Source organism: Neolamprologus brichardi, chromosome 6, assembly GCF_056152115.1.
Source record: "Neolamprologus brichardi isolate AB-2024 chromosome 6, ASM5615211v1, whole genome shotgun sequence".
NCBI lineage: Eukaryota > Metazoa > Chordata > Actinopteri > Cichliformes > Cichlidae > Neolamprologus > Neolamprologus brichardi.
In genome coordinates, this window is record NC_142109.1 from 1259287 (window position 1) to 1402233 (window position 142947).

A 142947-nucleotide genomic window follows, 5' to 3' on the forward strand; every position below is an offset into this window, starting at 1 on the left:
ACAACAGATTAAATGCCATGTTGAGGCTGTCATTTTTAGCATCAACATGGATGTTAAAATCACCCACAATAATTATTTTATCTGAGCTCAGAACTAAATTAGATATAAAGTCTGAGAAATCAGACAGAAACTCTGTGTAAGGCCCAGGTGGACGATAGATGATAACAAGTAAGACTGGTTTCTGAGTTTCACAGCTGGGGTGGACAATGTTAAGCATCAGGCTTTCAAATGAATTAAAAGTCTGTCTTGGTCTTTCATTAATTAATAGACTGGTGTGAAAAATTGCTGCCAAACCGCCCCCTCGACCTGTGCTTCGACATACACATCATCTCTCTCACTCACACACAAAACACAAGGAGATTGTTGATTTGTATATTTGTATTTCTATTTGTACTCTATCATTATTATATTTTCTTCTTTTTTCCTATTTGTCTTCAATTTCTTTGTGCTTGTTACTTGTGCGTGTTAAGAGAGGGTGTGAATAAAGTAAGGCAGTAAGACAAAGCAATGATTGTTATGCCTGAGCAGTATATTAGCTATGCTCAGCAGAGGACCAGAGCCAGGAGGCGCACCACAGTGCTCCAGACCTCTCAGCTCATTTTGTTCAGAGCACAGAGAGAGGGGATGAAATTGTTTGGATGACCTGGAGTTTAAACGCTTTAATCAGACACCAGCAACAGATCACAGGATAAAGGAAAAACGATGAACGCTCAAGAAAAGGTGGCTGAAGGCGAGTGATAAGGAAAGAACCCCACTAAATGGCATGGATACTGTTTTTGTTCATCACCACAGTGAATCCACTGCTTGAGGTGGAGGGATGCAGTGCAGAGGTGACATCAGGTGACAGCACAAGACATCCTGCCTGCCGAGAGTTCATGGACGATGTAATCATGATGACTTCATCAATCCAATTGATGAATCTGACAAAAAAACACCTTCAGCATCCAAAGGTCAGAGATTCTAACCCAAGAACAAGAACAAGGGATCTGATGTTTTGGGAAGAATTATGAGCTCTCTGAAGGACACTGCTAATCTCGGGGACACCAAAGCTCAGCTCAGCACCGGCTCATGGCAACAGCTTGGATGGTTCAGCTTCAATGTTTGTCTCACCGTGTGCAATGAAGTCCAGATAAATAAATAAAATCCCACCCAGCACCTTATTGGGTTTATCCTGAACAGTAACAAAGATGGTGCTTGTACACAAACACGCAGAGAGACAAGTAACTCAAAACTCAAAAGATTTATTGTATTAATTGTAAAATCAGTAAAAGAATCACAGTGAAAACAAGATGTGAAAATCCAAATCAGACGTGAAAATTTAAATACAATTTTTCAGCTTACTACAGTAAAAATATCAGTGCTTGAAAACAAAAAACAAACAGCAGAAGTAGTTAAACGTATCACTCAGTTCAGGTCATTCAATAATTCTGACCAATATCCATACAGTTTGTACTGTGATGAACAATTTAGGAAAGAGAAAATAATTTAAATCTCACACAATTTTAACTCAAATTAAATATTTATGGCAGTGAACAGTCACATCAATATTGATGATTTAGAAATGAAATACATCCAATGTATATATGAGAAAGCCAAATAACCCAAATAAAAACCGAAGCAGTCAGCTCTGATAGCTTCTCTTGTACAGCCACAGCTAAAGTGAACATCTATCTTCTTTTAAACAAAATATTAATGATAATTTTTCCAAATCAATGATTTGATTTTAATCATTTTTTTTTATTTAAAACTGATATTCTGTCATATTTTCATTTATGTTCTAAATGTGTGTGGTGTGTATTAATTTTTAAAGTGTTCTTTATAGGTAAAGAAAAAAATCAGACCAGTAATCATAGATAATGGCATTTACTCAAATCAAATTATAAAATATAACGCTTGTAGATAAATCCGGTTTAGCCCTTTACCAAATAAATTATGTCTTGTCAACACAAAATAATATAAATAAGACATTTTGTGCTTTCGAATATTTCAGTCCTTAATGAATTGCTAACATTCACTCAAATTTAGAAAAAAAATGAAGATTAAAATAAGGCAAATTTGTGATGTATGTGATGTGTACATTTGGCGAATTTCTCATTTTCCCGTTTCTGGCCAAGATTTACTTTGATACTCTGTAACGAGCTTCAGTCAGTAAAACAGAATTTCAGTGTTTTTAGGAAGAGCAGGCGGTTTTTGTTTCAGAATCAGCAGGAAGGAGTGTTTGCTCAACCAGCTCGGCACTGGATCACAAAACAGAAGGCGTTTCTGTCTACTGAATGAACTCATGGGCAGTGTGTCAACACAGACTGTGCACTTCAATGATAAATGTGCTCTTATCAGTGTAAGCTTTATAGGAGTCACATGCAAAAGGTTAATAGCAGTAACTAAGAAATACGATGCTGACGGGGATCAAGGACACCAGCGAACGCAGGCCCGGATGTACTCAGCTGTCTCTCACCCTTTACCCTCCCCTGTTGCTTGTCATGTGTTTCTTTGGTGTATTAAGAGTTTTTTCATGTGCAGGTGTTTTTTTTTTCTGTTCTCAAACAGAAAAAAAATAACTTCCCTCAGACTGAGCTCCAACAGGGAGATCTCCCTGTTGGAGCTCAGTCTGAGGGAAGTTATTTTTCTCTCCTTATCTTTCCTCATGTGGTGCAATTTTCCATTGTTATACCTCTCTGACCTGTCTTCCCCATGTGATGTTTGTGTAATGTATGTATGGTCGGAGGGTAAGATGGCGCCGCCATTGCGTGCACTAGGTTGGCAGCGTTATGAAATTTTCCCTGGTGGGACTAATAAAGGTATGTCAAATCAAATCAAAGAGCAGGCCTGAGCTGAAACCAAAATTTTAGACTGTTCATTGTGAGTGAACAGCCACTAGTTCTGTTACATCACTAAACCTGTTAAATTAAAACAAAGGAATCCACACCCAAACCAGGAATGGTGTCCTCAGACATTAGTCTTTCATGAGCCAGGACTCATGTTTCATCACGACATGCAGAGACACACACAGGCATAACTAGAGGAAGAAAGCAAGTGTGAGACAACTGAAAAGAAAATCTGCAGCAAACAGCAATTAGAGTTGACTTCTGAATGCTCGTACCATTTTGGAGGAAAATCCCAGGTGGCAAAATACGTGGATATTAGGGGTGGGCGATATAAACGATATAAATTTGGCCAATGATAGAGATTTTGACTATACCGCTCTATCGCGATAGCGCGTGTTGATGATGTCATCAAGCTGCGCCTGTTTTGGTCAAAAGCATCGCAGCGGCTACAACCATTATCATCTGCAAATTACGCCGACAGTCATAGCAAAGAGATGAAGCACTTTTAAAAGATGGGGAAAGCCAAAAACGTTTTAATTAGTTTCAAAAATCTCTCAGTCAGAACATGGTACGTCATGTTTAGGTGGAAACTAGCGAGCTAACTTCCTGCTAACTTGTAACTCCGTTAAAGTTATTTCATGGATGCCTGGATGTTAAATTTAATTGTTACACCTGGTAAAGCAGCAACGCTGATGATTTTATTAAAGATGAAAGAATTTAGACTGTTTTTAACTGTGTTTGTTTGACTTTGGGACCTGAAGGAGACGGAGTTTTGGACCCAGATTACTCCGCGAAGCTCCTCACTACGGCAGCCGTAATGCTCTGACAATCCATCAAGCAGTGCGGCTTACCAAAGTTGTACTAAAACATTTTTTAACAGATTTCTGCCCAAATTGGTTCGAGGTCAGTAAGCACAACCAGAATAAGGCACACTCTCAATTTTTGAGAAAATTAAAGGATTTTAAGTGCGCCTTATAGTGTGGAAAATACGTTATACAGAAGAAAAGAATATATTGTGATATATATCGTTACCGCACATGCTTCAAATTACATCGCGATATGGATTTTAGGCCATATCGCCCAGCCCTAGTGGATATGTTAAGCTTTTATACAATATTAAAACCTATTTCAATCTAAGAGTACAACAGCCAATGGCTCTACCCACTTTCATATTTGCAAAAGGTTAATGTAAATATGTAAACACAACAGGCGACTAAATCCGCTATCGCTCTCACACACCAGTTCCACTGTAACTTAATTTTAGAAACTTTAGGCATAGTCTGGTGAATTGGTCTCTTTACTGTGATTATTGTATATAAAAACAGACAAAGGAAAAACAATGAGGCATTCTGGCAGCATCTGGCTTCTTTTTTTAAAAAAGGTAAACAAAGAAGAGAACCGTTTACATTGTTTTTTCCAGAAGGGTCCCACACAGCTCAGTGAGAGTGGGTTAGATGATTTGGCAATAAAGAAGTGGCAGAGGCTTTCAAGGTATGGGTCAAAATAACATTTTCTGCCATCTAACATTTCTATATAAAATAATTTAGGACATGCTATTTTCCTGCATTAGTTTGTGTGGTTTTCAACCTCTTCTGAAGAAAAACCATCACCACCTTTTACACAAAACACATGTGCGTCTACAAGCTGGAACGTAGACATCTACTAATATATCGATCTCATCCCTTGATAGTTTTCAATGCAAATCACCAAACCAACATTCACTGAGTAATTTGTTACGATTTCTAAAGAGTCTAGAAGATGGTAAAAAAGCAAAACCCAGGAAGGAGAAACGAGATTAAAGTGAACCTTGCAGTCAGAAGTTCTTCTTCTTCTGTTAGAGGAGCTTGGGCCTGGATGGGTTAGCTCTGACTGAGGAATAAGCCCCAATGTGACTGATGAGGTTGGGTTCTACACTATGGGACCTCTGCCCAGGGACTGTCCTGGCCATCTGATACAGAACAATGTCTTTAGCATGCCCTTTGTAGCAGAATGAACTGTCTAGATACTCAGCCACCCTTAATGAGGCATTGCCAGGGAACAACATGGCTGGGGTGCAGCACTCGGTAGCTGGCGAGACGGCATACAGCTGTGGGGAAATTCTCCGGACTTCTAGAAGGTAATGCCGCCCCAACAACTCTGCAACGGTCATAAAGTACAGAGTGAAAAAGAGGAGATGGGTAGCGGACAGGGTGAACGAGAAAGAACAAGGGTTCCAGTAAGGAAAGCTGAGGAGGAGAGCTGTTGCGCCAACCAATCCGAGCCCCACCCACTCCAGAATGCGGTATGGCTCAGGGTTCCAGTAGCGTTGTAGCCTTTCAGGGTGATATAGCTTGATGTAAAGAGTGTGAAGAGCAAACCTACGTGACAACAAATCCTTTATAACAATGAAAAAGTCATTTCTTGGCAAAGCATCATCTTCTAGAACGACAATATTTTTAGGCTTCACCAGCTCCCAGCCTCTGCGGAGACAGAAGACATAATCCCTCTTCTCCTTTTCAAAGGTATTCATTCGCTCCTGTATGCTCTGCTGCTCCTGAGGTGAACGCCGGACCACCCTGAAGTGGCTCTCCAGCACCTTGGCATCTTGGTTTTCTTGCGGGCCACTCTCCACGTCACAGACCAGCACCTCCGCGCACTTCTGCTCGCCACAGCTTCCCACAATGTTACTCAGCTGCAGCATTACCTGGAGCAGGTAGTGGTAGTCCCGTGCCTCCTTCCGCCTGGCTGTTACCACAGTGACCAGCAGTTCAGGATGCTGAGTGAAGTTGTTGAATCTGGACGTTGCTGTAGTTGAAGAGCTCTGCCAGAAGTGCAGAGCCTCCTGACCTCGATCTAGGCTTTCCCGCAGCACCACTTCACTCATAGAATCGAGGTACATGGACTTAATGAAGTAGTAAGAGTACAGCAGACGATGGCAGCACAGAGGAAATATGACACAAAATGTGATGATGGACAGGGCGAAGGCTTGAGTGACTGTGCTGGACCATCGCAGGTACTGGCTCAAGAACACTTTCCATCGAGGCATTGGGGAATTTGCCAAGTACAGTCATGTGATGACAAAAAAAAGTCAAAAAGAATCTGCCCTGGAGGATTTAGGTCAACATTTAAAGTGTCCCAATATGATACAGCCGTCCACTAGCACCACAGCAGTGAAACGTAATGACTGTGGCTGAATAAATGGCTGTGATCTGATAGCCTTGTGGAAAATGAGTCAGCGATTGGCTCTTCTTCTTGTCCACAGAGTGGTAAGAGTTTCAGCTCAGTCCTTGTGGTCTGTTTCTCCACTGATGTCTGTAGAGAGAGACAAGGTATTTCTCAGTTATAGTTTTCAGCTATTCTTTAGATCAGTGGTTCTTAACCTTGTTGGAGGTACCAAACCCCACCAGTTTCATATGCGCATTCACTGAACCCCTCTTTAGTGAAAAATAAAATGTGATTTTTTTCAAATTCAAGACATAGATATGTTTTTTATTGGTGCACAAAATGAGCCATGCATGTCACGGCGGAGGCTCTGCTGAACCCCTAAAATCCGACTCACCGAACCCCCAGGGTTCGATCGAACTCAGGTTAAGAACCACTGCTTTAGATCCTACATTAGAAAACTACTTGCTAGTGGTAGTTCATGTGGAAAGTTTGACATAAACTGGAAATGGAGCACAATAACATTCAAGTAAAAATTTGAAACCTTTTCAAATGTATTGCAGTGGTGGCACAACATTTTATTTTGAAGCAAACATTCTCTTTTTCTAGTTTGTACCAGATTTTTGTTAAATAATTTCTTTGCATATTTAATGATATACAAATAATGAATATGAATTTTCAAGGATAAAAGTTTTCTTCTTTTTAAAAGGCATTACGTCATCGGATTATTCCATGATAAATTAGTGAGTGCATGCCATGTGAACCGCTTGGAATCAGCAATTTGTTTTTTTATGTTCGCTTATACAGTGAAGGTAAATGGTAAAATGGGCTGTATTTGTATAGCACTTTACTAGTCCCTAAGGACCCCAAAGCGCTTTACACACCCATTCACACACACTGGTGATGGCAGCTACATTGTAGCCACAGCTGCCCTGGGGCGCACTGACGAGGCTGCCGGACACTGGCGCCACCGGGCCCTCTGACCACCACCAGTAGGCAACGGGTGAAGTGTCTTGCCCAAGGACACAACGACCGAGACTGTCCGAGCCGGGGCTTGAGCCGGCAACCTTCCGATTACAAGGCGAACTCCCAACTCTTGAGCCACGATCGCCCACAAGGCATGCAACATTTTACCATCATATCATTACTGTATGATGTATAACTATAGACAGTATAACTGAGTTACAGGCCCTAAAACTTACATGGGGCTGGTTGAAATATAGCATGCTTAACCCTTGTGTTTTCCTCAGATCAAAAATGACCCCAGGTTTATGGCAAAGAAGTGTATGGGAATCCCAAGGACATTAAGTTTTATTTTTCTCAGCAAATCTTTCATAACATTTAAAAAACAGGGGATAGACAGGGCTAAAAACAGAAGCCAAAAATCTTAGGATATATAAAACAAAACAGCAAAAGTCAACCTATTTATTGTTGATAATGTTGAGGAGCAGAAATAAGCATTCGGTTTGTGTTTTCTGATAACTCACTTGAGAAAACTGGTGCATTCTGAATTAAGATATATAATATAATTAGCTTGTCTTAAATTATAGCATCTTTTTATCTACATGTTGATTTTAGGCTCAATTTCCAGTCAGGATCTAAGTTCATTTTCAAAAATAGTCATTTCTATTTAAAAACAATGAAATCGGAGTTCTTAAGTGATTGTTTGTCAAACCTTCAAATTCTTGTTTTGTCAGTGTGTAATGCTGGCCCATTTTTACTCCCTCCTTGCACTTTCTTAATCAAGCATTAGCAAACATGAATTTGAAAAAGATTTTATCCTTAAGGAATCACACCTAGATGTTGAGCCTGGTATAAAATATAGATAGAAAGGACATCTTTTAGACTGTTCTGACCACTTGGTGATACGACCCATTAAATCTACCCCAAAAGCGCTTTTGAAGATTTCTGAGCTGTCAGAAAACAAAGAAAACATCCATGAAATCAATGCTTATTTCTGTTACTTCACACATACCTGGTATAAAGTTCTTATACAAATAAATAAACAAATAACAGTCTTCTCAGATTTAGCTTATGTTATATGGAATGACCCTTAAAAATAACCCTAAATGCCAGAATGTTGACATTGCTCACACCACCTAAGTAAAGTGAGAGAGGTATTGATCATACTGAACTCCTCCTTCACTGTGGTGGTGGATACAAAACCATTAGTTAATTTAAACATGTTAAAAATGTGAGTATCAAGTAACAAAGTACAAATACTTACATAGAATTTTCAGGTATCTGTACATTACTTAAGTATTTATTTTTCTGACAACTTTTTACTTTTACTCCCTATATTTTTAAACAAATATCTGTACTTTTTACTCTGTACATTTTCAAAACAGGCTCATTACTTTTGGTTTGACGTATTTGAGAGGAGTTATTATTTCACGTCAATACGAGACTTCAAACATCAAACCGATTTGAGTCTAGACAGTGACAAATGAGTTCAAGTATTGATCGCCTGAGGATGTTGCATAAAAAGAAATGACGTGTGCCATAGTCTGGGGGTAAAGTGGGCCGTTTTTTGTTATTTTTCTTGTTTTGTTTTTTTCAGCACAACTCCGGAAAGACTGCCGGTACCCACAAGTTGCTGTTGTGCTACTTCAGCATCTAGCTAGCCATACAGAAGAGGAGCAACAATAAAGGTGTAACATGTTGTGGCAGGTTATTTCAAATGCAACTATAAGCTCAACAAACATTAGCAAACGCTCAAACTGTTTGTAGCACAGTGTGTTGCTAGCTAAAGGTCCAACTGTTGTATTTCACAGAGAAAGAAAAGAGCTAACTTCACTCAGAGATGGGGAAAGATGAGAAAGGCAGGAGAAGAAGAAGAGAGGTTAGATTTAAAGAGAAGGACTGCTCAGTTCAGCTGGAAAAACTGGAAATTTGAAACTAACATGCAAGTCCTCATGTTTTTAAATCAGATAGGGTCTGTACATGTGACATCGCTTTTTTTTAAATTGTGAAACATGCTGCACAACAAACTGAGACAGACTAACTTGCATTTACATGATTTTTAATAAGTTGCGTTTCTCTGAGTGTCATGGGTCCCTGTGTAGCTTCAGCATTGTCTTTGACGTCTTTGAAGTGTCTTTGGGTGTTTCCCTACCCCAAAGCCCGCTTTTTCCTACAGTCATGTGTTCGGGTGATTGTCACCAGGCAATAGTGAGAAAGGGTAAAGTAGGTTTGGGGTGGATTTCACCCAGTGATAGTGTTAGTGTATAAAATCAGGTTGATTTTTAGCGATAATATTCTTGTTTGCTCTAATAAGGTTGCTCTGCAGGTTAGTGCTGGATAAACAGGTTAGCTTGCTGCACTGTGATGGATTTAAAGTAAAGAACAGTGTGTGACTGGTGCACAGTGGCTGCCGAGTAAAAAGTTAGTACAAGCAGTGTCCTGTCAGTGTGAGGATGGAAATCAGCCAAGACAACTTATGAAACGTCTGCTGGCTGAATTCAAGTGTGTACATCCACAGAGAGCAGCTGGTAGCTGATAACAGCCTGTACATTAAGAACATCTGCTGGAGCTCTCAACAGAAATTATTGTGAGTTGTGATTCTTTTCCCCACACTGAGCGATTACATCGGACTTTAGGAAATTATGATTCTAGAAATCTACGTGTTGCGATAAGCCCCGTGACTAGACGGTAGCCCGAGTAAACGTTTGCTAACAGTAAGGAGCCAGCAATCAGGGAAACACTGAAATCTTCCGTAAAGGAAGTGTGGGTCACATAATATGCGCGTTAACGTCGTTATGTCGCTATTTTTAGATAATAAACTATATCGCGGTTTAGCATTTACAAACTCCGCGCGTGTGCCAACAAAGCGGTGACGTCAGCCGTAAAGTAAAAATAAACTCAAGAAATGTTACTGTGCTTTTTTCGCTGTGGTAGCTTTATTTATTAAAAGTGAATAACAGGTGACACCACACGGCAAGAAACACGGTCTGTGTGTAAACAACACTCTCTCTAAGCTCCGGGTAACACCGTGGATCAGTCAAAGTTAGTAAAAACACCCAACACAGGATTGTTTGCGCTTAACGTGCCAGATTAAATTCTGTTGCTCGCGCCGTCCCAGCGCTGTGAAATACGGATCAAAGATCACCGTTACGCCGGTGAACCATCCGGGAATGAGGAGGGCCTCAATTCAGACACTCTGAGAGAAAACACGGCAGACAAACAAATAAATAACACTTACACTTACTTGCGGTCGATTCCCGTTCCTCGCTAACATGACCGAACATCACAGCAACCTCCCCTAAGATACGGCAAGTGACCCGCAGTAAAATACCGTATTACTGAGAACACAGTCGCAGAGGTGCATACTGCTCCTGGTCGGCAGGTGGCGCCACCTGACACAAGAAATGCATAGAGGAGGGGTCTTTTTTTCTGTGTTCTCACTAATGAAAGCTACCTTCCGCTTCTCCCTTGTTCACAACAGCAGAAAACTCTCAAAAACATTTTAAACACTTATCAGGGACACAGAGTTGAGTGTCATAATCATAATACTGCACACAATAAACACTGCAAAAGGAACAGCTTAGCCATAAGTGACACACACATACACACACACAAACATACAAACAAACATATTTCATCCACTATTCAATGATTTAACAACATAAACTGAATCAGATTAAAACATACGTGAACATCTTCACTTTTCTGCACTCCTTCCTGTTAAAGAGTAAACAAATTTCTTCTATACTACCAAAAGTTATTTATCATCTATTATCAAAGATTCCTTTATTGTCACCGTACAGGGAAACTGGCACAAGGTTTACATTTCAGAAGACTATTAGCTGAGTCTGCTGAAATGACAAGTGGTGGAAGAACTTTTAAAAACCCTTACTTTAAGAAAAGTCGCAATGAAACAGTAATAAAACACCCTGCTATGCAAAAAGTGTAAAAAGTAAGAATATTTTTTCTGCAGATTAATGTTTGCCATCAGTGTTAAATTGATTAATAGTACTGATGCATGTGTTTAAGGTTGAGCTCATTTAAGAACTTTATATTCTGTTTAATAAATATATATATATTTTTATATATATAAAGTATCATATTCTATAGATGGTGTATTTTTAGTGGTTGCCCTGTGAGGACCACAAGTCTAAAGAAAAATATATTTTTTAAAACCCCTAAAACAGTTATTCATGAGCTCAGAAACACAAGCCTTGAGTGTGTGACATGGTTAACTGTCAATCTGCAGGGGATTAAAAATATTAATGAATAATAAAGATCGACTGTTGGCAAACAACTGTTACACCTGCACTTGGTCAACTTAGTAAATGGACTGGTTCTTATATGGCATGCAACAAGTACGTCATTCAATTCAATTCAATTTTATTTATATAGCGCCAAATCACAACAAAAGTGGCCTCAAGGCGCTTCATAGATACAGAGAAAAACCCAACAATCATATGACCCCTATGACCAAGCACTTTGGCGACAGTGGGAAGGAAAAACTCCCTTTTACAGGAAGAAACCTCCGGCAGAACCAGGCTCAGGGAGGGGCGGGGCCATCTGCTGCGACCGGTTGGGGTGAGAGAAGGAAGACAGGATAAAGACATGCTGTGGAAGAGAGACAGACATTCACACATTTATACTCTGATGGATGCGTTAGAGACAACTTTGGTCGAGCATCTTGCCGATGGATATTTGGCATCTACACTGGAGCAGCGTGGGACTGAACCACCAAGTTTCCAATTAGTTCTTACCTACCTAATGAGCTACAGGTAGCCACTTACAAGTTTTGTTAGCCTGGGCATGAGAAGAGCTGCCATCTCATCAAGACTTGCTAGTGTAGTGTTATTAGCAGTTTTCTTCACACTTCCATCCTCTTTACACTACACATGTTGCCCAAGGTGGTTAGTAAGAAATTATTTTAATTTATGTCTACCTACAGATTTGGCAAGTGCTGCTAGGTTATTTGTCAAGAAGCAGTTAAGGTAAACAGTAGGTAAATGATTTGTTAACAGTTTGTTAACCTTTAATGTTTATTCCTGTGTTCAGTGACAGATTCTGTATGTAAGTCTCAGCTGACAGAGATCCACCAGCTTACAGGAAGAAGAGTGAGGTAACACCAGCATAGTGACGCTTTGCTCATTATGCCATGGCATGCTAGACACTGCCAAGCCTAGCCTAAGAAAGAAAAAGACTATTAGTTTTCATTCCCTTAATGACTCCACGCCTGTAAGAAACACGCTGGGCTGCTTTACTGGTTTTTAACAGCCTGGAAATGAAAACCTGCTGTTTAAATGCAATATTGCAAAAGAGCTTTCAAGGAAGGAGGAGGTCCAAGTCACTGACTCACAAAACAATGAGGTTTACAGGCTAAAAACTGTGATCTCATTTCTTTTTGAAAGGGCCAATCCCTGATTGTGATCAAATGTGCCACTCCTCAAATCCAGTTAAACTACATAAAGATGAAGGGATCAAGGAACGCAAAAAATGGTAAATGGCCTGCATTTGTATAGCACTTTTCTAGTCCCTAAGGACCCCAAAGCGCTTCACACTACATTCAGTCATCCACCCATTCACACACTGGCAATGGCAAGCTACATTGGGTGGACGCACATGTGTCATTGGGATGTGTGGCCTCAGGTTTTCAATGCTTTTATGGGGTCGTGGATGCTGGGGCCTCCAAGGGATGCTGCTATGACTTAGAAAGTAGCTGCTTATTTTTATTATTTCTTTCTAGCATAAAAAACATTAGCTAATGTAGATTAGATCACAAAAATTTCAGAGATTTTCAGAACTTTCAGAGATACAAGTCTGGTGTTATATTGGTAATTGCCAGCCAAGAAGCTGATGCACTTTATTATATTTATTGGGTAAAGATTTTTTATTGATATTAGTTTATAGTTCAGCTTCAGTAAAAGCAAGTCAAATTAACATTTACTGTCAATGGCCAACATTGACAGGTAAGAGTAGACCATATTCACCTTTAATATTGATCAGTTTATGCTTTTTATTAGGTTGCAAATTGTATTTCTCTGTTACATTTAACTTTTGAGTGACAGCACAAACACAGAGAGAGGAGGATGGGGGGGGGGGGGGGGGGGAGAGAGAGAAAGGGAGAGGGTAGTATGAAGAAAGCAAAGAGAGAGAAAGTTAAAAGAAACAGGTAAGATAGGACACGTAGCCAAAGTCAACAAAACGTTATAAAGCTTCTGTCTTGCCTGCATTCATTGATGATGATTTCACAAAACGAATGTAGATCAACAACCTGCTGTTAAAGTGATTACCGTAAGATTATATTTTTCTTCATTTTTAGCTGAGTATGTTTATGTGTGATTGTCAGTACAAAGGTTTGAGGAGAATAAAGTAAGAGAGGACAAAGGAATTGTATGACAGCAGGAAGAGCCAGGTGAGCAAATTTGCAGAGAGTTAAATGGAAAAGCAATTATTTTTCACATAATTCACATAGATTTTATGGATGCTTTGTGTGATTTCCAATAGCATATGATACAAATGGTAGCATTTAACATTTAAAAGTTTTGGACTTAGACTCTCCCCTGGTTTCTGTGTTCACCAGCTTTGAATATCCAAAATGGTCTTCTGGTAATTTGGGGGATTTTATATTTTTGGAAGCAAAATTCAGTCTTGTACACAAGCTTCAACCGACAGAGGTCCATTAATTTACAGGAGAAAGAGTCAGGTAACACCCCTGTGGTGACACGTATTATGTTATGACATACCTGGACAAACCCTGCCAACCCCCACAACTCCACAACTGTAAGACACCTGCTGGGCTGGTTTACTGGTTATTACAAAAACTCAGTTCTCATATTGTGGCTCAGATTACTGTACAGTGTATCAACTGTGCTGACAAAGAACACTTTGAAAAATCTCTTTGGATTGGTCGCCCTTGATTATTGTAAAATCAGCTACATTCATCACTGCTCCATTATCCTCCACCCCAGATCATTTTGGAGGCTAAAACAGTTATCCTGGACCTTTCTTTAGTACCTGGTGGAAATGCAACTAGGTTGTCAAAAGGTTGTTGGTCCCCAGGGAAGTTTCTTTGCTGAACTGGAAATGGAAACCTACTTAGCACTCAGTATTTAAAAAAACAAAACGGACGGTTGTTGTGTATTAATTTGAGTATAAATCAGAAGAAATATTGGACATTAATTAAGATCCCTTCTGTGGGGTGATGAATTTATTGTTAGACATAACTACTGATGTTATTCATTTCACTGCTTGCCACGTTACATTCTTTTAAACTGGGATGTTAAATGGAAAATCCATTGTGTTTTGATGGCTGTTATGCTAACCCAACAGTAAAGCTAAAAAAACTGATTTTAACATTTATAATGATTGCTATGAAATTTTACCTTCAAATATCTTTGTGGGGGGCATTTGTGGAATGGTACATCTGTCAACTTTCAAACAGGCAAGGAAACCACACCAAAACATGTCCAGAAGTAGTAGTATTATCCACATGCAATGTCCAATGGGAAGTGGTAGGAAGGGGCGATCCACCCTCCATGTCCCACTGAGCCAAGGGTCAGCAAACCCCAGACCCAAGCCCAGGCATACACCGACACAGACTGACCATGGAAAACTTTGTGTTATAGAATATTAAATACCACCTAACTGCTTATTACAATCTCGGGCATTAGGTACAGCTTTTTTGTGTGACTAATGTACTTTATTTAAATTTTTTGTATTAGTATATATTCTTTACCTTCTTAAATATCCTTTTATAGATTCTCTCTTCCATTCCTTTTCATATTTATTTTTGTTCTTCTCAGTACCACAGGGACAGCACCTAATTTCATTGTACTCGTTACAGGGACAATAAAGCTATTCTGATTCTGACATACCTTCAGAAACTAGCCACTTTTCAAATTTGAAGTGTTTTATTAGTGCTCAAATATGGGACTTTTTTCCATATATTATTATTCATATATTTCAAAAATATATAAATATTGAAAAATTGAAAAACTTGATATATAAATGTTCATGTTTTTAACATTTTTTATGAATATCAGTGTTAAGTGTTAAGTTGATTTAAGATGGTATGATATATATGGGCTAGTGAAAGCATTTCACTGCAACAGAATGCTTGGTATTACACTATGAACTATATAGAAGTTTGTGTTTCCTGGCTTAATTTTAATTGTTCTCTTTCTGCCAACAAATTATTTCAAAATGCTTTGACTGTATTGCAATTTTATAGAATCAGGAACAGCTGCAAGGTTCTGTCACGGTGACTACAAGTTCAAAGGAACTTTATTTGGAGAATCATTAAAGAATTTCGGTTTCTGCTTGACCAATTATTTTCTGTTTGTTTTGTTGTTGTTGTTGTTGTTGTTGTTTCTTTTCTTGGGTTTCTTGGCTTTACTTACGAAGCCAGGAGTAGGTTAGATAGTGTGACAGGTGCAGGAAACCAGATCCAGCACGTCAATTATCAGAGGTGTTTGCGCAACAGCTCACTTACCCAGATGACCAAGCTTGCCACCTTTATGTTTCCTTGGAACTGTTGTTTACAGTGGGTAGTGTGAAAAGCTGCAAGCTCACAAACAGACCTGAGTTCAGCTGGCAGCAAATAAAAAATGTCTTCATATGTCTTTATTTCCATTCATGCAAACTGCTGCTGGAGACCTCTGCATTACTCTGCCAAATCGAGCCCTGCACTCACAAATTTTAATGTGGCCCCCTTATCAGTTTAGGTTCCATAAATTTTGTCCCACCTATAGTTGTTGCTGAGGTCTGCACGCGTGGTGCACATGCTAAAATCAACAATCTGAAGCAAACGTATTCTGAGAATGACGGGGAAGTGAAGCACTCCTTTATTAACTGTTAAGAGACGTTCATGCATCCTTCTGCCAAGTTTATGACGTTCTGTAACTAGGAACTGAATTTGCGCTAAAAAAAAATAAAAAATAAATAAATAATAATAATAATAATAAAAAATTGAAGAGGAAAATGTAAATAAATAAAAAGTCCAGCAGAGTTATTGCTATTGACGCTCTTGAGTTTTTTGTTGTTTGATGTTCTTGAAAGCGGAGCTGCTGCCCGTTGTCATGGTGATAAATGAGCCAGTGTCCAAACACTGACGTCTGTCCCACACTGATGCTCCATCAAAGGCATCTCCATATTCGTTAAATTCGCTCTGACTACGCCCCAATTAGCAGGCGTGTCTGCACTGTGCTGATGGAGATTCCGGTTTTTTTGCAGCCTGCTCCACCTGCTTTAAACCGGAGCGGGTTTGAATCCGATTTAGTCTAACAGCAGCAGCAGCAGCAGCAGGATGGCCTCTAGGACTATGGCAAACCTTCCCAGTGGGTTCGGAATATGTTCCACCCTCCCCGACATCCTGTACCTCCCAGAACTGGTAAGAAATTGTAGGAACTTTTCTCTGTCACACAGTTTTTACTTACAAAACATGCAGAAACTTTCTTATCCAGAGAAGTTCAGATTGAAAGCCCTTAAAAATAATTTAAAAAAAGAAAAGAAAAGAAAGAAAATAACTTTTAACCATTTTCTACTTTTTATTTCAGTGACTGAAACAGAAGGACAAAATTGTTTCATTTCTGGTTAACCTGTGGTTCAAAATATATTTATATAGTAGGTATAGTATAAAAGTAAGTTACAAATAAGGTTAACCTTCTCACTTCCTGTTCGCAGCAGAAGTAAGAGGAGCTGATTTACAGCCACTTTGCAGAGAACGTGGTTCCAAACGTTTTTGTGCTCTCCTGTGCCTAATTTAAGTTGGCTTCACCCTACTGATAACTGAAATTTATGCTGACTGAGGGTTAATGATGTAGGTGTGTTAGGATTAGGATAATCTTCCTACATGAGCAATATTACAATTAATTATATTCAAGTGAATATGTCATGAGCCAAACATCACAATAGGCGGAGGACAGACCGAGCAGGTTGGATTCCTATGATGACTCATCATTGTCAGTGGAGGGAAACAGATATGAAAAGAAAAAAATGTTTTGATACGCCACATTTAACTTAAGGAAATGTCAGCAGTGGAGGAATGTAGCAGGTGTTTTCACATGAATTGTGCGAACAGGTGGAGTTCAGACAGTGATGGCATACGGTGGAGGAGGGTCAGGCTCCCTGAATAATGCAGTCTGTCAATCATTAAAGGTGTAGAGTAAACGAAGGCAGTCACGCCTGTCCTGCATGCTCAAGTAGAAGTACAGGTTCTACAAATAACTGCAACACACGTTGTGGAAACATATAATTTCCTTAAACTAAAGCATTATGATAGTCCCAGATCTAACTAAGGCTTGTGGAGATGTTTCACATGTTCCAGCTCTTCTCATGTACACATGTTGTTGCAGGTTTTTGGTGGTCTGGTGTGGATCTTGGTGGCATGCACACTGGTAGTGCCACACAATCCTCAGGGCTGGGTCATGTTTGTCTCTGTCTTCTGCTTTGTGATGACTTTTATCTGGATGGTGGTGTTCGCCTGTGGGACACATCATAATAAAGCCAGCTGGGCAGCAGCAGTAAGTCCTCCACAAATCATATCGCACACACTTTCACTTGTCCTTGCTGCTCGGCAGCTGTCTGATTGTTGAACTTTTATCTCTATTTTTGTTATAAAAGTAGTTATAAAGCATCTTGAGGCTATTGTTCTTGATTTGGTGCTATATAAATAAAACTGACTTGAAGTGTGTTTCATTCCTGTTTATGTAGCTCTATCATACCTTTCTTGACTCCAGTAGCAGGAAGTACCCCTGGCAGATAGAGGATCCAACTTATACGCAATAGAAATTGACCAGCCTGAAGTCCTACCTCGTTGTTTTGTCTGTTATAAACTGTAGTATAATACAGCGAACAATATTAATATGGTTGCTTCAGAGAAACACGGATAGTTCTAATTGCAAATAAATGCAGTTAAATGATGGTAGATATACAGCATCTACCTTCATCATCAACCCTGACACATGTCTCACTTTAGAGGTAAAAAAGAGACAAACAGAGATTTTTAAGGAAAACGCAACCTTCCTTATAATTCTATATAATATACATATAGTACATATAATTATATATAAACCACAATTAAATGTTGTTTAATGTTTAATCCACTTTACTTTTCCTTCTTGAGCTTGTGTCCATTCTATATCATTGTTCTGAACTTTTCTTCTGCAGTGGTTAAATGACGAGCATCAGTGCAAGATTGCTTTGACAATCTTTGTCATGTTTCGGCTGTGTACAGGCAGGAGAAGGACCCAAACGCAAAACTCACGACAATGAAATTAAACTCAAAAAGCTGCTTTATTGCAGAATGGCATGGAAAACTAAACTGGGACATGGGTAAACTGAAACGCAAGGAAACACAGCCATGAGGGAGACTACGACACTGACAAAGAGAAACACAGGGCTTAAATACACAGAGGGATAACAAGGGAATGAGACACAGAAGGAGAGCACAGCTGGGAGTAATCAGGCTGGACAAGACAAGGGAAGCAAAACTAGAAACACTCACATGAGACATGGACCTTCAAAGTAAAACAGGAAACACACTGACTGAACTCTAAACATGCAAACTTAACAGCAACTGAGAAGACAGAACATAGGGACAGAAACATGGTACAAAAAGGTCACAGTAGACACAACATTGAACACAGGGAAGCCATATTACAAAGCCAAAGAACTAAACCTATGATAACCATAACTGAAATCTAGGGAAACAAGAAACAGTACAACGAAGGACTCAAAACATAATCCATAATATAAAAACACAAGATCTCTTCAAAATAAAATAGGAAACATAATGAGACACAGACATGACAACCAGAACTTGACAACATAAGACACAGACATGAAACACATGAAGAGCAGGGGAGACTTAACAGGGGTTGGAAGACACAAGGGGAATCTAATAACAAAGAACTAGAAAAACTCATGAGCTTAATCATATAAACATCCAAATAAACTAAACTCAAAACACTGGATCGTGACAATCTTCTTCGGTTGCTTTCCGTGGTGCTCTGACACCTGATATTTAAGAATTTGCAGCTACAAAACAAGCTTTTTGATGCCAACACACACAACACAATAGCTTTACATGCCAGTGTTTGACAGGATTTTGCAACTATGTGTGTGTTTCGACTCTATGCCAATGCAGGCAGTCATTATTTTGAAGACATCACCACATAACAATGAATGTCTTGTCTCGCTCTTTTTCCTCCTACTCTGTCAGGACTTTTTGTATCATGGCATTGCTGCATTCTTCTACCTCAGTGCTTCAGTGGCGTTGGCCAAAGTGACGCTGGATCTGAGCGGAAAACAGGGCAACAGCACAACTACAGAACAACGCAACTACAAGTTGGACGTCTCTGCCGTGGTGAGTCAGGCTGTTCAGCGAGTTGTTACTTGCTGTTACTTGGGTGACACAAAGAAATGAATGATTATAAAGCTAATGAAATAAAGCCCACGGAGAATTACACACCAGTTGCAGTTTTCTTTCAGAGTTGGCTCTCAGTGAGTTGAAATAGTGAAACAAGAGGTAGTCGTATATTTCAGTGAGGCAAACATAAAAATACCAAATAATTTATATTGCATTAACTCTTTCAGGTGTCATTTTTAATTTTACTTTAAATGTACTGATTTTTTTACTTTACTTTCCGTTTTTGTTTTGAGGTATTTAACCTATTTTAGATCATGTTCTGATTAGTTGTTTTCTTTGGATCTTTTAATGAGAAAAAATAGGAAGAATCAGAAGAAATCAAGTCAGTAGAATATTTGCACAGATCTTCATGAATTTCTGTCTGTCATGGATGTAATATTTGATCAACTCCATAGCCCTAACTTAAAAAAAAACATAGGAGGCTATCATTACCTGGTAAAATGATCCCAAAATACTAAAAATAACTTTGAAATCTCACCTGCTTTACTTCTGCTTTCTAAGTATCGACTCGCTTAGTAGACATTTTTGTCGCTAGTGGTTTTCTATCCATTTGTAATTGTTTTGTGTCTATTTGCATTAATGTTCTATGTCTTTGTAGTCATTATATTCTATTATTTCTTGTTAATAAACTTGTTTTTTGTCTTTACACTAAGCTAGGCTAAAGTGGTTTTAATCTGAATGTTAAGTCTCAACAAAAAAGAGAATGTTTGGCACATTGTCAACAACGGCTTTGAAACTGAAGCCAGCCGATTTTTTAAAATATGAAACTTTTAGTGCACTCGAGGTGGTGAAGTGGAGACTATTCTAAAACCTCTTTCTCCAGGGCAAATAGTTCATTGCATTGCAGCAGCACCAGCAGATCTGCTTTAACATTTAGCTCTATCATACAAGATTTACTCTCAACACATGACTTCTAATCAAAGATGGATATTATGAACAATTTAGCTTCAGTAACACCAGGAGGAAATGTTATATGTTGCTGTTAACAATGCTTAAAATCTGATACTGTGTTGGTTTGGATTTCTTTAAGGCTTTAAGTTTCAGTGGTTCAAAGATCATTTAAGGTGTTGATGACCTTCTGACCTCCTGATGTTCTCTGTCTTTGCAGGTTTTCTCATATGTAGCCACTCTTCTCTACTTCGTCCACACAATCCTGTCTGCCATCCGATGGAAATCTTTCTAGTAGCTTGGTGATGAAGACTGTCAAGTTACTGATCTGGCGTTTCCCTCTGCTAAATGAAAGACAATCTGGATCTCACTGTGCCTCACACTGCCTCATGTCTACTGTTAACGTCCAGAATACCATAACACAGCATCACTACTTACAGCCACAAGATTAAAACCAGGGGCCACACAGCGTGTAGGAACTGGATATTTGTGAATGTGCTGGGATGCCAAGCACTGGAATGCACTCCTTATCCCAGGAATAATGGGGTCTGAGATTAACACCTTAGATTAGTTTCAGATTTCATTTGCCATTTTGAATAGTTCTCATTTTGCAAACATTTTTAAGTTGACAATGTTTGCTTTGTAGTAAAATAATCAATGCTACGTATATGTCAGTAGTTTTAATGTTGTGGCTGTTTTGGTAAATGGTAAATGGCCTGTATTTGTATAGCGCTTTGCTTAGTCCCTAAGGACCCCAAAGTGTTCACAATCACTACTCGAGCTCTCATTATATAGAAATGTCAGAACGCCAAAATAAAGAATAACCAGGATAGGAACAGAATGATTGTATAGCAGACATAAAAAGATTTATCACTGCCCTGCAAGACTGAGCGAGCCAGCTTAACTAGAAAGACTGAAGGACTAGAGAGACGAGCTACACATTAACTTAGCGTCACTTTTATTTGCTGATCAGAACACTTGATATCATTTGGCGAGGAGTGAACTTATCACTTGAATGATCATTCTGCTACTCCATGAAAATAATATTTGACATATTTAGTTTAAATTAATGTGATAATTAATTTATCAGTGATTAATTTCAGGTTCCCATGGGTCCTTTACTCCTTCTCATCTTTATTATTGGGATAACTTTGTCCTTTAATGAAAACCTTTCGATTAATATTATTGTTCTGCTCTCAGCTGACTAAAGAAAGGATCGGGTGGGGAAACATTTATATTTTTGTAGGTTTATTCACATTTTCTTTGAAATTAAATAAATTTGGGGGTTTTTCATGAAATATGTGAAGTGTTTCTGTTTGCTATATTACCAGATTTTGTAAGGTGAACACAATACATTCAGACAGAGATTGTGGTTTGTTGAATAGTTATGCTACGTGTTGAGTGCTTACAAATTTTATGCCAAGGAGTCCAGACCAAGTCTGCTGTGACACACACAAAAGGTGATTTTGAGTCTTTGTATCAGTTTGTGAACAGATGTTTTCAACATAATGCAGTTCATGAAGTATCCATTACATCACCAACGTTGAGCTTTGAAACTTTGAACTTTTAACTAGGACTGTAGTCGTGATTTTAATGTAAACATGGCGAACCAACCTTAAGAAGGGTCAAAAACTAGTTCCAGAGAAGAAGTTTAGCTAAATACAAAATAGTTTGACAATAATTTTGTAAACAACCACGGCAGACCCGGGTGCAAATTCATGCTTTGCAGCATACTTTATTGGCTCTCACAGTTGCTGTTCACAATGTTCACAGAGCTGCAGCTCTCCCGCTGCCCGCTCAACATTATCACCACCCCCCCACCACAGGACCCAGTACAATATTTATATCGGTGGGGCGTGATTGCGGATGCCGTGCAGGTGCGTCCGCCTCCTCTGCACGGCACCGCAGGCCACGCCCCGCCACATATTTATTAATGACTAAAGAAAATCTGTTCCGTTCAATCAAATTTCATTTATATAGTGCAAAATGATAACAACAGTTGTCTCAAGGTGATTTTATATTTTAGGGTAAAAATTCAATAATATAGAGAAAACAGAAACCCCCAAAATCAGATGACCCCCTACGACAGGGGTGGGGAACCTTTTTTATATGAAGGGCCATTTAAATGTTTATATCGGGGTCGAGGGGACACAGGAGAGAGGGAGACAAAGACATGACGAAGACACACAAAGGACAAGGGAGACTTAAACACAAGTTAGAACATAATACAAAAAAGGCACAAAACTCAAAATGCTGGTTCAAGATGAACCAGAACTGTGATGTAACCAACTGCAAAAAATAATGATGAGATTAATTAAGATAAGATAAGATAAGATAAGATAAGATAAGATAAGATAAGATAAGATAAGATAAGATAAGATAAGATAAGATAAGATAAGATAAGATAAGATAAGATAAGATAAGATAAGATAAGATAAGATAACCTTTATTAGTCCCACGTGTGGGAAATTTTGTTACAGCAGTGGACAATCCAAAGTTACATGGAAAATTAGAAAAAAGAAAAACACTGGAATAAGATATCAATAGATACTGTACACAACTGTACACAATAGAATAGAATAGAATAGAATAGAATACAAATGCTATATACAATTGAGTATAATACAACGATGCCAGAAAAGAGTATTGCACTTCATTTGCACTTCATTTGAGATTACAGAGCACAAAAACTGCTGCTGTTCTGAATGCATTACTATTTAACTATTGATTACTGAATTGGCCAAATGGTTACATTCTTGGGGGCCCTTGGGATTTATATGTAAACAGAACAGCTAGAAAGAGACACAACACAAGATAGAAATGGATAGCAGCCATGAATATTTCACGTGGCAGAAGCTTTTCTTTTCTGTTTATAACCACAGTAGCATTTTACTGCTAGAGCAGCAGAGCAGCACGAAGCTGAAGCATTAATGATTTATATCAGTTAAATAACAACAATAGCGTTTGTCCTGAAAAGCAACTGATAACTATATTTTAATCACTCAAGCAATTTCTCCTGACATAAACACATAAACAACAAGATCCTTATAGCGTTATTTCCCGCCGTTATAAAGCGTTGAATTCATTTGACAGCTGTACAAACTTAATCAAATTTTTAAAAAGTAGTGTGGATGAGTCATGTCCAGATATAATGTCCAGCTTTGATCTTTTTATTCTGACCAGCAGTTAAGAGTTTAAATCAGAGAGAACATGAAAGCAGGTTTTATCGAAGTACAGCAGAGAGCAAATACAGAACACGGTGCCTCAAACACAAACAACATGTGTGTCCATCACTTCAGAGATGCACGTTTACATTGGCATATTAATTTCATGGAGAACTCCCATGATCATAACCAGTACTTATTTAAAACTTAATCCTAAACCTCACAAGTTCATCCTCGTGGGGACTTCATGTCAAGAAAATATAAGTACACATGGAGCCATACTGGCAGCGTGGCAGGTCGGTGAACTGTAGCTGTGATGGATAATTGATGAGAGAAGGCAGGAGGTGATAATAGCAGAGTATTTCCATGAAACTGAAGACGATGATGGGACGATGCAGTCTGTCTAAATGACTATGACATCCTAATCTCAGACAACAAACAGTTGATAATTATGGACAAAGATACGTCATGTCTGTGCCTCTTTTGTGGATGATCTTGATGTTTTAGACAGCAGTGATCTTCCAACTTTGTGTCACCATTTTGGATTTTGATTGACATGGATAACAAGAACATATAATAAAAATTTGACTTTATAAATGGAACACAACAACCCTTCATGCTCAAAGCTCTATAAAGATAGAGCGAACCGTTCGGTGCAGTAACTGGAACTGACCCACACAATTCATCCAACCCCACTCCAGCAGCTTTGGTTGCTGATTTTTAAATGCATACCAGAACAATATACACATTTCTTGTCCGACAGGTTATTGTCTCCCCAGAAACTCTCCTCTTGTGCTTTTGGAACTCTGTTTTTTCCCATTTGTGTTTTCGTTTTTGCTATTTCTGTTGTGTTTTGTGTGCTTTTGCAGTGTTGCTGGTGTTTTCTTAAGTTGCAGTCCATTTGGCCTCTCAGGACCACCGTAGCTCTCTTTATCCAACACCATATTATAACAGCGCACCATTCACAAACTGTTTGCTCCTCCTGAACATCAACACCTGGCATTAATTACTTGTGCCTACCTTAAATAGATTCACCGTACCAGGAAACAACACACACATACAAAAGGTGACCCCTGGCAGCAGCTATAACAACCCCCAAAATGTACAGTGGTTAAAATGCACATTAGTTTAGGCACAAAGAAAACTTCTTGTCCTTCTGTGCTCGATACTGTCGACCATAATATCCTATTAGAGTGATTAGAACATGCTGTAGGTATTACAGGTACTGCACTGTAGTGGTTTGTATCATATCTATCTAATAGCCTCCAATTTGTACATGTAAATGGAGAGTCCTCTTCACACACTGAGGTTAATTATGGAGTTCCACAGGGTTCAGTGCTAGGACCAATTCTGTTTACATTATACATGCTTCCCTTAGGCAGCATCATCAGAAGGCATAGCATAAACTTCTTTGCACTTCAGATGATATCTAACTTAATCTGTCCATGAAGCCAGATAATACACACCAACTAGTTATGAAGCAGGAATGTCTTAAAGACATAAAGACCTGGATGACCTCTATCTTTCTGTTTCTAAATTCAGATAAAACAGAGGTTATTTTCCTCGGCCCTAAAAACCTTAGAAATACGGTCGTAACCAGATACGCGCTCTGGATGGCATTTCTTTGGCCTCCAGTGACACTGTGAGGACTCTTGGAGTCATTTTTGACCAGGACTGCTTTCTTCCATTTGACAATATCTCTAAAATTAGAAATATCCTGTCTTAGAGTGATGCTGAAAAATTTGTTCATTACTTCCAGTCTGGACTACTGTAATTCATTTTTTTAGGATGTCCTAAAAACTCCCTGAAAAGCCTTTCAGTTGATCCAAAATGCTGCAGAAAAAATACCAACAGGTACATTGTAATTTTTTTTCTTACTGTTTATCCAACTTTTTATTGCTTTGTTTTGTTATATCCTCCTGAGAACCAAGGAAAAAGATTCTTCCGATTTAACTTTTTTTTGTAATTTCCTGTGTCTTTGGGGTCACCCAAACACATGAGATATCATTGGAAAGGCCAGGATGTCCTTTATTTACTACATTGGGCTGGTTCTCAGGAGGATTTATCATTTCACGTTAACCTGTTGCCTCATGTATACCAATATCCTCTGCAGCCACCTTATGGTGAAACTGCTGTACTACAGGTAAAGCATACACTTATTCACATTGGCGTCAATAAAAGCAAAACTGATAACAGCCCTAAAATGCGAATACACACAATGCACCTGATTCTATTATTAGCTTAAAAAAATAAAAGATGAAGATAAAAAATAAAACAATAAAAGTCAGTCATTAATTGTTACTATCTTACAGATAACCTTTTTACAGTATAAAATAAGTAGAAACAAGTCTGAAATAATATCCCAAACTATTACCACAGCCCATGAGATATCTGAAAACTAGATATTTATTCATTTATTTTTAGTGAAAAGGAAATGTACTGTTTGATTTTTTACTACTGCAAAGAAAAGAAAGAGCCTTCATTTATTTTATTTTAAAAAATGCTACACTTGGATTGGATGGTCCCCAAGTAAGCTCTGACATTAAACATGATCTTCAAAAAACAAAGGATTTTTTTTTTAAATTATGGTTGGTAGCATGAAATCCTAGAGGTTTCCTGTTGTTGAAAAATTCATGCTACAAATAGAACTGAACACATTAGAAAAACGTATGTTTAGAAGGCTAGTTGTGCTGTGCATTAAGCTATTCAATAAAAGGCAATAACATATACATTTTAAATATTTATTAACCAGTTTAAGAAATATATGTTGTAATCTAATAATCTACAAACAGAAGATTTTAAAAAGTGCTCAAGTTATAAGTATTGATAAATGCATTAATTACCCAAAAATACAAAAATTTTACAAAACCAAAAGTATTTTTGTAGCAAGTGAAATTCCAGCTACAAACAGGTATTTATATAATAAAGCCTCCACTTACAGACTGTTAGTACATACACTGATACACTGAACTAGAAACTGATGTTGTGATATATGTTGATGAAAAGAGACCCATAACTCTACAGTCCATTCATGTGGAATCTGAATTTATCAAAGTTTAACTTTCATTTAAACTAATATTTGTTGCACAATGCTCAATGCATTTCTGAACATCAGAAACTATTAATCACACAATAATATGGACATTTGTGAGTCTTGTTTTGTTGTACCAGCATCATCTGGTACCAGAGCGCCTGGAGTGAACACACACAGTGCAAATAAAACTGAAATCCGAGACCTCCAAAAGGGCTGCTGAGCACTGCTGAGCAGGGACACTGCTTAACCCAGTTTGGAGATAATGATGCTACCTTTGATCCATAAGGTGTCAATGTCTTTGAGTGATGTCACTCTGTGGTGAAAATAAAATAGCTGCTGGCCATCCACAAACACACGAAATCTGCTTTGTTCACACCGAATCTCAATCTGTGAGGACAGAGGGGATGTTTAGTTAGTTTCACATTATTTTTCTTTCAGGAGGCGTGCATTGAGTCGTTGCCATTCATTCATGTACTCCTTGTTATTGCCGATCATTTCATGACACCCAAAATCACTCGGTAACAATAACACATCCATGTGCTCTATTTTGCGCTAACATATTCTACACATGTACTTTATATGTATAGCATAAACTCATAAATGCCATTACAGTATCAACAAGTCTATGGTACCTTGAAGGGCTGGTCTCTGATGAAGGGGAAAAAAGGAACGGCTTTGTCAACATCTCCCCAGGATCCAGACATGCAGGCTCTTCGTAGCACTTGTCTGTCCTTGAATCGAACACACATCTCCAGAGCCACATCAGGTGGAGGCTCCCTGGATGTGCCACAACCACATGTCAGGGCAATGTAGAACCTAACAGGGGGATGGATAGACAGTGTGAATCTGGCCACACATTTCCTTAGATTATCACATAATAAATGAATTTTATATGCAGTGGTTTCTCAAAAGGGAATCCTACAATCAGGCATCGTTTGGACTTGACTAATGGAGAAATCTCTGTAGGAGAGGCGATTACCATACTGATGTCACTGACTTTAAGCCCATCTTACCCCTCACAGTCACAGAGACCTGTTTTCTTTAAGAAAAGTCTTTAAGGCAGCAACTCAGAGCTGCTAGGGGCCACTGCTGGCACTGTCATCTCATAGTATTCAAAGTATTCAATCAGAACAAAAAACAAAACATCCACAAATATTTCCAAAAATGTAGTTTTTTTATTTTAAATATTGTATAATAAGACAAAACTGCAAATGTAAGCACAATTGTTTTTCTCATGCTTAACTAACTCATCAGGCACTCTGCACTGGCTGCAGTGGTTATTATTATATTTACATGCTTTCATTTCTGTTTCTCATCAGCAGCAACTCGTACTTTTTGACCCTCCTTTTTCTCCCTCCCTCGCCCTCACACCCATACAACGTGCTGTCCCACACGTTCCCCCTGCAGCACAGACTACACTGTCCATGATGCAACATTCTTAAAGGGCCTGTAACACTCTGCTCATGCTGCCTTCATATTAAATAATTTTAAAGGAATAGGTGGAGGGAAGAAGGATCTCGTATATAGTGTGGCAATACTGTGGGAAGGATGGAAAGTCAGTAATTACACAAAACATTTCTACCTATCAGGATGGGGATTCACAGTACCAATCACTATGATCCTTTTTCCCAGCTGCATTCCTCCTGGGATATGACCTCTGAAAGGAACTGCCTGCACACACAAGCATTTGCATAGAGCAACAAAATGCTGAAAAACCACAGTTAATTAAATTTGATTTAAATAATAAAGTGAAAAACTAAAAAATCAAAAGGCAAGCAAGTGGTGAGCCTAAATAATTTTGGATGAATCTAATGGAAATATATGGTACAATAAAATTACAAAAATTACTGAGAATTCAAGAATAAAGCTGAAAATTTTAAGACAAAACGGAAAGAATACAAATGTGCTTTTTTGTTGAAAAAAATTAATTCACTTCTGTAGCACCAAATCACAACAACAGTCACCTCCAGGCACTATATATTGTAGGGCAGTCACTGTATAAATGGTAGCATAATCTGACCAGAAAAGGCTAAAGTGTTACTTTATTTCCAAAATGTTTTCTAAGTAAAGTGTAAATTGGATAAAAATAAAAATTTGACAAGATCCACTGTAAAATAAATAGAAAAATACACATTTTATATTATATTGTGACACTAAAATAGCACCAGTTATTATTATTATGGATGGAAAATATATGTAATCATATTTTGTTTGTTCTTTTTTGCTTGTGTATTAACAGTAACACAAAAGTCAGGCAGTACTTAAAGTATTTATGCTTTGTATTGTCATAATAATACTTTTTTTTATCTTTATACACTCAAAGAGCGACTAGAACATGCTGTAGGTATTACAGGTACTGTGCTGCAGTGGTTTGTATCATATATATCTAACAGACTCCAGTTTGTACATGTAAATGGAGAGTCCTCTTCACACACTGAGGTTAAGTATGAAGTTCCTCAGTGTTCAGTGCTAGGACCAATTCTGTTAACATTATACATGCTTCCCCTAGGCAGCATCATTAGAAGGCATAGCATACATTTCCACTGCTATGCAGATGACACCCAGCTCTATCTGTCCATGAAGCCAGAAAACACACACCAATTAGTTAAACTGCAGGAATGTCTTAAAGACATAAAGACCTCTAACTTTCTGCTTCTAAATTCAGATTAAATTGGGGTTATTTGTACTCGGCCCTGACAATCTTAGAAATATGGTATCTAACCAGATTCAGTGCACATATTGAACATTTTCCATTTGCACAACATCTCTAAAATTAGAAATATCCTGTCTCAGAGTGACGCTGAAAAACTAGTTCATGCATTTATTGCTTCCAGGCTGGACTACTGTAATTCATTATTATCAGGATGTCCAAAAAACTCCCTGAAAGCCTTCAGCTAATCCAAAATGCTGCAGCAAGAGTCCTTACAGGGACTAGAAAGAGAGAGCAGATTTCTCCTGTTTTGGCTTCCCTTCATTGGCTTCCTGTTAAATCCAGAATTGAATTCAAAATCCTGCTCCTCACATACAAGGTCTTAAATAATCAGGCCCCATCTTATCTTAATGACCTTGTAGTACCATATCACCCTATTAGAGCACTTCGCTCCCGCTCTGCAGGCCTACTTGTTGTTCCTAGAGTATTTAAAAGTAGAATGGGAGGGAGAGCCTTCAGTTTTCAGGCCCCTCTTCTGTGGAACCAGCTTCCAGTTTGGATTCGGGAGACAGACACTATCTCTACTTTTAAGATTAGGCTTAAAACTTTCCTTTTTGCTAAAGCATATAGTTAGGGCTGGACCAGGTGACCCTGAATCCTCCCTTAGTTATGCTGCAATAGACGTAGGCTGCCGGGTGATTCCCATGATGCATTGAGTTTTTCCTTTCCAGTCACCTTTCTCACTTACTATGTATTAACAGACCTCTCTGTATTGAATCATATCTGTTATTAACCTCTGTCTCTCTTCCACAGCATGTCTTTATCCTGTCTTCCTTCTCTCACCCCAACCGGTCGCAGCAGATGGCCCCGCCCCTCCCTGAGCCTGGTTCTGCCGGAGGTTTCTTCCTGTTAAAAGGGAGTTTTTCCTTCCCACTGTCGCCAAAGTGCTTGCTCATAGGGGGTCATATGATTGTTGGGTTTTTCACTTTCACTGTATGTATTATTCTGGGGTCTACCTTACAATATGAAGCACTTTGAGGCGACTGTTGTTGTGATGTGGCGCTGTATAAATAGAATTGATTTAAACTGACATGAAATTCAAATATATTGTGTTTATTTATTACACTGAAACTGATTAATAAGCTATTAATAATGTAACTGTTATTGACATGATGCACAGCCTATTTGTGATTAAAATAACAAAGTTTAAATTTTAAATTTCCATCAAAGATGAAATAGTATTTTGTTTTATTTTGTTACTTGCAGCCTTCACATCAAGGTGTGTTTGCTTGATATTCATGTGACATTACCAGTTTTCTCTCAGTGTCTCTGTCAGGAGGGCCAGTATTTGCTTTTCTAGGCTCAGTCCCACCTCTCTGTGGTAAATTCCATTTCTGAAGGGAAACAAAAAAATGATTGCAACCGGAAGTGTAGATAGATAGATAGATAGCGTGACAATAAATACATCACAATTACATAGACAATTATTTCGGTTTACAATAGAAAGCTTGGTATTTACTTCACTCCTGCTGGCCGAATGAAGTCAAAGCACAGGTCACAGTTTGATCACGTGCCCTCAAAGCGTGAACAAGGCAGGAAGCTATTTGAGTTGAAGTTGACCTTCAAAATATAAGCTTCAGATTTTAACTCGTGCTACAAACTTTGTAATAACAAATCAGAAGCTCACTTACGAGCAATTTACATGTTCAGTTGATTTAGGTGAAATTCACAGACTTGAAAGGCAGCGGATGAATTTATTTTTCGTGTTATAAGCCAGCGCAGTTTATAATTTAGTTTAGTCAGTATTTTTACAGACCGGAGCTGAATAATAGTTTGATTCTTCTGTCACGACCATCAACCCTTCTACGCGTATTGTTAAAACAATTATTAATTTGCTCAAGAACTGATATTGGAAAAGTAAAGTTGGAATATGGGATAACCATAATATAATTTAGATATAAGACTTAAGTTGATTGTGTTAGTTTTATTTTTCTTTCTTTGTGCGCGTGTGTTTATTTTTATTTAAAAAACAAACAAACATTGGGCCTTTATTTTGGTGGCTCTAAGCGGAAGAGTCGCTTTACTTACTTCTGCCGTTTTAAAACTACCTGAACTAGAACAGGTTGATAGTTTTCAAAACTAAGAAAGCTTAGGTTGCGTCTAAACAGCCACCTGAGGAATAGATCGAAATCAGAGACGGAAAGTGATGAAGTAGTTTATCAGCCTGCTTCGTCTCTGTGGTCACTTACCTTCCTGCCCTGCGCTGCTGTCAAACTGTGTGATTCAGCCATGTTAACCTGAAGCGAACAAAAAACAAAGAAATAAGCTGCAGATCCAGTTTGTCTGCCTCTCCTGTCAGCTGAATGAACGGTGACGCAAAGCTTAATCTCAGCACACACACACACACACACACACACACACACTTTTGATAATCAGCTGCCCTGCATGCCTTCCTGTTTCTACTCAATAACAAGCGCGCTCATTGTGAGGCTACAACTTAAGGCAAAATAAAATAAATCCGCTTCAAGCACAGCAAATTAAATACAATATGTCTTATTTACTTCAAAAGCTTCAAGTTTACAAGTCTCACATTTTTCACACTGCCAAGACTTCTCGAAAAAAGTCCCTGAAAGAATGCAGTCAATTTATTTACCTTCATGTCTGAAGATAAAGTGCAGAGTTCACGCAAAAGCTCAGCGGGAGAAGATATTTGTTCGATGGTGTGCTGTGTCAGCTGTCCACTGAATATTTATATTACCAGAAATGTTTCTTAAACCAGGTAATCAAACTTGGTCTGCATTTCTATATTTATTAATACAACGCAGAATATAGATATGCAGAGTAAAACAACTCAAGTGCACAGAAGAAATCACGATTTAAAAAAAAACAATAAAACTGATTTGACTTTGAGCTAGCTGTAAATCTATTCGTTCATCACTCAGTAATTCTCAAATTGAGAGCACCAGTCATTAAAAATAAAGACAAACAAATATTTTTTACTGTTTTTCAAGGGGAATATATTTTTGAAGCTCTACAAATACAAACAGAACCAGACTTATCTTAATTGTTACTGCCTTTAGATGCACAATAGTTTTTAATCGGATACAATCAGTGTTCCTATCCCATTTGAGATATCAGGATATAAAGAATAGACTCGATCCATAAATACTCACAGTGTCTGCAGCCGAGCTGTGGAGCTTATTTTTACCTGTCTGTGGGCCTGAAATCACATTTCTAATGTGGTTTAGAGAATACTGAAACACTTCTTGTTGTGACTTTTCTGAAGTCACAAACGAAGAATCAAAGAATGGGAGGAAGCAGAGGACATGGAGTCACAGGAATGGGCTGAGCTGCAGGAAACGGGAAATGCAAGCAGCCTTAGAACAAGAGGCTACAGTGCACTCGCTGCATACCGTTACTGTGTGCATGCTGTGCACCACATGAAAGCATCTGTTGGTAGCTGATTACACTAAACAGATACTTATCAGTGATTTGCTGTAATAACAGAAACAAAGTTGGCAGGGATATTCACATGTGAAGAATGTGATTCTGTGCATATGTTAGTGTGAGAATACCTGTATGAACTGAAGGAATGACAACCAGAACAGCACAAAGCAACAGCAGGAAAAGCTACAACCTAAATAAAATGGGGGTTTATGAGATTTTCAAACCAGTACGTGCTGTTTTGAGTGACATATTTTATGCAAACTGTTTTGGAAAATGACAAACTGGCTACAGTGACGTTTAAAACTACAGATAATGAATGCAACAACATTTCAGACATCTTCAAAGAAACAAAATGACTATAAAGAGATGAAAAATGCATACAAGTTATTAAAACGCAGAGAGAAAATCGGTACAAAGAGAAACAAAATAATACACAGTCTATAAGGTAATTTGGTAAAGTGAATGCTATCAAGTGGAGTTTCCTTCAGCACATATCAGTGTTTGTTGTTGCAGTATTCAAGAACCTCAGCATCCACCAGATCTCTAGAAATCCATCTCTGTTAGGGTTCAGTTAACACAGTAAATGGGCCTTTCTACTACAAGGCTCATTCCCCAGTCACACACACTTTCATACAGCGCTTTCATCTATGCATAAGCACTTTTCCACACACACACACTCAACCCTGATGGATGCATGAGGGGCAGAGAAGGTTATGTATCTTGCATACACATGGACTGTAGGAGCTGGCGATTGATTGGTTGTGGCTCTAGAATTTGAGAGTTAACATACATCCCATCATCCATCTTGTTCCACTTAATGAATTCAGGGTAGTCAGGGTATTCACAGGGAGAACATCCAAACTTCAGAGGGAGTTTTCTGTGAAGCAACAGTGCTAACCACCTCACCACCGTGGTTCCCTACGCCAGTACGTTTTTTTTATAGAATTTCCCTATTTAAACAAGTTTAGACATCCATTTAGACAAGTTGGATGAGGCCTGTAATCAGAGTATTTGACAGAGTAATGCCCGAACTATGACTAATCTCACTAAGACAGGATGGGATGTACTGAACTGCCAGGTCATGCAAATATACAAAAACTGGACTCACTGATACTTTAACATTTTGATACAAAGGCAAATATATCAATTTGTAAAAACTGTGACATAAAGCAAGAATGGGATGTCATTTTAAACAAGCCTTTATTAAAAGTTTGAATATACATAAAAAAAAACATTTATAAAAATTACAAAAACAGGAATAAGCAGTGAAAAAGTTTATAGTTAATTTAATTTAAGTATTTTTTTAAACTGTCTTCAGGTAAAAAACATTAATATTTTTAAAAAACACTCAAAAACTGAGAGATAAATACAGTCGTGTAAAGCAAAGATATAAAAGGTCCTATTAATTTATATTTTAAAAAAACAACAAGAGAGAAATGATTTATTTTAGCTGCATTGATCAATGTCTCTCAAATGAATTGCCCTTTCCAATGAAGTATTCAACGTGACACAAATCACGTAAAATAACGCTAGCACCTACCTGAGACTGAAATACTTACTCTGTCTTACAAAGAGTAAAACATTCATTTAGAAATCCTGCATGACTTACTTTAAAATGCCAGTGCAACAAATGGACAGCTCAGTACTTTATATAGAGTTGTCGTTATGTCTCATAAGATATAACATATAACTAAGAACAGGATAAGCTTCAAGTGCTTTTTCATAACAATATGTCATCAAATGTCAGATATACAGTTTTCCTACTACCTTCTAAACCAGTTTTCCTAGTAGGAATGAGAGCGATGCTCCCACAGCCAAACCCAGGACCAGGAAGAAGGTCATCAAAGAGCCAGCTGTCTCGCAATCCTTACACCGCACCAACCTGAAGGAGACGAAAGCACACAGTTACAACACTATCCAGTACAGTGAACGCAACACAGAGAAGTCGATTCATCTTTTTCATTTATTCTTCAACAAATACACATGAAAGTTTTTCACAAACCATCAGTACAAGTGAAGTGCTTGCGTCTTCATGTTGCCTGTATTACTTTGGTTTACTTCCTGTTTTATTTTGAAGGTTTAAAACCTCGTGTGGCTTTCTGTTTCCCCCCTGTTGCCTTTCTCTTCCCTTTCTTGTTAATGCCTGATCGAGTTCAGTGTTAGTCTCCTTTTTTCCCTGTGTTTAGTCTGTTTTTGTTGTATTCATTGTCAAAAGTTTTTTGTCATTTGTGATGTGTTTTCTCTCAATTATTGTGCAGCAGTTTGTTATTTTTTAGTTATTAGTTAAAGTACCTTTTTTACTTCCTATAAATGTATCCTAGTTTGCTTTTTGTTCTGCAGTAGGGCTGGTGGAGGGTTTCAGGGACCCCTGACCAATGTTCCTCTAATTTTTCATGTTTCTGAGCAGACACTTGGACCACTGTGAGCAACAGCAGACGTGTGCACTGTGGTCACGCCAGCATCGAATCCATCCAAGTTACATGTTTATTAAAATAATCAAATGACAGCATTTATGTTAGACTACTTTTAATTAACTGCTTTATCCCACTTACAATGAAAATTTAAAACAATCTTGTTCCTGACCTGTGTAGTATGTTAACACAATTGGAAGTAAAAATAACTTGAACTCCAATTTTCAAAACACAACTTTCTTTTTATTTTATAAAGCTCTGACTTGTATGATGAGTCTGAGTCTGTGGTCTGGGAGAGAGTCTGTAACTCTGTCTCCAAAATACAGCATATAATGACCAATGTTAGGCAATTAATTATATAGTTACTTCTTCAAAAAAGTAACTGAGTTATGCAAACAACAGTTTTTTGTAGCTGTTTATCTAAAAATGCAGCCAAGGCGTTTTTTAAATAAACATTTCAAACTATTTACAGAACAATCAGCTGTTCTGCATCAAATCTGATGCCACACAAATTATTTGTTCCACTCCAAAAAGTAATTTCTGTCCACTATGAGATAAAGGAGAACAACAGCCTGATACCTGCAGGCCTGACAACAGGAGATGTATCACTGCTGTAACACCTGTAACATTCAGCAGTCGCCTCATTGTTCTGACACACACAACAAAACTATTGACTACACTACACACTAACTACACAAGATTTGCGCTAAACGTCGCAAATCTCTCACATCCCAAAACATTCCTAAAACTTTTCCCCTTCCTAAACAACTGTTGCCATATCATTTTTCTGATTGGTTAACATGGTACATTTTTCGACCAATAGGAAAGGGTGGCGTTTTTTTTGGTTTTGTTTTTGCTCACAGGTGGAGAGTGTTTTCCTTATAAAACAGCGTTTTTACCGTTTCTTCCCGCAGTAAATATAAACAACGATAGTATTCAGGAAGAAAACCAAACATTGCAGATATTTTTATCATAACTCTGGTTTTACGTGGTTGATCAACACAATTTAAAAACTGGTATAAAGTCCACACTTTTTCCATCAATTGTTCTGTCGTTCCTCCTCACATCTCCAATGGTTGTACACGTTGTCATTAATGTGGCTTCACTCCACATCAGCCACGCCGCTTTGCTCGCTAAAACACCGGTGTCAGCACATAAGGACGCTGTCATAGCCTGTCAGCAACGTTGATTAGCTGCGTATATACGAATGTGAATCACATTATTGGGATAAGGTGGCATCGTTCTAATCCCATACTCTGTCAGTGCGCCGCAGGACAGCTGTGGTTACAATGTAGCTTGACATCACCAGTGTGTGAATGTGTGTGTGACTGAATGTAGTGTAAAGCTCTTTGGTGGTACTTAGGGACTAAGTAAAGCATTATACAAATACAGGCCATTTACCATTTACCACACGGGAGCAGCCAGTCACTGACTAACACTGCAAAACAGAATCGTTAAAGTTTTAATTTTAATTTCAATTCAGGTTAGTTTTTTTTATTTTTTTGTGCACAACGCAGATTTTCTGTGCACAGAGACCGTTTCAGCAGTGCGCAATTGCGCAGCTCAGAGGGAACCAAAAGATTTTTCAGTTGCACCATCCAGCCACTAGGTGCCACAAGACATTCTTCTTCTTCTTCTTGGGTTTTGTTCAGCCAGATAATTGTGCTGAATGTCTTTGTTTTGTTCCACTGAAGTTTGTGACTTGAATGACATGTTTCACAAGAAACACAGGAATGGTGTGCATGTGTCAGCGGGTGTAGTGTTCTCAGTCAGTGGTAACATACATATAAGGTGCCTAAAATAGGCGGTCTGCACCTTTGGCAGATTTCTTTCTTTATTTCGGCTGAAATAAATCCTATGTTACATTTTATGTGTAGCTCACGTGCCCAACATGTGGGGACTCAGAGCTGCGACTGGCTTCTTGTGTCTGTGAAAGTGAAGCAAGGATTCAGTTTTCAGCTGCTTTCAGGTCCAAACGGTTAATTTAATTTAAATATTCAAACAAATCAAATAAAACTCCAATGGAAATTTTCTCATTCTTATTTTTTACTTTAGATTTCTGTTTTATAGAGAGATTTTCTCCTCACTCTCACACAGTAAAATTCCCTCACTATGCACCTGTGGCACTTTGACCTGCTGCTGTAACACAATCATGTTCCTCGTATCAGTAAAGTATCGATTTATCTTGTGCTTCAAGCTCCGTCACATCTGCCTCATTGTAATCAAGTTTGCACGTGTTAGCACACAAACTAAGTCACATCATTAAAGAGCAGTTTATACCCTATAGAGGGATTTTTTTTAAATTGGGGTCTGTTGAGGACTCACTGTGGAGCGTAGGCCATGCAGAGGCTTGCCAGGTATCCATTCGAGAAGGCGAACAGAGCCATGATGACGACAAAGGCGCTGTCGTGGCGGAAGACGGCGGTGAGTTTAGAGTCCTGGACATTACATAACATGACCAGAGGGATGAAGACCAGGCGAGAAAACACGACGGCAGGAAACCAACGACTCTCCTTCGACGGCTGCACGAAAACATACAGAAATCAGTCACTGAAGTTACCTGTAACATCGCAACTTCAAAGTCAGATTACGTGTAACATAATGACTCAATGAGTGCTGTGTGGATTCAGCTATCAGTCCTCTGGAGTCAGTAGACACGCCGCCATTTCCAAATCACATGATTTAAGATGATCTAGCAGCAAGACGCAGCCTCACTGAGTCTCAGGTTCAACTTGTGTCAAAAGTCTGGACTTTAAACTATAAAGTTTGTGGATTTTATCTGTTATTGTTTCACATCACAATAACAAAATAACCATGCTTATATTGTCTATAATGTGGACACATGTAACTGTAAATAACTAGAAGCTTTTTAGATATTTTATGATGTAATAACGATGCTATCAAACGATTTAAATTAGGGATGCACCGATACCACTTTTTTGGAAACGAGTACTTGCATTTCAGTACTCGCCGATACCGAGTACTTAATAAAAACATGATTTAAATTTGCAGGTAACAGCTTTAGTCCTATAATTTAACAAAAAACAAACAAACAAGGGACTAGTTTGGAATTAAGAACATTTATTTAAAATGAAAAGCATGTTGTATGCAACATATTACAGAATAAATAATTATAAAAAAACAAAATTTAATTTTAAATTTGTTCGTCTGTTTCTCTGTTTAGAAGTCTCACTAGCACAGTCACAGCTGCTGCTCACTTTTTTAGTTAGTTCCTCAAAGGGGGCGAGGATGGCAACAGGCGTCTCCATAAGAGCCCATTGGTGAGCGGTGAGATAGTCAGGGAGTTCGTGCTCGGACACGCCCAGCCCTCGCTTTTGCTCAATGAGGGACTGGAGCATGTAATACGTGCTGTTCCAGCGCGTCTGTACGTCCTGCTGCAGTCTCTTTATTGGCTGGTTGAGCTGTCCCTGAATGTCCTCGAGGCGGGAGTAGGCTAAGGCGGAGTGTATAAAATGCCCAACTATTTTCCGTCCCACTGCGATAGCATCAGCTAAGCTCCTCTGTGCTAATAAGCATGGGTAAATAAGCGTGGGTGAACTCTTTGTACTCGTTGTCGTGTTGGGATTTTAGGTGCTTGATTAAATTACTTGTGTTAAATGCGCTACCTTTTGAGCCTCCTCTGGACGATTTCGCTGAGCACAATTTGCAGTCCGCCTTTGTTTTCACGTCTTCGTTCACTTTGAAATAGTTCCACACGGCTGATATGTCTCGCCTAGTATTCCTCCGATACCAATCATTTATGTTCTAGAATCGATTCTCACATTAAAATATCGATATTTTAGTAATTTAGAGTAAATTTGTAGTTTATCATTAACAGGAACACAGTGGAAAGAAACTATAACATTCGGATTGTCTACATTCAAAGGAACTACTTCCTCTTCTGCCTTTCATAGTTATGTGCGAAATACGGCTGTATAAATGTCTCGCAGCCCCCTGGTGTGGGCACTCACAACAATGGCTGAGCGTAGTTGGAGTCATGTGCGGACGTATTTTACCTCCACAAACAGCTGAGACGTGGTTTGCGATACATGTGGCAAAAAAGTGCTCCAAGAGTGTGGTGTTGTGGCCATACTTGCCAACCTTGAGACCTCAGAATTAGGGAGATATTCAAAAGGGCTGTTAGGGTGGGGAGGGGTGATAAATACATTTTACAGGGTTTATTTATCTGATAAAATACATTAAATGTCACCGTTATTATTGGCCGGCCCGGAAACAGCGGGGGTGTCCAAATTCAGAGGCTGCTTCCACCTGAGGACCCGGCCTTCGCGGTCTAAAGAAAGCCGGGTAGTACGTCATGAGCTCCCTCGGTGGAGTGAAACTCTGCTGTCTGCTCCTTGCTATCTAAAATATAACCGGGCGCTGGCGTAAACTCTCGACCGTCTCACACTTCTGTTTAATCAGTTTTCTGTTTGACGTTTATTCAGCTGTGTGAAAACCCGGAGGAACCCTCCTGAGGGATTAATAAAGTTACATTTAATTTAATCTAATCTAATAACTTTAATCTCAGCCAAACTGATTTACTCACGAACAAATAAAACACTGAAAACAACAATAGCATTTTTAAGTTATCTAAGTGACTTATATATCATGTTTAACCCGAGTAGTGAAAGTCCGCGGGGGTTTGAAGACGATGTGTCGGTCGGCTCAGATATTTGAAGTTTACACAGCTACATTCTCACCTCAAAATATGTTAAAAGTTTTTTTGCGACCCAGAAAGAGAAATAAGAGTAATATTAAAACTAAGCAGCTGCCGTCATTGTTGGAAACTGGAATTGGCTGCGCTATGAATTCTGCGATATGTTTTTTCAATTTTGTTGTCCGGGTGGAAAATCGGGAAAAATTCGGGAGAATGGTGGCTCCGGGAGATTTTTGGTAGGGGCACTGAAATTCGGGATTCTCCCGGAAAAATTGGGAGGGTTGGCATGTATGGTTTTGGCAACATCACTAACCTTGTCAAACACCTCAGAGTAAATATCACAGAATATGACGAGCGTATGTTGAGGCGAACTGAAGAGGATGAGAGGGACAGGTGCTGCTAGGGCGAGACAGACGTCTCTCATGGAGTCCTTTAGTGCTGCAGGCAGGCAGTGTGCTCAAATAGCACAACTTAGTTTTTTTTTTTATTTCTATATGATGAACTCTGCATTATTAAGTGATAAGAACAAATAATCTGATGTCCTGTAATCATTATGATGCTATAATTTGAGATGCAATAAATAAAATACGTTTTTGTACAAAGTATCGGATCAGTATCGTCGATACCACCCTGAATATTACTTGGCATCGGATCGGAAAGGAAATCAGTGGTATCGCACATCACTAGTCTCGCCTGCCCTTCTCTCAGCTCTGAGCTGCAGCCGGGGCCTGGGGGCGGGCACTCGGGGCCTGGGGGCGGGCACTCGGGGCGGGCACTCGGGGCCTGGGGGCGGGCACTCGGCGCCTGTGATTAACCCCTTATATGCCGCTCAAACATAGACAGGTCTCAGACAGATCTCAGACCGTGGTATCGGGGGACTTTTAATGAGTACTTTAGAAAATGTGGTATCGAGGCTGATCGGTGCTTCCCTAATTTAAATAATATATTTAGACTATGGAGACTGTAAAAATTCCAATACTAAAACAACATTTTTTTATTGTTTTCATAATCAAAATGGTATTTATTGAAATCCTTCAGTAAAGACCGTTTTCCACAGGAATCCTTTGAAGTGGAAAAAAACACCTCCAGTCCTCACGAAACAATATTCAGTTGGTTTGTTGATTTCTATCTTAGAAACAAAAATGTCTGAAGAAGGCAGGCTGCAGACTTACCCACTGGACGATATATGGGGTTGTGCGACCGGCCAAGTCCATGACATTGAAAACAATGAAACAGCAGACACAGGTGAACACGTTGTCTGTTAGGAAGAGAAAGCAGAGGGTGGACTATAAGGAAGAATTCATTGGTGAGCGAGGAATTTTTGCAGAAAGTTTTCAATGGCCTGAGGGTTTCTCTTTCTCTATAACTTGGTTAGACCATTACACAAACTTGTGCTGAACACATAACCTGCTCTGGAGTCATATGGCCAACCAGGTGCTTCTGTAGTCTGAAGTAATGCTGTGATGATGTCTTACCCCATTTAGCATTGTCGTAGACAGTCCTTACTCGCACTGTGATGACAGGAAACACCGACAGGGTAACAGCAAAGACACACGTCACGCACAGAGCCATCAGCCAGATCTGAGAAACACAGGAAGGTGTTAGTCAGTGATTCCAGTAAGGAGGCATTTGGGAAAGCGCGTGAAGATAAGCTTCAGGAATACACGAGGAACATTTTTCATCTGAGGTTAGCAAAAGTTTATCAGCTCTTTGATAGAAGACTTTGTACTCAGAGCCAGTTTCCACTGTTACATTAGACTGCGCCATCATAACAATTTTGGGTTGTTAGATTTGGAGCCACGGACCCGTATGTCTCTGTGTAGGCAAAAGTCTAAACAGTTTAAAACATGTTATTGTGATCAACAGAGGAGGTTTGAGAGGTTTAGTCAATGCTAGCAGAAGAAGTTTAAAAAATGGACACCAAAGCTAACGTTCACCTTCTTAAAGACAGCCAGGACTGAGGAAGGTTCCTGATTCTCCTCTTGCTTGCTGAGCTTCCCGTTTGCCTCCAGGTCCTTTTTATTTTTTTCTTTGAAAGGAAAAATCAAAAGAATCAGTTGTAAGCCTCATTAACACTGAACGTAGCTCGGCTAACATGTCAGCTATCTAACACAACGCTGAAAAAAATCCTATTTTTATTCATTATACTTAATAAGAACCAACCTGTGCTCTCAAGGAAGACCTCCTCCACTTTATCAGACTGATGTCTGTTCAGATAGAAATCAGCAAACTTCTGCAGAGGAGTCAACATTTTCAGAAGACTGTAATGTGGCTTTTCTTCCACTGACATGATTCAATTAATTTTTTAGTTAATATATGACACAGATTTTTCAGTTCAGTTCAAAACAGACATTTTCATGTCCTTTTGTGATAGTGGTTTTATGTGGTGTCTCCATACCAGGCGTGGCAGCAGCAGGTAGCATATCAGAGTCCCCAGAGTAGCCACACAGGGTGTTATGAAGTATCCCAGTGCAGCCGAGCTTTGATCTGATTTACCTGCAGGCAAACAGCTTCACTTACACCTCCAAACTCCAATGATTTTACATTTTTGACAGTGTGATACTGGTATATTTAGATAACTAACGATGAAATAAAAAAATAAACACATTTTGCCTGTGAGGAGGATCAATGCTTACCTAAAATAGAGAAGAGCATGGCTAAGGCAGCAAAGATCCCAGCGAGGCCCTGACCACTCATGAACAGAGTGCTGTAACGAGCGGGAAAGAGGCCCACCATACCGAAGAGACTGCCCTGCAGCACTGCTCCGCACACTGCACTCACACAAGTTACATGATTAGTTAGACTATAGTTATAATTATAGTATATATATATATATATATATATATATATATATATATATATATAGGGGACCTGATACAAACATTTTACAGAGTTCATCTGTAGCTATAAAAATGTTAGTGCAGTCATGTGATCGTTTGAGTGAACCTACTGTTAATGAACCAGATGGTTGCCATAGTAATGGCAAAGAAGTTGTCCGGCTCCATGGGGACCTTGACCAAAGCAGCGGTGAGAGAGAAAAGGAGGAAGATGCCGACCAGGCTGAAGGGCACACGAACACGCTCCCTCACACTGCACAGATAACAGCGGAGATAATCAGACTCTTTCGTTTTCAGGTAAACCTGGTCCTGTCCTGTCCACTAAGGACAGCTTGGTTCAACTTTTATTAACATTGACATCATATTTCTGTCAGTACCAGCCAGCTATGCTTACAGACTATTGCAGTAATTCCTAACAACATTACAAAGATTTGGAGCAAATGTGCTCGTTCATTCAGTCAGTTTAGAGAAAAAAACATTAACATTACTACTACTGAAAAAATACAAATAAATACATTCATCATATAATTAACTCTAATTCAAAAACTCAATGAATGTAAATTCTTTGGTGTTACTATCCCACCCATCTGCAACAGCGCACCTAGAACGCTAACATCATGGAGGGAGGGTCAAGGGTCAAGTCTGGAAGAATTTGCGGCAGCATCTATTCTATGTTTGTAATAGTCCACTGTGAAAAAGTGCAAAGAAAAATCTGAAAAGCTGATGACCAAAATGCTTCCCGTCTTGCCCTCTGTTACGTGCCAAGAGATGTGGCTTTGCTCTTGGTGTTCTTTTTATCTTTCAGGTGTCAAGCCTCCTCCACCTATTGGCCAGTTCAAAGTTGATTGGCATGTGTCTATTGGCTGGTCTGGGCACAGTTGGCCAATCACTCTCCGAGGATCACCACAAATGAGCAGCTCCCTGGCCACCAGCTGGTGGCTGGTGGCTTCTGCTTTATGTTAAACATTTGGGAACAGACTTCTTTGTATTGTGTGTGGTGGGAGGCTGGACAGGTAAGCTGGGGTACCCTATACACTGGTTGCAGGTTTTAAACTGTTAGTCACACTAGGTTATGCGGTTGATGCCACTCTTGTATGTTTTGTTTCAGTTAGGCCCTGGAAGCTATCGACCTCTTTTTGTTTTATTAATTTCTTTGATTTGGATCAACCGCCCAGTCCTCCTCCCCCACCTCTTTTCTTTTGTTAAGTTTGACTATCAAGGCAAGCAACCAATAAATCCTGCCTGATTCTGAACTGTTCTGTTGTCCTCCTCCTTCATTGAGTCCAGTGTTGCTGTCTCCTTCCCACCTTTGCCTCCACCATGGTGGGGAGGACGTAACACCCTCACTGTGTCTTGGATTTCACTGTAGTTATAGTCAGTGTAATACTTGCTGGGAAGCATTTATTAAAATGAACATGTTACGTTGCCATTGCATGAGAAACTAGGGTCACTCATAACATGTCAGTAAATTTATGTTTCTGGATCTATTTATTTGTTATCTTTATCCTTTTACAAAGTTAGGAAAGTAGATTGCATCGTTGTATTATGGTAATGATGGTGTCTTACACATAAAGAGTGATACATGGCCTCTTCTTCATAGTAATAACTACAGCTTATTTATTTCACTTTGGTATCAGAGGATACCTGAAGCCAAAGTGTCGGCAGTGGAACTGCTTAATCTAGAAGAGCCATTCAAGCAGTTTTAGTGCTCTTAACACTCACCGCTGATACAGGAAAGAGTTGAGAAGGGTAAACAGCAGCTGTGGCAGTTGGGAAAGCAAAGCCATCCAGCTGTCATAGCTATAGTCTTTGGAAGAAGCTCCTGATGTGCCCGTTGAGTTGAGACGTTCATTGAAATACTTAAAGAGGAAGATAAAAAAAAAAAGCAATTTACTATAAAAGGACATACTGTACATGCTATAGGATTCAAGTAACAGCATAAACACAGAAAGAACAAGAATGATTTGAATCCCTGTGCAAAATTGCAGACATGTTTTTGTTTTTTTTTTAACTTATTTTCTTCATTTATCTTCTCAGTAGTGTAAAATCATAAATAAGAATAAAATACAAGCAGTTTTTAAATTAAAATCCTCATTATTTCATTATTTTAATAATAAAATCATTTAATTAAAATGTATACATTGAAACATCACCTATAAATAAATAAAAATCTATTATAAACCAATAGTAGCTAATCTTGTAACAAAACATGCGGAAACTGACCTGCCTGCATACACAATTCATTTTCAAATTTAACAGTGCTAACATGTGATACAGGGATAGACGATAGTCATGATGGTCTCAATTTAAAATAAAGAATCTGCTGCTAAAAATGTGGAAAATGACGTGAACATGAAACCTTAGATGCTGTGATGAAAAAATTCCAGGGCAGCAGAGTTCCTAGACCGAGCACAAAGATAATCAGGGCCACAGCCTGTCCGCTGTGAAAACAAAATACAAGTGAGAAGAAGTGCCAACCAGTGGAAAAGAATCCTCCAATGTAAAAGAGGATTCTTTTAGATGTGTGTATATCTCTAGAAATCAGACTCACCGGTCAACAGGTGCACTCTTTTGATTCGACATCCTGATAGTTTGTCACGTCTCTGCGGATGTCAATAGAAGACCCTTAATAATGATTAAAATGATGTGTTTCCATCACATGTACTGACTGTACATGTAAAAATACTAGTATAACTAAAATGAGAGAAAGGTGTCTAGGGTTGCAAAATTCCCGGAATTTTCAAAGATGGAAACTTTCCATGGGAATAAATGGGAATTAACTGGAATTTATGGGAATAAACTGGGAATTTTCAAAATTGAAGGTTGGCTCTTCTTAGGGAACTTAAATATAGTTGGGCAAAGTATATTTTAGCATAATATTGACAAAAACAAACAAATGCAATTCAACACTTGAATATCCATGCCATTCCTTAATCACATGTACAGAGCACATGCTTGCTGCATGGCTATTGAGACCACCTACTGGCACTGTGCATGCCTCCATCACATGTACACATGGGACCACACTTTTGAGTCTGAAGGACAAAGAGTATTGAAGGCACACATTTGAGCCTGTGGACTTAACAAGTGAGGTAAGTTTTGATGATATTATGGGAAAATATATTCATTAAATGTTTAAATTGTGAATATCACATAAAATGTATTAATCTGGTAGATAGCAATCTGATAAGATGCTAAATAAAATGCTAGCATCTGTTAGATGCTAAATAAGCCATAGCTAGTATAACATAAAGAAGATGCTAGCTTCCTCATTTGGCTGTTTTGTTTTGAAGATCATTCCAGTTGTTTAGCTAGCCTTACTATTTATATCTGTTTATTATGATATTGCAATTGTATTATTACGATCTCTTGCATTGCATTAGCATTTTTACAAGCTCTTGTTTTATTTTACAGAAAAATGCCACGTGCGCTATCTGATGTGTGGAGACATTTTACACCAGCTAATGTACAAGGATAATCTGTATATATGTGTAAGTATTGTGATAAGACGTACGTGAAGAATGCCACAAAAATGCAGCAGCACATTGCAAAGTGCAAAAAAATTCCTCAAGGCCCAACACATGCAGCAGCCAGGAGTTCCACTGAAGGGGAAAATGAATCTGTTTCAGCTGTATCAGAGTCAGATACCCACTCATCAGCTCCTGGTCCCTCTGGCATCAGAGGATTCTTTGATTTTATGGATGACATTAGCCAGAAAAACGCAGATGAGTGTTTCGCTTGTGCAATCTATGCAACTGGCTCACCCCTGATGCTGACATCCAATGTGTACTGGAAAAGATTTTTGAATGTTCTCCGACCAGCATACATTCCCCCAACCAGACATGCATTGTCTACTCATCTACTGGATGTAGAGTTCAGTCGAGTTCAAGCAAAGGTGAAACAGACCATTGACCAAGCTGACTGTATTTCAGTCATCTCTGATGGATGGTCCAATATCAGGGGACAAGGAATCATTAACTACATAATCACCACTCCTCAGCCTGTGTTCTACAAGAGTGTAGACACAAAGGAAAGGCATCAACAGTGACATCAAGAAGGTCATCCTGGATGATGTGTTCTGGGAAAGAGTATCTAGCAGTCAGAAAATCCTCAAACCTATTGCAGCAGCAATAGCGAAGATAGAGGGGGATGGTGCCATCTTGTCAGATGTCCAGTGCCTTTTTGCAGAACTCAAAGAAGAAATCCACCTGTAGCCTCCATCCTCCTCCAAATCCCACCATCATCAGCCGCCTCCGAGCGCAACTGGTCACTGTTTGGGAACACCCACACAAAGGTTCGCAACAGGCTCACAAATGTGAGAGTGGAAAAGCTGGTCGGCATTCGGGCAAACCTACGGCTCTTTGAGCCTGACACAGAGCCATCCTCAACAAGGCTGGAAAGTGACACTGAAGAGGAAGACTCAGAGTTGGATGCTGAGGAAGTGGACATGTTGTTGGATGATGATGAGGTCCAGGAAGAGTCTATTGACTGAGCAAAAATGAGAAAAGAGGATTGCTTGAAGGAAGATTTGCATGTTTAATGGGACGTTTTGGAGGATAAGTGGCATTGTTCATTTAACCTTTTGAATGGGACTTTGTGGAGATTTTTGGACAGGGTGCATTTTTGAATGAGCGGGGTTAGGGTATGGTAATATTGAACTCAACATTTCTGTTTTTATTCATCCATGAAGCAAGTTATTAAAATGTGTTCTATTCTACTGTACTTACAAATAAATCTGTTGAAATATCTGTTGAAAACATTTTGCATGGAGGTTTTCTTATGATTGCTGTTTATATTTATGCTTGGAAATAATATATTCCCAGTTAGTTCTCCTAAATTCCCATTAATTTCCATAATTCCCATTATTTCCATGGAAAGTTTCCAATATGGAATATTTCCAAAATTCCCAAGCTTAACTTACCATGGAAATTTACCGGAAACTTTTCGGAAATTTACCGGAAATTTTCCACCCCTTTGCAACCCTAAAGGTGTCACAATAAGTTGCCCCACAAATTATTTTTGACTGTAAAAATTTGTTTGTCTGCCACAAGACAGAGGAGAACACCACAGTGATAAAAGTGATCGCCTGCCAAAACTGATTTCCCGTATTTGACAAAAACGGATTGCTCATATTTAAAATGCTATAAATAAGTTGTTGGTCTATAATATATAAAACATATGTCAAAATTAACCCTTGTGAATGACATCAAGTAATCATGGGCCACAAACAACATCCCTGTAACAAGAAGCCAATCAGTTTAAGTGGACAAAAAGGACCGGATTGGTTATAATGTAAATACAATAACACAGAGTTATAAGGATACTTGACAAACAGGTAATTTATACATTTTATATATAACCCTGTTGTAAACTTTGTTCACCGAAGTCTATTTACCAACATACGTAAAGATATTACACATAAAAAACAAACGGAAACATTGGAAATCAGTTTTTAGCAGGAGAACACTTTTTGGCACAACATCTGTCCGCGCTATAGAGGCTGAACCATGTGTTAATGATGGAGGGGGGTAACGCTATGCAATATGTTCAGTTTTAGAATTTATATTTCGTGTTAACTGTAGTTAAAGGTGTTAATGCTATCTTATTTTAATAAACAACACTGTCATATGCAAAACTAGAGTGGCATGTGCCATTTTAGGGTGGCACATGCCACCCCATGCCGCAGGGTTTGTCCTCTACCATCCGACTGGCTGTGAGTCATCGACTTGCGTCATTAATATGGATTAACGTCACATCTCCACATGTTGTCTTATCACATTATTCTACTTTATTTCTTAATCTACTGAAAGGAACATAAAACATGTTCAACGGATTAAAGCATATTGCTGTTTTTTTTTTAATATCGGTAACAACTGCCTGACTAAAGAAACTTTAGAGGATGGATCATTAAAGTGATATTAACTTTGAATAAATATATGTGTCTCGTTATTCTAGCGACGGAAGCTGCGTTTGAGTTTAATTAACTCCAACTTTAATTGTTTTGATGAATTTAAATTTACCCAGCAAGTTAAACGACGAGTAACCGATACATTAAGTAGTAACAAGTACACGTGTTCCGATTCTTTATGCGATATAAACCAAACCAACAATTAACATCCAAAAGCCAAACGCTGTGTTGAAGCAAGCTAATAAAAACAAAGCACTCGAGTCGGAGCTGACCTGCGAGTAGAAGAACGTCTTCCTCTGGGTATCCCTGGATGAATGAATGAAAACGCGGTCAAGAAGATGGTTGTGCCGCCAAAAGCGTTAGAACAAGGAAATGCGGAAACGTGATGCATCGGAACTGACTGTTGTCGCATTATGACTGGAAACTTCGAATTAGTTCGAGCGCTTCCCCCGCTTCCAACCCACTCAAGGATTATGCGAATTACTCTAAGGATTGTAACATACAGTCCTATTAAGCATTCAAATCAAGTTCTTCTTCTTTTAACTAGAACTTGGCAGAGATGATGAGCCCCTTAGATTGGTGAGAAACCAGAAGAGAAAAATATGGAATGACATTTATGTTACAACAAATGCACGAGCAAACAAGAAGAAGAAGAAGAAGAAGAAGAATCTGAGCAAATAAGTTCATTTCACTGGCGGAATTAAATTCCTCGCGCGTAAATTCAATAACCCGCGCGCGTATGAAGTTATGTGGAGGCGGAGCCCAAAGTAGGACGGGGTCCTTATATGATTGCTGGACACTTTAGGTTACTTGGTTAATCTGAGTTACTCTTATGCAGCTATGAAGTGCTGTTTTAAACCGTACTTGTTTACAGTTTGAAAAATAAAGTTTGCAAAATTAATTATTGACAGTTATTGCTTGCTGTACAGCAGTGGAAATACGCATAACTGTCACAGGATTACTTTAATGTTGAAGAACCAGAGGATTCTATGGCAGGTTTTAAAGCATCTGCAGTGCTGTCCCATTAATCTGCTGTACAGTGTTGCACAGCTTCTATGATTTAAAAAAAAACTCATAACGAGGACCAGGAAAGGAAGAGTGGATCAGAATCTGGCAATTATACATTTGGCCAAAATCCAGACAGTTAAACCAGCCAGCAGAAAGTTGCTCAGTCTGCATCAACAGTGAATTTTGGAGGTGGGAACATGTTGGTGTCTGTTTTTCAGTATTTCAGCAGCAGTAGGCTACAGCCACACTTGAATGGAAAAACATACTGCATGGCATCATCTGCTGCCAGATGATGCCATGGCGCCTTTCTTTCAAGTTCATCCCAAAATGTGTTATATTTTTAAAGAAAGTGCTGTCAAGAGAAATTGAACCGCACAGTTGAGTTGGTTAGAAATATGCTGTAGTATAATATTATATAATAAGCTAAAGTCATTGATATCCAGTTATTTAAAAAGCAATAGCTATTATTCATTTACTACTCCTGCATGAGGTTTGTGTAATCTAAGAAAACATCAGTCATGCTATCCTTATGTGATTTTCACAGCACCACAATGTTCTTAAAGGATGCTTAAAAAGAACTAATTGTCTGTCAGTTGTTTAAATAGAATTGGAAAAGGCAGAAGAAGATGAAAGTAAAGATCAAAGCTGCTGATGACACCCACCACACTCATGTCATCAGTGAACTTGATGATGTCTCTAAGTGTGCATTGCTGAACAGTTGTGAGTCAGCAGAGTGAACAGCAGTGGGCTGAGCACACAGCCCTGAGGGGCTCCAGTGCTTAGTGGTGTTGAGATGCTGTTACCAATCCGAACTGTCTGAGGTCTCTCCGTCAGAAAGTCCAGGAGTGGGGTTCGACTTTCTCACCAACACATCATTCTGAGCCTCAAACCGTGCAGAAGTTGTTCAGTGCATCTGGTAGGGAGGCGTCACCATGGCAGGCAGGTGTCGTCTTCCTGTACTTAGTGATGGCATGGATGCCGTGCCACATGCGCTTTGTGTTGCAGGGTTGACTTGAGCATATAGCTATATATGCTATAAAAATTTATAGCATATAAAATTCATATCTGAAGATTATCAGCGTTGTCTTCAATCAGATGATTTAGACCTTGACAGGATGAGTTTAATCTTCCTGCATATAAGAAACGTTGAATTCAGTCTCCTGCAATTCAGTGTTTAGTCTACACAGTGAGTAATTAGGCACACTGCAGTTAGTAATGTCTGACATGACTGTTAGTGTACGCTATTGTTCCTGTTGTTTAGGAAACGGTTTCCACCTTGGGATCCTAAATACAAAATAGGCTGTAAAAATCAGATCCAATACTCTCAGTAAAGGAACATGGCTCATTTTCCAGGAACTAAGATCACTTCAAAGTTGGACAGTGCTCTTCTTCCATTACAAGCACAGCGCAGCGTTTTACCTTAACCAGCCTTGTTACAGCTGTTCTGTTTATCCAGCACTTGTTATTTTTATCTGTTGTCTGTCTCTATGTGTTAACCTGCCTCAAACTGGTATAAGAAAATAGACGGGTCGATGTTTTGGGTATAATATCTGATTTAAATTGTGTTGTGACATGACTGGAAAAAATACTAATAAAAAAAACAACACTATTTACATAAAAAAACAACAACAACAAAAACAAACAACAACTACCAAGATAACTTAGGAACTCTTCATCTTTGGGGACGGTTAATCAAAAATAAACCAGTTGGTAACTCACTCCTGTCTTCCAAAAGTTTACGCAGCAGCCTAAGGTACCAAAACGTATAATTGACACGTCGGCGTTTAAACAGACATTATTAACATTTTAAATACATATTATCCCAGCTTACTCATTTCCGGCGATTAAGGACCCTGGAATGTACTTGACAGGTATTTTGCTCACTACCGACTTCTTGGTTTTAAATATATTATTTCATGCGCAGGAGGTTTTGTGCTTGTGTGCTGTCATCTGTGCTGTGTGGTTTACATTCTTCTTACAGTTACAGTTACATTTCCTGTCTTTCATATATATATTTTAATTGATTGTTACCAAACCATTGCCCTCAGGATTAATAAGTATTCAGATTCTGATTCAGAGTTTGATTTTAATTTAGCTGAATGACCTAATGTGAGGAAACATTTGACTAATTTGAGAGGATGTCTTATTGGGGTAACAGCTGCAGTAAGTCATAAACCTAAAATCATAGTTGTTTGTGCACGGCTACACGCGCAGACCGCAGAGAAAACTGGAAGTACAGGTTTTGTATTTTCATAATAAAACAAGTGTTAATGGTGCGACCATCTCAAATAACCAGGTTCTCTTAATTAACTATGAGTAAACTAAAAACTAAAAGTAGACGTTCAAGTTTATAAGACAAACTGCTGGCATTTACTTCAGCTTGAAAACAATTTGGCATTTGAGTAAGTATTGAGTATTTTGGTATTCAAGTAAGTTAAGTTGTTTTACTCTGAAATGTTAACCGGAAATCAGTAGCCTTGATAGCTAAGAGGCGCAGTTGAGTTTGAAAACGGTTAAGCCAGCATTCGCTCAGTGTGGTTTTGTTAGGAACAATATCGATAAAAAGTCGCCGAACTCCTGGTAAACATTTAAGTAACTGTGACATTTTATGGTCTAAAACGGCTAACGGCGTTTGTTCCTGGAACAAAGACATCCGGGACATGAGACTGCTTTAAGACGAACAGTAACTTCGGTGAGTTAATTGTCTAAGGAGTTGATTCTTTTCGTCATTGTTAGCGCCACTAACGCTGCCTTAGTCCTCTGCAGTTAGTGGTGACCTTATGCCAAATAAGTACCTAATGAACTAACAAATTCTCTGCTTTTTCTCAAGTTTCACGATCGAAAAATGCTAACTAGCTACGAGTTACGAGTTACCGTAATGGCATTATATAGGGCAACAACAGTATACCCAATCTCTTAAACAATTCAAGATTTAGGTTGAAAGCGCCATAGGTTTAGGTTGATAAGTGGGTTTTTTTTCTCACTGACAAAATCCCAAACACAAGTTTTTTTGGGGGGGGGGGGGGGGGGGGGAAATGTGTGAGTTTTGGGAAACGTAAATCAAATTTTATCGACGCTTTTATGGTCGTATATGGTATTAAATTTCGTAATAAATTACGGTGACACGTCCTTTTCGTAGTAACTTGTAAAGTGGAGTTGGTGTCCTGTGTGTATGTGTGTCATAAACGGCTCTGAAGTGTCTGCTGACTCCACTAACATAGCTTCTTTTCTGTAAGTGTGTCGTACTGATTTGTCCACAATAGAGTGGCCACAAATAGAACTCCAGATATTTAATTAAAATGTACTCACAGCATTGCTATATTCTGCAGCTCATTGAATTCAGGATTTGAAGTTATTATTCATATTAGGTAAAACATATAGTGTGTGTATATTTAGTGTCTTAAACAGGGCTCTGTCCGTGGTGGTACTCCGTCCTGTCCTGTAGCCCAGCTGGCCTTCTTTGTCCTGGCCACACAGACTCATTAGCATTCACCATCCTACCAGAGCATCTGTCTCCACAGACGATGCTTTTGTTCCCCATTTTAATGTTAAAACTTTGCCCTTTTTGTCCAACTGTCCCCTCATATTAAAAGCCTACAGATGTGTCAGCCCCATCTTCAAAGACGAATGTTGATCTAAAGCCTGGAAAGTTTGGAGCTCTAGGTGAGAGTTGCACCAGAGGATAAACAGAAGTGATGCTTACAGTTTACATAAATTGAGATATTTCATTGTCAAAATATCACAATTTATAGCTGATTTACATACTTTAACGTTTCTGTGGCTGTTGTTCAAACTGATATTCACAAACAAAAGGGCAGAAAAATTCTGATATTAATCCTGAGGGCGAATCTGTGGGAGAACTGAAATGCTAAAGATGGTAGTTGTCCCAACTTTGTCACCAGAGAGCCAATTAACACCCAGATAATGAAACAGAAAGTCTTTGACTTTTTACCACTGGAGTGAGGAGATCTCTGAAAATGTTGACTTTTTTTTTGGGCCGGTCCCCACTTAGGTATCTGCAGAACATGCCTGCTCGTGTTCTGCAGGCACATCTGCGGTAGGTGTGTGGAGTGGGAGGTATTTCTTCTTCAGAGGTTATGTGGAATCATCACAGAATGGTATAGGTCTTGTAGCTGGTCTGGTTTGGTAAACATCCAACACCTCCGCCCCCACCCCCCTGTTATTTCTTTAATATTACTGTACAGAGCTTATCCTGTTGTGTCCATCTTTTGCTAACTAACTTGTATAGTACCCACAACTCTTGGCTGACATTTCCTTTGAGCTTTAGATTAGAATAACTTAATCTTTTATTTCAACTCAATAATAGTTACAGATCACAGAGTTTTAGAAATACTGGTTGGATGTTCCAAGTAAACTCATAATTTTCTAGCATAGTTCATAAATTTAAAATAGATTTCTTTTAAGAGTTTCATCATGTACATGTAAGCTATAGAAGGGCTCCAACTCTCATAGCCATGATAGTTCTTTGCACTTTAGGATTGTCTTAATCCTAATAATGGTTTTATCCCATGCTGGCGTTCTGGCTTAGCTAAATAAGTGTGAGCCATCCTGATTGGTATTCCAGTGAATATTCTGCAGTTTTGTGTACTGTAAACACCTTACTTTCACATTAATGAAACAATATAGTGGTCAGATAGAGGTACCCGTTTGTGTCAGGTGTTATTCTGTTATCTTTATAGTCTGTTTTTTTTTCATAGTGGATAAAGAAAAAAAGTGACCAACAACTCAATGTACAGTGCTGTGGAAAAGTATTTTCCCTGTTTCTGATGTCTTTCTTTTTTATTTTTGGAACATCATTTATTATATGATATAAAGTAATATTAAACATAGATGGCATGAGAATTAAAAATTGCAGTTTTTAAATGATGATTTTATTTATTAATGGGGGAAAAAGGCTATTTAGACATACCGCCTAATCTGAAAGTGAATTTCCCCCTGAATCTGCTGGTGTGGCACTTTTGACACCAAGAACTGCAAATGTTTGCAAGAGTGTTTCACATCACTGTAGAGGAAGTGTTGTTAGTTCATACTCAGATGAAATGGAATGGTAACTTTCCAAAAAGTTCACCTTTTGCCTCCTCAGTCTACGGGCTATTTTCCGAAAAGCTTTGGTTATCATTAAGATGTTTTTTTGGCAAATGTGACATTACCCTTTTGTACTTGTACTCTTTTTGTGGATTTTATTTTTTTGTGGCCAGCAGTTCTTTAGATGATGTTTCTTCTTTGACCTCCTGGGATGAGTTGTCAATGAATTTTTTTTTGTGTTTTTGGTAGGCCTGGTACTCCTGGGAAGGAAGTTTTTGTTTGTTTGTGGGAAATGGCTTACACCATGGATCAATGGAGTCTCAAAGCCTTAGAAATGGTTGGTAAACCTTTTCTGGCTGGTGGATGTCAGTGACTGTGTTTGTTTCTTTAGACTGTGAGATGTGTTGCGTTTTGAAGTCTTTTTAGTCTACTCCACTTTGTAGGACAGATTCTATTTAAGTGATATCTTGATTTAACAGATCTGGCAGTAATCTGGCCCACGTGTGGCTAGTGAAATTGAGCTTGACTTTCCAAAAAAGTGTGTTTAAAAATTAAGAAGGCAGCAGACAATGTAGTTTGCAGTCAGGTATTCAGCTGATACCCATCCGCTTAAGTTAACTAATTATGGTACACTAAAAATTTGTACTCTTTTACAAGAGGCTGATGTTGATAACCTAAAGTAACAGCGCTTCCATCAAATGACATCAAGGCTGAATTGTCACCATGCCAGTGGTGAGAAACGGCAGCCCAAACGAGGTCGCGTGAGGAGAAGTGACTCCATTTGTGCTTTGCGTTGTTGAGGCTGATTACAAATTGAGAGATGGGTCACAAAGGCGGGATACAATCAGCTCTGAGTTGCAGTATGAACATAGCATCTATGTCAGAATTGACATTGCTTTCACAAGAGGGAAAAGACGCACACGAGACGCACACGAGACGCACACGAGACGCACACGAGACGCACACGAGAAAGAGGAGTGAAGTCACTTTAGAACTCAACCTTGTTATCTGGTGTCAATTTACAGATAGTGACTGTGTCTCTGCAACCCTGCAGTTCACTGAAATAAACTTTGGCCATTTTTGAGGGCATTGGATAGTCATGGGGACATCGCTTTGTTGTAAATGCACTGAAATCACATTACCTCTTAAGCTTTCCAGTCAGCTGCAAGGAGATCCTACAAGGTTTATCTTTAATTTTAGCCATACGATGTTTTTAAAATGAAGTCAGAAATTGAAAGCTGTGTGTCTATATAATTCTTATAGCAATGAACTTGGAAACAGTGTGTAATGTAAAATAATTATTACAATGTTAGATTTGTTCAGAATAATTTTTATGTTGATAATTTTTCTGCTTCACAACATAATTCCTTTTGCAAATGCGGCATTTTGAAGAAGTGACATATTTTGATGTACTTACTAGTAGGAAGCAACAGATTAATTCAGTTCATTTAATACATTTTCCTTTTAATGTAAACCTGAGATGGATCCATACAGTAGGACATTTGGTGATAGTATGCAGAAAATCAGTTATTCTAAGTGATTAACCTCATGTGTCCAGACAGGAATGGCCTGTGATGAAGATGATGTGAATCACACACTATGAACTGAGGCTACGTCCACACGTACACGGGTATTTTTGAAAATGGAGATTTTCCGTTTTCATTTTAAAAAAATAATCCCGTCCACACGTAAAAGCAGAAATGAAGGAAAACGCTGCTAGGAACATGCCAAAGCAACAGGTGGCGATATATTCCTAACCGTGTAGAAATGTTGGCCAATCAGAAGTCTAGAAGCCTCGTGTAGTAAACAAATAGTAAACAAAGCTGGGGCAAAGAAGCAGAACTGAGTCGTATGTGTGGAGGGACAGTAACTGTGTGTGTATATGTAAGCATTTAAACACTGCAGAGAGTACAATTAACAGTAACAGTATTGTAGAAATTCATTTCACCGAAACAATAACGTGGCGCACAGTGTGACGTCAAAAAAGGCGCACACCTTTGACGCTGCGTTTTCTCCGTTTACCTCGACCACACGTAAATGCAAAAACGGAGTTTTCAAAAATATCCACCCTGGCCGGAGTTTTTAAAAATCTTCGTTTTCAGTGACCGAAAACGCCGTTTACATGTGGACGGAAGGTGCAAACGCATAGAAAAATCTGCGTTTTCAAAAATACCCGGGTATGTGTGGACGTAGCCTCTTAAACTGTAAAGTTGAAGAGCATGAGGACACCTGAGTGGGGAAAACAACTCAAAAAGCTCTGATACTGCAGAAAACACATGAAAGGCTTCTGGGTGTGAAGTATGTGCTAAAATGAAAGGCTGACGGGAAGCAAGAAATGGCACAGCTTTTCAGTTCACGCTAACACAAAATAGCGCTTATCACCATCAGCATATCATCATCTAGAAGCGAAATGCCACATCCTAACAGCTTTTAATACATTTTCTGCTAAGTTGCTTTGATACCAGCTTATCTTGATAGTGTCTTGATATACTCCTTGTTTCCCGTCACTTAGCTGTATCATGCTTTTATCTGTGGTATTAAGAGGAAACATGCCGTAAAGGCTTCAGTTTGTCCTGCCTGGAATAATGATTATGTTGGATCATGTTTGCCAAACCTAACTGTTACTCTTTCTACCTTCTGTCTTCTTGTGCTCTGAGGCCTGATCTGAACTTATTGGCTGTAGACAATTCTGCTTTGTAATGGACTTCTAAATATAAATATTGGTGAACGTTACAGAAATTTTAGTGTTTTGTTCATTAGCTTAAAAGGTCAAGAACAGTCTTCTCCACTAAACATTTAATTAATCATTTTACTCTATACCACAAATATGTAACCAGCAAAAGATCAGGGTTTAACAGCCATTTGTGTGCTTTACTGCACAGGTGTCGAACTCCAGGCCTTGAGGGCCGGCGTCCTGCAGGTTTTAGATGTGTCCTTGATCCAACACAGCTGATTTAAATGGCTAAATGACCTCCTCAACATGTCTTGAAGTTCTCCAGAAGCCTGGCAATGAACTAATCATTTGATTCAGGTGTGCTGACCCAGGGTGAGATCTAAAACCTGCAGGACACCGGCCCTCAAGGCCTGGAGTTCGACACCCCTGCTATAAGCTATGGCGTCACCTACGCTACTACTGTATTGTCAACCTTTGTATTGTGGGAAAAATGAAAGCTGAATCTTCTAAAACCTTTAATCTGCACACTCACGTGTATTTTTTACATTCTCCACTCATTCAATATTCGTATTGTTACTTTTATGGAGAAAACTGTCAGGTCAGGTAAAATGTCAAAGATGAGTTTAATGTAGCAGGATTATACTTATTTTCTCAACACTGAGTTGTTTTTTCCCTGTTCTGAAAAATGTGATTATAGGAAAACACTGTCATGGCCAGTCGGCTTGCATAGCACAACGTTTACTGGTCCATCAGCTGTGCTGAAAAATGCATTTTTTTAAGCGTTGCTTAAATGGTATTTTCAGAATATTAGCAATGCCGAACAAAGAGCGGAATAACACCTGAATCTGTGACGGTGATCTGCCACACTTTTTCCATAAGCTGGAATATTAACTCTAGGGATTGCGCTCAAAGAAAAAAATTGGGGCTCCTTCAACATACCCACATCTGTGTGACAACCAGTCGAGATCAGTGCAGTATTTGTCATAATTGTGTAACACGCAGACTTAGATGATCATGTGTCCTCTTTGGCCTTTTGACATCAGAGCTGGGATTCTGAATACAGGCTCAGCTTGTTAAGTGTTTTCTGTTCTTCTGTTTTTTGTTTATTTCATAGTACAAAAGAACATAACATCAGTCGTGGCGTGTTTCTAAGTGAGTCAGCCTTCACAGATAAAATGGACCCTGCATTACCCCAACAACACTCAGTAGATTTGAATGGATACATTGTGCGCCACTGTTGCTCCCAGTACAAAGACACTGGGTGTATTGTAGCAATGAATAGGATTGTGTTGAAGCCTTTGTGTGTTTATATGAATGCCTAAAGGTTTTTAAAGTGAATATTCAGTGATGTATGTTTTTCATTATTTTTCTTTAAAACCGAATCATGAAAACTTTTGATGATTTTAAATGCAAGAATATAAACCTTGGTCTGATTGTGTCTGCAGGTGGTGGCTGTGTGCCTCTTTCAGCAGAGAATCTCTGATGGTTCTCAGCCTGCCTTTTTCAGAAACCTGCACAGATGTTTTCGCTGGGTCAGGAAAACATCTCCACCCACCTTATGTCTACCAAAGGACCTGTCAAATATGGGGAGCTCATCGTTCTGGGGTAAGCGGTTAATTACTGAGTTCACATACATTCATAAGTCATCAAAGCAGAACTTCTTCAGACCATTTTTTTTATTTTAAATCCTTTTTAAAACTGTTGAATGTGTAGGAAATGAGCAGTTTTTGATCAATGTTGTACCTTCCAGGAAGGAGGGGAAAAAATCCTATTATTTTACCCACAGGCACACATGAAACCTCCTTCAGGCAAGAAATCAACGATGGTGAAAACACAAAGTGTTTGGCTTAACAAGAGGAAACCCTTTCTTACATTTCTTTTAACAGGGGGATTTAGCTGTAAGGAGGGATTCCATTTGAGTTCTGTTGTCTCAATATCAAACTTAAAAGGCATACAGTAACCAAACATGCATAATAAATATGAATTTCTTCCGCCAGTGGAGATGGTTAATACAGCAGTCCCAGTCATGGTGAGATAAAGAACAACTGACATGGCAGGAATCAACATCTGCGTATTTGCTTTTTGTCAAAGGGAAAAGTGGTTAATGCAGACACTGTGTACGCACACTCATTCTAAACCCACAGACCACAGAGGCAAACTTGCTCTAAACCCACAGAGTAGAAGCCCTCCAGGTGGAAAGATGGGGTACTGTCATCACCCTGCCAGGCGGGTGGTGTGAGCACCTAAGTTTGTGAATGTGAGAACTTGAGATCAAAGCAGCATAGGAGCTTCAAATTGATACCAGAGACACATCTACAAAAAATCTGGGACAAGTTTGAATCTCAGTGACCTCAATCTCAAGGTCAGAGTAAGCTTTCTGAAAATGTTGTGAATATGATAACTTGAGAACGAGGCGACGTAGGTTTCTGAAATTGATACTAGAAAGTTGTTTTATACAGTGGATGTAGAAAAAGGAGTTAAATTCATAACTGATAGGGGACTTTAATATGGTGTAAAACTAAATGTTTTAATAAATGTCACAACCACTCATTTACATGTAAAGGACTCTGGCCAAAGACATCTATTGTTAGCTTAATGTTTTATTTTTAATTGGGTTTAGGCATGAATGTGATCGTCATTAATGGCAGTAAAATCCTGGAAAAGGAAGACGGGAAACATCCTTAATTTTGTTTGCACTTATACAACTTTCTTCAATATTTTATCTATATTTTTATAAATATCATAATCACAAACTTCCATGATATATCATGATAAACTTTTGAGGCCATCTGAACCATTTCTAGACTGTATCTTATAGATATGTTCCTGGAAATTGTGCTTGGGGTGGCTAGTGTTTGGTAAAAGTCTCTTTAAAATCCCTTTTAATTTCTAAAATGTACGTTGTAATTCTAAACCAAACGATAAAACAGCTGGATGTTGCAGACATATTTTTGATGTCATCAAAACCATTTTTGGAGTTTGATAACCGATCCTTAAATCTGGTTGTAACATTCAACTTCTTTAGCTGTTGTATAAAGTACACAATGTTTTGCCATTGTGCTGTTGTTGATCTAAAAGGGCCTGGCAGTCTTTGTTTATAAGTTTATAAGCGTCACTGTTTTAGGTAAGAAATTGACTAAACATGGGTAGGTTTAAGCAAGTCTCTTTATTTTAATGTGCCTTGTAGTGTGAGAAATTCAGTTGGGTGCTGCATAACTAAAGCTTAAACCCAGTCCAGTGTGTTGGGAAACTCAACCGCAGCCATTAAATGCTGCCGACTTCCTGACTAAAGGCCATTCACTGTGCACACAAGAGTGAGCCTGCGGTTCAGGGAGGTCGGGTCAGGAACGTGGTGGCTGCTGTGGTTTTAGCCCTTTTGTTTGCTTTTGTATTATTGTGACCACACGTGGAATTAAACAGTCTGGATTGCCCTGAGACTGGCAATTACACTAGTCATAAGATTTAATTAGAAAGATCCACATAGTTTGTGAAAACATGCATTGTAGCGTGGTTCATAGAGTGGAGCCACAGCGGAACTGGGGTGGCGAGTGTTTGTCTAAGAAAAAGGTGGCTGGTACTTGATCTCAAACGCAGGAAGTTTGCATCAACCAGTGAAAGAATGGCTTGTCTCAACTGTTTACTTGACCTGCAGCTAACAGCAGCCTGACTCTGAAGATAACTTCAGTTAAACTGACTCTTATTGGAGCCTCCATAACATTCAGGATTGTGTTTTCAAATGTTAAACACATCAGGACGACAGCGGTGCTGCCATTGTTTTGTGTTTTTTGTTAATTTTCAAAGCATGATAGTTTGCTTTTAAAAAACAGACACATTTAATGGTATCCTAATGGCTCAGTTGGATAACCTATAAATCTCTTAACCGCAGCATCCTGCTTTTAATTCTGGACTGAAACCGTAGTTACTTTTTGCTCCCTCCCTCAAAGCTTCCTGTCTGCAGTGAAAGCTGTGGAGGGAATGTTTGGGCAATAGCTCTGTTTGTCTTTTTACCTACACTACAGAGAAACGGCCTCGTGTGTTTAGCCAACACAAACTAGCAGAGACACCTGAAAGTGAAGCTGCTTGGGTTGTCAGGCTTGTTGTTGGTGAGGCTGCAACAGTTTGTCTGACCTGGGACCTGCAGGTTTAGCTAACGGCTCTGAGTTTGTTAACCATGAGTTGAGGGATGCTTTGGGTCTTCTTTTCCAAAAAGTGAGTTAACTTCAACTCCAACTCACTTTACTGAGCACTTTCACACTCATAAATAAGGTTGAAACAGCAGTTGCGTTACAGATGTATATCAGCTCAGAATAAAAACTATAGTCTTCATCTTTCTAACTCTGTGACTCTGGCTGACCGTCTAAGAGGAGCATTTTGGTCCAGTTTCCTCGTACTGCAAACCTATCTGTGTGTCACTTTATCAAACACTGTTTAAATAAAGCTTTAGCCATAGAACACAAAATCAATGAATCAATTGTCATGTTGTAATCGGTCACACGGAAAGATAGCTGTCATCTTGGAGATGATGTGAAGAGTCTGAAATTTAAGACTTAAATGTATAAAATGTATTTCAAAGAGAGCTTTAATTGCAGCTGCAGAGTCCGTCTTCTGAATATGTCATGTTAAAATGTGTTCATAGATTAAGATTTAGTCAAATTATGTCAAACAATATTTTGTGCGGTACAGTGTCTGAAATTCAGACGCTGAATCTCACATTTTTTCACTTAAAAGTGGGACATGGTGGGCCAATTCAGATCCACCCGAGGGTATCGTAATGTAGAGAGTGGAGTTCACTTGCAAGGCAGCATGGATCCAAAACTGATCACTGATTTAGACCACGTCAGCCCCAGTTCCAGGCAGGATCAGATTAGACATGGTTACATTGGCGAACATTAAAGCAGAGATTTTAAGAAATTGGAGTAAATGTTTTTTTGGATTACATTTTTACTGAATACGTCTGTGTAGGTCTTCAATCATCCTGGTCAAGATGGGGGCTGAGGCGTCTGACAAGGGATTTTTAAAAAACGCGTTATAGGTGGCAGACAGTTGGTGTTGTTAGCCACCCGATCTAAAATGTGAACATCGGTGTCCTCGAAGGACCTTTTATCTAATAGATGCCAGTGTACAGCTGAGTCTCGTCCTGTCGAGGTGGCGCTTCTGTGTTGTGTTGTGCGTTTATGGAGGAGCTGTTTGGTTTCTCCAGTGTAGAGGTCTGAGCACTCCTCACTGCACTACACAGCATACATTACATTGTTTAGTTTGTGTGTGGGAGTCTCATCCGTGGGATGAACCAGTTTTTGTCTGAGGGTGTGGTGGGGTTTGAAGTCATGCTTGGAGAAAATTCTCTGATAAACCTGGGATGGCAATGTTGTTCTGTTTGTCATTGGGTTTCTCCCTAGTTGGTGTCTGACCTTCTTTCCTGTGTATCTTTGACTGATTTAATGAAGGCTCAGTTGGGATGACCATGTTTAAATCTTTAAAGCGTTCTTTAAATCTGTGTTTTCCTAAAAATAAATAATTTAAAAAAATTATATGGAACTTTTATTGAGACAGTGGCCTAAGTTAATTACAACTGCTCGTTTCTTCCTTCCTATGATCAGCACTGACACGTTACTGAAGCTCAGCAGGTCGAGCAGGTCCTCTACTACTCTGGAGGTGTGTGGTTTGATCCCTGGTTGCACCAGTCTGCAAACCAGATATCCTTACTAACCCCAAGCTGCTCTTTGATACGTCCATCAGAGTGTAAATGTTAGAAAGCACTGAACCATACAAAAAAGTGCTTGTGCAGATGAGTGAACAAGGCATGTTGAATAAAGCACTTTGAGTGCTCAGGTAGAGTTGAAATATCCTCAGTCTAGTGGATTAAAATGGAGGCACTGCTCACTGCTTAACTCTAGATGAACATACTCTAAGTTGATTTAAATGCTGAGCTGCCAGGAGATGATTTACTGATTTGCCAGTGTCTTTGGTTCATCCATCCATCTTCATCCGCTTTATCCGGGGCCGGGTCGCGGGGGCAGCAGCCTAAGCAAAGAGGCCCAGACCTCCCTCTCCCCAGCCACCTCCTCCAGCTTATCCGGGGGAACACCAAGGCGTTCCCAGGCCAGCCGAGAGATATAATCTCTCCAGCGTGTCCTGGGTCTGCCCCGGGGCCTCCTCCCGGTGGGACATGCCCGGAACACCTCACCCAGGAGGCATCCTTATCAGATGCCCGAACCACCTCAGCTGGCTCCTTTAGATGTGGAGCAGCAGCTCTACTCTGAGCCCCTCCCGGATGGCTGAACTTCTCACCCTATCTCTAAGGGAGAGGCCAGCCACCCTTCGGAGGAAGCTCATTTCTGCTGCTTGTATCCGCGATCTCGTTCTTTCGGTCACTACCCACAGCTCGTGGCCATAGGTGAGGGTAGGGATGTAGATCGACCGGTAAATTGAGAGCTTCGCTTTTACACTCAGCTCCCTCTTCACCACGACGGACCGGTGCAGCGTCTGCATTACTGCAGCTGCAGCCCCAATCCGTCTGTCGATCTCCGGCTCCCTTCTCCCATCACTCGCGAACAAGACCCCGAGATACTTGAACTCCTCCACTTGGGGCAGGAACTCATCCCGGACCCGGAGTGGGCACTCCACCCTTTTCCGGCTGAGAACCATGGCCTCAGATTTGGAGGTGCTGATCCTCATTCCCGCTGCTTCACACTCGGCTGCGAACCGCTCCAGTGTCTTTTGTTCATTCATTCATAATATTATTAAAATTAAAATGCCTTTTGAAATGCAGCTGAACATAAAGCAGTTTTGCTCATCGTTGTCCTCTCTGTGTTCAGGTGTAATGGGTCTCTACCCTGTGGAGACAAGGGGAGGCGGAAAAGCCGCTTCGCTCTGTGTCGCAGAAATAAGGCCAACGGGGTGAAACCGAGCACTGTCCACATGTCATGCACACCTCAAGCTGCCAAGGTGAGAGCTCAACACAGATTAAAGTGGCAGATTTCTGGTGTGTTCTAATCTAAATATGACCGAGTGTGAGGAAACTACAATGACGCATATTTAACTCTGTTAATCAGTTCTGTCTTAAAGGTCTGCAGGTTAAATATGATGCTGTAAATGGAACATGCCCTTAATAGGATTTAACTAAAACATCTTGAATTTGTTACCAGTTTCAAAATACTCTTCCTGACATGCTTCCTCCATCAGTATTAACATCCCCGCGATTGCTGTAGAAGAAACTCTTTCATGTGTTAAACACACTAACAGAGCTTCTTCTTTCATGTTTTCTTTGTTAAGGCCGTCAGCAACAAGGAGCAGCACAGTATTTCATACACACTGTCTCGCGCACAGACGGTGGTGGTGGAGTACACTCATGACAGCAACACAGACATGTTCCAGGTGTGTAGTTTGAAAAGCATACACCATACATGGATATTAAACCTTGTGATTTTCAGTATTATCTGAACACTGGATGAATGACGTTGTTACGTGTCAGTTTTCTTTATTAAAGTGGTGTTTACCACAAAATCTGTTCTGTAGGTAGCTTAATGAACACCACTGAAAACAAGACACGAGCACTTGTTTCTGTGTAATTACAGATTGGCCGTTCTACAGAGAGTCCCATTGACTTTGTGGTTACGGATACTGTGCCTGGAGGTCAGAACCAAGCTGACAGTCAGACACTTCAGAGCACCATCTCCCGCTTTGCCTGCCGCATCATCTGCCAAAGAAACCCACCTTACTCTGCACGGATTTACGCCGCAGGCTTTGACACGTCTAAAAACATCTTCCTCGGGGTAGAACGCACAAACTGCTCGTTTCCTGTGATAACATTTCTTCACTTTGAAGGTGCTAAACATACATTTGACCTCTTCATAGGAGAAGGCAGCCAAGTGGAGAATGCAGGACGGGCAGATGGACGCACTGACGACAAACGGAGTTCTCGTGATGCATCCTCGCCACGGCTTCTGCCAGGACTCCAAACCTGGTCAATGGAGGGAAATCTCAGTTTGTGGGAATGTTTTTACGCTGCGGGAGACCAGATCAGCTCAGCAGAGGGGGAATATGGTGAGCGACTCCTGTTTTCTCTCACACACCACACACACAGTTGTGTTTTCATATTCTCGTGGGGACATCTAATTGATATGCTTTCTCTAGCTGCTTACCCTAATCCTAACCTAATTGTAACCCTGACACTAAAACCACATTTTGAGACTCAAAAATGTCTTCAAACACGTGGGGGAGGGAATTTGTCCCCATAAGGGCTGTTGGTCCCCACAAGTATAGTAAACTTACAATCTTTGGTCCCCACAAAGACATGCAAACCTGTTACAGACATGTGCAAGGCCCAGGTCATTAATCCCAGGTTATTAATCCCCCCTCCAAGGTGGAATCTGAGTCCAACGAGCTGGTGGATGGGTCTCTGATCGACCTGTGTGGTGCCACCCTGCTGTGGCGCACGGCCGAAGGACTGTCCCTCACTCCCACAGTCAAACACCTGGAGGCCCTGCGGCAGGAGCTGAATGCCGGGCGGCCACAGTGTCCCGTGGGCTTCAACACACTGGCCTTCCCCAGCCTGCGTCGCAAGGACGTCCTGGATGAGAAGCAGCCATGGGCATACCTGCGCTGCGGCCATGTGCATGGCTACCACGGCTGGGGAGGGCGCTGCGATCCTGAGGTCGAAGCAGAGTGTCAGGAGCGGGAGTGCCCCATGTGCCGTGCGAGGGGCCCTTATGTGCCACTGTGGCTTGGCTGCGAGCCGGGGTTCTACGTAGATGCGGAGTCCCCTACCCACGCCTTTGTCCCCTGTGGCCATGTTTGCTCAGAAAAAACAACTGTGTACTGGAGCCAGATCCCGCTGCCACATGGCACACATGCCTTCCACGCCGCGTGCCCGTTCTGCATCCAGCCGCTGAGCAGGGAGACCGGCTGTGTCAAACTGATCTTCCAAAGCCCGCTGGATTAGGAACGACTCTTGACTCTTTATCTGAAGCCTTAATCAACAAAAGAGGGATGCAACTATTTACAGTTTGGGAATTTTCATAACTTAATTTAACTTAATTTAGTGTTGTGTTTTGTTTTTTTTAAGTGCATTTATTGGGTTGATTCTTACCTTTCATACGGTTATATGGTTCAGGCACCAAAAAGGTGAAGGTTCTTCCCCAGATACAGCTGTCTGGAAAAGCTGTGATGATCTTTAACTTACTTACACTTAATTTATTCTTTTACCTTTTTAATGTAATTGTGTCCTATGAGTCAGTGCAACATTTCCCTGCATCTCTCTATAGCTGATTACCGTCTCATACTGCATTAATGAGCTGATAACAAGATCGAGTTAAGAGTTGTGTGCAGATGTTGGTCTGGGAGCTTTTTCAGGGGAAACACTGGATTTTAGATTTGTTTTTAAATATTTTTTCTTACTTGGAGTGTAAGAATACATTTTGATTTTTTGGGGGGATTGTTTTTTAAACTCCAAAAGTAAGTGACCTCTTTTTTTTTTTTTAATGCAAACTCTGAACCCAAGCTAGCAAAACTGTATCTGGGAAACTTTTTAAGCTGCTCTCCTGTGACTTGAAACATCTATAAGTTTATACATTTTTCAAATAAAGAGATGAATGACTTCAAATCAGCGATCATTGTTTTAACAATTTTTTACAAGCAATAAATATAGACTTACTTACAGACCTGGGTCTGTAAGGAAATAGTTATATTTATACTATTTATAAGGAAATAGTTATATTTCCTTACAGACCCAGGTAGCTCAGCAGCTCTGTATTCAGCATTTGTCCAATATCTTGAGGCCAAACGTGTCACTTTAAATTCATCATGTGCTTCATATTTTCTTATGTTTTATTCTGATTGTAAAGATTCTTGGACCTCTTTCTTGTACCTTTCTCTAAACTTTATTTTTGTCCCTGATGAGTTTTAAGAAACATTATCCAAGTGTCTTTATTGTTATTTTTTTGTTTTGACTCATCGTGCAAGAAATTAACAGCATCATCAACCAAAACCGTGATGAGAGGGAATGTTAGTCTGAAAGCATCAAAGCAGATGCTGATACGTTCACTCTGACTCATTTCCTGTGAACCAGGTATTCATTATATTTTGTCACTAGCCTGTTTTTAAAGTGTGTCACCTTCTTGGTTATGCAGTCATGCTGTACACTTTTCTTTTTTTCTTTTTTCTTTTTTTTTTTTGTACCGATAGCGAACAATAAAAACAAGGCTCCGATTTATGTGACTGTGTGTTTACTGTACATATACAACCAGAGTATTCATATAAGAGTAGTGGAAGTTAGATTTTAAATGAGTCTATCTATATATCAAGATATAGATATATATACACACACAAAACAAATTGAGAACATTGAAAATGAATCAGGCTGAGTACTGTACTGATATGGACTGGATAATGTGTTTAGAGCAAAAGGGAACGTCATTTAGCCCAAACTGGAAAAGTACAGCTGATGGAAAGCCAGCTGGATCAAGATTGGTAAATGTGCATGAACTCATTTTCAAGTACAAATCACATCTTTGGATTCATACTGAACATTTACACTTTGTATTTTGAATGTGATCTGACTCCAGTTCACTGGTCTTTACTGATTTCAAGAAGATATAACCAGTTGTTCAATAAGCTATATGGCTCATGTCCAACCTCTACACACTATAAAGCTGCTATAAAAGGTAAAATTCATTGACTACATCTAATCAGCATCAGTACCTTGAATTAATGTCCGCTACCCTTGTAACCTCACATTGAGCATGATTATCACACCTTGTCCTGCACCAGTCCAGTGCATTACTGTGAGCTTTACCACAGTTTAGCCTGCACTAAGGTGTACTGAAGCGTCTAGTATTTTCATTCAACCTCTGAATAACAAAATTATTATAATTACATTTTTTTCTAAAACATTTCACAATATGAAAAAATAAATTTAGCAACATATCTGGTCCTATTTCCCTCACGGCAGATGACCGCCCCTGTTGTGCCAAAAACTGATTGCTTGTATTTAAACTGCTATAAATAACTTGTTGGTCTATAATATGTGAAACATATGTCAAATGTATCCCTCATAAATGATATCACATCATCTTGAGCAACAAACAACATTCCTGTAACAAGGTAGAAGCCGCAATCAGTTTTTGGCAGTGACTTTTATGTATCCTTTATTTATGCAGTTAAAAAAAATTATTGTTGACTTTAAAATTTTCTCTTTTAAGCGTAATCTGGCCAAGAGGACAGGTGACATTGCAACAAATGCAAAAATAGTTCTGTAAAGATATTTTAAGTGGATAAAAGGGAGCTGATTGATTATAATGTAAGAACAATAACACAGTTACAAAGATACTTGAGAAACAGGTAATTTTTTAATTTTATATATAACCCATTTGTAATACCTGTTCACCAAAGACTATTTAGCAACATACGTAACGATATTACACATAAAAAACACACGGAAACATTGGAAATCACTTTTTGGCACAACACCCCTCCCTGAGCCTAGTTCTGCTGGAGGTTTCTTCTTGTTAAAAGGGAGTTTTTTCCTCCCCATTGTTGCCAAAGCTTTGTTCATATGGGGTTACATGATTGTGGGGTTTTTCTCTGTGTTATTGTAAAGTGTGCCTTACAATATAAAGCGCATTGAGGCGACAGCTGTTGTGATTGGCGCTGTATAAATAAAATTGAATTGAATCTTGGGTAGATCCAGCATCCTAAAATGAATGAGGGCATTACCAGCGAGAAATAAATTAGTTAGCATTGTTGTATCAGAGCAGGAAGGTTCTGAGTTCAATTCCACAATCAAGCTATGCATGTTCTCCCCGTGTTTGCGTGGGTTCTGTCCGCGTACTCCGGCTTCCTCCCACAGTCCAAAGACATGCAGTTAGTGGGGTTAGGCTAAATTGCTCATCGGTGACATTGTGAGGTTGTCTATCTCTCTTCGTTAACCCTGTTAGACTGGTGACCTGTCCAGGCTGTACCCTATCTCTCGACAGCTGGGATAGGCACTCGTAACACCGTTTAATATGTCGTGTTCAGTAAACCTATTTGAAATTATTTTAGCTTTGCGGCATGGCGAGTTATCCTGCTGGAAGTAGCCATCGAAAGACCGGGGACACAGTGGCCATAAGAAGACGGAAAGTTCAATAGCACTGCTCTCGTAGGTTATTCCATTAAAATTAATTAAGTATGCCCGGCCAGCGTTTTTCTGATCTTCTGTTGTGCAGTTAAGTTAAACCCTGCTTCACAATCACTTATCACCTTTCGTTGCCCGTTCTGATTCTCAATTTGAACAGCAGTTCGTCTTGACAATGTCTACATGACAAAATGCTGAGTTTCTGCTATATTAGATATGCTATAAACTGTTTATATAACAGTTTGATAGCTGTATCTAGTGGCCGGTGAGTGCGCACTTAGTTGTCTACTGTATACGGACCAATAACATTGAAATGGACCGATTCAGCTTTAGTTAGCAGGGGGCAGCAGCGAGCTTCGAAGACTGAAACTTGCAAACAGGCAAATAAAGAACCTGACGTTGATGTTCCTCTTTCCAGCAGTGCATGATGGTCCGTATACCGGTATTAACTGCTGTGAGTCCTGTTGTTTTCCCCTCGTTTCCTTTAGTGCTACTGTGATTATGAAGAAAAGACACACCGTCCGCTTTATTTTACATGACAGGTAGGTGTCCAAATGAAGCCTCTCGGTCCCCTGTCATTCCTGGCTTTCTTTGGTGTTTTTATGTTGCCTGTTGGGGTAGCTTATCCGGCTAACTTGCTACCATTGGCTAGTCTACGTGTAACTGCCGTTGACAACATTAGCTGTAGCGTTAGCTCTAGCATGTAGCTAATAAGGCCGCGAATATTCTGCAGCACATCAGCCCCTGACAACAAAACTGCATTTAGTTTTGTGTGTTTCATGTTGCTGTTAGGCATTGACTTCACTGTCAGCGTGAACGGTTGTAATGCAAACACCTGCCAGCAATGCGTGCACTGTAGCTAGGCTAAGGCTAGCTGCCTAGCTTCTGTTACATCTACTTGTCCCGATGGGAGGCACAGCAACGATGACAGCCGAAAGCATAAACATTTTAATATCAAACATTAAATGAGTACAAGTGACAGCTGTTTTTTCTCCGCTCAGAAATAATCACGATGTGTTTTATTCGGCGAGGAAATTTATAGTATAATTTATTAATGGTGCTAATTACTAAAAGAAAATGCCATTAAGGCCATGCTTATTTCTTAGCACAATTTCCGGAATATATTAGGGTTTCTGATTTACATTATAAGGCAACGTTTATGTCTGAAAATGATAAGTTCTCGCTGAGTAGACCATAATGTGATGGAAACAAGTAGAATCGAGTTCAATACAGCGGCTCCCCTTGCTATTGTGCTTTCACTTTTGGTTATACCGAGAAAAGGATTAAAAGCTTGATTAATTAATAAGATCCTAATATAGGATGGTGCATACTGTTTTTTTAAACAAGTATTCTTTGTCCATACATGCCGTCCAAAACTATTCCTGAATAATTTGGATTTCTAAGAATCGGTCAATAATTTTTCTTTGGACTTAACATGTTAACATAGAAATATAACTGAGCTTTTATGATCCCAGCAAGAATATCTCTGTGCAGTTATGCTCTTGTTTTACTGTAATTTGCTAATGATTTATTGTTTTTGAGTATTTTACAACGGTTTTCTAGGGGCAGATGAAAATAAATGGGGAAGGTGTTATAAGCTGCTCCTGCTTGTTTTTTTTTCTTTTATGATTGGGATTCAGTGTTACTGCTTGACATATCTTATATGTCATATAGTGAAGAACTAGCCAGTTATATAACTGATGTACCTGCATAAATAAATTCAAATAATACTTATTTTAATCTCTGACAATCACCATATTACTGCCGTTCCTTCCTATTCCTTCAAAGCAGTCTGTCTTCAAAAAGATGAATCGGACAATCATTCCTATTTTTAGCTCCAAGGTGGTTGTGAGAGCTTGAATCTGTGACAAGTCTGAAGTTTTATGTGTTAAGATGGTTCTTAATATTTTGAAAACATTTTTTTTTTTAATGTAAAAGCAATATGAAGGAGCTAAAAATGGTTCTAATAATAATGGGGAGCGCGTAGATCTATAATCCTCTCATTTGTGTGATGGGATTAACAGCAGAGGGTCATACACCTCCACAGTTTGAGTAGTCAGATTACAACTGACTATTAGTACAGCAACATATATCATTGGTTTACAGCTGTCATTTAACCAGCAGTTTTCTTTCAGTTGTTAACCACCAGGGCTGTGAAATGGAGCCAATGTAAAACTCTAAAAAAATGCAGTTCTTCCATGGCCAAGTCAGCTTTGGTCCAAACTTTACAGGGTGATACACAAAACTGACCCTATAGGTAGTTTCTCCTTGTATAGCAATTGTAAGACGGCCGAAAAGCAGCACAGGTCTGTTGACCCAGGCAGGTGGAGCTGGGTACCTTTTCCAGTTGAATCAGCAGAGCATCAAATATGAAACATGTGGTCAAAGTTTAGATGCATCTTGTGTTTGATCAGGTGTTGCCGCCTTGGTCAGCTTTTTGTCAGCTTGCATTTTTCGCTACAGATGCTGCAGAAAATGTCTGCATTAAGTTTCAGAGAATTTAAGCACATCTGAGAGCACTTTCAACACATCGCAGATGTATGTAAGCTTACTGACTGGAGGTTGATAGGCCTTAAATTTGTCACTTAACCAAAGGACTTTTCCTTATTTGTGTTGTTTGTGTATTTGGAGCATTTTTAATGAAATGATCGATGTTCGATATGTTATACAGTACATCAGAGAGCTACAAAAAGTCTTTTACTTTTTATTTAATAGCACATATGTACGTGTGTGTTGTATCAGTCAGTTTTTGGATGTAGTTTGCCAACATTAGCTGATAACCTCGCTCTTCACCTACTCATCCAGTTATGGTATCTTATACTTCAGGGTTGTGGGGGGGCTGCAGTCTATCCCAGCTATCTTAGGGCATAAGCAAGGTACTCCCTGGACAGGTCACCAGCCTCATGCAAAGCTAACACTGAACCTTCAAATGTAGTTTCCAACATGAATGCATGTTATTACCTCAGTTGTTACATGCATCTGTTATAAACAGTCCATGTTTTCTCTGGTTTTTGGAGAACTGAGATGAATTTAGTGTTAACTTGTTAATCTAAAAAAGCTAAATAAATATTTCAAACCTTTTTAGATTTAATGCAGCACTGTTGAAAGCTGTACCAGTCATCCCCCCCCCCCCCCCCCCCCCCCAATAAAACCACTGTGTACATTACCACACAGAAAGAGCTGCAGACTTGCTTGCACCAGTGGATGAACCAGGGCACGTTTCTGTCAGTTTGATGTAGAACTTGTATTGAAATTGAGGCCCTTCACAAATTTTGATGTAACTTTAGTCTGCCTTGTACATGGCAAGCTGAACACATAGTCGTTCTCTGCAGTAGAGAACGACTAAGTTACACTAAAAGCTACCTTTGATTTGTCTGTGATATACAAGGGTTCGCTATAGCAGGTAGCTCAACACATTGTATTGATTTTTTTTGTACTGGATGTTCTTTCTGATGCAACCATTAAGAGGTTTGTGTCTTGTCCCATGATCAAACTTGGGATCTTTTGCTGGTTAGATGAATGTGTAAGACTTTATGGCAAAACTAAAGGAACACCAACACATTACAAGTACAAGAGCTGCTCAGCATTTACTGAGTCAGCAGAAGATTGGCAAATTTTACACATTATGCACTTCAACACTTAGCAAACACAGTATAACTTTGTACAGTCTGCCACTTTGAGGCTGAGTTGCTGCGATTCCTAAACGCTTCCACTTTGCAATAACATCCCCTACAGCTGATCATATCTAGGAGGGAAGACTTAGACTAGGATGCCTTCTCTTGCAGTACCACACTTGAATTTTCTGAGCTTGTTAGAATGATTCATTCTTTCACAAAACTTTGTAAAGGCAGACTGCATGGTCATGTGCTTGATTTCAGACTGTGGCAATGGGTCTAAAAACACTCAAATTTAAAGGTTAATTAGATTCGGTTTTTTTTTAATGTAGTGTTGCTATCACTAATGGTGTACAACAGAAGGGGAAGACGTGATACTAAAAGCTGCCAATTTCAAGAAATCATCATTTTGAAACCACAAACCTGCAGAGATGTGGAGTGAGACGGGGAGAAGAGACTTCAGAAAGTCCCCTAGTCATCCACTACAAAAAATGGTTCCCAAAGACTCGTCTGCAGGTTGTGCAAAACGCTGCAGCGAGGCTTTTGACAAAAAAAACCAACTCAAAACTCACCTTTTTAAAACTGCTTTTGGTTCATTTTTTGCCTGTTTTATTTTCTCTTTTTAAATCTTTTTATGACTTGTAATCTTATGTGCAGCACTTTGTGATTCTGTCTTGAAAGGTGCTATATAAATACAATTTTATTATTATTATATTATTATTACTATTTATTAAAAAAAACAAAACAATGCCCAGTGTCTTTATGAAATTATTGAGGCTTTAACATCTTACAAGATCAATCTTCTGAAAACATCTGTGACTCTTTACAGATTGGGCAAAGTATTAAGAGAGATGGACCACATACCTCGTTTGGGACTTTGCTGATTTGTTGTTGATAGTGCTGATTATGATTTCTCTATCTAATGCTAGCCCTGTTTTCATCTTTTTTTTCCAGCTAGCCTGCTGGGAGGCGCGTCCCAATGACATGGCCTCCAGTCACAGCTCCTCCCCAGTGCCTCGTCCCAGCAGCGGAGGCCGAGATGGGATCTATCACAAGGAGCGAGATCCTTCCCCACCTCGCTACCGGCATATCCGCTCTTTGCCTGACGTCTGCCCGAAGGAGCCGACTGGTAGGAAGAATGACTGACTTCAGTGTAATGGAACGCATAGGCATCATTTTTAGCAGTAGAACATAAGCAGAAAGTGTACATACTTTGCAGTTAGACAGTGAAAATAGTCTATAAAAGGTGGTGAAAATCTAGATGTTCATCTATACATCTGCGCTAAGGGTCATCAGTCATTTAAAGTTTACATACAAACATAAACAGTGATGCTAATATTTTTTTAAGTATACATTTTTATTTCCATACTGGCTATCTAAAGCCCACTCTTTCTTTCACATTGTCATATTGAACACACATGAACTTTAAATAGACAAATTGTGACACTGCAGGAAAACACAGCGTCTTGCAGTTTTTATCTAAATATGTTGTGCATTGATTTACTGCTGTGCTTGTGATGTTGCTTCTTGTTGCATTCACCTGGGCCACAGCTGTGATTTAAGTTCAGGAACATGTAAACAAAACCAAGAAACCATGGCAGATGCTTAAATTATGAGTTGTTGTTCTCCGCAGAAAATGAAAGCACTGACTTTATTTCTATGTGGTCCTCCAGGTGAGGGGCAGGGCCTGTGTAATGGTCCATCTGTGGTGGCGGAGCACGACCGATGGACAGTTTATAGCTCGAAGGTCAACCTCCCAGCTGCGCTGAATGACCCTCGGCTCGCCAAAAGGGAATCTGACTTTTTCACTAAAACATGGGGGCTGGACTTCACCGAGACGGAGGTGATGCCCTCCTTTTGCCTCCCCAACATCACCAAGGAGCACTTTGGGCCCTACCTGCAAGAGATGACTCAGGTAATACGTAGAGCGAATTATTAAGAGCATTTATGATTTGTTGACAAGTCAGTATCACTGCAGCTCAGATCTGTGTGGAGTCAATGTTAAAGATGCTATTAGGATATTTTTGTTCTTGAGAAAGTCTTGATTGGGGAAACCTGCAGCCAGCTGAGAGTGAAGAAGTCACTTTAGATGAGTGACGAAACGTTTCTCCCAGTGAAACACACAATCAACCTTTTGGGGTTCCTGAGAAAGATTCTACGTTTCTCTTGTTTTGGGTGTGTCAAGAATCTGAGGCAGTTTCACTTTGTAGCCTTTTTTTGCTCAGGACATGTAAAGTAGAAGTGTTGAAATGCATCTGTTAACTAAGAACTTTAGTTTAAGAAATCTTGTGCAAACGATGCAACTGTCTCCCGCTGATGAGCAGCTGCTGTATTTTCCCACCATTTAGAACAAAGGTGGCATTATAGAAGAAGAAAAGATGAAAATGTCTGAATAAAGCTGGACCTGATCTCAGGAATTCAAACAGCCTGAATACTGGAGGCATTTGCATTTCCTAGAGGAGTTTACTCAATTAAAAAGCAATAGAAGTACTGATGCCAAAACTGTTGTGATGGGAAGATGTGTCTAAGTCTGTATGTTAAATATGTGATTTTCACTTTAACCAGTCAAAATAATGTTGATTTTTCTTTTTTTTTCCTTGTACATGCACTCATTTGTTGACAGAGTTACTTATCAGAATGGTTGTGTTACTCTGGCATTTGGCTGAGATTTGCTGTTCTTGTTTTGCCTCACAGTTAAGCTACATTAGTTCTAACTGATAGCTTCTACTGGAGGAAACATGACAACCTCAGTTATGTATAGATATGAACTAGGGCTGCCACGATTACGTCGACTATCAAAATCGTCAACGAGTAATTTAATAGTCGACGCGTCGTTTGAAGCTTTGTAAGATCCCAAAAGACGCAGGAATAAGTAGTAGAATTTAAGAGTGTAATAACGGACTGAAACAGAAGATGGCAGCACTGCATGTACAAGGATGCCAGCTGCCGTTAAACCCCGAAGAAGAAGTAGCAGCGTCCCAGAATTCATAGCGCGGCCCATTGCGGCCCTGCTCAGTTTCCAACAATGGCGGCAGCTAGTTAGTTTTAATATTACTCTTATTATTCTTTCTGGGTCACAAAATAAATGTTTAACATATTTTCAGGCGAGAATGTAGCTGTGTAAACCTCAAATATCTGCTCAGTTTATCAAGACACCACATACTTTCAAAAGCGCTCCGACGTTTTCAGAGACGTCTGTTACCTACTAGCTCGATAGCTAGCCGGGGCAAAGCTCACTAGAGCCGTGAGAACACCGGACTCCCGGCAAATCGTTTTCAAACCCACCGCAGTCTTTCGCTACTCAGGTTAAATATATATAAGTCACTTAGATAACTTAAAAATGTTATTGTTTGGCTTTTTTTAGTATTTTATTTGTTCCTGAGTAAATCGGTTTGGCTGAGATTAAAGTTATAGTTTTTACACAGCTGAATAAACGTCAAGCAGACAACTGATTATCAGAAGTGTGAGATGCTCCAGAATATACTCCGGTGTCCTGTTATATTTTAGATAGCAAGGAGTTTATTAAACTTCACCAAAACAATCTGCAAATTTCATTAAAATTTAATAAACTATCATCTTGTCTTTATTTTTAGTTAGCACATACCTTAAACACTTAAAGCTGTAAGCTAATGATAGTTATATAAGAGCAGATGCTGCTGGTGAAATAAGCTGTACTTTTGCGTCCAATGGATGATGATCTGATTAGTCAACTAATCGCAAAAATAATCGGTGACTAGTCGACTGTCAGAATAATCATTTGTGGCAGCCCTAATATGAACAGTAACATACATGGTTACTGATAGTAATTTATTGTTTAATAGTAAAGTAGGGTTTGATTTACAGAAGTTAACTGGTAACCAAGCCAAATCCAGAGCGCTGTGGGTAGGATGACTAGCGTGCTTAAACAATTATGGAAGTGACGTGAGTAAAAATGGCGCATTGAGATAGTCTTACGTTCATCATTAACCCAGCCCCAGTGAGGAATGTCTTTGTGTTTAAGAGACAGCAGCTGTACGTTTGTATTCCAGTCTGGATCCAGTACAAACACCTTAACGTGTTGGATAAAACCTTCCTTTACTGGCTGTCATGTTTCAAGTAGAATCTAGTCTTGAAATGCAGCTGATGCTTTAATGTTGTCAACAAACATTCTACAAACAATTAAAATAATGAAAATAAAATACAACAGGTTTTAAAGTTTTATGTGTTTTTAAATTCTTAAATTGTCTTGGCCTGTGCTGCTTCATTTTTATAATGCCTCAAGTTCTTACAGAAAGTTTCTGTTCCTCATTTAGTCTTTTATTACTTTTATTACCAGCTGAGTGTGGTGAGATTGAGGTGTAACATCTCATGCACTTCTGACAGTGCATTTCTGTTCTTGTAAGAGTCATCTAGTTTTTAGAAATGTTATTGTAGCTTTGTTTTCACTTCCTCCTACGGGTTTCATGCATCTGATTTCTTGTTCAGTGTGTTGCTTTGCTCTCTAATGACCCACAGCTGTAACCTTTGTTAGTTTGTATCATCAAACTTGACTTCTGTGATTCACTCAAGCCTTTTTTTTCCTGGTGCGTAACGATCATGTTAGCTTTACAGAGAACGGGCTGGGCCAAAAATCCTGAACTTCCTTTTTGGATTTCATGATTTCATTTTTAGAGGGAACGAATCCATGAACGTTGCAAGACGATCTGCCCCAACAAAGACGATGTCGACGCTGTCTCTAGTATCACCACCAACCACGGTATGAATTATTAACCAGCTGCTGCAGGACTCTCTGACTGCCTGTATCCTCTTTTCTTGATAAGATTGGCAGCACACAATGACTTCAGATGCAAATATGCAGGCTACAGTGTCACATCTGACTATACCACACATTAAGAGTACGTGAGCGTAGTTTGGTCCTGAACCTTGGCTCTTTAATAGATTTAAGGGTTTTTACAGTTTAACACACGGGTTTTATTATCTTTCTTTTGATTTGCTTCCAAAACAATATTTTATGTGTTTAATGCACATTTCACAATTTGATCTGATAAACACATTTCTCTGCTTGCTGCACTTTTCACACGTTTCCTGTCTTTTTTATTTGTATTGTTTCGTTTGTACAGAGCACACTCTAGTGTCAGTCTTAGAAACTAAACTTTATTAATCTGACCATATTTGATCTAATTAGTAATAATTGTGACAAATGCATACCTTTTAATTAGCTGAGCAACACAAAAGGATATTGTGACTCTTAAACATAACTGCTGTAACCGATAGTGATTTAGAGCTTTTGTTGCTTATTCCAGACAAATCCAGAACGGAGCTGGAGCAAGTCCCGAAGGTAATTATGCAAACATGCATAATATTCTTTCTGATTCTCTCTGGATTTCTCTTTCCCTTTAACTTTGACAGTGTGGCCAATGCTCTAATGCAGTTCTGTTGTATTATTTTAGCTGTGGACTCAAACACATTGTGACTCTTTTGATACTTGCAACTAAGCATGTCTCCTTTATTAGCTTAGACATGATAGGGACACTATTGTGACAACAGGCTGTCTCCAGAGTGACCTTGCTGCTTCACTGTCTCACTGTGCTTTATATTGTCAGATTTTCATGAAGCCCGACTTTGCTCTTGAGGACCCGGCTACCTTCAACATGGTCCTTCCCTGGTCACACTTTAACAACGCTGGGGGGAAGAGCAGCAGAGACGTGGCTTCTTCCAAACTGCTCCAGGAAAAGGTAAATTCTCATCAACACATACAGATCACCCAGGGAGGGCGATCTGTAGCTCGTAAACCTGCACTGATGTGTTCAAAGTGTTCCTTTCAAACCTTCTTGGTAACACCCCGAGGCAGTTATATAGATCGTTCCTTTGAAAACACATCAGATCACAGTGGAGAAAAGCATCATGCTGAATATCTGTACTGATATGGACTGGGAAATGTAAGGAATAAAGGATGCCATTGTTTGATGGGAATGAAAATGATCAACCTGCAGAGGGCTGAATTCAGGGTGCTCCTGCCCCCCCTGCTGTTTGTGTTGAATATTACACATCCACAGTGGATTTGGCTCTGACACTGGCATGTTTATCTGTCTAAACAGCTGATCACAACCTAAACAAGAAGCAACCACTGACCAGTAAGAGTTTGGTGTTGGGGCCTTGTAGCATAACAAAAGAACAAAAGGAACTTAAAAATAATAATACTAATAAGTTTTATTAGCAATTTTGTTAAATACTTGTTTAAATTCCTTTAGCTTCTACATCTGTGAGTAGTTTCTGCTTTTCTCAGTTTTACAAGAAAGACACTCCAGGAAATTTTGTAATAGCACAGGTGATACAAGCAGAACATCCAGGGAGCAAAATATCGTTCAATCTTTATTTTAGGGAAAGCTAGCAGGAGCTGTAGACTCACCGGTCCATCACTTTTGATGAGGAGTGAAATTAAAGTTACTGTAGATACATTCTATAAGTTAACTGCCTTGAGGTGTTACCAAGAGGATTTCTAAAAGGTTTCTGGTTGGTGTTGACTGGAGAGGTTAAGAAAAATGATGGATGGATAATTGTAATTTATTTATTGTATTTGATGGACTTGATCTAAACACAGAAATTAGACGTCTGTTGTTATATATTTAAGGATGAAATGCATATTGTTATTGTTCAGTTAATTTACCTGAAGATATTTAAAACTTAAGACTAGAATATAACCGCAGTCATTAGTTTAGATCAGTTAAACCAGCGACCTTCATGTGTAGAAGTTAATCAAACGATGTTCTTTTTCCTGCAGCTCAGCCACTACCTCGATGTGGTGGAGGTGAGCATTGCTCGACAGATCTCGCTGCGTTCCGAAGCGTTTTTCCATGCTATGTCGTCGCAGCACGAGCTGCAGGACCAGCTGCAGGAGACGCAGCACGCCGTGGCCGTCCTTCGGGGCCGTACAGCTGCCATGGACCAGGTCATGTGCCAAGGACCTCTCCGGGCTCTCTGCACCGCCCTGAATCGCAACAACTGCGTGAAGCTGCACAACAAGCTGAAGCTGATGGCCGCAGTGCATCAGACACAGCCCACTGTACAGCTGCTGCTCTCCACCTCTGAGTTTGTTGGAGCACTGGAACTTATCGCCACCACGAAGGAGGTGCTCCAGCAAGAGCTGCAGGGAATCCACAGCTTCAGGTGAGAGTGTGTTTACTGGATCAGTTTTACTAGGATAGTTTTTGTTGTGATGTCTGAAATTGATGTTCTACAAGCAGCCAACAGAGCAGCTGTATCCTATTATATAGATGTACAATCCTGTGTTTGCATCTCTCAGACATCTGGGCTCCCAGCTGTGCGAGCTAGAGAAGCTGATCGATAAGATGATGGTGGAGGACTTCAGTATGTACGCTCACAGTGACCTGAACCGCAGCCTGAGAGATGAGCCACAGGTTCTGGAGAAGGTCTGAACAATCACCTTCAACACAAAGGGTCTAATAGATTTCAGGACGGTCATGTTTAGAAGATGAACTGTTGGGGAATGTGCAGTTGCCATTTACATTTGCATACGTCTCTGTATACATGATAAATATCAGTATTCATGCTACATCTACACACACAAAACATCAACGTTTCTGTTCCTGTTTCTTTGTCATTTTGAATGTGCTTCTGCTTTTAGTTTCAGTTACATCAAACTAAATGTAGAATCTGATTCTAAGTAATGAAACTGGTGGCAGCAAGTCATCATTATAGTCTGACAGAAACAGTTACATACAGCTGTGTAGCTCTGCTCATGCTCAGTATCAGTATTAGTTTTTAATCTTTGAATGTGATTACGTAATTGAATTCTTCGGTCTCATATAGGGCTGCCACGATTAGTCGGCTAGTCACGATTACGTCGACTATCAAAATCGTCGACGACTGATTTAATAGTCGACGCGTCGTTTGAAGCTTTGTAAGATCACAAAAGACGCAGGAATAAGTAGTAGGATTTAAGAGTGTAATAACGGACTGAAACAGAAGATGGCAGCACTGCATGCACAAGGATGCCAGCTGCCGTTAAACCCCGAAGAAGAAGTAGCTCTGTCCCAGAATTCATAACGCAGCCCAGCTCAGTTTCCAACAATGGCGGCAGCTAGTTAGTTTTAATGTTACTCTTATTATTCTTTCTGAGTCACAAAATAAACGTTTAACATATTTTCAGGCGAGAATGTAGCTGTGTAAACCTCAAATATCTGCTCAGTTTATCAAGACACCACATATTTTCAAAAGCGCTCCGACGTTTTCGGAGACGTCTGTTACCCACTAGCTCGATAGCTAGCCGGGTGCAAGGCTCACTAGAGCCGTGAGAACACCGGACTCCCGGCAAATCGTTTTCAAACCCACCGCCGTCTTTCACTACTCAGGTTAAACATGATATATAAGTCACTTAGATAACTTAAAAATGTTATTGTTTGGCTTTTTTTTAGTATTTTATTTGTTCCTGAGTAAATCGGTTTGGCTGAAATTAAAGTTATAGTTTTTACACAGCTGAATAAACGTCAAGCAGACAGCTGATTATCAGAAGTGTGAGACGCTGGAGAATATACTCCGGTGTCCTGTTATATTTTAGATAGCAAGGAGTTTATTAAACTTCACCGAAACAATCTGCAAATGTCATTAAAATTTAATAAACTATCATCTTGTCTTTATTTTTAGTTAGCACATACCTTAAACACTTAAAGCTGTAAGCTAATGATAGTTATATAAGAGCAGGTGCTGCTGGTGCAATAAGCTGTACGTTTTACGTCCAATGGATGATGATCTGATTAGTCGACTAATCGACTATCAGAATAATCGTTTGTGGCAGCCCTAGTCTCATATTAAATTCATCTCAGCTTTCTGAAACCCTGCTGCCCGGTCATGTCGGTGTTTTAGGACTCTGTGCGTTTGTCTGTGGATTTTAGGAGCGTCTGGAGTCGCTGGTGTTCGGCCTGCTGCGGCAGCGGAAGCTGGATTTTCTGGATATTTACAGCGATGAGATGATCGTAGCGGCCAAGGCAATCGTCTCTCAGGTGTGACTCCTCCTGACACAGTCCAGTCTTTATCTGTTTCTAAGCGCTGCATCAAATAACAGCGATCCAGCTGCGATTCATCATGTAATAGAAACCTTTTTGTGTTTGCAGTGTGTGGCAGATAGTGTTGTGCAGATAGAAGAAATTGATGCTGAAGTCGTTGTTAAGTAAGTTGGAACAATGTGATTGATACCACTGGTTGTATTAATGTTTGATGAGCACATTGACTTTGTAAACAAAGAACATATCAGTCCGAGTTGACCCACATGGAGACTCGCTGTACATGTGTGCGTTTGTGTTTCTCAGGCTTGCTGACCAAATGCGTCTGATGACATTCCCTCAGTGGTTTGACCTGCTGAAAAATGTCTTTGAGAGCTTCCTGTTCTTCCTGCAGAGAATCAAGGTTAGTCAAAACAGCTCCTGGTACAGAGCTCCTATTTTTAGTCTGCTAGACTTCAGAAGATGGTTCACACATCACAAACATTATCCAACATTTGATGCAGGTAAAAATATTCTTTCTGTGTGAATTCAACGAACTGAATCTAATTGTGTCCCTTATTACCCAACTGCCTGTTTGCTAGGCCACTATGAATGTGATCAGGAATGTGGTTCTGGAGGTTCTGGACTCAAACCAGAAAACCCGTCTCCTGGAGGACTCCTGTTCAGAACCATCCAGCCAAGAGGCTTCTCAGGTCCCGTCACTCCTGCAGGGAGAGGCTGAGCTGGCCTACCTCACCCATGAAGGCCTCTTCATCAGTGATGCTTTGAATGATGCCCAGCAGCAACAGCAGGAGCAGAAACAACAGCGAGTAGTGCCGGCAGCCCAGGATCAGAGCTCTGCAGCAGGGTTCAGGAGCCAGCAGGGCCGGGGGGAGACTGCCAGTAGTGACTCTGGGGCCACAGAAATGTCTGCCAGCAGAGAGCAGAGCTTCATGTAGGTCACTCTTAAGTTTTTCTTCTTCTTCTTTTTCTTTTTGAAAACAAAAATATCATGGTAATTGCAGTCCCGTTGCACCAAAGCCACTAACTGACATCTGGTTAAAAGGCTGTTGCTTTTTCCTTTTTTTGCATTTCAGGTCTTCTTATTTACTGAAAACAGCATCAAACCATAAAGTGACAGTTTTGTTCAAAAGTCTTGAGCAGCAGTTCAGGCTTTCTGAAGGAGCTTTTCTTTAGACATTGGGTGCTTTTTCTCTCTTTTTCAGTTCGGCTCCTGTATCAGAACACTTTTTGTTTGTGATGCTACTTAACATTGACCCGTGAATTATTCAAACATAAAAAAAGGGGATGAACCAGTGTTAAACTGCATTTTAGATACTTTGTTACTGGTCGCCTATCACTAAAACACAGGATGCTCTCATTTCTTTAGTTGATTCTACGAATATGGCAAACACGCATAACTTACACGAGAACTTGAAAATCAGTGGCAGCAGATCGTACAGAGTGATGTGGACTGTAGTGGCTTATAATCTCCTGTAGTTCTCTATTAAATGTAGAGACTGGCTCTCTTAAAACAACAATGGAAGTGTTGTTGCCAAAGATGAAGTACAAAAATGATTTAACCAAAAGTGAAAATGACTGAGAGGCATTAAAGCTGTGAAACCTTTGACTCGTTTCCTGTTAACAGTGAGTGTGTTTGTGTTCAGGCCTGGTGAGAACATGATGCCCACCGACTTTGAGCTGAACCTTGTGATAAACAACCTCCAGGACCTCATGTACACGGCTTCCGACATCAGCCATGACCGCTGCGTCAAAGTGCTCACAGCCCGAGCCAAGGTACGGTGTCCATGTGTCTGTATTTGAGGTTTTCTATGGAAAAGGATAAACCTGCAAATGTAATTGAAGTGTTTGTGTTTCCGTTTAACAGGATGGATCTCTGGAGCGTCTGACCTCAGCGGAGTTCGTTTGTCTTTCACAGGCAGTGGAGGGATTTGTCAGGGACACAGAGGAGCTCTGTGGCAGGCGAAGCGTTTCCCTGAGGGGCGCGTTGCAGAGCCAGGCCAACCGCTTCGTCCACCGCTTCCACGAAGAACGCAAGACCAAACTCAGGTAACCTGCAGTACCGTTGTTTTCAGGATCAGGAGGTTTGCTTAGGAATAAGCAAATGGAATAAGCAAAAGGAATAATCTTCCGATTGTGATCCGGGCGTCTGATTCCATCCAATCTTTTAAATCACGGTTAAAAACCTATTTGTTTAATCTCGCCTTTCCTGCTTGTTAATGCTCGCACCTGACTTTTAGACATATTCTATTTTTTCTTATACATATTTTTATGGCTTGTGCTTTTATTATGTTTCTATTTTGATATGCATTTTATATTACCCCTGTGTATTAGTGGCATTGACCTGTGAGGATATTTGATACTTTGCTAAGGCCTTATAATACTCGTGTTACTTCTCTGTCTCTTATGTTAAGCACTTTGGTATACCGCTGGTTTTTAAATGTGCTCTATAAATAAAGATTGTTGTTGTTGTTGTTGTTGCTTTTAAATATGATAACTGTTTGTGTGAGTGAGTGAAGGTTTAGTTTCATGGTTGAATTTGAGTGTGTAGCTGGTCTTACTCCTGTAACGTAGCAGTGCAGGTGCTGAAGTTTGTTTTTGTGCCCCTGCAGCCTGCTGTTGGACAATGAGCGCTGGAAGCAGGCTGAGGTTCCTGCTGAGTTTCAGGATCTGGTGAACTCCATCGCTAATGGTAGAATATCACTACCAGAGCGCAAAATCCCAGGTATCAGACTCCACTGTCCGAAAATCCTCATTAACCTGGTTTTATTTGTAATTTCTGTAGTTTTAGTTATACACTTCTGAAATGTTTTGACTACTTACAGAGTAACCTACGCACACATTGCATATATATGCTGACTTTGATGTAAAATAAGAAAATGGGTAAAGAAGTAAAGGTTCACAGTTCAGTCCAGTCAAGGAGTTTATAAACATTAGAGAGAAAATCCCAACAATTAGTAGAGGTGGGACTCACCATACATCCCACGATACGATATTATCACAATACTTAACGCACGATACGATATTATTGCAATTTTTAAAAATATTTTGCGATATTCAGATTCTGTACATAAAGGTAAACTTTATCAATATTCATTTTATCTAATATCAAAGTCTCACACTCAGTCTTTCTCTCATTTCAGTTTTATTGTTGACAAACTGAACGGTTTGTATTACAGTCTAGTCCAACTTAACTGAATCAACCATCTGGTACAATTATAGCTATTCTGAACTATGCAGTTTATGAAAACTATGCAGCCCCTTCAGCAACTGAAGAATTTGAAAGTAAATTAAAACAAAATATAATTTTACATTAAATAAAAAAGTTTTAAACTTAATTAAAATAAAACATGTCTTAAATTAAAATAAGTAAACTGTCATGTTTATTGCTGCCATAAAAAAGTTAAACACATTTGGACAGTGAAGGAATGTCAGGATTCTTGCTCAGAAAAAGGATCAACATGCTCTGAAGTCAGAGCACAAAAACCTTTTTGTAACAAAATATCGATTTCTGCTGTCCCTGTATCCATACATTATTAGCAAACAAAATATCACGATACTACACAGTATCGATTTTTTCCCCCACCCCTAACAATTAGACAGTCCCCTATAAGCAGCACTTGGCAACAGTGGGGAAAACGAACTCCCTGAGAGGCAGTTATCTGATGAGACCTGTTGGGTGAAGGTTGGGCAATTAATTTCCCTAATGGGCCACATGAAGCAGAATTTATGTTAAAGTGCAGTCGTGTGTCTGCTCGGTGTTGCTTGTGCTGTTCTTGGTCTGTCAGCAGGCGCAGAGAAGAGCGAACTTGTAACATACAAAGAGTTGTAGTGAAGCAGAGTTAAAAACAATGAAACCTGTTCACTGCAGCAGCAGTCTCCCCCTCCTCCAGTTTGAACAGAAACATGTGTGCAGACAGACTTAAATTACAGAGCAGAACTGCTCTGTGTTGTTGTTAGAGGCTCCAGGTGCTTGGAGGTTTCTAGTGATGCACTGAGGCTTGGTTCCACAGCTGCATACAGAGAAACAGAGAAACAGCACAAGAAGAACAGCTTTATCATTTGTAACATTCGTTTTCCCATTCCAGGTCCCGATGACAGGAAACCCACAGAGTTTCTGCTTGTCAACGGGCAGAAATATGCAGTTGTTGGGTAGGTGAAATCACATATTTCATGATTTTAAATATTATTCTGTCCTCACATTGATTGATTGACTGAATCCTTATTTTGAACATGTTGAAAAAGTACAACAACATAGAATTAAAAGAGACAAATGAACAAAGCAAAACAAAAGGAAAACGAGCAACCACAACTACAAATAACTTTCATGTTCAAAAAGGAGCAGGAAGAAGCATAAGCTTATTTAATCCCACCCCTTTTCCACTATCTAGTAATCAATAGACTACAGAAATACCTCCTTGCAATTACATTATATGTCATGTGTATTTTTTTTTTTTTTAAATATATATATATACATATATGTTTCTATCTATCCATACATACGTATATACACATACGCACATACACACATTTTCAATAACCCCATTAACACCTCAAAGGATACACAACCTACAAATATATATATACCCATACCAACATACCCGTGCACCTGCACACACATGAAAATATTGGACAAGAACACCCTATCAAATCTCTACCTCTTCCCTGTACCCTGTAAAAACCATCTCCTTAAACCGCTTGAAAACAAGTGTCATTAAAGTTGGAAGTTAGACGGCGCAAATGCTTTTTAAATGTGAACATTTAATTTGAAAAGATTTCCTGAGTAGCCTTTGTGTTCCTTCAGGACGGTTCTGCTGCTGATCCGGATCTTTTTAGAATACTGCCAGTGTGTCAATGACATCCCATCCATCTCTACAGACATGCTGACGCGTCTGGCAGACCTCCTCAAGGTCAGAGACTCAACAGCACTCAAATCACACGATCCTACGTTAGTTCAGCCTCTTGTAGTTAGTAAACAGGAAAAGACTTTTTGATCACAACACTGAAATGTTTACATCTGACACAGCCCTGACATGCTGGTATGCTAGCCTGGTGGTGTTTACTGAATTTTCTTGGATTGTCTTCCTGCAGCACTTCAACTCTCGGAGCTGCCAGCTGGTTCTGGGAGCCGGAGCTTTGCAGATCGTCGGCCTCAAGACCATCACCACCAAAAACCTCGGTATATAACACCTGCTACACACACTGCTTACAAGTAGACCTGATATTTCATTATGTGAAGCAACTTTTAATGGTTGAGAATGCTGATTTTTACTGTTAACTGTGTGTTGTAGCATTAGCTTCACGCTGTCTGCAGCTGGTGGTTCACTACATTCCCATCATCAGAGCTCATTTTGAGACCAAACTGCAGCCCAAACAATTCAGTGTTCTCAGACACTTTGATCACATCACCAAGGTAACGCTCAGCATGAGCACTTTAAGTGTGGCCTCTCGACTTCCTGGCTAAATGAAAGTTTGAGAGAAGAGTTAAAAAAAAAATAAAATGTCATGACAAAATCTCCAAAGATTTCAGCTCGATGTGAGTTGTGTTGCTGAGGCCGTTTGTTGTGTTGCAGGACTACAACGATCACATAGCAGAGATCTCTGCTAAGCTGGTGGCCATCATGGACAGTCTGTTTGAGAAGGTTCTGTCAAAGGTAAGATGAGGGCAGGGAACACGAGAACACTTCATGAATGGTTTTAAATTTTATGCAAGCATAAAAATAATCTCTATTTACAGAAGACTTGTTGTAATGAGATTCAGGCAGTTGCCCATCTGTGACCTGTGTAGGCCTAATATTTCCACAGTTAGTCAGTTTTTTACTTAATAGTATTGAATTAATGTAGACTTAATAGAATCATTGCTATTAGATAATAGAACAAACAAATAACCAATAATCTAAAACAGCGGTCCCCAACCCCCGGGCCTTGGACCGGTACCGGGCCGCGAGAGTTGAGGCTCAGGTGTGAAATGTATGGTTTTCAGGGTTTTTAATTGGTTTTCAGCGTTATTTTGTTATCGTTTTTATCGTTAGCTCGGTTTTCCTGGCTCTTTTCACGTGTGTTATGAATAAATCTTCTTTTTTTCAGTACCGGTACTAGTTTTATTTTGTTGTATTTATCCGCGACACCTTAAAGGCCGGTCCGTGAAAATATTGTCGGTCCGTGGTGCAAAAAAGGTTGGAGACCGCTGATCTAACCTACTAAATTATACTTGCACTGTATACCTGATGGTCAGGTATCCATTTCTGTCCTTTATTAGTACAGAATTTATGACTTTTTGACATGTGTAATGCACTTTCTCAGAATATTTCAGCTCTGTGTATTTTAAATTGTTTCCCACTTGATGCAGCTGTATTCCAAATGTGCGCAGACTCACATGACCTCAGCCGTATCCTTTTCTGTCCTCAGTATGAAGTGAAGGCTCCGATGCCCTCAGCCTGCTTCAGAAACATCTGTAAGCAGATGGCGAAGATGCACGAAGCCATTTATGAACTTTTACCTGAAGAACAGACACAGGTGAGATCTTTGTTTTCTCTACACCGTGTCTGTGACAGCTTGTTGATCAGAGACCTGAGAGTTGTGTATCCATATACAGATGCTGTTTCTGAGGATCAATGCCAGTTTCAAAATGCATCTGAAGAGGCAGCTGGCTCGGCTTGGAGTTATTAATGATGGAGGACCGCAGCATGGGTAAGTGTGCAGCACTGCCCTGAAAACCAGCTAATGATTGGAGTATGTTGATATGACAGAGCAGCACTTCCTGCTTCGCTCTGAAGAGAAGGAACACCTCTTTTCCTGTTGGTGTTCCCCGTTGTTTCACATTTTATTGAAAGAGAATTTTGAAGATTACATGAATACTTGACGTGTCTTTATATCTGCTATATTAAGGTACAAGAATTTACTTAACAAACCTGACACACAAATTTAGAGTTCCACTTCTGTGAGTTAGTTTTGGAATTAACGGAGGTGATAGGTGTGTGTCAGTGACAGCTGCCACGGTTCAATTCAATTCAATTTTATTTATATAGCGCCAAATCACAACAAAAGTCACCTCAAGGTGCTTCATAGATACAGAGAAAAACCCAACAATCATATGACCCCCTATGAGCAGCACTTTGGCGACAGTGGGAAGGAAAAACTCCCTTTTAACAGGAAGAAACCTCCGGCAGAACCAGGCTCAGGGAGGGGCGGGGCCAACTGCTGCGACCGGTTGGCGTGAGAGAAGGAAGAAAGGATAAAAGACATGCTGTGGAAGAGAGACAGAGGTTAATAACAGATATGATTCAATGCAGAGAGGTCTATTAACACATAGTGAGTGAGAAAGGTGACTGGAAAGGAAATACTCAATGCATCATGGGAATCCCCCGGCAGCCTACGTCTATTGCAGCATAACTAAGGGAGGATTCAGGGTCACCTGGTCCAGCCCTAACTATATGCTTTAGCAAAAAGGAAAGTTTTAAGCCTAATCTTAAAAGTAGAGATAGTGTCTGTCTCCTGAATCCAAACTGGAAGCTGGTTCCACAGAAGAGGGGCCTGAAAACTGAAGGCTCTGCCTCCCATTCTACTTTTAAATACTCTAGGAACAACAAGTAGGCCTGCAGAGTGAGAGCGAAGTGCTCTAATAGGGTGATATGGTACTACAAGGTCATTAAGATCAGATGGGGCCTGATTATTTAAGACCTTGTATGTGAGGAGCAGGATTTTGAATTCAATTCTGGATTTAACAGGAAGCCAATGAAGGGAAGCCAAAACAGGAGAAATCTGCTCTTTCTAGTCCCTGTCAGGACTCTTGCTGCAGCATTTTGGATTAACTGAAGGCTTTTCAGTGAGTTTTTTGGACATCCTGGTGCCAATTTTAAAAGAATATTCTCATATGTGGCTCTCATTTTTCTTAAAAACAAAAATAAGGTAAAAAATAAATCTGATAATTCTTTGTTTTTACGTTCATCGGGCCCCAATGTGACCAAATATCAAAGAGAAATTAAAAATGCATGCTGTGGAAGAGTTCGGGTCTTAGGAGGTTATAAACTGCTTTTTGTCAGAGCATAGCTGTTCATATCTTTCATGTCTTTGACACTTTCAAAGCTGTAAGCTGTGGCTCGTGTTTGCAGGCTGGTGGTGGTAGACGTGGCGTTCTACACCGAGAACATCCAGGGGCTGAAGAGCCTCGAGAGGCTCGACCTGAACATGGTTGAGGTCTGGGAGCAGAAGAGGTGATGGAGGATGGAATCCGGATCTCCAGAACTGACCTTACCTCAGCAGTTATGGGAGCCTGACCCCCGGGGGCCGATGGTGGGCCGGCTGAGGCTGGAAGAGGCCCAAAGGGACCAAAAATGCAAGTATGGGAGAAGAGCAGCAGCATACCGGTGCTTCAGAGACTGTTCAGAAACGCACAGCGCCTGGTGAAAAACTGTTGCCACCTCATCGCAGTGTGTGCAATTCAATAGAAAATAAAGAAGTAAATTATTACTGTTTTAGTGGGAGGGCAGGATGTGGATTATTCTTATGAAATTTGGGGGTAATTTATTTTTCTTTCTCTGGAAACATTCTATACTGTGTTAAGCTTTTTCCTCCAGCGGTCTGCAATGCTGGAGCTGACAGGATTTTTATCAACACCGCATGCTCGGCAGGTTACCCTTTTGCATACTTGGAGAGCTTGGGTCGTTCTTATCGCTTAAAAAATCAACAGGGTTCCTGTTCATGTTAACACTATTCCAATCCTCTTTGATCAGCTGCTTTTGGGTCTATTTGCTTACTTTTTTGTACTCCAAAAAATAATAATAACAGTAGCTGAGAGAAAGGTTTAATTTCAGTATGTGGACATAGTGACAAGATTCACTTCAAAAGGTTCAACTTCCACCTTAAAACAGTTTGGTCATGCAGTTTCTTCAGCCCAGTCACATCCTGGTCATTGTGATGACTGACGGTGGTGCAGAACTCGCTGAACTGATGCAGAGAGTTTGCAGGATGTGAAGCGTGAATATCAGCTGTTAACTTTTGCATCTTCCAGTCTGTGTGAGCTGTTAGTTTTCTGCGAAGATGGAAGAGAGAATCTGATTAAACCTTTCATCCAGAATATCTTCTTCTGATGCTGCAATATTGTATCACAACTCCCCACAGGGGTAAAAGTAACAAGTGCTTACAGCTCTCCCCTCCTTCTGCTAGCGGAGTTTTCTTCATGACATCAGATTTGATCAGATTTTCTCTTCCTGACTGTTCGGCTACCGAGAGCTCCCGTCACACGGAGCAAACGACCTGTCCAGATGCAGTCACAGATCAGTCTCTGCAGCAGTGAGAACACTACAGTCTGACAGGCTGCTGTTTGGAACCATTCCACTCCCAAATGCAAATATTCATCTACTCCTCTGGTCTGTGTGATGGCTTTTGTAAGCAGCTTGTTTCCAAGATAAATCTCCTGGTATGAAACTAATGAGCATTGCAGTAATTTGCTCTTCTGAAACGATTGATTAATCTAACATGTGCAGCCATAGTCATTCTTAACTCCCACACTAATCAAAGGCATAAATGGTGTACATATGGTGACAAGCACAGTTGGATTAATGTGATGTGACTGCAGCGGTCAGCGTCAGGCTCGCCAGAGAACAGAAGCATTAACGATCATCACTGTCTGCTTCAGAAGTGCCTACTTTGGATCGACTATCAGAGACGACACATCTGAGCTCTCCACTACAGTGTGCCTACCATACCACTGTGTGTGTGTGTGTGTGTGTGAGTGAGAGAGACTTTTTGGGGTTTTGATGAGCATGTGTGTATGAGTCCAAATGAATTTGTTTCCTTCAAACCTGCTGTGAATAAAACAGGATGATGGAGCGACCTATTGTCAGTCTGTTCATCTGTTGCACATTGTCATCTTCAGAGCTAGCATACTTCCTGTCTGAGCCTCACAAAACATGTTAAGGCAAATGTAAGAGCGTTATTATTTCCAGTTAGCCAATGTTACTACATCGGTCTATTCTGCACAGTTCTAGCTGTATTCATTTTCTTAAAACTCACATCAAACACTTCCTGTGAGATCTTTGTCTTGAAACCACTTAAGTTTTTTAAAAATTAGATTTTCGACCCTTTCTATCACTTTCCAAATCGATATGAAAGATTTTACATGAAGTATTTGATTGAACCGGAGTTACTGAAGTAAGGATAGAGAACACTTAAAAGAGATCGTTTGACATTGCTGGATGTACTAGATCTTTCTCACATCGGCTTTTTGGATCATGTATCGCTTGCTTTCACTGAAGTAAGCTTTAAGTTACTCTAGACCATAGGTGTCAAACTCTGGCCCGTGGGCCAAATTTGGCCCGCAGCCTAATTACATTTGGCCCGCGAAGCCAAATTACTATTAGAGCTGGCCTACTGGTATTATACAGCTAATATATATTGTTTAGTATTAAGCTTTGCTTGTTCCATATTCAGTTTTTCAGCAAAACTTGTTTGAGTCCATAAGAAAAGATTCATTCTTATATCTGTCTATATTTATCTATATTATATATCTATATTTTTTTTTTCAATAAATATTAATGTTAGCCCGCAACTTTGTTCCAGTTTTGAATTTTGGCCCACTGTGTATTTGAGTTTGACACCCCTGCTCTAGACAGTGAGAATGACAATGGCTAAAAAGAGACATGAAAGGTTTGTCATATCTGTGGTTGATGGAACAGCCAAAAACTTTACAAGGATATTACTTGAAATATTATTATTACTTGAACGCATCAAGAACTCCTACCAATGAGCAGGCTAAACAACAGCACAAAACTCTAGTCGTGGCAGCACAAGGACCAGAGGCAGGGGTCAACCACAGCCAACAAGACCGAGACTCTCCAACTGTAGCAGCTCAAGCAGATTCCAGCGAGGGAGACTGGTGTATATTTATTTATTAGAACAGAAATGGTAAAATGGGCTGTATTTGTATAGCGCTTTACACATCCATTCACACACTGGTGATGACAAGCTACGTTGTAGCCACAGCTGCCCTGGGGCGCACTGACAGAGGCGAGGCTGCCACCGGGCCCTCTGACCACCACCAGTAGGCAACGGCTGAAGTGTCTTGCCCAAGGACCCAACGACCGAGACTGTCCAAGCCGGGGCTCGAACCGGCAACCTTCGGATTACAAGGCGAACAGAACACAGTTGCCCCAAATTAACAGTATAAATAATGACCAAAATCACTAGTTATGTGCAGGACAAAGATGTAGACAAAAAAAAGCACTTTATTATTTATTCTAGTTACTTTTTGATTTGGGTATAAAAACCTGAATTCTAGTTTATATGAATCTCTCTTCTGACCATTTAACCCTGTGTGCTCTGTGATGAAATGATCATTTGTGAGTTTTGTGTGGAGGATCATCAGTAGTGATCCAATCTGAGTCTGCAACTAAGATCAAACAGGTTTTAAGTCTCCAAAGGCCGAGTGTCAGGTGACGAGCAAGACCAGGAGCATCATTTTTCACTGATCTTTTATCGTTGGGTGCAAAAAGGAATTGACAGGTTCAATCACTTTATATGTGAATGGGGTTACAGCTCTTAATGCTCCGATCTACCTATAAGATCCAAATGACTTTGTATGTTTTTGAGCAAACCCAGCACATTGATGCAGGAGTGAAGGGATACAGCAGTGATTAGAAGAATAGCACAGAGGTGCTGTGAGATCAGCCTTCATTTTCATTTTTCTGGGCCTGTTCACAGAACTTTCTGATCTCACCTTGTATACAAAAAAACATAAAATAAATAAAGAGTCCGACGTTTCCACAAAACACAGGAAGCTCTGCTGACCCGTACTGCACTTTTTATTGACACAAGAAAAAGATGACCACAGTGAGCCAGACTTCACAGTGATTGTCTTGCAGTAACAGCAAATTTCTTCTTCACAGTGCTGGAGAAATTTGGAGGCACGATGAATTTGACCTCTGACCTTTTCAGGCTGACTTTACACTGACACAACTGTTTAAAACAAAAGCTGTAACAACCCTGCTGTTCATCAGAAGAACAGAATCTCTTAAAAGTCATCTTTAAGATCCAAATGGCGTCGAGCATTTTCCCAGAAGGCCTCAGTGGTCAAGGATCCGCAGATTTCCTGAAACAATCTTGTTCTCCAGCATGGCTCCAGCAGGAATATCTATCCGGTCACCGTGATTAGCTATGATGATGACGGTACCCTGATGAATAAAAAGATTAACGAGTGAAAAACTGACAGAAATGTCACGTATTCCTGCGACCTCTGTTCGAAATCAAAGGTTATTGTTAAAAATTATAGGCTGGTGACCTGTCCAGGGTGTATCCCGCCTCCCGCCCTGCGGCAGCTGGGATAAGCTCCATGAAAATTGTTGAGTCTGGCTAAAAATCTTTAAGCTGGTCTTTCTTTGAGCAAACATGTTAAAAGGTGAACTAAACGTGCAACATGCGCTACCTATTTGCTCTAAACTTCAATCAATCTGTTCACAATGGTTAGTCAAGTTAGAAGTGAAGGAGCTGCTCGTTGTTATGTCTAACATGGGACATAAATGAAATGTTTAATCTGATCTGCATAGTAATAATCCTCAAAATCCGGTGGGGCCGTTTTCCCCTCATTTCCTTGGAGAGTCGCAGTGTTTTAAAATTAAACTCTGAGTTTCTTTCCCTGCAAAACACATCTTGAAATGATCTCATTCAAATCAGAAAATAGTTGCAATGGAATTTCTCTTGGGAGTGGCTGGAATAATCAGAGGTATCAAGGAAAGATTTACATTTTATACTGTAAATTATATCCAAGGACATTTCTTTTGGCAAATATATTCCTAAATATCTCACAAAGTCCAGTTAAGGTGGAATTCCTTTCTAATTTCTGGAACAGTGCTGTAGGCCCGAATAAGGCTCGACATTAATAGACTATGTGCACGTTAGCATATGCTACTTCCGGTGCGGAAACTCCTGTGGGGAGCTTTTTTTCCGGTGTCCTATTCGCGCCTTGTTTACGGTCCAAAACAAGTTAAGCAAATGAATGAATCAAGCGGCGATTTACATTTCTATAGATGTCTCGGGCATTTACCCAATATATCTGTAAATGATGTTCATCGACTTGTCAATATTTTTTCCCTGCGCCTCAGAGCAAAAGAGAAAAGGGATTCAAATGTTATATTTCTCAGCTGTCCCTCGTTTTTCGCGGGTGTTATGTTCTAAAAATAACCAGCGATAGGTGAAATCAAGCAGCCAATTTTATTTTTTGACGGTGCAAAACGTTTCGTGGACATCGTGGACATACAGCACTGCACTTCAGAGTCACACTGCTAGCGATCGATGCAGTGATTCTGTACTGTACAGGAGAGACGTCACGGAGGAGATCGTCTGCAGCGATCAGGACGCAGGACACAATGTGACGTAAAAAATAAGCATGCAAACTTGCACTAAAAAAATCCGCGAAACAGCGAGGTGAAAGGTGAACCGCGTTATAGCGAGGGACCACTGTAATTTTGAAGGTAAGTCACAACATACCCTTCGTAAATACTAATGTATAGAAACCGTTACCAGCAATCATTCATTTTTGTGTGGCTTTTTTCACGGTTTGTTGACATGCTGTGTAGGTGTGTACTTGACTAGCTGATATCGACGTAACGGGGAAACATCTAGTTTGACTATTGTTGTTGTTTGAATGCTGAACATTTGCCTGTTTAAATCATAAGACCACTATACAGAGATACTTCTGAATGTGGACGATGTGTCTTCTGCTGCAGTTCTGCTTGTGTTGAGTGATGTAAACAACTGATCGATCTAAACTCTTTAAACATCAAAGTTGATCATTAGATTTTTTATGACACAGCAGCGGTGAGTGTTCCCACCTTCTGCTTTTTGTAACTTAACGCAATCTTTCCGTTTTCGAGTTTTGGACATGATCTTGGAGTATATCTTCGCAGTAGCGATTGACCGCAAAGTAAAGCTACTGGAAATGTACAACCCCACATCCGGTCTCAAACCAGGAAGTTAGCATTTTCTCGTGCACAGGGTCAATTCAATTCAGAGAGCTGAAACAATGCTCTGTAGAAGTATTTGGTTTAAGCCTATAGGTGGCGCTGTTCAGCTGTGCCTCAGTTATTGGAGCTGTTGCTTACTTTGAGAGAGACGTTCTTCCCGAAGGTGACATCTCCAGACACAGTGAGGTGATCCAGCTCCAACATGTCAGGGATGTTTTCAAACCTTGCCAGAAACTCCTGAACCTGTGGAGCAAAAAACAAAAACCAACCAAACACTGATTTTATTATTTAGGCTCTCTAACATTATAACATAAAACACCTTCAGATGACTGTTCAGACTCGGCACTATTTAAATAAAACTTCATTTAAACTGAAATGTTTGGAGAATTGCAACATGCTCCTGCTTTCTCACTACGCTGAGCAGCAAGCAGGTCTGGCACATCGTGATGTTGTAGCTGAAAACATTATCTTTCCATTTCCTGAGAATTGATTTTTTTTTCTTAACTTGTAGTTAGATTTAAATATAAAGTGATTAAACCTGTCAATTCCTTATTGCACCCAATGATAAAGTACAGAAGCTGAGAGAGGCTTGGGCTGAGAGCAGAGATGATGCTTTTCGTGGCAGCTGACCTTTGTGAAGGAGCTGCCCAGTTTGACATGAGGCGTGGTCGGGAACTCTCTCTTCTTGCTCATGGTGAGAGAGCCGGCGTCCAGGGTGTACAGATTGGACATCACCAGCAGCAGGTCAGATGACGTCTTCACGGGCAGGAAGCGGCTACGGGGTACGTTCACACCCATGGCATTGTTAAAGCTTTTGATGGCAGCACCCACAGCTGTCTCTAGCTGGATGACGTTCAGCCCACCATCCAGGGTCTACAGAGAGATGGAGCGCTTCAGTCAACAGGAGGAAAAACAGCTCCAACAGGCTCATCATCAAATATGGTCACTCCACTCCTTATTGTCCACTCATCTTAGTGTGATACTAATACACTTAGTACCCCACTAAGATGAGTGGACGATAAGGAGTCGAATGAACAAATTTTTTGAACTCAGGACTTTGACCTGAGTTCAAAAATAGCTTTCAGAATAAACCAAATCTATTGACAAAATGTGCAGAAAAAACTGCTGTGAGCTAATGTCAAAAATATCTACTGTGTAAGATAAGGCCTGGGATGTATGATAATATCAATTTGTATCCTAAGCCAGCGGTCCCCAACCCCCGGGCCTCGGACCGGTCCGTGAGTCGTTTGGTACCGGGCCGTGAGAGTTGAGGTTCAGGTGTGAAATGTATAGTTTTCAGGGTTTTTATCGGTTTTCAGCGTTATTTTGTTATCGTTTTGATCATTAACTCGGTTTTCCTGGGTCTTTTCACGTGTGTTATGAATAAATTTTCTTTTTTTCGGTACCGGTACTAGTTTTATTTTGTTGTATTTATCCGCGACACCTTAAAGGCCGGTCCATGAAAATATTGTCGGGCATAAACCGGTCCGTGGCACAAAAAAGGTTGGAGACCGCTGCCTTAGACAACATATTGACAGTATTCGTCTGAGAAAAGATAAAGCCTCTTGAGAAAATGGAAGCAGGGTTAAAAAGAAAAAGTAAAAGACCCAAAACATTTTAATACGGCCCCCAAAACTTTTCAGAGCCTCATTACTTGAAGTACCTTTAAAATATCGCTTCATATCACAACACCAGAGAACACAAAAGCTCAAGACTGTGATTACGAGGTTTTTAAAGGTACATTCCTTTAGTATTTTGTGCTACTTTGATTCTTAAATATCAGTTTTCTGATAACGTATATGATCTACATGCAGTTCTGAGTTTGACATCCAACTCTTTTTCCTCCCGACACCAAGTGGCACCTCTTTGTAGGATGGTCGTATTTAAGAAGGATCTGAGAATTGTTGCTTAGTCATGAGTAGGGATGGGTATCCAAAAACGGTTCTTGTTGAGAACCGGTTCCCACTGTTTCAATTCCTTGGAACTGTTTGCCATTTTTGCAAACGATTCCCTTATCGATTCCAGTCGCCCCGAATGACGTCACCACGTTGCGGAGCGTCATTTACCTGGCAGGAAACACGGCGCCCAAGCGGCTCAAACGCTCAAAAGTTTGGTCATACTTTACGAGAACGGATGACAACAGGGCAACTTGCAATACTTGCAAAGTAGATATTTCATTTAAGGGAGGAAACACTACGAATATGAAAAAGCATTTGCTCACAAAACACGCGATGACCTTAAATGAAAGTCGTGTTTTTAATTCCGCTCCGGACTCGTGAATCTCAACCCAGCAGCAGCGGTAACGTTTGCACGTCCTCTCCCGTTAATGCGGCAGGTAAATAATCAACTAACACTGCATATTATGTTAGCGCGACCTGCCTTATTACAAAACCTGCCATTACTGTGCGTTTAGGTGACCATGATGAGAGACAGAGTCTGGCTGGCGCTCGCTGGCAGTTCTCGCTGCAGTCTACCGGTAGCGTCTCCTTTCAGGCAGGATAGACGAATGTCACCGAGCAGTGACTCAGTTTGTGGTAAAAGGTTTGCACCCATTTGCCACAGCAGATGCCCCCGATTATCGGTAAGTGAATGTGTTTAATTGTAGGCAGGGACATTACTGGATATTCTTGTGTAATTGCTCCAGAATAATTTATGTTATACTTTGTTATTGCTACAAAAGAATATTTATTTTATTATTTTACATTTACAGTTTTTTCCTGGGGACCCTGTGACACCCCATTGAAGAGCCGTAGGCTGGATCTCTTAAGATCTCACTGTTGGGTTTGTAAGGCCATGTTACTCCTAAATTTCTATCTTGTTCAAAGAGAAGATATAAAACAAAGCTCTAAGCTAATCGACCTTAGTGTTCTCCTTTTTAAAAAGAATCGATAAAGAATCGAATCATTAAACAGAATCGGAATCGTGAAAATCTTATCAATACCCATCCCTAATCATGAGGCAGGTGTTTTTTTAAGTTATCCATGAAAAGGGAATCACAGTGTCACTCGTGTCAGGCACCCTGGATCCCTCGGCTGAGGTTAGTGGTAATGTTTTTGCAGTGGCAGCTCCTGTGCTTCTTAAACAGCCTCACTCCTACAAACAAGTCAAACAGCAAAATGTTAAACAAAAAGATTTCCGCAGGATTACCTTTGGATTGACGATGATCTCCAGGTCCATGGAGTTCTTCTCTTGCAACCTCTTGATGGCAGGCAGAGAGATCCACAAATTGTTAGTGTTGAAGATCTTGAACTTGGTAACAGACTTAAATTCGTCAACATGGGCCTTGGGGACCTGTGCGATCTCCAGCAGCCTCAGACGATCCTCATACTGGATCAGAGTACCACCCTGGACAGAAGGGAAACAGGCTGCACAAGCCGAGCCACACTTTCTTCAGCCGGGACCAGATCGCCGTGAGGGAGACGCTAAACATACCTTGACGTCGGCTCTGGTCTTGTCTGTGACCTCCATGATGAACTCGCAGCGTTTGTCGGCCGGCTGGCTCATCAGATGGTTGAGGACGAACAGGTCGACGGTGGCTCCCAGGTTGTCGATGTTGGAAACAAAGATGTACTCTTTCCCCTCAGCAATGAGTTTGTCCAGGAGCCCGGAGTTCTGGAAGCTGGCATAGATGTCTCCGTGTCCTGGTGGGTACCAGGCCTCAGCATTTTCACCACTGGTGCCCATGCTCTTAGCAATCGGCAGGAGGGACTCCTTGTTGATCCTCGGATACCTATTAAGAAAATAAAGAGTCGCTCATTTAGACTATAAAGAACTGGAGAGCTCTCTATTCCAAGAGAAGTGAAGGAAAATCAGATGGTGGACAAAACAAATTTACCCTCAAAGCAACTTTGACGATTTTATTTTTGGACAGCAGATGTAAACGATGGCCCTGATTTACAGTTTTTATACACAAATCTGTGTGCACACATGTTTAATGCTCAAATCACTGACTTATAAATGATATTTTTCTATATTTTGTGTACTTTTGTACTTCAAATCAGAGAAGACAGCACAGCTCGATATATCTTCAGAATCTTGAATCTGGAAATGTTTTTTAACATCATCATAAACATGAGTAGTGAATGCTGATGCATACATGCCTGCTCTTCATGTAGTGTGCTTCACATCAAGAGACATTTCAAGTCTTCTAAAAACTTGCTTTTCTTATTTTTTCTTATCGCCGTTGTCCTAAAGCCTAATCTGACTGTTTCGCTCTGGAGTCAAATCACTGGATTGTACTTTTTGATGAGTCCTCTGTGTTTGCTCTCACGAAGTTTTCTTTTCAGTGCAGACCTGAATAATAACATCAGGTCTGATGTGATCTTGTCTTTACGTGTCTGGATGTTCTGAATGGATGTCTTCCTTCCAGGTTTTTTTTCTTTAAGGATGCACCAAAGATTATTTGTCCACTGCTAACGCTCCAGATTTCCTTTTAATGGACTTGTTATAGTTTTACTGCTTACCACTTTAACAATGACATATTTAACTTCCATCTGTCTCTGTTTCCATCCAATAAAAAATAATGAACCATTTCTTTAATCACCTCTGGCTTTTTACACTTATTTAAAACTTAACAGATTTTGTTCACAGACTCTCCGTATGTGTGTGTGTGTGCGCACTGCACCTGCTCTGATTGAAAGTGTGGATTTTGACTTGGTGGTGTTTGTATTTCTGCAGGATCTTCTTTGTATCCTCGTCGGTGTTGAAGGAGTTCATGAGTACAAGCGGCACGTCAGCATTAAAGGTTTTGTTTAGATGCTGAAAACACACAATCATATAGCATCGTGTTAAAACAACAATTGTGTCAAGGTAGTTCAGCAGTGGCAAAAACATGACCCTGGACTCATCCTGATCATCAGAGGTTAAGATGTGCAGCGTTTTTCTGCATTCTTACCTCAATTTGTTTCACTGTCAAGTCCAAGAAGGTGTTCTCATTGCGGACACTGATCAGACTCTTTGGGCCCTTGCAGCCCATGCTGGTTCCTAGACCGCCATTCAGTTTGACCACAGCAAGTTTGTTGAGACTGACAGCGATGTTGTCGGGTAGTCCCCTCGCCTTGATCTTGTCATAGGGCTGGATCTGAGCAAGAGACACAAATGAGTAAGATAGGAGTTTTTTTTTTAATACTGTAAAACAAAACAGTGAAGAGGCTCAAGTTAAGTTCAAGGTGAGATTGAACAAACAGTTCAGTTTGTTTTACATGTTCTGCAACAACACAACCAGGCTTTAGTCTGATAAGCACCGACAGCCCGACTCAACACAGCTAACAGCTCTGCAAGTTACAGTGAAACCCATCAGTGCTCGATTTGTTTGTTCATTACAAAGCTGCTATGTCACCACCAGAAATGAGGAGTAACGCATGAAAAGTAGTGCATTACTGTAATCTGATTACTTTTCAAGTAACGACTAAAGGAAGGGATTACTATTGCAAAAAGTAACTCGATTACTGTACTTTCCCGTATGCACGCTGCGTTACTGCACCGTGATTTTGTTTGTGAGAGTGTCTCATGACAATGATGTACGAGCGTGTGACGTCCGTGGCAACAGACGTGTGCAGATCAACAATGGACAATATGAGTAATATATTATAATATGAGAGAGTACGATCGTGCAGCGTTTAAAGCTCGGAAGTACTCACATTACTTTGAGCAACAAAAACATTAGCGTCCGCTGTTCACTCTGTGAGGGAAGAAAACTTCTTTCTACAAAAATTAAAGTTCAAATTGAGCGAGCAGCGAGCACGCTGCCATGGGAATGTGAAATTCACAGAGAAACCCCCGGATCCCCCGCTGACACGGCCACTGCAGCACCGGGCAGACCTCCACCCGCCCCACTCCTGCTAAACTGGTGAAAATAGATTTAAGAGCGACAGGACTCAGTGCCGATGAGTTTTTGATTTAATTTATTTTTTGCTGTGTTTTACTTACATCTATTTGAAAGAGTGAGTGTGAACACAAACATGATTTTATTTTATTTTATGTGCTGGAATATGAAGAAAATAGGTTTAAATGTTAAACAAATGTCTTCAAGTCAAACACTGTTGCATATAATTTAATTTTTGCTTGATGCATAAAGTTGAAAGATTGAACCTAAAAAATGTTTTAAAAAAACTTTTTCATTTGATTCAATTTTATATGATTGATTATGCAGAAAAAGGTCTGTTGCTTTATTACATATTCAGGTTCTGTATCATGTTTTTAAAAAGTAACTAAGCAATAAAGTAATTAATTACTTTTGAAAATAAGTAATCAGTAAAGTAACAGGATTCCTTTCTTGGAGAAGTAATCAGTAACTACTTACTATTTTAAAGTAACTTGACCAACACTGCTGACCACTGCTGACCACTGGGAGATATGTTGACCTCGTTGTGCAGCTATCACAATTTGCCTCTTTAAACTTTCTCAAATCCTCACGCTTGCCCATTTTTCCTGCTTCGACCAAGATCAACTTTGGGGACACAATTTTCACTAGTTTCCCCAATATGTCAAATCCATATCAGGAATATCTGCTTGCAGATATTACACAGAACCAAGAGGAATAAAAGACTGTTTGAAACTGTGATAGGAGCTTGAACTTTTAGCTCACAGGTATTACCTCATTATTTGAAACATTGACCATGTTTGTAACAGCATATATATCCATTACAGATAATAAGGGGGTTGGGAAGTGTATCTGTAACCGGAAGGTCGCCGGTTCGATCCCGGGCTCTCTGTCCTGGTCGTTGTGTCTTTGGGCAAGACACTTTACCCTACCACCTACTGGTGTTGGCCAGAGGGGCCGATGGCGCAACATGGCAGCCTCGCTTCTGTCAGTCTGCCCCAGGGCAGCTGTGGCTACAACTGTAGCTGCCTCCACCAGTGTGTGAATGCGAGAGTGAATGAATAGTAGCATTGTAAAGCGCTTTGGGTGCCTTGAAAAGCGCTATATAAATCCAATCCATTATTATTCTTTATAGAGAGATGTTTCTGTGGTACAAATGTCTACAGTAAGACCATTACCTTTACTTGAACCCTTTTTATATTCAGACAAACATGCATACCCAGATACAAATATATGTGTAGCTGGGTATCAGTAAGTCGAAATGGGAACATGGACAAGTAAACTAAATGTGTATATATGTACATTTATATCATTTCTAGTAAGAATTAAATAAAAAAATGTGTAGGGAAACCAATTTGGGTCCTTTTAATGAATCTCTTCTCCTGTGATGATTAATTTGGAATGAGTGGTGTTGTTTTAGCTTGCCGAATAAAGCCTGCTACATCTATACTGAGTGAAACTGTGGTCTACAGTTATGGGCAGGAGCAGTTTTCTATTTTAAGGTTTTACTTGGATATTTGTGGTTCCATTATTAAACAGTAACTTTTTCCAAAACAGATAACCTCCCGTAACTGGAATGAACAGAGTTACTTTTGGAAGTGCAGTCATGACACAGTGTGACACACAGAAAGGACACATGTATTTATGGTCACACTACACACCATATCACAGCTGTATTTCTGCGCGTGCTTCTATAAGCAGCTATCCAACAACAGAGCAACTGTTAAATATACAACAAGTCACACTGGAACAAACACTGGGACATCTTGTATTGCTTTTCTCTTCATGCTTTGTGACGTTCTGAGGTTTTTAAAGATCTACTGGAATGGTGTGAGCTCGGAGGCCGACCAAAGACGGTCAGCTGCAGGTGATCAGTTATAGAGGAATCTATGACCTTTGCTCTGTGACCTCAGTAAAGTCTTTCCTCACATGTTTGTGGTTGTATTGGAGAGCAAATTGGGTTTAGTGTCTTGCTCAAGGATATTTGGCATGCAGACTGCAGCAGCCGCAGCAACAAACCTTCTGATTAATAGAGAACCTGCTCTGCCTGTTGAGCTGCAGGAGGCCAAAACGTGAGAAAACAAGTGGACAGCTCGAATTATATCCATTATTCCTGTAATATTCCTTTGAGATATCCACAGCTCGTCATGACTGTAAATATGTTAGTGTTTGTTTCAACTCTGGAAAATATCCAGTCGAAGACATTCAGAGACTCTCTTTATGAAATAAACTGACACATGAAAATGTGAGGATCGTTTCAGGGAAAACGTCAAAAACTGTGTAAATAAAGGATTTAAGGGGGTTGGGAAGCGCATCTGTAACTGGAAGGTCGCCGGTTCGATCCCCGGGCTCTCTGTCCTGGTCGTTGTGTCCTTGGGCAAGACACTTCACCTACCACCTACTGGTGTTGGTCAGAGGGGCCGATGGTGCGATATGGCAGCCTCGCTTCTGTCAGTCTGCCCCAGGGCAGCTGTGGCTACAACTGTAGCTGCTTCCACCAGTGTGTGAATGTGAGAGTGAGTGTAAAGCGCTTTGGGTGCCTTGAAAAGCGCTATATAAATCCAATCCATTATTATTATTATTGATGCATGCTCAATCAGCAAGGTATGGAAATCCCACGACGTCGATGCTGTACATATAAAGGCGAGTGTTGTCTTGCACCAGTAAACTTAGAATACAGTGTCTCATTTTCCCTGAACTACCCTCATGAGGACAGCGGTGTTTTGAGGGTGATTAAGGTCAGAAGGGGAGTGCGAGTGGAAGATGTGTGGGTGCTCAGCAGTGTTCAGACAAACGCCAGTGTTTCCCCACTCTCACTGTCCTACAACGACACTCTGCAACGCTCCAGCAGTCAGGCTAATCTTAGTCCTAACCTTCACTTGGCTGATATTTTTGGGAACGCCGTAGGCAGGAACTGAACACGTGTCTGAAATGTCACCATGCTGACAAATAGTTGGCTTTGGCCTGAGCGTTCACTATCATCAGATCTGGTTGCAGTAGCTTGTTTTTGAAGTATGACACCCGTCCCACAGTGGTGTCAGGAGAGGCCATGTTGACCTTAGCGTAAAGACTGGAGTTAGGTAAGTAAGTGCTAGCCTCACTCAGTTACAAGTTAATAAGTAAACATTGTACTCTAATAATATGATTACTCATCTTTAAAATGTTCATTTTTGAATTCACCTTTCTTTGAACTTTTAATATAATTCATCTGAAGGATAAATAAACACGTGAAAGAAATCGGTGTTTGCAGCCATGAAGCCCATCACCACACTGGCTGCAAACTCTTGGGACAGGACATCTCTACATGAATTGAATTCATGATTAAGCTGAACTATGCAGTAAGTTTGCGTTTTAGGGGCATAAAAAAGTGCATTGCTTAATTTAATTAAACACTGAACAATGAAAATTAGAAGCCTTAAAAAATGTTTAATTCTTAACTTAAAAGCTTCAGAAAGTTTTTTGAAAGAGTTGGAGTTGATCTAAGAATGGATGCTGCTCCTGCACATACGTATAACATGTATACAGCTTTAAGATATAAACTGAAGCAGTTAGAAAATATTTTGAAAAATACATTTGCTCATCTGTAGATTATGTAATTATTCCCTTACAACTTAAGCAATGTCTTTTATCCTGTTTTCCTTCTCTCTCCCCAACCGGTCGCAGCAGATGGCCGCCCCTCCCTGAGCCTGGTTCTGCCGGAGGTTTCTTCCTGTTAAAAGGGAGTTTTTCCTTCCCACTGTTGCCAAAGTGCTTGCTCATAGGGGGTCATATGATTGTTGGGCTTTTCTCTGTATCTATGAAGCGCCTTGAGGCGACTTTTGTTGTGATTTGGCGCTATATAAATAAAATTGAATTGAATTGAATTAAGCAGCTGTGGATTGTTAGCAGGTCCCAACTGTGAGGTTTTTCTTACATATTTCTGTTGCTCTCAGATGGGTTATATTCGAGCTTACTTTTATTTAGCTTACTTCTAGAATAATTTATTCATCCCTGAGGAAATTATGTGGTCGCAGTTATTCCAAGACAGAAAGAACTGTAACCGACTAAACTAAAAAGTGTAGATGATGCGCAGAGAGTGAGGGTGTGCAACGATCACACTGCGTACTTGCGCTTTAATGGAACATTTAAAGCACATATGACAATATGAGCACTGCAATGTAAAAAGTCAAGCCGTGTTACCAGAAACATTATCTTGTGCTCACCAGCTCCTCCGGTGGCCGGCTGATCTTGGCCCAGTCCACTGAAGGCCCTTTGACTTGCAGGAATCTGTGGAAGAGCTTCTTGAAACCATCAAAATCTTTTCTGGAGATCTGAAACAAAAGAAGTCAAATATCAAAACTCACTGATTAGGAATCTCTGTTTAACGTCTATATTTTGCATTTATCTAGAGTGATTTTTCACTGGCTTTCAAACTACCCATCCATCCATTCGCTTCCGCTTATCCTTTTCAGGGTCGCGGGGGGCACTGGAGCCTATCCCAGCTGTCATAGGGCGAGAGGCGGGGTACACCCTGGACAGGTCGCCAGTCTGTCGCAGGGCCAACACACAGAGACAGACAACCATTCACACTCACATTCATACCTAGTGACAATTTGGATTATTCAATTAACCTATCCCCACAAGCTGCATGTCTTTGGACGGTGGGAGGAAGCCGGAGTACCCGGAGGGAACCCACGCAAACACGGGGAGAACATGCAAACTCCACACAGAAAGACCTGATGTTGGAATTGAACTCAGGACCTTCTTGCTGTGCGGCAACAGTGCTAACCACCGTGCTGCCCTTTCATGGTGCCCTTCCTACATTAAATAAATCAATACAAAATAAGCTTTATTAGAAACAGTTAGTCAGGCTATACATCAATAAAAGCTTCAAACTAAAAATACAAAGGTGATTTTATTTACAAACATTTTGTTTTTGTCAGCTGATCATATTAAAGCTCTAATCTGCAGGGTGGTTTACACGTCTACCCTGGTTTCTTAAAGTGCACCCCTGATAATATATTATGTGTCCCACAAGCATAACAAGGACAAAGTGGACTTCATTCACAGTGCATACTGTGGTATATTAGACCAAGGGCATGTCTTTAGAATTTCAGCTTCTTATGTGATCATAGCAGATGAAACCTTCATAAGTGAAATGGCTATTTCCCTTTAAACCAGCACACAAACATAATCAACATGAACAGCCACCTCGTTAAAAGACAAACTGAAAACATTTCACACAAGCGCAGCGTCCCTGAACTTTGAGACCTCAAACACAAACACAAAGTTCATCTGTGAAAATAGGTTAGAAGAGTCTAAAGTGTGCTTTCATGTATGCTTGCTTCATAAATTAGCACCAAAACAGGTTTATAAGCTATCAATTAATGTTATGTTAAAAGAAAAGGAGCAACATTGTCTTCGTTCATCCTTCAGATCGACAGCTACACCACATTAAAATCTTCATAATGTCTGAGGCCGATTACTGAAGCAGGTACAGGACCTCTGGGTTGTTCACCTCAGGTTCCCCCGTCAGGCCGACAAAATCTACGTGCTCAGATGAACGTAATGGACTCTCTGTAATAATGCAATAATGTACAAACATTTGTTCTACATATATAACAGATCAATGAGTCCATGGCACCTGTCACCTCGTGTGTCCCCCAAAAACTGCAAGAATGTAACAGAAAATGACAAATTTAACAAAAGTAGTGAATCAGACGCTGTCTCTTCAAAAACCACATCGCTTCAGAGCTAAATTGGACCAAATGAAAATTACTAGTAAAAACCAAACAGTTAATGGCAAAAAAGCTGATGGCGCTTTGTGTCATTACGACCTACGCACCAACGACGACCCTGTGATAGTCTGCGTTCAGTAAAAGTAATGGGTATGTGTCACCTTATTTGACATATGCATGTTTCCTCTCACATATTAACTACAATTAGGTAAATGAAACCTCAATTAACAAAACTGTAGAGGGGAACAAATAGTATTAAATTACTAAAAAGCTTTTCTGGGGCTGCACGAGATAATCCTATGCAGAAAAACCCCACGTTTCCTGCTGTCCTGTGATGTTTGAGAGGATTTTTCAGAGTTTCAGAGCATTTGTGGGGATGTTTGCAGGGAGCAGCAGAGCCAAAGGCGTTCCCACCTCTGCTTCAGCTTTGTTGGTTGTGGTGAGCAGAGCCTCCAGCTCGCGGTGCATCGAGTCCTCATGTTGCTGACGGAGCTTCTCCTCAAACTCTGTCATTGCTCTCCGAGTCAGATCTGTAAGCAAACGCACGGATCGTCTTCATTTAATTCAACCGTAGATGTGTTGCTCAAAGATTAAATACACAGGCTGTTACTGGTTTCCAAATATATTTTAGAAAAAGAGCAATTTTAATCTGTAGCTAGCTAATTTCTCTGTTCTTTTATTTCTCTGTCACCTACATAAATTTAAAAAGTGCTTTAAAAAAATAAAACTTTAAAGCTCAGGTTTGACAGGAATTGTGATCCTGGAATTAAACGCTTGTACTTTATCCTTAATACATCAAATATTAGGTCACACATTAAGCTTGGGAACAAATAATTACACACGGTAGTTAGTGCACCGCAAACCAATCAGCAGAAGCTCACTTTTAAAACAGTACGAGGTCCTTTTATGTCAGTGTTTGTGTCAATACTAAAGTCTGACTTTCAGGATGTCTGAGGACGTGGTGGAGTCTTCAAGTCGCTTTTTTACCCCTCTGGTAATCTTGGTGACGAGGAGTTTAAGGAAAAACCAGAAAATCTATTGACACTAACAACACTAATGTCTGAGAGAACAGACTTGCACTCAGAAAGCCCATCCTGTCAACCGAGATGCAAACTTACCAGCTACAGTCAGAGTCATTTTAACAGTGGGGGCGAGATCAGCCGCTGGCAGCTTTTGGTGGCAGGTTTGTCAGCTCACAGTGAAAAATGGTCCCAAAGAAAAGCAGAGTGAGCAGCTGTCAGAGAACAACACACATACTCCTCATCCTCAGCTCAGAGGAAGCCCACAGAGCCGCTGCTCTGACCCCAAGCTTAATTCAAGGCCTGCCCCCAACCCCACACACCAATCACAAGCTGCCAGGGGGTTTGTCACAAAGCGCTGTGTGCCGCTGAAACATCCAGTTAATCAGTTCTTTAAGAAACAGAACACAGATTGGCTTTTTATGTCCTGCATTACAGTAAAAATCTGATTTCTAGATTTCGGGACTGGCATTAGAAGTAAACAAAATATATGACAGAAACTGGACCTATTAAGTTTTTTTTAAATGTCAACTTTATATTAAAAAATAAAAACTATCCAAAGTCCTTAAAGCCTTGAGGTAGATCTGTCTGACAAGCCAAGGTCAGGATTGCTCATCCTATAACAACTTCCTCAGTCACAGAGTAGGTCCACCCTAAAACTGTTTATTCGTCTATTTTACCTTCTGCAGTTGCCCACAGTTGGGGGTCGCCCACTCATTTCTTCATATCTACCTCCTGAGGATTCCCACCCCATCATTCTACTTTGACGAGTCTCTCAAGCTTCTGTGGATTTGATGGCCACAGCCTTTCAGTGGGATGTGCAGGTCGGTCAATAATATTCACTTTGGACTTTGTAGTTCTTCACCAGAGATGATGTACGCTATGGGTTGTTGTTTTGAAAGACAGCGATAACCTAGATCTAATTTTGCTGCTGAACACTTGAGGTTTCTTTCAAATTTCTTCACGTCCTTTCTTTATGATTCCTTTCACAATACTCCCAACAATGTTTCACTGAGAGGATGGTGTTCTTTGCCTGACCTTTCTTTTTCTAAACATAAGAAGAGCTTCAGTTTAATGGCCTTCCAGTATGCATAATCTTTCTCCAGGTTGTCCTGAGCTTGAACATATCGCTTGTGCAGAAGTGGAGTTTTTCTTGGTGTGTAAAAGGTTCTGGTATTGACCTTCTTTAGGACTACAATTTCTGACTGGGAAGTCAGTCATTGCTGTCTTCGTAGTGGTTCTGGAGTCTGAAGCCACTTCTCTCACTAGTTTTCTTCTCAGCATGTTTGAAATCATCCACTTTTCATCTCTGTCAGGCTTTTTCTATACGGTGTCCAGAAAAAGTCTAAAATGTTTGTTTAGCACGTTTTTTCACGTGACAAACCCTTGCTTAAGTTTTTATACTGTGTGTAAATTGGAAGTTATCCTTCACCTTAAACTCAATTTTGCTTTGAGCATTACAGAGATGAAGCATGTTGTACTTCATGCTAGTCCAGTTTTTCAGGGGCTAATATTGTTGAGAATTATTTTTCTCGTAAGTTATTCTATTTTATTGTGTGCAAACAGAAATAATTTATGCTTTAAAGAAAACTGGTGTGTATAGAAACGCTATGCTGAAAATAAAATATTAATAAAAAAAATAAATTCACCCTTTTAAATGTGAGGTTTTGCTATATTTCTTCCATTCAGATAATAATTTAGTTGGTTATCCAAGTTATCGGTGGTTTGTTGCTGAAATCACCTGCATGTAAATTAAGTTCCCAGAGAAGCTTTAATGGTGACCTTTACCATGACCTTTACCCTGCTGTTTAACGGTCAAATGTTGAGATTCCGCTCCAGCTGGCACAACGTAAAGGCACGTATCATTGCACCACAAAGAAAAAACTGCAACGTTTGCTTAAAATTCACTAAAGCTATCAGCTGCAGATTGTTGTGTGTCCATTTGGCTGTAGGGTGTGAAGACGGTGGTGAAACGTTTAGCGCGCACACACACGCACACAGGGCAGAAGCAGCTTCGTGTTTGAGCGCTTTTCAATGTTCATTTACGCTTCGTGCAAAGCAGCCACAGCTCTTACTGAGCTCTTACTCACCTGAACACTGTCAAAGTAACGGAAGGGCCTTAAACACACCCGAGAACAACACGGACAACTTCAGACGGGGACCGAGTCGGGCTCAGACCGGGGAGGTCATTTTAATTTAAAAACAAATAACATTAAAATGTGTCAACACGAAAAGTCGTCATCCTGCCTTTAGCTTGTAGCTGACAGCAGCCACAACCAGCTCCGCGCAGTGCGAGCCCACGGGGTGGTAAGTGACGTAACGGTGCGCCTTTTGTGATTGGCTAAAAACGCCTGTCAATCGAAGCGGGGGGCCATAGTTTCATCTGCGATACTGCTGGTCATTAACCCTTCTTCCATTTTCTACAGATAGATTCACCAAACTGCAAAACTCTACAAAGAAAACCCTGTTAACACCTGTTTAACACCTGTTTAACACGCCCCCAAGCCCCCAAAACTGTCACATCTAAAACTTTTATGCTGTTTGCTGCAGGTTTTAGCCCCATTTCTTTATATTATTTATTTATGGTTATAACGGGAGGAATGCATGTTTCCATTTCCATTTATCTGTCTTTCTGTCTTTTGTAGACCAGTGCTTAATTTGACAAAAACAAAACAAAAACAGCTTTAGTATAACTGCCATTTATTCTTTTGAAGTTAACAAGCTTTCATTACCGATCTCCTGTTTCCACATATCTTACTCTGGTTTTATTTGTATTGTATTCAAATTCAAATTCATATTCAAGAAATATTTTCTTGGTTCTATCCTAATTATTTTTCAAGGTGAAGTCTGTCAGTCTTTCAGAATACTACAATTTTCAGTCTATTGTTGATTAAAAAAAGTTTCATTTATATAAACACTGGTAATACAACTGAAACCCTATAGTTACCTATTAATTTAGTTGCAAACAGGAAGAGTCTGATTATAAATTAATAACTGAACGCAACACACAAAAAAAAAACCTCAGCTGTTTGTGTACAGATTGATACTGCCCTCTGGTGGCTAATAGTCTTCTACTGCAACTGTCTGGAGGATTTAATAGAAATCATAAAAGTATCATCACCACCCGGGTTGAGCTTTGTTCTGCCTTCTGAGGTTTTCAGAGTGGTAAAACACCACACTATGCAGTGTCATTATAAGGTAGACACTGGCTAAAACTTTACAATATTGGTGCTCATTTCCCACACATCACTGCAAGTTGATTTACAAGATTGGGATATAGAAAATATATCAAAAATATTTTAAAATAAGACTTAAAAAGGTTGTGCTGCACATAATGTCCCCTATACTGCATTCATGTGTCTTTCAGATTGTATTCTGACAGTGGACCATCTATTATAACAGATCCAGTAGGGTATGATAGTTTAACCCCAGTCTTTAAAGAAAAGTTTAAAACCTGCATTGTATCCACTGCTGAGACTCCTAAACATGAAAGAAGCACACGTGAGGCCTGGTTTGGTCTGTCGGTTTCTTGCTTTATTGGTGACATGTTCCGTTACAGTTTCTGGACAGCTACTGCGTGTTATCTACCACCAGACATTTTTCAGTGTCTTGCAGATGTAGGAGGCCAGGCTATGTTCATTAAACAGGTTTTCTGAAAACCTGAAGTGGCCAAGTGACACACACTCACTCACACGCATAAACACACACACACACAAAGGTGACACGCGGGCGCCAGCTTGGACGGTTTATTACGGTGGAATCTCAGAGCCGAGAGCAGCGCGCCTTTGGGGGAACTACATTCTGGACACCGGCGCGTGACAGTCACTGGGAGAGGAAATCCAGGGCGGTGTCTCGCTCCTCCACCAGCTCTGCCGCTGTGGCGTCCATCTTGGCTCGGGAGAAGTCATTGATGGGAAGGCCATCGACCACTTTCCAGGTCTTGTTCTGTGGATAGAGAGAGAAGAGTCAGTGGTCGAGCTATGAGATTTATTACATTTTGTCCAAACTCAACTTCAACTGAGCCTGTCAGCAAAAGAGCATCATTGTTACACTGTTATTGTTGCTGTGCGACAAACATCAACTAAAACCATGGAGTGACTTACATGTGACTAACCTACAGTTTTGGACACTAATGTATCTTATACATCATCTGGGAGACGAGTATATACACTTTATATACAAGTAGCAGTTATAATGCCGACTAAATTTACATGAATGTGATAAGGGGCACACGTTCATTTTGCAGCGGTTAAGTAATTAGGCAAGCTAGCCAACCACTTTAATCTGATTTTGGTTAAGCGTTGGGTAACATTAGCCAGAAGACAGATCTGTTCAGTGAGATAAATGTCCTGTTGATGTCCACTGCAGCATTCTGCAGGCTTTAATATTTACAGCGTGTTTTTTTTTTCTCTTCTTTTTAGCTGATATCAGCTAACATCAGCTAACATCAGCTAACATTAGCTAACATCAGCTAGCATCAGCTAACATCAGCTAGCATCAGCTAACATCAGCTAGCATCAGCTAGCATCAGCTAGCATCAGCTAGCATCAGCTAGCATCAGCTAACATCAGCTAACATCAGCTAACATCAGCTAACATCAGCTAACATCAGCTAACATCAGCTTACTTGCTAACGCTGACAAACTGCTTGATGCCCAGGCAAAAAGAAATACACCCTCAACAACCTTAAAGAGTTTGTGTTTATTTTCTGAACCGATGGAGGCAGAAGAGTGCAGGTGGACATGCTGCTGAAAAGACAAATCGGTTTGCTGCAGATTTACTAACATTGTTTATTTAGCTTCACATAAGGACCATAAAGCAGCAGGAGTGTGGGAATGATCTGCAGCAGCTGTTTATGTAGACAGATGTATGTAACCTGTATATAAACCAGCCCAACACAAGAACCTGGACAGATTTTGAACAGTCACTTCCTAATCTGGACCTATTTTACGGTCCAGCATGTATTCACCTTGATTTGGACTGGGAAAGAATAGATCAGGTCCTCTGGGATGTTGTAGGAGTTTCCAGAAGCATAGACACCCATGGAGACAAATTCACCCTTGAAGACAGGTAACAGTTTCAATCAGTTTGCATCAATAACATGTAAGCAGAAATATTTAAAGAAAGACGACAAACTCAGCAACTTGTCTGGAAAAAAGAAAAGAAAAAGCTTTTTTGATGTAACTTTACAGGTCTAAAGATGAGTACTCACCTTTCTGACCATCGGGATTCTACGGAGCCCCGCAGGGGACATGGGAGAAAAAAAAATTAAGACGGACTTTTGCGAGATCTTGCAAAACAAACTCGGGCTCTTGCAAAAGTTCAATTCCAACAATGGCGGCAGCTACTTAGTTGTAATATTACTCTTTCTGGGTCACAAAATACACTTTTAAGATATTTTGAGGCGTGAATGTAGTTGTGTAAACGTCAGATACCTGCTCGGTTTACAAGACATCACATATTTGCAAAAGTGCTCCGACGTTTTCGGAGATCTGACACCCACTAGCTCGAAGCTAACGGGAGGTCGAGACCTACTACAGCCGGGAGAAACACCGCTTTCCCGGCACATCGTGCTTCGACCTCCTGGTTGGCTTCGAGCTGGCGGCCTCCGAAGAATGCGGCTAAAACTTTTGTGAGATCCCGCAAAACTTTTGCGAGATCCCCAGTTTGTTTTGAGAGATCTCGCAAAAGTCCGTCTTAATTTTTTTTTTCTCCCATGTCCCCTGCGGGGCTCCGTTTCTTATTATCGTCAAACACTAAAAAAATAAAATAAAATTGAGCTGGCATTAATCTCTGTGTCCACACTGACCTCCTTGGTGCCAAACCAGATGTCCCTCATGTGGTCACAGATGGCCTTGGCGGCAGACATGGCACTGGACAGCTTCCTGGCCTTGATGACAGCAGCACCACGCTGCTGCACTGTCTGCAAGATGACGAGGAGAAGTTTTCACATTGGAACAAAGTTTCTGTCTGTTTGTTATGTTCAGCATGGAGTCAATAACTCACAGAGATGAAGTCTCCTCTGAGCCAGGCATCGTCCTTGATGGCTTGGTAGGCTTCCGTCTCGGCTCCCTGGAGGTTGACCTTAGCGTGGTGGACATCGGGGTACTGGGTGGAGGAGTGGTTGCCCCAGATGATGACGTTCTTCACTTGGTCAGAGGACACGCCACAGCGCATCGCCACCTTCAGGAGAGAATACAACAACAATAATGGTGCGTTTTCCAGTTAGTGGTTATTCGATATAAAATCTTTTATCAATATAAGCGAAAAAACCCAAAACAAACTGTTACTGGGGAACCAAAGGAAAGTTTGAGCACCTGAAAAAACACTTTGTGCAGCTAAATGTTGTGGGCACTTGTTTGTGTGTGATATTGTTCGGCTGTCTTTGCAAAGACAAATGTCAGTTTTAGATCTTAATGTACATCACAGTATTATGATACGGTTTACTCATTGCCACCAAAAAACAAAACAAGTTTAAAGCATGTCTGGACATATTTAGGGCAGAGACGAACTGCAATCACGTCAGATAGGATTTTATGCATTACTATAGTTCAATGTCACTTTACAATTCAAAATAATTTCATGATGACAACTCTCGTCAGCTTGATTTAAGAGTTTCTCACAGAAACTGTCCCAACAGGCTGAGTGTTTAACTGCCTCAGTGATCTGTGGCCAACAGGAGGTTGTCCTGTATTATACAAAGTATATTGTAAACAAAACAATAGTAAATTGTAAACACGTGTACCTGGGAGCAGGCTCTGTTGTGGTCCAGTCGGGTCAGGCAGGAGAAGTTCTCTTTAGGGATGGATGGAGCAGACTTGGAGGCGATCAGACAGTTGGTGTTTGCGGGGTTTCCAACCACCAAAACCTGTCAGGGTGAGATCCAAACACATCTATCAGACAGAGTCTGAGACAATTTCCTGAATTTGTTTTGCCTGCAGCAAGCAAATGAACAACTGGCAAAACAGAGTCACAGGGTGAGCAGAATTTAGAAGATGCTCAAATCTTCTGTTATCCTGAAAATACACATTTATTTAAAAAAAATTAAAACTTTTATACTAACGGAGTAATCAAAAACGTAATGTTTACAGTATACAGTATAGCTCTACGCTGGTAGTGACCTGAGTTTGTAGCTGCTCTGTTAAAAGTCATTTCTGAGCAGAGCGGGTTGTTATGGCCCACGGCGCTCTGTTGCATAAACAAACTCAGAAATGAATCACACAAATAAATTTAGCTCTCTTGACAAAAAGGACTTAAAACACAAATATTCTTCTCCTCTTTGTAAACACAACTCCAGCATGAAAAAGAAAGACTTTTGAAGATAAAGTACTCGGGACTAATCCTCACTGAATTAGAGATTTTAAGATTAGTCACAGTACAAAGTGCAAGTTCAACAAAACACACTTGATGGTTTTGACACGCAAAAGACTTTTTCTGGATAAGCACTTTCACTTCCTGTGTTCATCAGCTGCAACTGGCTTATTAAAAAAAAAAAGCGAATGAAATGAACGTAAATATGGATATAGTGAAAGTCGAGGGGTCACCTTGACAGTCTTCTTCGCATACTTGTCCAGAGCAGATCCTTGCGTCTTGAAGATGGCCACGTTGGCCTTGAGCAGGTCCTTCCTCTCCATGCCCTCCTTCCTGGGCATTGAACCCACCAAAATGGCGGCATCAATGTCCTTGAAAGCCACTTCTACCTTGTCGGTGGGGATGACCTCTGTTGGAGACGAAGCACATTAGCTGTCGCAATCGGGACTTAAATATTCCAATATTTTGACAACATTTTGATGAGCGAGATGAGAGACAGCCTTTATTTGTCAGTTGCCCACAGTTGTTTTGCAAACCCCACGCACATTTTCTTTCTGTGTTTATCATTACACTGCACCATCTGAACAAAGGGGCCCTGCAGGAACGTCATGATAAGAAAAAGTAAATGCATGGACTGATAAGACACACACTGATTTTTAAAACCAGCATCGGTACCCAGTGTACCCACACACTCCCTGCAAGCGTAACTTTGCCTTTAAATATAAATTTGAGATTTATTTCCCCCAATTTAACTTTTTTTTAAACACCCTTGTTGCCTTGACTCTGACTTTTAGGACATTTCAGGGCCTGGAGATTAGCTAACTGGGGTATAACCATAATTCATGGAGTAAATCATGACTGTCCGATCACATTCTGTGATCACATGACCTGAAGACAACTCAGACACTTTGATTTTTTTTAAAGTTCTGACTAAAAATAGCGACTACTTTAATGAAAGTTACAGAAGCTTGGCATCTCAAAGATACGTAGGGTATAGCTGATTGGCCTACTATGCAAACTTTGGACAGTAGTATTTATTTTATAATGACAAAATCAGTGTGATAATTTATAAAAAATGATCATTTCCCAAGTAAAGATAGTCCTCGATAGGGTCACATTAACCTTCAACCAATTGTTACTGTAATAAAAGCTCATTGTTATTGAGTGACTGAGTCCACATGAAGATCTGCAGCCTCGGCTGATTCTGCCTTTGCTGATAAGATGTGCTTGATGTCTGATGTTAGACGTAAGCCGGCTGCTATCAGCCTGGACTTCAGTCGGGGTTCATCTCTACTCCATTCATATTTGTCCCACCACTGCTCTGATTGGCTGCTGTGGTGCTTGAACCAGCAGCCAACCAGAAACTATACTTCAGACACTCCTCCAAAGAGCAGCAGCAGACAGAGAAGGCTTCTGCCCACAGTTTATTTAAAATCTCCATCCTTCTTTCCACTTGAGCTTAAAATGTGCAATAAACAGCTAACATGATAGAGAGGTTTCTGATTCAAAATAATTTCACCATCACAGCAAAAGCTCTGCAGAATATTTGTCAACATCTTCAAAGGCAACACCGTTTAAGATTCCAGAAAATAAACAAGCAGTTGTTTTTGTAATTAAACGGCTAGTTTAGATCCAACTGATTGAGAAGATTCACCGTGAATTCTCGCCACGCACAGGCACACGGTGTGGGCTTACCCTTCAGAATGGGGAGGGCGCAGTCCTGCAGCTCCATGACGACTCCATCAAGCACTGGCAGCATGGGGGGGATGTCCAGGAGGATCAAGATGATTGGCTGAGAACACAACATGGTGACATCACAGTAAGACGTAAGACAACTTGAATTATGGCGTTCAATGTGCATCATACAAGTTCAAACCAAACAGTTTATTGTAAGTGATATAAAACAAACAAAAACCCAAAAACTTTTGACTCATTTATTTGTAAGCAAAACAGGGTTTATCCATGAAAAACACTGATGTGGCTTAAAATTAGATTTTGCTTGTGGATAAGGGACAGATAGATACTTGGGGAAATCCATGGTTAACATCAGCCGGGCATCTACAGAATTATTTCGTACGTTGTCTTTCGTCTGGCTAACACTGGCTCTTTCTAGCATGTCCTCTCATGTGTAAGCTCTTTCTAGTGAAAATGCGATCTCGAACAGACGGGATCAGTAATTTATCCAAACTCCCTGTGCAAAAGCAAGCAAACTTAAGTCACTTATTAATGCTTTGATAAAGTTATGCAGAGCTCATTTTATAAATGTCGGGGAAAATGTGCAAAACACTCAGTGCAGCATGTTTCAGTACAAGCAAGATTATGATTTTTTGTAATTAAGGTGAATATAGCATGAAAGTGAAAGGATCTGGGACAGATTAGCTCCTTTCTACACCTTTCGATGCATTTCCGGTCACCTCCCACCTGGAGTGACTCATTAAAGGTCATGTTTTAAACTGCAATACTGGCACTGAATCAGGTGCTAAAGTAGAACCTGTTGTTCCTAAAACTTGTTCTTCCAAACCTTAACAGGTGTGGAAGTTTTCCCATGCTTTTCTCCAACGCCTTCCTAAATCCATATTAGTTATTAAAGCTCTGTTATTTTATTCTAATAGCATACCTTTGCATGATTCCCAGTTTAATACTCTTACATTGGCTTCATCTTCTAAAACAAGCTGTTTTAGCCCCTCCCACTTAGAGACCACACTCCCTTTAAGTCAACTTTCTGGCTGCACTCATCAAACATAACAGTGAACAGCGAGTGGGAGGGGCTTTTGTGCTTACAGGCAGCACTGTGCACATGAGATGTCCATATCAGTGAAAGAGCGTTTAGAGCAGCCGGAGCTTCAGGCTCACAGAGACTACTTGTTCATAAAGAGGCCTTTTATTTGAAAACTTTGTTCACTTCTCCTTTTTCCCTACACTCTCTCACAGATCAGAACTCCATTAACTATCCCTGAATTAAGGCATGTTCACTACTCATGGTAATTCCATTATATAACAGTCCCAGTCAGAGCTCGGGATCTGGGAGAAGGGGACTCTGCTGCTTCTGAACGTTATGTAATCAAAGCTCAGAGTGAATCTCACCTGGTCCTTCCCGAACACATCTCCCTTGGCGATGCTGTACAGCAGGGAGTAGGCAATCTGGCCAGCAGCGCCGGTCACCAGAACACGGATTGGTTCAGCCTGCGTAGACAGAAACATCAGTGTCACTGACCCAGTTAAACAACTGAGGCAGGAAATGAAGGAGCAGTAACTATCACTGTTGGCTCACTAACTGTGACTTTATACACATGTATAACAAACTCAATCTTTACACTGAGGACAGTGATGTCTTCCTCATAGACAAAACTTCACAACAAAGTTATGAAAATTAGGACAAACAGAATGATCTAATATTCTTGCATAATAGCAAGAGCAGCAAAATTATTGCTTATTTTCTGTGAGCACTTGGTATCATAAAAAATAAAAAATAAACTGCAGATAAGTATGCCCAGAGCTCGCCTTGCATTATTTCTAACTGGGGGGTTTGTAAGAGAGATTTCAATCTGATGGAGCTCCTGTTGTGATTGGTTACCCCAACAGATTGAAAGAAAAGGCCGCTGATGTAATTTGACGCCGACGCCACGCCATCGCCTCTCCTTCATATTAAAATGGAGGTTTTGATGTGCAGTGAAGCAGCGACTGTTACACAGCACAGCGGTGCACTAACAGACCGTTGCTGTGTTACATCTTCCGTGTTTTCGATAACGCATCTCCTTCCTGCGCCACAGCCCGCGCGTGTCTGCTTTGCCCTTGGGTCTCGTGCGAACACAAAGATAACCTTTATTAAAAACTCGTCACACCATCAGCATGAAGTGCGATGAAACAATTACTCTGCCGCCTTCTTGCCAATGTCAATGTTAACGATTAGTGCATCATTAAATAAACCGTTTTTTTTTAACCAAGATAAACGGCATTACGATATTCGACGTCTAGTTTACTTAGTTACTATCAGCCAACGAGGTCAAAATATCCCAGCTTACCATTTTAACTAGTGAATGCAGATAGGTTTGCTGTGCAGCGCCTGATTCCCCCTGTCAGAGTCGGACTGGACTGCGAGGTCACCTCTAGCCTTGTGTTGTTAGTCAGGCGCCGAACCGACTCTTCACACTCACCATGGGATTTGTAGTCCTTTTCGATATTAATTCAGATGTTTTGACACAGCCGAGAATACAGAAAAGAACCCATTCTCCCACAATGCATCACTCTGGTGAAACCGCGCCCCATTGTGCTGAATATGGTGGATGATTTTCTGAAAAGGGTCCTTTTTAACAGAGCATCTATAAACTGTAGGTTGTCGACATCTGGTGGTCGGCAGCGGAACAACATCATTTGTTTCGCAAAATGACAGCTTTGAAACTCAAGAACGGCATTATTTACACTTAAAGAAGCATGTTTAAGGCCCTCCCTATGGGCTGAAAAACGAAAATAACACTGGGAATATGGGGACTCAACACTGACCCAATGAATGCAACCACATAAACTTTTCTGGCCCTAAAACTACCGAAATATATCAAGAAGTGGATGAATTCCCTTCAATAGTCAATTAAGTATTCACAGAACTGAGGTGAAACACACACACACACACACACACACACACACACACACACACACACACACACACACACACACACACACACACACACAAATCCCCCTCTTGCTCCTGCAGGCAGTCTTTATTCTTCAAGCTGGGTCTTCTACCAGAGCTGGCAGCTTGAGGGTCCTGCACAGTATCTTTGCTGTTCCTAGGACGGCGCTCTTCTGGACAGAGATCTCAGATGTTGTTCCTGGGATCTGCTGGAGCCACTCACCTAGCTTCAGGGTCACTGCACCTTGTGCTCTGATTACCACGGGGACCAGTGTTACCTTCACCCTCCACACCTTCTCGAGCTCTTCTCTGAGCCCTTGGTACTTTTCCAGCTTCTTGTGTTCCTTCTTCCTGATGTTGCTGTCATTCGGTATCGCTACGTCTATCACTACGGCCGTCTTCCTGTGCTTGTCCACCACTACTATGTCTGGTTGGTTAGCCATCACCATTTATGTCCATCTGTATCTGGATGTCCCACAGGATCTTAGCTCGGTCATTCTCGACCACCCTAGGGGGTGTCTCCCATTTTGACCTCCGGACATCCAGGCCATACTTGGCACACACTATGCCGGCCACTTGGTTATGGCGTTCCATGTATGCCCTGCCTGCTAGAATCTTGCACTCTGCTGTGATGTACTGGAGCGTCTTTACACAGCCTTCATCTGGGGCCTTGCTTGGTTGTGACAGACCCCAGCCTCTAAGGATCTTGTACTTAGAGCTTGTTCATGTGCTTCCATGAGAGCCTCTGTGCTGTCTTTCAATCCAGCTTTGTCAGCCTACTGGTCGGATTTCTAGATGTCAGCCACTTCCTCTATCTGGTACATACCATGCAGAGGGCTTGTCCTTCCATGATGGTTCCTCCTCTTGCTCTACTTTCTTGGGTTGCTGCTGCCTCAGGTATTCATTGAGCACCTGGTCGGTTGTGGCCGTCTTCAGGATATAACCGAGGATGTTCGTTGTCTCATCTTCGACTGTGGTACTGACACTCACTAGTCCCCGGCCTCCTTCCTTCTGCTAAGCGTACAGTTTCAGGGTGCTGGACTTGGGATGAAACCCTCCATGCATGGTCAGGAGCTTCATTGTATTGATGTCAGTGGTTTCTATCTTCTCCTTTGGCCAACTTATTATTGCAGCAGGGTACCTGATCGTGGGCAGGGCAGATCTTGTTCTCTTCATTCAGCTCACTCCTCAGGACTTGCCTGACCCTCTGCAGGAACTTAGTGGTTGCGGCTTTCCTAGCGGCCTCTGCGTAGTTCCCATTTGCCTGTGGGATTCCCATGTACTTGTAGCTGTCTTCGATGTCTGCAATGTTGCCTATGCAGAACAGCAGTGGGGACAGCGCATCTCCTTGGTAGATCCCACACTTGATGGTGACTTGTGCTATGGGCTTGAAGTCGACCTCTATTGTTGTACCCACTGAGTTTGTGATGAAAGCTCTAAGTCCTAAAACATGGTGGAGGTAGAGATTGCACGTGTGGTTAAGAGTTTAAGTGAGTCACTAGTGTTTATTGATGATTGAACTGCTGATAGCAGTAGCAGGATCAATCTCAAGTATACAGAATCTCTTCATTGTATCAGTGAGCCTCTTACATGACCCAAGCCTTTTGGACCCTTATCATCCATGGAAAGTACTTCTGGAACTTCCTCACAGGACTTGACGATTTTTTCCATTAAATTCAAGATGAAGTTCATCATGCATTACATGACGTTAAGTGTTTATAGATTAATGTCAAACCGTTGTCTTTTCCCGTTAATGAGTGAACATTTTGCGACTGTGAGAGGTGTCAGAATTTCTTATAGTTTGCATTTTAGAATTCAAATTCTTAACAGTCTTTTCATTTATTTTATTATTATTATTTTTTTGTTGAAAAACAATAAAAATCAGGGGATGAGGTCCTGCCCCAAGTGGAGGAGTTCAAGTATCTCGGGGTCTTGTTCGCGAGTGATGGGAGAAGGGAGCCGGAGATCGACAGACGGATTGGGGCTGCAGCTGCAGTAATGCAGACGCTGCACCGGTCCGTCGTGGTGAAGAGGGAGCTGAGTGTAAAAGCGAAGCTCTCAATTTACCGGTCGATCTACGTCCCTACCCTCACCTATGGCCACGAGCTGTGGGTAGTGACCGAAAGGACGAGATCGCGGATACAAGCGGCGGAAATGAGCTTCCTCCGAAGGGTGGCTGGCATCTCCCTTAGAGATAGGGTGAGAAGTTCGGCTATCCGGGAGGGGCTCAGAGTAGAGCCGCTGCTGCTCCACATCGAAAGGAGCCAGCTGAGGTGGTTTGGGCATCTGACAAGGATGCCCCCTGGGCGCCTCCTGGGTGAGGTGTTCCAGGCATGTCCCACCGGGAGGAGGCCCCGGGGCAGACCCAGGACACGCTGGAGAGATTATATCTCTCGGCTGGCCTGGGAACGCCTTGGTGTTCCCCCGGATGAGCTGGAGGAGGTGGCTGGGGAGAGGGAGGTCTGGGCCTCTTTGCTTAGGCTGCTGCCCCCGCGACCCGGTCCCGGATAAAGCGGATGAAGATGGATGGATGGATGGATGGACAATAAAAATCAAATCAGGCCAGCAAACAGGCGTTATTGCACAGGGATTGGTATAATACAAGTTTATACTTCCGAATTAATTTTTTATAGTACTTTCAAGCTCAGAATTGGATATGAATAATGGAGTCATTTCAATGATTTCATGTTTACTTCTTCTTCTTCTTCTTCTTCTTCTTATTATTATTATTATTATTATTATTATTATTAATAATAATAATAATAATATTTATAATTATTATTATTTATAATTACAAAAATAAAAAACAAAAACAAAATAATTTTTCAACTATGAGATAAAGTATTTCTCATTCTCTCTGTAAGTCAGAAGCATAGTAGATGACACCTTTTGGCTACCAACAATATTATAAATAGTAAATGCATCTCTGACTATTCACACCAAGCACATTTATCCTACATCTAAGTACTTGGAACCTGTGTGTTTTTAAAAGACCAGGCTTTTCAGGCTCATCAGAACTCATGAGGTTCCCTTACTAACCTGCTCAAGAATCCCTGAAATCCTGTTAAATGTTTCCTCTGGGATTTTTTTTCCCTACTCCAAGACCCCTATAACATCATGTAGGCTTTTTTTTATTTACCACAAGTCTTTGCCTTTGAGACTTTTGTTTCAGTTGATTTGTATCCCCTTTAAAGCATCTAAAACTCTAAAGATTTCATTTCAAACTCGAAGCAGCAATATGTTTTCCTCAAAACATCGCCCCTGATGTAGATAGTAGAAAAAGTCTATCTGAAAAAGTCAGTCAGTTTTACAGTAAGGTGTGAATTGTTTTGATTGCTTTCAAGTCAGGGCCAAAAGTGAACAGTTACTTTTGGTGAGTTCACTTCATGCACTACAGGAGGCTAACATGATCAGCTGCTATCTTGTTAAGTTGCCAGTCAACCTAGCAGGGGGTAAAGTTGCACTGAGCTGAGCTATCTAATCTGCTGTTGTGTTGTGGCACAACCAAGGTCACAAACAAGAGTCAGGAGGCTGAAGTGACCTGATAGCTCAGCGGTTAGAATGCATTTCACATGGGGAAAATAAAATAACTTCCAGCTGTGAGTCCCCTGTTTTTCACAAGTCATTCCTCTGCCCTCTTTCCACTCTAACTATCCAATGACGCCAAAACTTCTTTTTTTTTAATGTACTTTCTCTATGCATCCTTTCCCATTGCTCATTGATGCTTAACCTATAAAAGAAATCCAAATTTAACAACAAAATGTAGCCTTTTAAAAATATTTAACCACAGTTATACTGATAGTTACACTGATAAATATAGGATATAGTGGTAAGGTTTTTAAAGAGAGTGGTTTTTTTTGGCTTTAAATGGGTGTCAATCATAATCAGGGACTGCAAATATCCAATCTGAAAAGAATTACAACACAATGCAGAAAGCCTGAATGGGAGAGTCAAGGCTGTAGCGGCACATTTTCATATTCAGCCATCACACATTTTTTAGCTGTGTAGTGTATTTTAGCAACTAATAACTGAAGGGAGGGAAGTGAAGGAGTGCAGGGTCTGTTCTAGGAGAAAGAAACAGAGGACCAAGTGAGTTTTTCAGTTACAGTCAGAATTATTCTGCATATCCTTCAGCTCAGCCATGTTGGATTTGTGTGGGCCCAGTTAAACTTTCCCGAAACAGGTCTGTGTTGGCGGTAGCTGGGCGGGAACTGACCGCGGTGCTGATAATCTGCAGCGTGGTGTACTGAATCAAAGCAGCGGGAACAACCACCGGTGTATGGCCTTCAAAATAAAAGGATGAAAAGTGTATAATATTTGCTAAGCCTTCATTGGCAGACAAAACATCTGTGTTACACGATTTATGTCATTTTATTCTGTTTGTATAGTTTTAAGGATGTTTTTCTTAGGTGCACTGTATGAGCTGGGAGAGACTCCAGCAAGCCAGGGAATTTTTTTGTGTGTTCATTTTTCATGCAGAGCAAAGGTTTGGGGTGTTAATTTATTATTCATTCAAATGTTTTAAGTTTACTCTGTGTAATTATTTACTTAAAAAACAACATGTTTTATCATAGTTTTAATTTGGACATTATCATAATATATTTACTATTGTACTTTCTGCCGTGCCAAGGGTGTATCTTCATGCTGGAGTTAAAAAAAAAGAAAAGAAAATCGGGGGGCTTTTTCTTTTATTTTGAAGAAACCCTGCGGAAGTTGGTTTGCTTATTTTAGTTTGGTTGTCAGTGTAAGCTTTACCAAAGCTGCTAAGTGTGAAGGCGACTGCTGTTGTCAAATCAATGACAACGGGGCGAGAGAAAGACGCAACCTGCTAAGTTTCTTCATTCACATGAATGTAGCATAGGTTTTCCGGTAGCCAGTTTCATACCAGTAGTTAAACGCAAAAGGCCCAGGTGAAACACAACATAGGGCTGTATAAGTTAGAACAAACGACAATGACATGCACCTGTCTAACGCAAACATGAATTATTAATATTAATTAGTTTGAAAGCTAAAGTGAATAGTGACCGTTTGCGTCGGTCAAGTTTGACTTTAATGATGCGTTCAAGGACGCGTCGTCAGCTCCGTCCCCAAGGTGGTAAAACTAGCATCCTATGCTTTGCTGATGCTGATTTCCACTCACCTGCGATGAAACGGTCCGCATCACCAGATACATGGAAGTCAGCAGCGTTAACATGGTGCCGCTGGTGTTTAGTTGTCTTCTACTAAAAACAGACGTCCTCTGAAGCAGAAATGGCGCCTCAGTAACGAGAGAAAGACACACAGACACCCTCAGAAAGAGAATACGGCAGGCGAGGATACCACCGCGACACCAAAAGCGACTGTACCCGCGGTGCAGTCACATTCACGGCTTCTTGTTTCTCGTATGCCCGAGTCACACCTCCACTCTACCGATACACACACATTAACACACAAACACACACGATTGCTGCAGTCCGTCTAGTCCCTTAATGAGATTTTGAGGACGCAAATAGCCTCTGACCAAACCGCTAAAGCTTTTCCTCTGCAACCATAGGTGTAAATTAATCGTCATAATGGGCGTAATATAGTAGTGCTTTTCTAATAAGAATATCTGTAGTAGGTGACGTCACTGCAGGGGAACGGGATATCATGGCTGCTCCGACCCAAAATGTATGTTTTTCAGGTCACATGAGGACTGCTGCAGAATCAGCGCTGTCTTGGAAGGAAAGCAAGGAGCAATAGTAATGCAGGTATTACAGAGATGTGCAAAGACATTCAGACAGGGCTCGATTTAAAGACAGAAAAACTCACAATGTTCAAATAAACTGTTTTGAGGTTAGGGGAGTTCGGATACAATAAAGTTGGCCACAATTATATTTGATCATGTAATAATCAATCTATTGTTTCTTGATTAATTGATTTAACTACTCTTTTGATGATAAATGTTCAAATGGGAAGATGGAACCTAAATAAAATTTACATTTTAAGGAGACTAAGGTGAAATATAAGTTTGGACACAACTTCTCATTTAATGTTTTTTCTTTATTTTTACTTCTTTCCACCTTATATCTGGAACAAACACCCAGAAAGCCTCAGATCAGCTGAAACACTTTATTTAAATCCAGGTTGAAGACTCACTTATTCTCAGCTGCATTTGAATAAAGCACCAAATCCACACTGTTTTACTTTTAAACTTAAATTTCAAAACTTACATTTTAACTACTGATTTTATCTACTGTTCTGATTTTATCTGTTTTGATTTTATATACTGTTTTGTTTGTTTGTTTGTTTGTTAATTAGTTAGTTAGTTAGTTTGCTTGTTTTAATCAATTTTAAATCATGCTTTTTATTTGTTTTTGTTTCTAATGTCTCTGTAAAGCACTTTGAATCACCTTGCTGTTGAATTGTGCTATACAAATAAACTTGCCTTGCCTTGCCTTGCCTTACATTGTAGATACATACTGAAGATGTCAAATATATGAAGCAAGATATATGGAATTATGTAGCAAAGAAAAAAAAAAGATAAATAACTCTAAACATATTGCTTTGTTGACAGCGCTGCAAACCGTTGGCCTTCTCTCACTGAGCTTCATGATGTAGTCACCTGAAATGGTTTTCACTTCACAGGTGTGCCTTGTCAGGGTTCATTTGTGGAATTTCTTGCCTTCTTAATGAGGTTGGGACGATCAGTTGTGTTGTGCAGAAGTCAGGTTGGTACAGAGCTGACAGCCCTATTTGACAACTGTTAGAATTCATATCATGGCAAGAACCAATCAGCTAAGTAAAGAGAAATGACATCCATCATTACTTTAAGAACTGAAGTCCGGAAAATTGCTAAAACTTTGAATGTGTCCCCAAGTTCAGTTGCAAAAATCATCAAGTGGTATGACAAAACTGGCACACATGAGGACCGCCGCAAGAAAGACGGTGTTAAATCTGTCAGTTTTTAAAAGCAAGGCTCCATTGTGTAAATGAGCATATTTATGCACAGTGTAGCAGTATTCATGTCTACTTTAAAATCACTTTAAAAAGCTCATGTTCACAAAGAAAGATGCAGTGTTGCAGTAAGCTGCAGTAAGTAAACATGCTGATGCCAGTAGCTGTGCGTGCTGACATTGTTCACAAAGGACATTTTACATGCTGGCAGGTTTCTGACTGGGGGACCTGTACCCATTAAGATCATTCTGTGAAATCTTTATGGGTTAGTTAATGACAGAGTTGAACGTTTTCTCCCCTCTTATGCACAGATGCAGCACCGATTCATTCTGTGAGTTATATTTGTATTCTTGTACTATTCTTAAGTCAGAATGAAGTCGTTTAACAAACTTTCCTATGAAAGTAGTCAGGTGGAGACTGACCAATAATAACTGAAAAAGTATCCAACACTCACTGAAGAAGTTGAGTTTTGCACAGTACTGTGTGTATTATCACTCTCGCTTTAAATACTGAACGGTAGACACAAAGTAACTCCTAAAAACTATACAATACTTTTCAAACGATTGTAAATGTGTGAAGTTTCATACTGTTGCACCTGCTGACTCCTGTCAGTAGAGGTCACTGTATGCATACAGGTGCAATATGGTGGCTTCTCTTTTGCAGTCAGAGAGGTCATGTTTCGAGAATATTTGGAGTAGAAAATAGTTAAGCACACGTGAATATGTATACAGAAATTAAGGAATGTTATTTCAAATAGTTAATAGTAATGTCAATAATTGTGTGAGTCTAAATGCTATATATTAATATTAATTAACTCTCTCCAACTGCTCTGTGGAACAAGACATGGCTTTTATTATTATTATTATTATTATTATTATTGTTATTATTATTATCATCACTGGGGACTCTGTGTTCCTCCCACAGTCCAAAGACATGCTGTTAGTGGGGTTAGGTTAATTAGAAATTCTAAATTGCCCATAGGTGTGAAAGGTAGTCTGTCTCTATGTAAACCCTGTGACAACTAAAGCATTTACTTTAGCATTATATAAACCTTTTTGCAAATAAAAAAAAAGAACAATTCTGGTGATGACAAATACTCACATAGCTGTGACCCCCACTGACCTGGCAGCCCGCCCCTGCTTCAATCTTGGGATAACTTATTGTGAGGTGAATTCTTCTTTCATGCTGATATTGGTAGCACAGATAGTCACGACTAGGCACACTTAAGTTATTTGAACAGCATGTCCAAACCTGGCAAATAACAGCCAGCCAGCTAATCAGTCAGTCAGTCATAGCACACATAATCTGAGTACGTATCAGTATAAGTAATATGGGGAGAGAAATCCTTACACTTAAAAAGACAGTTTGTTTGGTTTTAACATCATGTACAGACAGGGGTTAAAGTTAGATTTGGCAGATGGGGGGACTCTAAGATCAGGTGTACTGGTGCAGAGTGGGGAAAAGAATTATTTATAAATAATCCGTATAATTTGTGTTGTGAGCCCCAGTAGATTTTTCTTGCGTACAAAATGTCGTTAGCAGACATGCTGATGTTCCAATATTATCTTTCCAAACCCGCAACACTTTAAAGTTAGAATAAAATATATAGTTGAGTGAGTCTAATCAACATCATCACTTTAAATATGAAATGATTTCTGGTACTCGTGATGTAACCTAGTAACAGTACCTTAGATGTAACCAATCCAACATACTGCATCACTGTAAATTTGATCAGTACAGACTAACTAATTTAGCCTGCCCTTAACTGCCTGTATCATGGCAAAATGTGTAATAGAATAGCACAAAATTATCATACATCGGTTTTTCCCCAAGATATAAAAAAATAAATTAGCAAAACATTGTGGTTAGACCTCATGCTGTATTTAAATTCTATAAAACAAACGAGGACATTAGATGTAAGAGTTAAAAGTCTCAAAATAATCGTCCTTCCTCTCCATAACCAGTGTGGCACATTAACGTTTTTATTTTGTTTTTGTTTTCACATTTAATTTCAAAAGTTGAAATTAACAGGCACTTAAAACTGCTACGTGTCTTTGACATCTAGCTAGATGTTTAAGTATCAGCAATCACAATTTTACAGCTGCATCATGAATGAGTTGAAGGTGTGAGTCGTGGGACAATATTTTGTTCTTATTATTGAGCAAGCATCTCAATGCTGTCAGTCTCTGTTTTGCAACCCTATGCTCACTTCTTATTTAACAGTTGATTCTGCTCTGTTTTTATTAAACCGCTGCAGTCACTGTTTTAATTATGAAAATGTTCATGGTATCCAGTTGAAGACGCTGTTTACAAAGCTTAATTCAGGAACAGTGAAGTTGAGATTTTGACATTGTCTTTCACATACTGGAACATGTCCAACATCTAGCGTAAAGTTTCATGTTCTAGTTTATACTATAATGTGTTCATTGTTGTTTAGTTAATTAAAGTCATATAAATGTGAGAAACTGTCTACTCAGGGCCCTTGGTATACCAAGTGCTTGCAGTGAACTGAGGGTTTGGCCTAATATTCATTGGTTATTGATCTAGTTTTATCACACAGACCTAGCAACCCTAAACAAAATAAAATTTAGTTCAGATCCAGGGCTTTTGCATTGCATTGTATTGTCTTACTTGACCTATTACAAGTGTGCTTCACAATAAAAATGTTTGTAATTGTGAATTGCTCTTTTGAAACAATTTCTGTTTTCTGCTACCTGCGGACAAATGCTCTGCTCTGTTTACTAACTTGTCTCTGTGTGATTAGATGCTAACCATGGATTCTACAGAAGCTTTTTGTTTCTCCCACTCTTTCTAAGCGGTACAGGTGACAGTTCTTGGGCTCTTTCTAGTGACCTTTGTGTCATTTTGAACACAGTTTTAGTGTTAACTAAGATATTATAGTTATGTCATTGCTTTTCTTCATCACTTTTTCTTCTTTTGAGTGGTTAAAACATTCATATACACCAGGGCTCATTATTTAGTTTCAAACCGCGCAGACACATATCCTCTGTAATAATGATACAGATCTCTACTTTTAAGATTAGGCTTAAAACTTTCCTTTTTGCTAAAGCATATAGTTAGGGCTGGACCAGGTGACCCTGAATCCTCCCTTAGTTATACTGCAATAGACATAGGCTGCCGGGGGATTCCCATGATGCATTGAGTTTTTCCTTTCCAGTCACCTTTCTCACTCACTATGTGTTAATAGACCTCTCTGCATTGAATCATATCTGTTATTAACCTCTGTCTCTCTTCCACAGCATGTCTTTTATCCTGTCTTCCTTCTCTCACCCCAACCGGTCGCAGCAGATGGCCGTCCCTCCCTGAGCCTGGTTCTGCCGGAGGTTTCTTCCTGTTAAAAGGGAGTTTTTCCTTCCCACTGTCACCAAAGTGCTTGCTCATAGGGGGTCATATGATTGTTGGGTTTTTCTCTGTATCTATGAAGCGCCTTGAGGCGACTTTTGTTGTGATTTGGCGCTATATAAATAAAATTGAATTGAATTGAAAATTGAAATTGAATGATATCGGTTGTGGATCCTTTCTGGCCTTTGGATTGTGTGGTTCGATCCTGGCACGTTGGACTTTTTATAATTCAGCTGCAGATGCCCAGTCAGGTTGGCATCTGATGTTATGGTGCAGCAGGAGGTAGCTGCTGTTGGGGAGTGCGATTGTCACGGGAGGGTGTGTTTGAGCGGCAACAATTTTCAAGTGGGTATAACGTGCCAAAGTAAAAAAGAATCTTAAATTCACTAGAGGAACCAAGTAATGAGATGATAAATATAATAACTTCAGCTGTCGTTATATATAACAGTTGTAAAGTCGTAGTATTACACTTCTGCGTACATTTGTGAGGAAGTATGGATTTTTTTCTTCTCATTCTGAAGCTTCAGGAGCTGAGTTAGTGGGACCCAACATTTTTTGCTGGAAGCTTAGATTTTGCTCATGGTGAGCATTCACCATTCTGTATGTCTCCCATTGATATACATGCTTTATGTAGAATAAACACTTCTAATACAAATGATGTTTTTTCTGGTTAAAACTGCTTTTACATGCTGTTTTCTGTTGATTACTGAGCTACTGCAGCTCAAAACTACATCCAGTACCAGCTCTTACTCTACAGTCTAAGACACCACATGCTTAAGAAGACTTAACCATTTGATTTGATTTGATTGAATCTTTATTTTGAACATGTTGAAAAAGTACAACAACATAGAATTAAAAGAGACAAATGAACAAAGCAAAACAAAAGGAAAACGAGCAACCACAACTACAAATAACTCTCATGTTCAAAAAGGAGCAGGAAGAAGCATAAGCTTATTTAATCCCACCCCTTTCCCACTATCTAGTAATCAACAGACTACAGAAATACCTCCTTGCCATTACATTATATGTCATGTGTTTTTTTTTTTTTTATTATTCATTTTTTAAAATATATATACATATATGTTTCTATCTATCCATACATACGTATATACACATACGCACATATACACATTTTCAATAACCCCAGTAACACCTCAAAGGATACACAACCTACAAATATATATATACCCATACCAACATACCCGTGCACCTGCACACACATGAAAATATTGGACAAGAACACCCTATCAAATCTCTACCTGTACCCTGTACCCTGTAAAAACCATCTCCTTAAACCGCTTTTTAAACTGCGCCATGCTCGGACATTGCTTCATATCTTTACTTAGTCTGTTCCACAGCTTCACTCCACACACAGAGATGCAAAAACTTTTTAATGTTGTACGGATACGAGGATGTTTTAAATTTAATTCCCCCCTCAAATTGTATCCCGGTTCCCTTTTAGAAAACAAACATAGAATATTGTCAGGAAGCAGGTTATTTATTGCTTTATATATAATTTGTGCAGTGAGAAAATGAACCAGATCTGTGAATTTTAGAATTTTTGATTTTAAGAATAGTGGATTTGTATGATCTCTGACCCTTTAAAACCTGAACCATGAAATAACTGCCAGAAATCTTTAATTGTTTGATAATGGAGTGTTTGTTGAACCTTTAGACAAAATATATAAGAATATATCTAATTGTAATCTGCATATACCTGTATATGAGTTTTAATTTGTATCACATTTGCTACATAAGGCATTTTTGTTTTTGCAATTTAGTCATTAAAAATGTGTCATGCAACATGTGTACACACACACACACACAAATGCAAATCAGGAAGCACAAAAAGTCTAGTGTGTGTTTTGCATGTGAGGGCTCGTCACATGAAACACCAACTGCCTGTTACAAATATTTATAATCAGCTGGTACTAATGAGCAACATTTTTTAAGCCATTATTTATTTTACTATGTTAAAACATCAATGAAATGACAAATTAGACTTTGAGTTAACATGTAAAAAAACATGAAAAACCTGTAACTGCGAGTAATCGTATAATTTAAGTGAGAAGCCAGGCAAAGAGTGATTAAAACAACCATTATGAAGACAACCAAGGGAACAGTGTCCCCTGCCCAGCACAGGGTTCAAAAGGCTCCACCCCGGAGCCAGGCCTAGGAAGTGTGCCGGAGGGAGAGTCCATGAAATAGCGCAGCCTGAAGAGGAGACGCGGGCCTGTTCTCCTTTCGGCCCACTACCAAAAGGAGGCGCTGAAGGGGTTTGGTGCAGTGTGTGTTGGATGGCAGCCACGTGTGGAGTCCCTGGTGGATGGAGCCCCGACTATTGCAGCTGGTGTTGATGGGTCATGGAATGTGACCTGTCTGGTGAGGAAGAGCGAGTTAGGTTGGGAGATGTTGGGTTCATCTCAACACACCTCTTAAACTCTGTTCCAGTCTGGAGTTGCCCTCAGTGAGGGTTGTGGGCTAGTTGTTCATCTTCTTGGTTTGCTGCCTATACTTTGGCGTTTTTACTGGCGGGCAAAAGGTTGTTTCCCTGCACCTTTGGGCCAGCGACCAGGTCCTGATGTTGTTTTTGCGCTTATGCAACAAACAACTGTTTAGAGTCGCTGGATGGGGTGCTCAGAGGGGATCCATCTGCTGACTCCATTGTTCTACTGGGAGACTTCAAAGCTCATGTGGGGAACTGCAATGAGACCTGGTGAGAGGGGTGTGATTAGGTTAAAAGGCCTGCCTGATCTGAACCCGAGTGGTGTTGTCATTGGACAAAGTTTTGTCCATAAGAAACACCATGTTTGAACATAAGCACGTCCATAAGAGTGTGTGTCACCAAGGTTCATCAGAACTGTGACCATATGTTCTGGACAACTGATCACCACCTGGTGTTGTGCAGGATTAGGTAATGGGGAAGGATAGATCTGTCACACCTTAAGGTATAGAGAGAGTGTGCTAAGAATGCATCGGGCATTGGTCTGTAAGATCTTCAACTCTGCAAGAACCATTTTTAGTGAAATAAAACAGAGCTCTAAAAATTTGAGTCTGCTCTTGTGCTGTATTTTATCTCCATAAAATACAGCACAAGCCATGTGGTTGGTGTACTGAAAAAGGGTTGTTTTTCCCAAAAACACTAAATGCACTATGCTTAAAATTAGAGATGGCATCTGTTTCCCCAAACCAAACTAAGTGCTGGATCCAAAAGAGAGAGGCCTGAGAGCTGAGGGCTCTCCTTCTCCTTTTAATTTTAGAAACTCTAGGAACCACAAGTATGTCTGATGCAGCTGAAGTGGTCTATTGGGATAATATAATACTAAAAGGTATAATAGGGCTTCATTATTCAGGAATTAGTGAGAAAAGAAAAAGAAAGGAAAAGAAAACACAAGCAAAGTATGGGAAAATGATGACAAAATATTGACATGCTGCAGTGATATCTAAATTTAGGGAGTAGGAATAGATGGAGAATAAGTAGTAAGTGTATTGCAGCAGTCTGAGCATATAATAGAATAACTAAGGGATAGTTCACAGTCAGCCGATCCAGGCCTAACTATAAACTTTATCGGAAAGTTTTGAATCAAATTTTAAAACTAGAGAAGATGTCTGTCCCTTGAATCCAAACTGCATCCTACACCAACCTCATGAACTCCAGTTTTATTTTGGAGGAAATAGTCCCCCAGCTTCAGGAATACTACAAGAATGTTATAATACAAGAAACTGATTCAGGTTATTTTCTTTGGTGATTACATTTCATCTACGCCCTGGCTCTTGGGATACACTGAGATAGCAGCACACACTGTTACTCAGATTTAGCAGAATCTTCAGAGTGAGCTGTTTGGCATAGGCAGTCCTATTAAGGAGTGTCCGTCTTCCCTTGCCACATGGTCACCTCTCTATTGCTGTTGCTGCCAATTACTTATTGCCCTGCACTGCAGCAAGTTCTTTGCAAGAGGAAGTGTGGCTCCAGGTGACATTCTTCCCCTGCGCAGCCTCAGTTCAACCCTGTATCTCTTTTGGCACCTACCTACTGGTGTGTCCTGTGCAGAGAGAGTCTGGTGAGGATCTTCTGCCGGAACTTGAGAATGAGCTAGCGAGTCCTGTTCCACCTAAACCTGAGCTGGAGGAGTTTCAAACTGCCTCTGCATGACCTTCACCACTTCCACCTCTTCCTCCACCTCTGCTGCAGACCGTCAGCCAACACACTTTGTTTGCGGTTTCTTTTTTTTCATTTAAAAAGGTTGCTGATAGAGTATTACTTGTGTCCCTTTTCATTTTTTTAAAATCTGAATTTGAGCTTCCTGTAGCCATAATGCTAAAATATTTACCATACAGCCCCCAGAAAGACAAGCTGCAGAGCTCGACTTGGAAATAGTTTGTTGACAATAATATTTCTCATTACTGTGAGCTCTGGTTGCAATTATGAAGCTGTCTGTCAGGTTGTCAGGATGGAGGAGGAATGTGGAGAATGAAGTTTTCTGTCTGTTCAGCTGGATATTAGCGCCGTCTTTCACCAATCGTAACTGAACATATAGAGACAAAGAACTTAAATATTCCTTCTTCTGAACCAGTTGTTGTCCCTTTTGAATTGATTCAATTCAATTCAATTCAATTTTATTTATATAGCGCCAAATCACAACAAAAGTCGCCTCAAGGCGCTTCATAGATACAGAGAAAAACCCAACAATCATATGACCCCCTATGAGCAGCACTTTGGTGACAGTGGGAAGGAAAAACTCCCTTTTAACAGGAAGAAACCTCCGGCAGAACCAGGCTCAGGGAGGGGCGGGGCCATCTGCTGCGACCGGTTGGGGTGAGAGAAGGAAGACAGGATAAAGACATGCTGTGGAAGAGAGACAGAGGTTAATAACAGATATGATTCAATACAGAGAGGTCTGTTAACACATAGTGAGCGAGAAAGGTGACTGGAAAAGAAAAACTCAATGCATCATGGGAATCCCCCGGCAGCCTATGTCTATTGCAGCATAACTAAGGGAGGATTCAGGGTCACCTGGTCCAGCCCTAACTATATGCTTTAGCAAAAAGGAAAGTTTTAAGCCTAATCTTAAAAGTAGAGATAGTGTCTGTCTCCCGAATCCAAACTGGAAGCTGGTTCCACAGAAGAGGGGCCTGAAAACTGGAGGCTCTCCCTCCCATTCTACTTTTAAATACTCTCCTGCAGCTTGTCACTTGTTTGTTATGACTCATGAACCAACAATATGGGGATTAGGAATATTTTCAGGAACTTTCAGGAACAACAACACAGACAAAGAGGAATGTGATTGTATCGGACTAACGGTTTTCGTTTGGTGCATGGTTGACACTTGAAATTAAGGGTAGTGAGAGCTTCTACTGACCTAAGGTTGAACTTACTGTAGATGATCTCATCTACGATGGGTGGCTGTCTCCTCAGTTGTGCGTGACTCAGATACATGAAGCTGCCGGCTTGGTGTCTCCACGCCGTCTTTGTCTTCATCTTCACCCCTATGAAGCCAACACCCATCCGCCTTTTTGTACCTGTGGTTTCCAACCTGGTGGTGGTTAGCTTTGTTCATCTGCTCCTTGAGGCCACTCTGCTGGCCGCTTGAGTAGATTCATATCTCAGCAAGAGCGACATGTGCATGGTCACATTCCAGTGGGGATTTGTAGAGTAGATCGGAGAAACTCATCTAAACCCAGGATTAAAGCTCAGAGCCAGTTCAGATGTTCTGATAGCAAAAGCTGCCGGCCTGCCTATATTCTTCTCTTGTATTTCATGGGAAAGACTATCAGCGTAGCTGTTGGCAGCAAACACAGGCTGTTTACAGAACCACATTAACGACTTACATTCTGGTATCAGAAACCTCCCCACTGCCCCCAAAATTATCAGTGGAGCTGGAAACCCATCACTCGGCTCTAAAGAACCTTGTCAGAGCATCAGCACTTGGCAAGCCTTTGGGATGATTAAGACTGGTCGTGCCCTGCACCCCTCCATTCGCTGCACACTCTTATCCCCCCTCCCAATGCTTGCTGGCAGCAGCCTCTGTTCTGCCTCTGCTTCTTCCACTTCTCCTGCCAATCACACTTACTCTGCCATCTGCCTGGAATGGCACTGATAGAAAACACCCTAAAGTGCTGGTTCAGGGCCAGAGACGATTCTCTAGACGCTGATCAATGGTTAATGGTGAAGACAGAAGAAGGAAAGTGTTGTGACTTCCTTTGCAGGCCAAAAGGATGCTTCCCCTCTGTAAAGACTGACAGAAAGGCTGTTTGGCCTCAGACGAACACAACAATTCGAGGAATTTTCAGGCTGTCAACTCACATTTCTGTTGTCAGTCTGGTTCAGAGCACTTTGCTTCAACATCTTAAACTTAAAGAACCTTCTTTTTGCTAATTTTTGTCATGCACTATTTTCTGTGCATGACAAAATGCACAAGTCTTTTTCGAGCGTATGGCCTTATTTTTGTGCTACTATTCTGAGCTCATGTAAAAAAAATTTGAGTGCACGTAAAAAAAATGGCAAGTGTTGCATTTTGAGGAGAAATTGAGCGAAGAAAAGCTAAATTTGAGTGAACAAAATTCATTGCTGTGTGCAAAACATGTATTTCAGTGTTTGCTATTATCCACACACACACAATAGCAGCCCCTCTCGCTCAGTTTTTTGCATTTGCGCTTGCTCGCAATGTGTTGCTTGCTCTCTCAACATTTCTCTCTGTGCGCGTTCAACTCTTTCTCTACACCGTTATATTTGTGCCACAGAACCAACCAATCGCAGACTTGGATGCAAAAAAATCTGATTGGCTGTTTTGGTCTCCAATCAGCTCAAAATGACAAAATGCAATATCCCAGAATCCATTTTGTCCAAAACTCAAACGAGGCAGTGACGGAGGAACACAGAGTGGCGGAGTTTGAAATATTACTCTGTCTGGGTCACAAAATAAACTTTTAAGATATTTTCATGCAAGAATGTTGCTGTGTAAACTTCAAATACCTGCTCGATTCATCAAGACATCACATATTTGCATAAGTGCTCTAACGTTTTTTTCAATTTTTTTTCACGTGCGCTCAGAATAGTGGCACAAAAATACCGCCATACGAGCATGGGTTCTCAAAGTTTTCAAAGAGAACATGCAGAGAGGTTCTTGCATTCGTAACCCAGTACACCTGTGTTAGTGGGCACAGTCCACTACTTTAGTATTGTAATAAATAAAGTTTCAATTCAATTTCAGAGACTGTGTTGACACTATCACTATTATTTTCAGTCCTGTCCACAATGAACTGAGTTGGCAGAATCAGTCTCTACCCTGTTAGAGTTTACTGGTTTTATTTCAAAGCCTCACTTTTAGTGTCTGTTTAAAAGATGACTATTTAATTTTGCACTAGCTAATAGCTTTTTAAAAACTACAGAGATAGTTATTACATTACATGAAAATGTAATTGAGTTGAACTAATGTTTGCTATATTTACTTTAAGCTTAAGCAGAGAAACCATGAAACCTAGCAGCACTGAAGATTTTACAAGTGAACATGAAACATTTTATTTGTTTTAGAAAACAATACTGTATTTGTCTGATATAATTTAATGAGCCTCATTAGGGAAAAATTAAACTATACATACTCCAGATTTTAGAAGCAGAAACTGGTGAAGTGAAAAACATACAGTGCTTAATAAATTTACTAGATCACCACCCAATGTAAGGTTTGTGCCATAGCCGCCCTAAATTACTTGTAATCAGTGTTGGTCAAGTTACTTGAAAATAGTAATTAGTTACTAATTACTGAGTTACTTTTTAAAAACATGATAAAAAACCTGAATAGGTAATAAAGCAATAGACCTTTCAGCCAAATTCTATTTTGTCTGCATAATCCATAATATAAAATTGATCCAAATGAAAATGTCTCTTTTTAAAACTTGTTTTATTCGTTTTAATCTTTTAATTTTATGCACAAAAATGAAATCATATTCAACACTGACGTGAAGAAATTTGTTTAGCATTTATGCCTATTTTCTGCATATTCCAGCATATAAAAAAACTTCTTTGTGTTACACTCACTCTAAGCACTATGTCCTATTGCTCTTAAGGCTATTTTCACCGGGTTAGCAGGAGTGGGGCTGGTGGAGGTTTGCCCCATGTCAGTGGGGGGATCCAGGGGTGTCTCTGTGAACTTCACATTCCTGTGGCAGCATGCTCGGTGCTTGCTCAGATTTGAAGTAAAATTTTTCGCTGTAAAAAGAAGTTTCCTTCCCACGCAGAGTGAACAGCGAACGCTAATGTTTTTGTCACGTTTTATGGAGTCAAACTCAAAGTAAATGGACTGATTCTTATATAGCACTTTTCTACTCTCCTGGAGTGCTTAAAGCGCTCTATACAACACGCCACATTCACCCAGTCACACCCATTCCGACAAGCACTACCTCTATACTATATACTCACACACATTCATACTCCGATGGATGCATCGGAGAACAACTTGGGGTTAGTATCTTGCAGCCTGGAGGAGCCTGGGACCGAACCTCCAACCTTGCGATCAGTAGGTGACCTGCTCTACCTCCTGAGCTACAGCCACCCCAAAGTAATATCAGTACTTCCACGCTTTAAACGCTGTATGATTGTACTCTCTCCCACACTCCATATTATCCATTGTTGATCTACACCCGTCTATTGCTGCTACAGATGTCGCTCGTACGTCATCGTCATGAGACACTCTTACAAACAAAATCACGGTTTAGTAATGCAGTAATGCAGCGTGCTTACGGGAAAGTAACAGTAATCTAATTACTTTTTTGCAATAGTAATCCCTTACTTTACTCATTACTTTAAAAAAGTAATCGGATTACTTCCCATCTCTGCTTGTAATAACCAAAATCATTTTCATGTGTTTGCATGTTTAATCCATCAGTATGGGTTCTTTAATGTAAATTATATTTAAATGCTAAAAATAATTATTGCTGATATCCATGAATGTTTCATTTGACTGTTTTACACAAAAAGCAGTGAAACTGTATTATGGTTAATTAAAATTGATTACTTGCATAGAAAACCTCTGTTAGCCAATGAGTATGCCACAGATAATCACCCACTTTGAAACATAGTATAACCAAGATTTACAAAATAGGTCTTTATTTTTAAATCCATTATGACCCAAAGTAAGTGACTATTACTTCAATTGTTCTTTTGCATTCAGAACACGAGTGCTAAACTGAACCAGAGACATCAGTCTTAGATGATTTTCACTTTTGACACCACATTCAGTTAAATTACTCTGAAGTTGGTTATTACTCAACTCAAAGTAAATCTAAACCACCTCAGTTTATGTTGTAAACCACTTACTATTTTACCTTCTACTATTTGTCCTCTGTCACCTTAGCCTGCTCTAATCCTGCCCCCACCCCCAGTCCTGTCTTTGCCTCAAATTTTTGCATGACTGCCTCCATCGCCTTTCTACTCACCTTTCTTCTACCCTATGGATGAACTTTTCAACCCTTCAACTCTGCTCACATCCTCGGGGACAGGAGACAAAGTCCTGAAGTGTTTCATGTCTTTTCTGTCTGTGCGTGACCTTTTAAAGTCTGTGGTCTTATTTGCTTACTGGCATGCCCCAGCAAGAGGCGTCAGCTCTTGCATGGCTTTGACTCCTGCGGCCATGTTGTATATGCTTACACCTGTGACCTGATGAAGGCATGCACTAATAAGCTCATTGTCCTCATCATGTCCCCATCATCCTGACATCTGTCAGTTGACAATATAAATATCAGGCACGTGCACCGACATGACATCTGTCACTATGTGGACACTTATTCTAAACATCACGACTGGTACAGGATCTCCTTAAACTGGGGGAATTATAGTAAACATAGTTGTGATGAATATTCCTTTTTTATTTCAGTAACTGGTTCAAGGTTGTACACGGTTGTGTTTACATTCTTTAATTAGTCCCATTAAAAAAATAAATAAAAATAAATAGTCTAATAAGGTAAGTAAAAACCAAACTGCCACATAAAACAGCCATCAACACTGGACAGGGACAGGGTCTCGTTTAGCTCTAAAATTCTCTGTTTTTTCCTGAAACTCTTTACCTTTCTTTCTTTTTTAAAAATAATTTCAGATGTAAAACCCTCTCTATCTCTGTGCACAAACTAGTACTAAGTACTAAGAAATAAAAGAATGATTTTAATTAAAATATAATTTATGTTTTTAACAAAATATATTTATTAACTTTAAAAATGATCAGCAAATACTCGTAGTGTAAAAACTTTCTTTTTTTCCTTTCCCCCCCCACTTGGGTTGAAACATCCTTAGATTTCTCATGTGGAAAAGATTTACGTTTTGTTCGTACTCTTACTGTGAAACACCAGGCAAACACATGTTAGGGAGAAAATTATTAAAATAATTTGAATTCAATTTTAGTTTAGTTTTAGTTTAGGTTAGTTTCACCTGATGTGTCACATGATCCAGTCTGTTTTGGGAGAATCTGAGGAAGCCTGCTGGATGTGGCTGTGTTAAATCCTGGCGCCACTCTGTCCACCCATCCCTACATTGCCTCCTCAGGCTCTGTACTCCTTTACATCACCTTTATTCTGGGCAAGAAGTGAGCCGAACATCCCCCAAAAGACCTACAGGCCAACAACAGAGAAAGAAAGAGTGAGAGCAAAGGACTGACAAGGAGAAATCAGAGACACTAATAAGAGGAGAAAGTTTGAAGAGAGAGAGAGAAAGAGGTGTAATTTAAAACTTGGAATTAGTGTGACACAAGGAAAATCAACGACATAGCCACTAACAGAAACATTTATAACTGTACTGTTTATAGAGAGTTCCGCTCAGCTACTCTGTATATAGAGTGAAGTAAGTAAACCTTGGACAGCAGTGTTCAAAAAGTAAACTTCAACTTGCTGTTGTTGGACTAGTTACACCAATTTACTGTACATACTGTACTATGTGTGTATTTGCATTTCAGCACATACTGACATTTAGAGGATTAAAGCTTTTTGAAAAAAAGTAGTTTAGAGCATAGGTGTCAAACTCTGGCTCGTGGGCCAAATTTAGCCCGCAGCCTAATTACATTTGGCCCGCAAAGCCATACCAAATTACTATTAGAGCTGGCCTACTGGTATTATACAGCTAATATATATATTGTTTAGTATTAAGCTTTGCTTATTCCATATTCAGTTTTTCAGCAAAACTTGTTTGAGTCCATAAGAAAAGATTCATTCTTATATCTAGAGGAAGATTTTTTTTTTCAATAAATATTAATGTTAGCCCGCGACTTTGTTCCAGTTTTGAATTTTGGGCCACTGTGTATTTGAGTTTGACACCCCTGGTTTAGAACTTCTCGTTTAATGTCTTTCCCCAAAGACAGATTGAGAGACATGTTCAAAGCCTGGTTACTTCTACAGTATATAGCTGCATAGTCGCTACACAATGTGAAAGTCATTGTCAGGTTGAGCACCCCTCATTTTGTTATGAAATGTGAGTTGCAAACACTGTTCAGTAAGAGTAACTCTTTTCAGTGCTGTAAGAATTAGACAAATCTTTCATATAGTATGATTTACTCATGAAAGTGACCATTTTAGCATCTTCTCCTACAACATACCATTTGCTTGACTTAAGCAATAGTTACGGCTCAGAACAAAGACAGTGATCTCGGATACAATTAAAAGAAGTTGAAACAGGAAACAGTGATTTTTATTATTCTTATTATTTATTCTGTTTTATTTTGTTGTACAAGATAGATACAACAGGGCCATTTGCACAGTACAACCCTAATTTTAAAAGTAAAAAGCAGAATGCAATCATTTGGAAGTCTCATATAAACCCATATTTTATTCGTAGTAGAGCATAGAAAACGTATCAAATGTCCAAATGGACAAAATGATTCATTTAAAAAACATGATTAGTTCATGTTGATTTCAGTGATTATCACACTATAGCATGCTCTCTTCTTTGAACAACAGTTGTAAAGTCTGGGTAAAGTCTCTGCACTCTCTGTTCGCTCGCTCTGCGGTAGAGTATCACTTCCTGTTCCTGCTCAAACACAGTGGTGTTTCCGAGTAGCTTATCTGCTTAGCAATTTAATTAAAAACTTTTAAATACATTGTTTTTTCAGAGTATAATCTTCACGTGCTTCATCCGAAGCACACTTTCTGTGTACTCACTACCTAATTTATAGCCAAAGTATTCACTCACTGTCTCTGTACTGTTTCGCTAGCTTAGCTTAGCTCGTAGCCGACTCGTTAGCACCATGGCTACTTCACCTGTCCCTCCTGCACTTTCTTGCTCATTGTGTCAGATGTTTAGTTACTCCTCGGCCTCCTTTAGCAGTAATGATATCTGTAACAAATGTAGCATATTTGCAGCTCTGGAGGCCAGGATTACTGAATTGGAGACTCGGCTTCGCACCCTTCATTCACCCGTAGCTAGCCAGGCCCCTGTAGC

At 40.1% G+C, this 142947-nt stretch overlaps 8 protein-coding genes across 13 annotated transcripts; 3 read left to right on the plus strand and 5 right to left on the minus strand.

Moving 5' to 3' along the window:
• Positions 1-1272: 1272 nt before the first annotated feature.
• On the minus strand, positions 1273-10277 carry pgap4 (post-GPI attachment to proteins GalNAc transferase 4). Of its 2 annotated transcripts, none has more exons than XM_087841419.1 (2): positions 10174-10277; positions 1273-6116 (listed from the first exon to the last, which is right to left on the minus strand). In XM_087841419.1, the coding sequence occupies exon 2, from the start codon at positions 5848-5850 to the stop codon at positions 4660-4662; it is 1191 nt and encodes a 396-aa protein (XP_087697545.1). In that variant the 5' UTR covers positions 5851-6116; positions 10174-10277; the 3' UTR covers positions 1273-4659. The 2 variants fall into 2 exon arrangements, with proteins under 2 accessions (XP_087697545.1, XP_087697544.1); XM_087841418.1 differs by having other exon boundaries at positions 10168-10277.
• A 5912-nt stretch (positions 10278-16189) lies between these two features.
• Positions 16190-21518, plus strand: LOC102779989 (myelin and lymphocyte protein-like). The gene is made up of 4 exons (XM_006806804.3): positions 16190-16314; positions 17279-17446; positions 19147-19290; positions 20462-21518. Exons 1-4 carry the CDS (start codon positions 16231-16233, stop codon positions 20534-20536), a joined length of 471 nt encoding a protein of 156 aa, XP_006806867.2. The 5' UTR covers positions 16190-16230; the 3' UTR covers positions 20537-21518.
• A 4503-nt stretch (positions 21519-26021) lies between these two features.
• Positions 26022-32369, minus strand: LOC102786237 (galectin-related protein-like). 3 transcript variants are annotated; one of them, XM_087842435.1, is made up of 6 exons: positions 31743-31784; positions 31339-31386; positions 30400-30483; positions 28022-28110; positions 27072-27255; positions 26022-26826 (listed from the first exon to the last, which is right to left on the minus strand). In XM_087842435.1, exons 1-6 carry the CDS (start codon positions 31746-31748, stop codon positions 26683-26685), a joined length of 555 nt encoding a protein of 184 aa, XP_087698561.1. In that variant the 5' UTR covers positions 31749-31784; the 3' UTR covers positions 26022-26682. The 3 variants fall into 3 exon arrangements, with proteins under 3 accessions (XP_087698561.1, XP_087698563.1, XP_087698562.1); XM_087842437.1 differs by lacking the exon at positions 31743-31784 and adding an exon at positions 31680-31711; XM_087842436.1 differs by lacking the exon at positions 31743-31784 and adding an exon at positions 32263-32369 and having other exon boundaries at positions 26023-26826.
• Positions 32370-33724: 1355 nt separating this feature from the next.
• Positions 33725-49065, minus strand: LOC102786521 (equilibrative nucleoside transporter 2-like). Its single transcript, XM_087842438.1, has 13 exons — positions 48622-49065; positions 44993-45044; positions 44801-44882; positions 44164-44300; positions 42555-42694; positions 42241-42375; positions 42003-42100; positions 41768-41837; positions 41542-41633; positions 41080-41185; positions 40777-40862; positions 37273-37469; positions 33725-34418 (listed from the first exon to the last, which is right to left on the minus strand). The coding sequence occupies exons 2-13, from the start codon at positions 45022-45024 to the stop codon at positions 34307-34309; spliced, it is 1287 nt and encodes a 428-aa protein (XP_087698564.1). The 5' UTR covers positions 45025-45044; positions 48622-49065; the 3' UTR covers positions 33725-34306.
• A 2776-nt stretch (positions 49066-51841) lies between these two features.
• LOC102780274 (E3 ubiquitin-protein ligase pellino homolog 1-like) lies at positions 51842-67270 on the plus strand. Its single transcript, XM_087841420.1, has 7 exons — positions 51842-52049; positions 58523-58682; positions 63893-64022; positions 64350-64451; positions 64652-64849; positions 64932-65120; positions 65440-67270. The coding sequence occupies exons 2-7, from the start codon at positions 58597-58599 to the stop codon at positions 66016-66018; spliced, it is 1284 nt and encodes a 427-aa protein (XP_087697546.1). The 5' UTR covers positions 51842-52049; positions 58523-58596; the 3' UTR covers positions 66019-67270.
• A 1876-nt stretch (positions 67271-69146) lies between these two features.
• vps54 (VPS54 subunit of GARP complex) lies at positions 69147-91630 on the plus strand. Of its 2 annotated transcripts, none has more exons than XM_087841422.1 (23): positions 69147-69213; positions 73758-73932; positions 74477-74718; positions 77454-77538; positions 78086-78120; positions 78386-78517; positions 79564-79949; positions 80086-80212; positions 81695-81802; positions 81914-81969; positions 82109-82205; positions 82384-82736; positions 83449-83578; positions 83670-83851; positions 84415-84527; positions 85891-85954; positions 86607-86712; positions 86894-86981; positions 87094-87215; positions 87376-87456; positions 88211-88318; positions 88398-88492; positions 89914-91630. In XM_087841422.1, exons 2-23 carry the CDS (start codon positions 73788-73790, stop codon positions 90017-90019), a joined length of 2961 nt encoding a protein of 986 aa, XP_087697548.1. In that variant the 5' UTR covers positions 69147-69213; positions 73758-73787; the 3' UTR covers positions 90020-91630. The 2 variants fall into 2 exon arrangements, with proteins under 2 accessions (XP_087697548.1, XP_087697547.1); XM_087841421.1 differs by lacking the exon at positions 69147-69213 and adding an exon at positions 69574-69731.
• A 1955-nt stretch (positions 91631-93585) lies between these two features.
• Positions 93586-110620, minus strand: LOC102780743 (UTP--glucose-1-phosphate uridylyltransferase-like). 2 transcript variants are annotated; one of them, XM_087841424.1, is made up of 10 exons: positions 110408-110620; positions 107713-107828; positions 105784-105891; positions 100655-100840; positions 100385-100518; positions 99193-99490; positions 98908-99105; positions 96391-96633; positions 95899-96003; positions 93586-93972 (listed from the first exon to the last, which is right to left on the minus strand). In XM_087841424.1, the coding sequence occupies exons 2-10, from the start codon at positions 107809-107811 to the stop codon at positions 93865-93867; spliced, it is 1479 nt and encodes a 492-aa protein (XP_087697550.1). In that variant the 5' UTR covers positions 107812-107828; positions 110408-110620; the 3' UTR covers positions 93586-93864. The 2 variants fall into 2 exon arrangements, with proteins under 2 accessions (XP_087697550.1, XP_087697549.1); XM_087841423.1 differs by lacking the exon at positions 110408-110620 and adding an exon at positions 108417-108592.
• A 1209-nt stretch (positions 110621-111829) lies between these two features.
• Positions 111830-119805, minus strand: LOC102781030 (malate dehydrogenase, cytoplasmic-like). Its single transcript, XM_006806808.3, has 9 exons — positions 119650-119805; positions 118712-118810; positions 117323-117419; positions 115861-116036; positions 115062-115184; positions 114323-114499; positions 114126-114239; positions 113286-113375; positions 111830-112262 (listed from the first exon to the last, which is right to left on the minus strand). Exons 1-9 carry the CDS (start codon positions 119650-119652, stop codon positions 112140-112142), a joined length of 1002 nt encoding a protein of 333 aa, XP_006806871.1. The 5' UTR covers positions 119653-119805; the 3' UTR covers positions 111830-112139.
• Between the last annotated feature and the right edge of the window lie 23142 nt (positions 119806-142947).

Excerpts from the sequence above, each read along its gene's own strand:
- pgap4 (XM_087841419.1), bottom strand. The coding sequence starts at position 5,850 with ATGCCTCGATGGAAAGTGTTCTTGAGCCAGTACCTGCGATGGTCCAGC.
- LOC102779989 (XM_006806804.3), top strand. The coding sequence starts at position 16,231 with ATGGCCTCTAGGACTATGGCAAACCTTCCCAGTGGGTTCGGAATATGT. Across the intron at positions 17,447-19,146 it reads AAGCCAGCTGGGCAGCAGCA|GACTTTTTGTATCATGGCAT; the intron begins GTAAGTCCTCCA and ends CTACTCTGTCAG. Across the intron at positions 19,291-20,461 it reads AGTTGGACGTCTCTGCCGTG|GTTTTCTCATATGTAGCCAC; the intron begins GTGAGTCAGGCT and ends CTGTCTTTGCAG.
- LOC102786237 (XM_087842435.1), bottom strand. Across the intron at positions 28,111-30,399 it reads GAGACACTGAGAGAAAACTG|GCAGTTCCTTTCAGAGGTCA; the intron begins GTAATGTCACAT and ends TTGTGTGTGCAG. Across the intron at positions 27,256-28,021 it reads GTGAATCCCCATCCTGATAG|GTTCTACATTGCCCTGACAT; the intron begins GTAGAAATGTTT and ends TCCCCCTGTTAG.
- LOC102786521 (XM_087842438.1), bottom strand. The coding sequence starts at position 45,024 with ATGTCGAATCAAAAGAGTGCACCTGTTGACCG. Across the intron at positions 42,101-42,240 it reads CATGCTCTTCTCTATTTTAG|GTAAATCAGATCAAAGCTCG; the intron begins GTAAGCATTGAT and ends GTTTGCCTGCAG. Across the intron at positions 41,634-41,767 it reads GGTCTTCCTTGAGAGCACAG|AAAAAAATAAAAAGGACCTG; the intron begins GTTGGTTCTTAT and ends TTCCTTTCAAAG.
- LOC102780274 (XM_087841420.1), top strand. The coding sequence starts at position 58,597 with ATGTTTTCGCTGGGTCAGGAAAACATCTCCACCCACCTTATGTCTACC. Across the intron at positions 64,452-64,651 it reads GCAACACAGACATGTTCCAG|ATTGGCCGTTCTACAGAGAG; the intron begins GTGTGTAGTTTG and ends GTGTAATTACAG. Across the intron at positions 64,850-64,931 it reads CTAAAAACATCTTCCTCGGG|GAGAAGGCAGCCAAGTGGAG; the intron begins GTAGAACGCACA and ends ACCTCTTCATAG.
- vps54 (XM_087841422.1), top strand. The coding sequence starts at position 73,788 with ATGGCCTCCAGTCACAGCTCCTCCCCAGTGCCTCGTCCCAGCAGCGGA. Across the intron at positions 77,539-78,085 it reads TAGTATCACCACCAACCACG|ACAAATCCAGAACGGAGCTG; the intron begins GTATGAATTATT and ends TGCTTATTCCAG. Across the intron at positions 87,457-88,210 it reads TTGAGAAGGTTCTGTCAAAG|TATGAAGTGAAGGCTCCGAT; the intron begins GTAAGATGAGGG and ends TTCTGTCCTCAG.
- LOC102780743 (XM_087841423.1), bottom strand. Across the intron at positions 100,841-105,783 it reads GCCGGCCACCGGAGGAGCTG|ATCCAGCCCTATGACAAGAT; the intron begins GTGAGCACAAGA and ends TCTCTTGCTCAG. Across the intron at positions 93,973-95,898 it reads GGAAGAACGTCTCTCTCAAA|GGTACCGTCATCATCATAGC; the intron begins GTAAGCAACAGC and ends TTTATTCATCAG.
- LOC102781030 (XM_006806808.3), bottom strand. Across the intron at positions 115,185-115,860 it reads ATGCGAAGAAGACTGTCAAG|GTTTTGGTGGTTGGAAACCC; the intron begins GTGACCCCTCGA and ends TCACCCTGACAG. Across the intron at positions 113,376-114,125 it reads TCTGGTTTGGCACCAAGGAG|GGTGAATTTGTCTCCATGGG; the intron begins GTCAGTGTGGAC and ends CCTGTCTTCAAG.